Genomic DNA, 144,179 nt, shown 5'->3' with positions numbered 1-144,179 from the left:
ATCATGGTAATAGGTGATAAGAGATTAAATTTAGAAATAATTCATAAATCCATAGTGATATTAAATCAAAAAAAAGGGAGAAAAAAGCAAAACCTCTTCTTTATAGAACAATGCCAGCTTATAATGTAATAACTGATTCAGGCAAGGATGGTCAGTGGATGCTAAGACTATTGAGTTGTAAGAAACTGGATAGTCACGCAGTTTCAAATCACAATAATCTTATTAATTACAAAGGACCTCACACTGCAAAAATCAGGAGATACTAAGTGATTAACCTTAATATCTTCAATGAATGGGTCAAATGGGTATTATGCAATGTTATGTTTCCTTATATGAATCAATGGGAAGTACATAGCATTACTTATGTAGTCTTCTTACAAAACCTTTCAATTTAATAAACTAGACAAATCCATGCTGTATGAACTACAGGCCTGACAACTGGCTTTGGATTTTTAAAAATACCAATTCCAAGTAAGAAACACAAAAATTAGGAAGAATTGTACCAGATTAAATGACATGAAAGAGACATACAATGAAAAGCAATTTGTGAACCTAAATTGGGCCTTTGTATTAAAAAAAAAAGTTGCAAATGACATATTTGGAGATATTTGGGGGAAATATTAATATAAACTGTATATTAGGTAATAATATAATTGGGTATAGTAATGCTATTATTTTATGGAGTGGAATGCCCTTCTTCTTAGATATTCCCTGCAGAACCCAAGAGTGAGGTGTAATGATGTCTGCAGTTTACTTTCAAATGGGTCAATCAATACAATATCTAAAGAATTAAAGATATTGAAATTAGACAGCATAAAATAATAATGGATCAAATCTTTAAGAAATTAAAGATGGACTAAAAGCCGAGAAAGGATCAAAATCTAATTCTAATACAAAATACCTCCATTTTGTACTTCCTCTAGCCTCAAAACCATGAGCCAATAAATTCCATTATTAAAGCCAACCTATTACGAAGTATTTGTCATAGCAGCCAGGAAATTAAGACAGAGTCAAAAAACAAAATAATAGCAAATCTAATCCAACAGCTCATTAAAAAGAATACCAGGACTAAGTATAATTTATCCCAGAAATGCCTGGGTAGCACTATATAACAAATTTAACAATCATCAATAATATGAAGGGGAAAAAGCCCACATGGTCATCTTAATTGATGCAGAAAAAGTATTTGACAAAACCCAACGACCTTTCATGATAAAAACACTCAGAAAACTAGGAATAGAAGGACGCTTCCTCAACATGATAAAGGGCACTTAGGAACAACCCACAGTTTACATTATATTCAATGGTGAAAACTGAAAGTTTCCCCCTAAAATCAGGAACAAAACAAGGATGCCTCATTTCACCACTGCCATTCAACATTGTATTGGAAGTTCTAGTAAGATCAGTTAGGCAACAAAAGGAAATAAAAGGCATCCAAACTAGAAAGGAAGAGGTATTGCAGATGGCATTATCCTATATAAACTCCCAAAGATTACACATAATGCAAACATTTTATTAGTGCAAATAAAATAATTCTGCAGATTTTCAGGGTACAAAATTGACACTCAAAATTAGTTTTGTTTCTTTATACAAGCAATGAACAATCTGAGAAGGAAAGTAAGAAAATAATTCTATAATATCATCAAAAAGAATAAAATACTTAGGAATAAACTTAACCAAGAGGATGCAAGACTTGTGCACTGCAAACTACAAATCATTGCTGAAAAATTTAAGGAATACCTAAATAAAGCACAAGCACATGAAAACATGTTCAACATCAGTAGTCATTAGGAAAATACATATCAAAGCTTCAATGAGGTGTCACTTCACATCCACTAGGAAGGCTAAAATTAAAAGTACAAAATAAGTGCTGGCGAGGATCCGGAAAAATTGAAACCCTTGTACACTGCTGATGAAAATGTAAGATGGTCCAGCTTCTGGAAAACAGTTTGACAGTTTCTCAAAAAGTTAAACACAGAATTACCATTTGACCTAGGACTTCAACTTGTAGGAATATACCCAAAGTGTTGAAAACAGGTGTTTAATACATATATTAAACAAATACATGTTCATCTCAGCATTAATTACAATAACCAAAAGTTGAAAACAGTCCACATACTCATCAATGAATGAATTGAATGGATAAACAAATTTTAATAATATGCATGCTGTGGAATATTATCCAGCCATAAAAAGGAATGAAGTGCCGATACATGCTATAATATGGATGATCCTCAAAAACATTATGTTAAATGAAAGAAGCCAGGCATAAATATCACATATTATATGATTCCATTTATATGAAATATCCGGAATAGGTAAACCATAGAGACAGATCATAGATGAAACGTTGGTAGGGGGCAGAATGATGGGTAGAAACTGCTTAAGAGATATGGGGCTTTCTTAAGGGATGATAAAAATGTTTTGGAACTAGATTAGAAATGTTGCACAACATTATGAATGCCACTGAATTGATCACTTTAATATGGTTAATTTTATATTACATGAATTTTACCTCAATATAAATATAAATATAAAAATGCTGATTGTGGCTAATTAAGTTCATTTTATAGCCCTCTAATCATAATCCACACCCTGAAAAATGGTGGTATGAAGAATGCATAGTGGCACTCAAGTAAAGAGGTGGACAGGAGAGAACATGAAAGAGAAAAGTTTGAATACTTCCATATCTACTCTAAAGCTGTGTCAGCAAGCACAGGCAAATAGAAAATTGGCAGTATTTTCCAAAATCTTTTGAAGATGTCCTGTTCCAGCATTGTAATCTCCTTGGAGCAAGAAAATATTTTTACTACTGCACTGGAAACCTTCTTACACTATTCCATATTTGTATAATGTTCTGTATATTGCCAAGATAAAGTTTTGTTCTGTTCATCAATGTGGATGCAGATAATGGAAAGCATTTCATATTTGTGCACATTGCAAAATAGTCCACCTCAACTCAAGGATGTCGGGTCTGAAGTGTGGTCCTAGCCCTTGTCGCCTGGGACAAGTCATTTAATTTCCCTTGGTTTTAGTTCATTCATCTGTAAAATGAGGGAGCTGAGCTATGCCCCTAAGTTCCCTTACTGAAAAGAAATCTGTAGTTCACTCTAACAAGTCTACACAAACCACCCCCAGTTTCACACATACATATACACACACACATACACAAATGCATTGCATTAAGGTGAAGGAAATTTAATGTAGATTCTTATGGAACTATCCACAGCATTGACATGAATCTGCTTAAAAATTGGAAGGAATGAGAGGTGATTACTAGTTTGAGTTATTGGGCATATTTCTTACATATTTTCAGATGCACAATTTTTATTTTATAAGACAATTTTTTAATTATTTGTTGATTGGGTGTGGTGTAGTTCAGTAATTGCAATTCAGGAGCTTTATGAAGTTAAGAAAGGGGATTAGGCTGGTCTGAACCTGTCCTATTTACCATGTCTGTATTCTATGGTAGCTATGTAGTTCCTGTTTAAATTCTTGGTCCAATTTAGAGTTGCTACATACCCCAAGGAACATTATTTGGTAAGTTGTATGTACTGCTGAGATGTAACTGTCTGTTTTTCCTACCACAATTATTCGTTTACGTCAGTTAGTCCTTGTAATCTTTCATGTTCTGGAATCAGATGTGACTAAGAGATTTGATGTTTTCAGTTCACCACTGTCTAGGAAGATCCCTGTAAGATAAGAGAGTAGAATTCCAAGACACTATCCACTCCAGCCGTGATTAACTATTTTCATTTCCCTGAAAGCCTTTCGATCATTTTTATTTATTGTCCATTTTTTGGTGAAAATTTTCAAACAAAAATAAATGGAATAGTATAATGAACCTCACTTACTTGTCATTCACCTTCAGCTCTTATCAAAGTTCTGCCACTTTTGTTTCATTTATATTTCTACCCACTCTCAAACCGTCCCCATATGATTATCTTTATTTGTACAGTTCTAAGGTAAAATTTACATACATTGAAATGCACAAATACTAACGGAACAACTTCAACAAATAGATATATACCTTTTTACCCACACTTTTACCACATTTCTGTTTCCTAAGAGATAAATCCCCTTCCCAGGCAACATTCCACACCTGAAAGGCAACTAATGATTTTTTCATGTTAGATTAGTTTTGCCTGTCCCAGACCTTCATATAACTGGAATCATACAACATATACTCTTCTGTGTCTGGCTTCTTTTGTACAATATTCTGTTTGTGATATTCATATTGTTGCATGTATAAGTACAGTAATTTGTTTTTAAATGCTAAAAGCTAATATACCACAATTTATTTACTTAGTCACCTGTTGATGACATTTGGGTTATTTTCAGTTTTAACTACTATGAATAAGGCTGCTGTAAACCTTCTTGTACAAATCTGTTGTGAACATATATTTTCATTTATCTTTATTATTATATTCTATAAAATATTATTATCTGTATAATTAAATAGGACCACAATTGATGAGTCATAATGTAATTATATGTTTAACTTTTTAAGAAACTACTAAACTCTTTTCCAAAGTGATTGTATCATTTCACACACCCACCAGCAATATATTTTAGTTCTAATTGTTCTACATCTTCACCAACTCTTGGTATTGTCTGTCTTAATTTTCAGTTATTCTCACATCTCAATATAGTATTAATTTGCATTTCTCTAATGACTAAAGATGTTTTCATGAACTTATTATTTTGGCCTATTGTATTTTTCATATGCTATTCCCTTGCCAAGAATACTTAACACCACCTGTTTCTTACCTAGTTAACTACTACTGTTCACCACTTTCTCTGGCAAATCTTCCCTAACCTCCCAAAAGAAGTTGTTTAGCATCCCCTATATATGTTCCCAAGGCACTCCTATTCGCCCTGTCATATAGCATTTAATCACACTGTGTTCATTTACAAAAAATGTACAGTCTGCAAGCTTTGATGAAGGTGGGGACAGTGACTCTTTGGTTACTATTGTGCCCATCCCAAGCTTCTGCCAAAGAGACTAACATTCACTAGATGCTGAAAATGTTTATCCACAAAAGGAATAAAGACAGACTCTATTAAGCAACAGAAGACCTAGTTTCAAGTTCAGACTCTGCCAAATACTCCCTTTGTAACATCAGAGAAATCACCATTTCAGAATCAATTTAGACTCACTTTAGACTCTATTTTCCCATTTATAAAATAAAACATTAAAACTTATTTCATGCATTTTTGGTAGAAATTAAAAGAGATAATGAATTTGAAAAGGCTTTGTAAAACACATAGCTGTGATCAATGCAAGAAATTATTCAGCTCAAAAGATGCTGAGGGGGAAGCGGCTGTGGCTCAATCGATTGGGCTTCCATCTACCATATGGGAGGCCCTGGGTTCACATCCCAGAGCCTCCTTGTGAAGGCAAGCTGGCCTATGCCTGGGGAGAGCTCACAGCCCACCCCACGGAGAGCTGGTACAGCAAGATGACGCAACAAAAGGGAGACAAGCAGACACAGAAGAACGCACAGTGAGTGGACACAGAGAGCAGAAAGCAAGCAAGCCACAAGGGAGGGTGCATAAATAAAAAAATAAATAAATCTTAAAAAAAAAACAAAACAGATGCTGAGGAACAAGAAGCTTACCACACCCCACAATGTTCTAGGTATAAATGCAGAATAAAAAAGAGATCAGACTGGTAACTAAAACAGGTTATTTTTTAAGCCACCTCATTGTCATATTGTTTTTAAGTACAGGAAGACAAATTTAAGTAATTAATTGGAACCCCACTGATGAAAACATCTAGTGACTCAGAGTGTTCGACACCTATCAGATGTCCAATAAATGTCAAATTAAGCAATGAAATATTTAGTTACCTATTTCACATAAAGATATAAATATAGCTCTTATAAATGTCCCTTTATCGTAAGGAACTTATGACTTCTTTGAAGATACATTTTAATAATTAGTGTGTCTTTAGGCATAGTCTACTAAAAAGTACAACTCGCTGTTGGCCTACTGCTGCTCAAGAATTTGCTGCTCTGGCTCCCAGCTGCCCCACTACTTCCAACAGCTGTGATCTACAACATTTTTTCATGATTTAATTAAATAATTACATTTATTGACAATCAGCTTAAAGCATATCAACTACATAAAGACATTTTATTCAAAGCAAAATATTGTGCTACCTGTGGACTTTTTCTCCTTATAGCTGGCATTTCAATGGTGCCTTTTTGTCCTTCTCATCTTATAGAAAGGAATCTTTCCTCCAGTGAAGTTGAGGTAAGGAAATTGGCTTTTTAAAAAAAGATTTAGTTTATTTATTTCTCCCCACCCCCTCATGGTTTGCTTGTGCTGAGGGAGGGAGGCGCCCAATTGCCTGAAGCACCTCCACTCCCTGCTTTGTTACGTCTCTCATTGCATCTGCTGTGTCTCTTGGTTGTGTCATCTCACTGCATCATCTTGTTGTGGCAGCTCACCACACCAGCCGGTCGCGCCAACCCATCTTCTTTAGGATTAACCACAATTCTCATCCACCTCTGGGTTCACTGTGTTATTTAGTCCCTAGATTATTCTTTAGCTTTCTTTCAGTTAACATTTACTTCCCCAGACTACCCTTTCCAACCACAATCCCATTTATAAACCAGTTGCTACTTAACTACCAAAATTGGCTTTTAAGCTACACGAGAACCATTCTCTAGAATCAACATCAATCACTCTTTTTGTAGCTCCCTGGAACCTTAGGGCAGGAGGGAATCTCTCCCTACCATCCCCCTGTGCCCAATTTAGGACATATGAATGGTCCAAGTCTTAGTTGCTCATTCAGTTTGACTTTAAGAGCTACAAAAAAGTTTGTAAGGCTACCTGCAACTCAAATGGAGACACACAGTAAAATTTAGAGAGACATAACTATATGGAAATGTGAGCTGAAGAACAGTAAGCACCCCAGCTATATTATTTCCCCTTTAAGGGAAAATCCTTGTGGCTTTTAAGCCTCTAGAAAAATAGGATGAGAAAACAGTATTATTTCCTTGAAATATTAGAAAAGCATTGCATTTGTTGCCGGCTGTGCTCTGTAAAGCTCCTTCTTTGACGTGTTCCCGATATCTTCTGAGAAGATAAGCAGAAATTGTTCCCAGGTCTTTCTTAGCTGACCTTCAGTGATTCTCTGGGGGTTAAGGAGACGCTTGCAAGGATTCTGTGGGAAGAAAGTAGAATAGCTATCAGAAGGATTATAATTTATGCTTTCCATATCTTGCCACTCTCCCTTGCTGGCATTTAGGTTCTCTCCCATTAAAAGGAGGCTTTAATAGTGTTTTATAATCAGTATGCATCTGGAATAAGTGCTTTTGGCACTCAACATTCCTATGCATGCTGATAGTTTTCTACTGTGAATACCTGCATCCCTCAGCATGAGAGTTTTTTGTGACGATAGGATCATGCTGGGTGTCAGGCAGGCTTTGATTGCCAGAGTTAACATCCCTGGAAACAACCCTCATAGTAATGACAAATGGGATTTAGTGGCTAAATATTCCAGCTTTCTCATCCTTTGAGTGGGACAACTCTGAGGCATGTTCTACATTGCCTCCCAGAGATACCTGGTAGAAAGGAGCCTCAGCTCCCCCACAGCAGTAGCCACAGCAGATGCTTCCTGTATTGGCTTCCTTCCCTTCCTTGTCTTCTCTCCCTCCTCCCTACTAGTGCTCCCGGGAATGGCCTTCCAAATACACTATTAGTACTCAACCCTAGTCTCATAAAGTCTGTTCTGGAGGAAACCAACTTAGACTGATAACAAATTAATATTAGAATTAACATACTGGTATTAAATCTTCTGACAGTCTCTTTCCCTCATCCACCATTTCCAAAGGCCTGAAGCACCCTCTGCTCTTTGAGCTATAGACCCATAAGGAAATATACTTGTATTTTTTAGGGACTAATATGGTATTTCCTGGGAACTTAAACAGAATTTAGGAAAATCTGGCTGTTGAGCTATTAGTATGTATATCAGTTTACTGGTGGCACAGAAATCCTGTGTAACAAATGATCCCAAAACTCAGTGCCTTAAAATAACAATTATTTAATCTCACAGAGCTGCAAGTCAACGGGGCAGCTCTGCTCCATAGGTCCTCTCCTTCTTTGGACAAGTGGCTAGCCAAGATATACTTCACTTATGGCCATTTCAAATGTATAAGAGGGCAAATCCAGTCACTCAAGCACATTTCAAGCCCCTGCTTTTATCACATCCAAAACAAGTCATAGGGACAAGCCCAAAGTTAAGTGGCAGGAGAAGTATATTTCTCCTGGAGATAAAAGGGAGAGGAAGTCAATATTTTTTACAATAATATACACAGTGGATAAGCTAAAGAAAAGTCACTTAAGGGCAAGCTTCTGTTTGTTCCGTTAAAGATAGGAGATTTTATGTTTCAGAGTTTTGTATTTCATTCATCACAGATGAACTAGAATGACCTTAAAAAATTCCAGGCTAAATTTCTTGGCATCCTGAAACTTTTTCTTAATACAGAGATAATATGCCCTAGAAAGAGAGGCATTGACGGGTTTCAGGTATTAAGCAAAGGTCATTGTATGACTATTCCATTATGTGCTCATGACTGTTCTGGGATTGCCCAACTTTGAGAACAGAATCTAGCCTTGGCCATTTTTTTCTTGCAAGATTCAGAATCCTGGGGCAAGGCTCAGCATATGCCACTGAATATACCTGCTACTAATTCCACAATCTGAATATCCAAGAAATGGTCAATGGGTCTGATACCAATAGTACCTTATTTGCTCCTAATTGGTTACCAGTGTGTGCTTTAACTAAGCTGTATTCAAGAAACACTTAATTTGGAAGGGGTTAAAGTTGAAGATTACAATCACTTTCACCAGCTTTGTACCCACCAATGTTTCCTTAGCTTATGAAGGAAAAAAAAGTGTTTCCCTGGCATAAGATTAAAAAGCAGCAAAAAAATATTTAGCTATCTTGGTCATTTAGGGGAAGTAAAAAGCAGTTTAAAATGGTGACCCATTGGATTGGGAAAAGTGGACATGGTGGACGATGGGTATGGGGAAAGGCAGGAAGAGATGAGAGGTGGAGGCGTCTTTGGGACATGGAGCTGCCCTGGATGGTGCTTCAGAGGTAATCACCGGACATTGTAAATCCTCACAGGGCCCACTGGATGGAATGGAGGAGAGTATGGGCCATGATGTGGACCATTGTCTATGAGGTGCAGAGGTGCCCAAAGATGTACTTACCAAATCCAATGGATGTGTCATGATGATGGGAACGAGTGTTGTTGGGGGGGGAGAGGGGGGGCGGGGGGGTGGGGTTGAATGGGACCTCACATATATATTTTTAATGTAATATTATTACAAAGTCAATAAAAAAATAAAAAATTAAAAAAATTAAAAAAATAAAAATAAAATAAAAAAAAAATAAAATGGTGACCAGCAATTTTCATTCAGTATCTAAGAAAATAAAGAAGAATTACGCTACTAGCACTGTGTGAACCCAGTAAGTGTTCATAAATTGTAGGCTGACTCCAACAGAAACGTTACATTGGTCTTCTAGGTCTCAAGTAGCAGTGTAGAAATTCAAAGCAGAGGTACCAGTGTGCTTTGCAGTAGTGACAAACCCAATAGATCAGATGGGACTAGTATTGGAATTTAAGAATAAACTGGTTTGAATAGATTACAAGGAAGGAAAATGTGTGGGGAGACACTTAAGAGTGTGAATAAATTTTGGAGTGTAGGGGATAGTGAGAATACCATCTTGACCAAAATGGAGAAGTGGTCAGAAATTAGGTGGGATAGAGAATACAGTACCAGATTATGAGGGTGTTAATAGGTTAAGGAATTCAGATGTTATGTGGTATATGTTAGGAGCTGTTGCAATGCTTGGTGGGAAGATTATTTAATGCAAACATTTCCAGTTGTCACAACAGACTGATTTTGATTGTAACTTCTTGCCAGCTTTTGACTAATAATCACGATGAACAAGAGAAGAGTTGATTCATGTGTATTTTGACTACTTTACAAATTTGATTTTAGTCTGAATCATAGAAAGAGTCTGTAGCCTCTTCCCATGGTTTTAGTTGGCAACAACTAAATGTTCTCAAGGGAATATACACTACTTCCCTACCCTTCTTTATACTTCTGCCCTCAACTTTTGTTCACTGGTATGTTTTCATCTTTTCTATGCAACATATTCACATAGAAGCTTAGGGTTCAGTCCATTTTCCTCCTATACCTTAAAGATTCATTCTGAATATTTTCAAATACATAAAACTCCAGATAAAACTCCAAACTAAACATGATGAAAGGAGGCATTTGGGTAGACCATGGAATGATAAATAACCTTGACCACCCGTGGTTTAAACCATTCTACTAATTGCAGTGACCAGATGAAGGAAAATATGGATTAATGTGTTTCTTCAGTGACTAATTCTGGAAAGCTTTTGCTGGGCTTTAATCTAAAATAGGAAGAACCCACTTTCTATGTATCCTGTGTCTAAGAATCTTGCAATCCTGAGGATGACATTGTCCTTTTTATCTCCCGGAAAGTTCTTCCTGACCATAGTGGCAAAGAAGCGAGCCCTTATTGACCTCCATAATTCTACACTGAATTAGGCTTTTTGCTCACACAGGACGCGTTAATTTCTTTTACTTTGTAACTTCCAAATCCTAATGGCTTGAAATCCATTATTAAATGAAGTTAAATAATAACAATTTAGAGAAACTTTGAATTTGGTTACTGTAGATTTTCTAAGGCATTATTTCCTTAATTTGAGCTATGTAGGCTAAGTGCTGGTGATTCAAACATGAATAAGGCCTGATACCTACTCTGGAGTCTTTTAGATAATACATTTTAAAAAATAAGCTATAAAATAATTTAACAAGTCCTTTAATAGAGGTGTACAAGTTCTGTGGGAGTATAGGAGAAAATGTAATTGATTCTGAGATTTCAGGGAGGATTTCATCAAGCAGAAGGCATTTGGGCAAGTCTTAAAGGATAATCAGGACTCCCTAAGTGGAACAAGGGCATTTAAGGCAGAGAACAGAATGAATGAAAGCACTGATACATCCAAGTACAATATTTGCTGTTACTTCTTTTCATTTCAGGTAAGTCAAGTCAGAAATCTAGGAACTGTCATGTATCTGGCAGCCTGCCTTCCTGAAGTTAAAATTTTAGAACTATGGGACCTGGCTGACTAAATCATAAAGGCATGACTTTGTGGGGAGCAAAATCTTTGCCAACATTTTCACAAAGACAGGGTAATGGAGTCAGAGAAACTGCAGGTTTTCTAGACTATCAGAAACTTGCTTTCTGAAGAAGGAGCCACTCTCTTCTAGAAGAACCTAAGGGTCACATCCCAAAATTTTAGGAATCTAAAATTTAGTGAATCTAGCTAGCCTCCTTTTCTAACCTCAAGAATGCACATTGTCTTTTCCCTGACTTTTACACTTTACTAAATATGAGTTCACCCCCTATTACATGTTGAATTTGTCCTCCCAAACTATTGTTTTTCTAGTAAATCCCATATCAGATTTTGCAAAACATTTTCAAAATAGATTTGAGTCAAGCAACTTCTACCTCACTTCCCCATAAATCTCCATAATCTTTTTCACTTATAATATATTCCCAAGTTTCTTGGAATTCAAGATGGTTTTCTCAAGAAAAATCTGATTTCTTAGCTAATTACTCTATAGTGTCTTCCTGGAGCAAAATTATATGTTGAGGCTTGTCAATAAATCATACTCAACCTTTGTATCCAATTCTCCCCCTACTCCACACTTGCACCCAAGCAGGTGAAATATGGCAGGAGAAAAGGACAACCATGCTGACTGCTCTCACTTTAAATGTATTATCACTAACCTCATATGGCCTTTGGTGCTGCTTGGTCATCCTTTTACATTTCTCTCATCTATTCACAATCCTGAATGACTATTTCACACCTTCTCCTCTTTCTTCAGCCCTCCAACCATTTCCTTCCCTAAACCCTCAGCTGACTTCCTTGCTACTGTGAAAAATATAGCAGCTCAGAAGAGAATTTCCACTTTACCACCATTTACATCTATGGCCATACCCTCTGCCTTTTTCTCTGATTGGTCTGTGCTCCTAAGGGAAGCACCTCTGGCTGTCGGCAAAATTCCATTCTTTCTTGCCTACTAGGGGTATCATTTCTCTATAATTTTCCCTTTTTCCTATATCATTGCCTTTTCCCTCTTGACTGGATCAGTATCATCAACATAAAGCTTTTCCTGCTCAAAACATACATACTCATACACACATACAAACACCAAAAGCAACAACAACAAAAACAACCCTCTTGACATCCAAGATTTCCTCCAGCTACCATTTGATTTCTTTAAAACAAAATTATTTGAAAGAGCTGTCTATACAGGCTGCCTGCAATTTCTTTTCTCCTTTAAACTCACTCCCTATCTTGAACCATACTTACAAGATCAAGGTCACCAGTGCCCCCTCAATCCACTTGCCAATCCTCAATTCTTACCTTGACCTCTTGCAGCATTTGATGAGGTTAATCTTTCTCTTTCTTGTAAAAACTTTCTTACTTTGGTTTCTAGCACTCCATGCTCTATTTTTTACTAGTCTCTCCTCAGTTTCCTTTGCTGATTCCTTCTCATTTCCTTGACTTCCAAATGTTGGTATGCTATAGAGCTTTGGTGATTGGACACCTCTAACTTCACCCCCTCTTGAGGTCATCTCAGAGATTTTCTTGATGTGAGTATTCACCCATATCCCCTCAAGGTTCATATATATACACAGAAGACTACTTAATGAGAACATTTGATTCTATGCCTGGGGACCTTTTGCTGGCCCAGGAGCACTTCACTCTCATACTTATAAGCTGAAAATGCTGGGGAGTGAATGCCTCCAGAACATCCCTCAAAGGTGGATAGCAGTTTGGTGGATAATTGTCTACCTTTCTGGTCCATCATTAGGGTAACTTTGAGGCCTATTCTACACTATATCCCAGAGTCCCACAGTGGAACTAAACTTCAACTGCCTACAGGGGTAACTTAACTTCATAATACACCTTTTATTGGCTTCCTTCCTTTTCCTGTCTCATTTCCCTACCTCTCTACCAGTATTTCTTGGGCTTACCTCTCAGATAAACTACTTGTACTCAAATCCTTGTCTCAGGGTCTACTTCTAGGGGATCCCAAAACAAGATAAATACTATTTTATATACCAATGAGCACCCTGTTTATATCCCCAACACAAGCATCTCCCAAATTCCAGAATTGTATATTCAGTGGTCTCAACAGATCCTCTCGGATATCTAACGGCCATTTCGAACTTAATGTGTCCAAAAGTGAGCTCCCAACATTTCCTCCAAAACACTTTTCTAGTTGAAATAATTTTTGAATCATCTCTTTCTCTCGTATCCAATATATGACCCAACAACAAATTCTGTTGGCTATACTGAAGAGATCTAGAATCCTACCTTTACTCACCTGCTCTTGTGTTTTGTCCAAGCCACCTTCATTTCTTGTCCCACTACAGTCTATTTCCTTACAGCAGCCACGGGTATCACTTTTAAAAAAAGAAAACTTTTTTATTTTGCAATATTTCAAGCTTAGAGGAAAGTTGCAAACATAATACAAAAATAATACAGAGAACTTTCATATACTCCCTACCCAGATACCCATATTTACCACCTTTTAATATTTTGCAACATTTTTATGTCATTCTATTTCTATATCTATCTAGCTATTTAGCTAACATCTATCATCTTATAAACCTTTGAGAGTAGGTTTTATATATCATGTTCCTTTACCATTCAATACTTCCATGCTTATTTCCTAAGAACAAGGATATTCATTTGTGTAAGCCTTTATTGATATAAAGCATACAATTTATATTCCAGTTTTTTCAATGGTCTCAATAATGTCTGTCTTGATTTCCTACCTGCTAAAACAAATACCATCCAGTGGTTTGGCTAATACAACAGGGATTTATTAGTTCCTGATTTTGAGGCTAAGAGAAGTCCAAAATTGAGGCATAAGCAAGACGATGCTTCCTCCCAAAGACTGTGGCCTTCAGGTGTTGGCTGTCAGCAATCCTTGATCCTTAGCATTTCCATCACATGGAAGGATCCACTGACCACCAGCTTCTGGCTGCTCCTCATGGCTTCTTCTCCATGTCCAATTTCCTTTGCTTAAAAGACTTCATTCATATTGAATTAAAGCCCACTCTCATTCAGTTTGGGCACACCTGAACCAATAATATCTTCAAAAGTCCTATTTACAGTGGATTCATACCCACAGGCCCAGGGATTTTGTGGGGACATGCCTTTTGTAGGGAACATGACTCAATCACCAACCATGTCTTTGGGGCATTCCTCCTCCATTATTAGATACAGTCCAGTATCATCTATCACATTTAATTGCCATTGTCTCTGTAGTCTTTCTCTCTTTTAAATTGTGGTAACATAGAAACAAGATACACTTTCCCATCTCAACCACTTCCAAGCATACAATCCAGTGGTATTAATCACATTCATAATGTACTACCTTCACAACCGCTATTACTCTATTCATCTATTCATCTGTTAACTGAAGTTTTCCATAACCTCAAACAGAGACTCTGCACCTATTATTCATTAACTCCTCATCAACCCTGCCACCCATCCAACCCCCACCTATAAACTACTCCCTGTTCCTATGAATTTTCATATTCTAGTTATTTCATATAAGTGAAAGCATATAACATTTGCCCTTTTGTGTCTGGCTTTTTTAACTCAACATCTTCAAGGTTCATCCATGTTGTAACATATATCAGAACTTCATTTCTTTTTATGGCTAATTAATATTCCATTGTATGAATATACCACATTTTGTTTATCCAGTCATCTGTCGATAGATGCTTAGGTTGCATCCATCTTTTGGCTATTGTGGATAAGGCTGCTATGAATATTGGTATACAAGTATATGCTCGAGTCCCTGATTCCAGTTCTTCAAGGTATATACCTAGAAGTGGAATTGCTGGGTCATATTGTAATTCTGTGTTTAACTTTTTTAGGAAATACCAAAGTATTTTCCACAGCAGCTGCACCATTTTACATCCCCACCAAAATGTACGGAGGTTCCTATTTCTCTGCATCTCTACCAACACTTGTTATTTTCCATTTTTAAAATGTTAACCATTGTAGTGGGTGTGAGGTAGTAAATCATTGTAGTTTTGGTTTTTATTTCCATAATGGCTAATGGTGTTGAGCATCTTTCCATGTGCCTTTGATCATTTATATATGTTCTTTAGAGAAATATCTGTTCAGGTCCTTTGCACATTTTTAATTGAGTTGGTTGTCATTTTGTTTTTGAGTACAGGAATCATTTTCTAAATAAAATTTCACTGAAGTATATCATTCATACATGAACATACATAAATGTGGGAAACTGGCTTACCTGTTCCCTATTCGTTGCACTTGTCCCCAGTTATTGTAAATGTTGCCATGCTGATGAGGAGCAGCTGCTTTGGAGTTCCTAATAAATATGATGCAGAAACTAGGGTCAAGGCTCTCAGTTCCAGAAGCTGTGAGTGCCCTGGTCCCAGCTTTATCTCCTCTCATGTCTCTCTCTCTGTTCTTTATTTCGTAAAGTTCTGTTTTCCCTTCCCTTCAAGTCAACCTATTGCTGAGCTGGTTCTCAGCATCTGGTGCCCAACGCAAGTGAAGGGAAGAAGGCTTGCAGCAACTGGTGCAGAACAGGGACCTGAAGGGAAGAATGATCACCTAAAGTGAAATTAAAGTGGTTGTAATGGCGCAGAGCCCCAAGTGGTTTGGAAAGCCTTCAAAGTCCTCGATGGTTTGCTTGTATTTCCCTGGGAGATGGAGCATGTCCTGTGTGGGTACCAGCTCATTGGATAAAGTCATACCATGAATGCCAAGTGACAACGAGAGTTCCTGTGGAACCCAGAACCTCCGGTCATGCAGACGGAGAGACAGATGCTGGAAAATGCATGGCTAGGTCTCATTCCAAAGACTAGAATGGCTTTACATCAAAGTATTTAAACTGTTGTAGAGAAGTCGGGTGTACACGGTATCGAAGGTCAGAGCACCAGAACTCTGAGAAGGAAGTTGATTTATTTCGACCGGCCAGACTCAACGGACTCCTGTCCTAATAAAAACCAAACCCCAAATAGAATTTTGGGTTCCCTTTTATACAGAAAAGATATAAGGGTTGGGAGTTAAATGGTGCCCTTTTAAAAGAAAATGACTTTCCTTGTTAGTTAAGTGTTTGTCTGAGTACCAGATAGGTTTTGAATTAAAGTACACCCCTCATTTCAGGTTAGCTTGAATTAGCATATCCCCCACATTTCAGGTGAGCTTGAATTAGCATATCCTCCACATTCCGTCCGGATGCAACTTTGAATACACATTCAGTCTTACATCATTTCTGAACATTCAAAGACTGTAGGGCCTATATTACTTATTTGGATTTCTAGAGACTATGTACACTTGGAAACAATTTTGAATTTATATACAGGCTATATTAAAACTACAGAACTTGTTCAAGCACAGCATCATAAAGCAAGTATGACTTGGGGACAGAAAGATGAAGAAAGAAATTGAGAGGAAGAAAACCGGAAAAGAAATGTTGAATTATAAAGGAAGCAATGAAAAAATTCTAGATTAGTAGATTTGGCACTGCTTTTGTGTTTGTCTATTTGTTCAATGTATGTGTTGTAATTGTTTCAGTGTGCATGATTGTTCAAGAAAGAAAGAAAGAGAAAGGAATAAAGAGAGAGAAAGAAAGAGAATTATCAGTGTATACTTTGATACCTCGAGATGGTGATATAATTTGATAAATAAAAGGTTCTGAAAGAGCTCTATACAAATAGTCAAAAATTAAATAAGCACTTATTACCTAAGTTTAAAATGTTGATGAGATCTCTATAATAATAAAAAGTGTAAGTCTTGATTAATAGAATTACTGTCTCTTCATAAAAAATAGTTCTTGCTTAAATTGAATATTTTTTTTCTTTATAGGATAAAATGAAAGATGTATAAGTTAAGACAATACTGAAAAAAGTAAAAAGTTGTGGGAATGCTAACTGAAACGTTATAATGTTGTAGAATTTGAGAGAGGTTCAATTATTTGCGTATAGAGAGGCCAGGACTCAGGAATGATTTTGAGAAGGAAAAATGGTTTATTGACGGCAGGCTTGACTCTGGGAGCTTCCTGTTGCAAACCCAAGCCGGGAACAAGACTTTCAGAGTTTCTTTTATACAGAGAGTAAAGGTTAAATGGTCCTTTTGTTTCCATTCTCAATAAGCTTGAATTAGCATATATATATCTTCCACATCTTAGGTAAGCTTTTAGCATGGACTTCAGGCATTCTAGATAAGCTTTTAGCATATTTGGTTTGCATTTCCCCTGAATACTTAAAGTTTATAGACCTTGCATTGTTAAACTGTTTCCTGGGACTGGAGTCCTTGCGATGGTAACCAAGGGCAGGACAGCAGCCTCTTATCATCCCACACCCACAAGTCACAGATAGTTTAGTTTATCTCTTAAGAGACAAAGAGCCTCCCACCCATAGCCCACATCAATAAGATGTATTTTGTCCTAATATAAAATAGGATGTAAAAGTTAAGCTGATGTGGGCTATAGGTGGGAGGCTCTTTGTCTCTTCAGAGATAACCTAAGCTCTCTGACTTGTGGGTGTGAAACGGTAAGAGGCTGAAGTTCTGCCCTTGGTAACAATGGCAATGCCTCCAGTCCCAGGAAATAGTTTAACAATGCAAGGTCTATAAACTTTTAAGTATTCAGGGGAAATGCAAACCAAATATGCTAAAAGCTTACCTAGAATGCCTGAGGTCCATGCTAAAAGCTTACCTAAGATGTGGAAGATATATATGCTAATTCAAGCCTATTGAGAACTGAAACGAAAGGACCAATTGTCCTTTCCTCTCTGTATAAAAGGGACTCAAAAATCTTGTTCTGGGCTCAGGATTGAAACAGAAAGCTCCCGAGTCTGGCCGGCCATCAATAAACCATTTTTCCTTCTCAAAATCATTCCTAAATCCTGGCCTCTCTATACGCAAATAATTGAACCTCTCTCAAATTCTACAACAAAACGAATATTGAAAAAGGTAAATGGTTTGTGGGAATGCTAACTAAAATTTAAGGTGTATATTGTCTTAAAATAGTTTTATAAAATCAGAGAATGAGATATATGGGACAGAACTTGTATGCATATAGCAAGTTGTAAAGGTATTGGATAGTATTCAGAGAGTTAATGTGTTTTGTAAAAGTAAAACAAACCTGAATGAATACAAAAAGTACAAAAACTGTGTGAAAAGGTTAGCAATGGACTTTTGCAGTTCTTCCTCAAGGCTTTCTGCCCTGGCCTGATGCCAGTGAATCTGGCTGCATAGAAGAAACCTGTGGGGTTGACCCTACTAAGAAACATCAGAGACAATAATATTTTAAGGGCCTGGAATAGGCAAACAATTGGGACAAGCTGTAAGGTCCCTGCTACTCTATCAAATTCTTAAATGTTGTTTGTTTGGGTAAGATAAAACTATATCATCTACTGTATTTGATAAAGTACAATGTTTTCTCATGTTAATAGAATTAGTAATGTTGTTGGAATACTAAAAATATTTTATCCCTCACAAAGATGTGTTAATTAGGAAAAGTCCTTCTTGGGAGTAGGAGAACCTCTAGCAGGCTGCTTTAAAAAATAAAAAAAAAGGGGAAGGTGGATACTGACTTAGCCTGTGAATTGGCTGTGGCCAGCACCAATTTTGGCTTTGGGTGGGGTTTGTGGCAAAGGCAATATTCTAAATGAGTACCCCTAGAGTTTTAGTCACAAATGTGGGAAAAGGCCAAAAGTACAATATGAAAAAGCAATTGTGTGCAGCATAGCAAGTCCTGCTGAAAGTGAAAGATCTAACCCAATAGTGTCTGGTCACTCCGAAGACTGCCATTGAGGTAGATTGCAAAACAGAAATAATGGACTGTTGTGAATTACCTTCTATGGGGGAGAAATCTGTAGAAGAACATCTGGACACCTGCCAGCAGTGACAGTTCAGTGTCTGTCATGTCCTTGCCCACTCCTCTAACATCCCTCTCAGGACTGTGGAGGCAGATGCCTCATGAAGATCAAGAGCCATACAATTGACACCTGAGAATGAAGCAGAGTGGCTCCACCGGAAAAGTGAACATCATGAATACTAGACCTTGTGGTGCCTAGCACAGCAGTTCCTGCTGCCTGCTATTCACCAACAGCTTGTGGCCTTAATGCTCACTTCAATGACTGTGACATTGATGTGGGCTCTGGGTGGGAGGGTCTTTGTCTCTTCAGAGATAACCTTAACCTAAACTGTCTGTCCTGACTTGTGTGTGTGGAACAGTAAGAGGCTGTAGTCCTGCCCTTGGTGACCATGGCAATGACTCCAGTCTTGGGAGGCCATTTAGCAATGCAAACTCTATATACATACCAGTCAGTCCAGGGAAACTATGATGGTGGTGATGCCGAAGCTTAAGGGAACTTGGACTTGGCCTCGAATGGGAAATATAATATAGCCTGTGCATAAATTCAAAATCATCTAATTCTATATCCAAGTGTGCCTAGTCTCTAGAAATCCAGTTAAGTGATATGGGCTTTGAATGTTCAGAAAGGGTATAAGACTGAATGTGTATTCAAGGTTGCATCCAGACAGAATGTGGCAAGATGCTAATTCAAGCTCACCTGAGGTGTGGGTGATATGTTAATTCAAAACCTACCTGGTACTCAGGCAAAGACTTAACTAACAAAGAAAGTAGTTTTCTTTGATAAAAACACCATTTGACTCCCCACCCTGTATAAAAGGAACTCAAAAACCCTGTTTGGGGCTCAGGTTTGCAACAGAAAGCTCCTGAGTCCGGCTGGCCATCAATAAACCATATTTCCTTCTCAAAATCATTCCTGAGTCCTGGCCTTTCTATATGCAAATAATTGAACCTCTCTCAAATTCTACAACAACATCAGCACTGTTCATCTCTTTGTAGATAACCTGAGCTGTATATGTCCTGAGCTGTGCCTTTGGGACAGTGAGACCTGCAGCCCTGCCCTTGATAATAATGACAACAACTCCAGTCCTGGAGAAACAGTTTAGCAATGGAAACTCTATAAACTTTAAATATTCAGGGAAAATGCAAACCAAATGTGCTAACAGCTTATCTAGAATGTATGAGGTCCATGCTAAAAGCTTACCTAGGATGTGGAAGATATATGCTAATTCAAGCCTATTGAGCACTGAAACAAAGAGCCAAAATCATTCCTGAGTCCTGGCCTTTCTATTCGCAAATAATTGAACCTCTCTCGACTTCTACATTTTTGGAGGCTCTCCCAGGATTTGCAAATGAAGGCCAGAGAAGGTAGCATTTCGCTACCCCTTCTGGATCTCTGAGGAAGCCAGGAGAACTCAGGTGAACCCCAATCTGGGCACCCCTGGATTACATTTAATCCAGAAAAGATGTGGGCTCCACCAGAATCTTCCCGATGAAAATCAAGGGCAGTGGAAGGTCTGAAAAAAGAAATTATGGGAATGAAAAAGACTCCAAACACAAAAGAAGGTAAGACTCCCCGGGGAGCATAGTCAGGAAAACCCTAGCCTTAATTGCTAGGTAGGGGAGCCCGATCACCTCCTGAGAGAGCCCCAGTACATCCAGAAATTTGGGGGGAAGCTGCTTTCTCTAGGTCTGAAAAGAAAAAGAGGAAAAGGGAAAATGTCTGGTGTTTGAGGTTTGTCTAACTGCATGCTAGAATTTGGTACTGGTCTTGTCTCCACTGAAATAGTGAAGGCTTGATTATAGTAGGAAAGGATGTTTAGAGGTTCAAGTCCTAACATCCTGGAAATTGGTCTGGATTTTTAAAAACTTGGTTACAGGAAAGTGAATTGGCTTTTTTAGTGAAACTTGGTCTGGGTGTAAAGTTAAACAGTGAGAAAGGTCTAGCTGGAATCTTGTGTTATGGTGCTGAATTGCAAATGAATTCACTTTATATCAGATGTTAACATTAAGAGTTTTCTCTTTCTAAAGTTTGTAATGGCTGCAGGGGCAGCCATGCTGAAGAAAATATATACAGAACTTGTAAGTCAGATTAATGAATTTTGTGCTTCTTTCTGTGTCAGCTCAATGCTGGTGTTGGAGTTGTGTGGTTATGTAAAGTGGTGGAATTTGGTTGAGCTGGAACCCTTCCTTGCTCTTGGTGGAGGAGTGAGTTGATTGTAGTTTGTGAAGCAAAACCACTGTGTGAATGTGTGTGCGCATGCTCTGCTGTCTTGCCTCTCTGGGTCCGCCCCATTTGCAGGACCTCAGGGATTGTCTGTGTCCATGTCCATGCCACATCCCCGAGTTTGTTGGAGCTGGCCCAGTCAGGGTGGCTGGTAGAGCCTGTGACTTGAATCATAGCCCTGCCAGGACAGGGAGTCCAGGGAAAGGTGCCGAATTTGAAAAGTTCTTTCAAGCCAATTTTAGCAACCTGGAATTCGCCACCATTATCTTCTCTCCTCTCCCCCGGGAAGGGGGAGAGGCTTGTCCCTTTCCAGTGAGACCACACCTTCTATTCATAAGCCACATTCCTATCAAATCACTGAGCAACCTGGAAGGGGGGAGGTAAGGAAAATCTCTGCCTGTAAGTCTATGTAAAAATGCTTTAAAATGTTTTAAAGCTGTAAACTTGTCTAAAGGAAGGGAGCTATTGCTTGAAAACAATAGACCTCTAATCACTTGATAGCCCTTTCAATGGTCTGGCTGGGAAAGGTCAGCAGTGAGGGTCTTGAAAAACTGCAGAGAAAAGGAAAAAAAGCCCAACAAAACAAAAAACAGGAGAACTATGCAGGGTTATTACTAATAAGGTTCTTATAACTTAATTAATAAAGGTGTCCAATTCATCTTAAAGTAAAGCTTAATAAAAACTGTTGCTAAGAATTAGAATCATTGTATAAGTACCCTTATGTGTATATGTATGTGTGTGTGTGTGTGTGTATATATATATATATATATATATATATATTTATGTTGGTAGTGTTGTAGAAGTTGAGAGAGGTTCAATTATTTGTAAATAGAAAGGCCAGGACTCAAGAATGATTTTGAGAAGGAAAAATGATTTATTGATGGCGGCCGACGGGACTCGGGAGCTTTCTGTTTCAAACTCCGAGCCCCGAACAAGATTTTCAAATGCCTTTTTTTTTTTTAAACAAATCAATTTTATTGATATATATTGATAAGGCATAAATCCATCCAAAAGGTAGAATCAGTGGTATTTGCTATAATTACATCATTATGCATTCATCACTTCAATCATTATTAGAACATTTTCATTATCACAATACTAAGACTAAAAAACAACAAACAAAAAATCTCATCACCACTTAATCTTGTTTTTTCCCCTACTGTACATATCTATTCTTCTATTTCCATAGCTCTAGTTTATTTGTATTTATATTCTTTTTTTTGTTATTCTCTATTTCGTTTATTTATTTATTTATTTTTATTTTTTTAATGTTAAATTCAAAAAATATGAGGTCCCCATATACTCCCCACCCCCCTTACCCCACTCCTCCCCCCATAACAACAATCTCCTCCATCATCATGAGACATTCATTGCATTTGGTGAACACATCTCTGAGCACTGCTGCACCTCATGGTCAATGGTCCACACCATAGCCCGCACTCTCCCACAGTCCACCCAGTGGGCCATGAGAGGACATACAATGTCCAGTAACTGTCCCTGCAGCACCACCCAGGACAACTCTAAGTCCCAAAAACGCCCCCACATCACATCTCTTCCTCCTACACCCTATCCCCAGCAGCCACCATGGCCACTTTCTCCACACCAATGCCACATTTTCTTCGATTACTAATCACAATAGTTCATGAATAGAATATAGTAAGTCCACTCTAATCCATACTCTAGTCCTCCATCCTGTGGACCTTAAGTGCCTTTTATACAAGGTGGGAAGTCAAATGGGGCTTTCATTAAAGAAAACTACTGTCTTTGTTAGTTAAGTCTTTGCCTGATTACCAGATAGGTTTTGAATTAACATATCGCCCACATTTCAGGTCAGCTTGAATTAGCGTCTTGCCCACATTCCATCTGGATGCAACTTTGAATACATGTTCAGTCTTGCATCCTTTCTGAACATTCAAAGCCCATATCACTTAACTGGATTTCTAGAGACTAGGCACACTTGGATACAGAATTAGATGATTTTGAATTTATGCACAGGCTATATTATATTTCCCATTCGAGGCCAAGTCCAAGTTCCCTTAAGCTTCGGCATCACCACCATCATAGTTTCCCTGGACTGACTGGTATGTATATAGAGTTTGCATTGCTAAATGGCCTCCCAAGACTGGAGTCATTGCCATGGTCACCAAGGGCAGGACTGCAGCCTCTTATCATCCCACACCCACAAGTCAGGACAGACAGCTTAGGTTGTCAACAAAGGGACAACAGCCTCCCACCCATAGCTCACATCAGTAGCTCCGGCTATTGCAACTGAGTAAATGTAGCCTGGATTTCAGCTATTGTGACGGTAATTGTAAACTGCATTTACTTGTGATTTCTGGAAATCTGGCCCACCCCCTTAACAATTCATCTTAAGGTAAAAACAGTGAAAATTGTAACTAAGAGTTAAGATCATATATAGATGCATTTACATTATAAAACAGCAGAAAAATAATACCTGAAATTATAACTGGGTGAATTTAGCCTGAACCTAATATTGTAAGTGTAAATTCTAAACTAACCTTACCTTCATTTATAGTTACTTCAAGCCTAGCCTCACCCTTGCCTTTGCTTATGGTTATTTCATAACAGCTTCTGCCCCTATAGCCCAGGGAAAAGCAAATGTGAGATATCCCTGTCTCCTGTCGTACTGGTATTAGTAACTCTGTTTTCTCTCATGATTCCAAGTGTGAACTAAATTGCTGCCTGGTGGAATTCTTAACTCTCAAGGTTGAACGTCCACTGGAGTTTTTATTATCTCCAAGACTGGAAAATAAAGAGGCCTCCTGCCTTGACAGTCAGGGTTCCTAAGAGTGGCAATTCATGAGAGAAACCAGTTTCCCTGAAGCTTTGATAGCCTCAGCGAATATACATAAAATTAGTCTTGCTTATCCAAAGTCTGCTTAATTCAAAGTAAAATATAAAGTTCTGAAAAAAAGGAAAATTGTATTAAAGCATTAGAAACATTTTGGTTAAAAGCCATTAGTTAAAAAACAAAGTTCTTATGCAAAACTGCATGGTTATATTGCAAATTTGAAAAAAAACAAAACCTTTCAGGAGTCTTTCAAATGTTTTGCAGTAACACTTATTTTGTAAAAAATAAAAGTTTTAAGTAACTAAATTATGTTTCTGTGTCAAACTATTCATGTCTGCCTATTTGCTCAAATTATTGGGGTTAAATACGCAGTTATATAAATAATATATATTTCTAAAACCCAAATTAAACTAAATGGTATATAAAATAATGCAAATTGTAAGTAACATCAATGAGTTGTGTTTCTGTGTCTAACTCTATTTGTGTCTGCCTATTTGCTCAGTGTATATTGTCATACATCAGGATAATATCAAATTAAGATAAAAAAGAAATCCTCTCCCTTCAGCACCCCTTTAAGATTAAAGGTATAAACTCTCTAAGGGTAAAATAAAATTAATAAATCGATCTGGAGCTTAGCAAGAAATCCACATAAGCATCAATAACCCCCAGGATTCTATTGTCCAGGACGAGAACTTCTTCTGAAAATAGGATAAACCCCAGATATTACCAGGAACTTTGTCTTTAGGCCTTAATAAGTGGGATAATCAATCAAAACAATGGACAGCCACCCACCTCATAAATCCAATAATAATTATGCCAAAATTTAGCAAGATAAGCTGCCATAAAGGGGGGAAATGATGTAGGCTATGGGTGGGGGGCTGTTCATCTCTTCATAGACAACCTGAGCTGTATATGTCCTGAGCTGTGCCTTTGGGACAGTGAGAACTGCAGCCCTGCCCTTGGTAACCATGACAACAACAAATCCAGTCCTGGAGAAACAGGTAGCAATGCAAATTCTATAAACTTTAAATATTCAGGGAAAATGCAAACTAAATGTGCTAAAAGCTTATCTAGAATGTATGAAGTCCATGCTAACAGCTTACCTAGGATGTGGAAGATATATGCTAATTCAAGCTTATTGAGCACTGAAACAAAGAACCATTTGGCCCTTCCTCTGTATAAAAAGAACTCAGAAATCTTGTTCAGGGCTTGGATTTTGAATGAGAAGCTCTGAGCCCTGCCGGTCGTAAATAAATCCTTTTTCCTTCCCAAAATTATTCCTGAGTCCTGACCTTTCTATACGCAAATAATTGAACCTCTCTTGACTTCTACAACACTTGGAAGGGGTAAGATAAGCTTTCATTACTATAGACACTGCAACAGGACTCTTACAACTGGTCAGCTATTGTTTTCTGCCTGGAAAAAGAATCCTCACAATGATGGGCTAAGTTTAAATTCAGCACTGAGTTGTGGCCCCAGATCCAGTGAAGATGCTAAGAGCAGGACCAAGGAAGGCATTGAAATTATGTTATAAACTTCCAGCTGTCCCATAGCCCAAAATGGGGAAGTAACAATAAGTTGTCATTGCCTATGCTTCAAACTATACAAATTGGGGAAAATGAGACCATTTTTGATCGAGTACTGGCCTTTATAGCCTTGCTGGTAGGAAATCTTAAACCCAAAAGAAGTCATCACTAGTTGGAAGTTTGTATAATCTGCTATAGTTATGGATTATATATAAAATGCTGTTCTAAACTTGGAAGAAAAATTACAAAATGTAACGATGGCTGGAATTGCCAATGGACTATGGTCACTAAACCTTATGACTTGGGGAAAAGTCTGGGAAGTGGTATTCTGGGAGAAATATTGCTTGTTTGTCCTTGTTTCTTTTGAACTTGGTCCTCAGAAGCATGCAATGAGCCCTTCAGGGTATAAGGCAGCAAGAAACTGTCAAATCTGCTTTCGTTGCTTTACAAAAACTAAAAGGGGAAAATGTGGGAAACTGGCTTACCTGTTCCCTATTTGTTGCACTTGTCCCTAATTATTGTAAATGTTGCTGTGCTGATGAGGAACAGCTGCTTTGGAGTTCCTACTAAATATGATGCGGAAACTAGGGTCAAGGCTCTCAGTTCCAGAAGCTGTGAGTGCCCTGGTCCCAGCTTTATCTCCTCTCGTGTCTCTCTCTCTCTCCTTTATTTCGTAAAGTTCTGTGTTTCCTTTCCTTCGAGCCAACCTATTGTGAACTGATTGCAGCACAAAAACAATGAGTGTATAGTAAAAGTTTTGAACTTACAAAACAAGCATGTAAATCATCATACAGTGCTCCCATACAATACCGCATCACCAACACCTTGCCTTGTTGTGAGACATGTATTACAAACTATGGAAGAACATCATCAAAATACTACTACTTACATATCTTACATTTGGTGTATTTCCCCACCAGCTCACCCAATTTTTAAAACTTTGTATTAGTATTATATATTTGTTAGTATTCATGAGAAAATACTCTCATATTCTGTTAACCACGATCCATTCTCCACCACTGAATTCCCTGTGTTATACAGTCCCATGCTTTGTACAATCCTTCCAAAGTGTACACTCAGTGGCTCTCATTTTCATCATTGTGCTATCATTACCTCAGTCAAGTTTAGAACATTTTCATTATTCAAAAAATAAAAATCCCATACTCCTTAAACTCCCCTATTGTTGTCCATTAGAATTTTTGTATCTTCTTTGCCATTGCTACAAAAATATTACACTATTACTGTTACTATAATCCATAAATTCGATTTCTTTTAATTTTTCCATGTATTACCATATTCTTAACACGTTGTCAAAGAACATTCTTATATTTAAACTATTAACTACAATCTTCATCCACCACCGAAATCACTGTTACACATTCCCTGCATTATTCTCTAGCTTTCTTTCAATTGACATTTACATCCACATATTACTCCTTTCAGCCAGAATCATGCATATAAATCAGCAGTGCTATTATTCACTATAATGTGTTACCACCAGCTCTATTCATTTCCACACTTTTATAATAAGCCTTATTTAAAAATCTACATAAGGAAGCGGGTTTGGCTCAACTGATAAGAGTGTCCACCTACCATATGGGAGGTCCAAGGGTTCAAACCCAGGACCTCCTGACCCATGTGGTGAGCTTGCCCACGTGCAGTGCTGATGCATGCAAGCAGTGCCATGCCACCCAGGGGTGCCCTCCACATAGGGAAGCCCCACGTGCAAGGAGTGTGCCCTGCAAGGAAAGTCACCCTGCATGAAAAAAGCGCAGCCTGCCCAGGAGTGACGCTGCACACGTGGCGAGCTGATGCAGCAAAAAGAGACACAGATTCCTGGTGCCGCTGACAAGAATGCAGGCGGACACAGAAGAACACACAGCAAATGGACACAGAGAGCACACAACAGGGGGGAGGGAGGGAAGAGGAGAGGAAAAAAATCAATCACATGCTTTAAAAAATCTGCATATATTAAGCATCATCTCCCATTCTCAACCCACGTTCTATCTCTTAGTAACCTGTACTCTAGAATTTACCTCCATGAGTTTACTCATCATATTTAGATCACATCTGTAAGACCATACAGTAGTTGTCCTTTTATGTCCAGCTCTTTTTGCTCAAAATAATATATTCTGAAGATTAATCCATGTTGTCATATGAATCCCAATTTTATTTCTTCTTATAGCTGAGTAGTATTCCATTGTATGTATATACCACATTTTGTTTATCCATTCATCAGTTGATGGACCCATAGGCTGGTGCCATATTTTAGCAATTGTGAATAATGCTGTAATGAATATAAGTGTGCAAAGTCAGTTTGTATCCTTGCTTTCAGGTCTTCTGAATATATTCCTAGTAATGGAGAATCCTGGATCGTACAGCAGTTCTATATTCAGCTTTTTGAGGTACTGCCAAACTATCCTCCGTAGAGGCTGCCCCAGTCTACATTTCCACCAACAGCAAAGGAGTGTTCCTGCTTCTGCACATCCTCCCCAGCACTTGTACTTTATATATATATATATATATATATATATATATATATATATACACACACACACAAATATATATACACACACATATATATATATAAAATGGCCATTCTATAAGGTGTGAAATGTATCTCATTTTAGTTTAGATCTGTATTTCCCTAATAGCTAGTGATGTTGAGTATTTTTTCATGTGCTTTGTGGCCATTTATATTTCCTCTTTGGAAACATGTCTTTTCAAGTCTTTCACTCATTTTTAAATTGCGTTGGTTGTCTTCTTATTGACTTGTATGATCTCTTTATATAACATGGATATCAAACCCTTATCAGATATGTGGTTTCCAAATATTTCCTCCCATTGAGTAGACTGCTTTTTTACTTTCTTGACAAACTCTTTTAAAGAACAAAAGTGTTTAATTTTGAGGAGGTCCTATTTATCTGTCTTTTCTTTGGTTGCTCATGCTTTTGGTATTCCACCACTTTGTAGAACTCGTCTATTAGTTCTAATAGTTTTGTTGTGGAATTTTGGGAATTTTGTAGATATAGGATCATATCAGCGAATAGTAAATGTTTTACTTCTTCCTTTCCTATTTGTGTGCCTTTTATTTCTTTATCCTGCCTAATTGCTCTAGCTAAAACTTCTAGGACAATACTGAATAAAAGTCATGGGGTCCATCCTTGTCTTGTTTCCAATTTTAGAGGGAAAGCTTTCATCCCTTCATTGTTGAGTACAATGCCTGTTGTGTATTTTTCATATATAAACTTTACCATGTTGAGAAAGCTTCCTTCTATTCCTATCTTTTGGAGTTTTTATCAAGAAAGGATGCTGTATTTTGTCAAATGTTCTTTCTTTGTCACTCGAGAAGATCATGTGATTTTTCCTTCTTCAATTTTTTAATGTGGTTTATTACACTAATCGATTTTCTCATGCTGAACAACCCTTGCATACCTGGGATAAAACCCACTCGACGTGGTATATAATTCTTTGAATGTGCTTTTGAATTCGGTTTGCAATAATGTTGTTGAGGATTTTTGCGTCTGTATTCTTAGAGAAATTGGTCTTTAATTTCTTTTTCCATAGAATCTTTGTCTGGTTTTGTTATTAGGGTGATGTTGGTTTCATAAAATGAGTTTGGTAGCATTTCTTCCTGTTCAGTTTTTTGGAAGAGCTTGAAAAGGTTGGTATTAGATCATCTTTGATTGATTGGTAGAATTCACTTACAGATAGGAAGTCATTTGGTCCTGACCTTTTCATTTTGGGGAGTTTTGTGATTTTTGTTTTTTTTTTTCCAATTTAGGTCATGTTTTTTATATGTAAAATTGTATTAGCAGGATATATATGAATTAATTCTTCCTGATGATGTTGATAGGTTGGCTTTCAATCATTTATATACTTTTGCTTAACTCACTTGTTTATTTTTTTTTCATATAATAAACTTTATTTTTAAAGAGGTTTTTTGATTACAGAAAAGTTACACTCATCTGCAGTATACCAGGGTAAATCTGATATCTCAACCTCAGGCAGTATATGCCATCTTTTGGTCCACGTTCCAGCCAGCCATCTAATCAAACTGTTAGAGCCCTCTTTAACCCCTCAAATGACAGCATTTAATCCAGAATCTCTATTTACTGGGTCCATATCAAGAAATTTAGCTAGATTCAACTTTATATTCTTTGTACCATTATCCCTTACACTTAATATCCATTCCCACACATACTCCTCTGGTTTTTGTCTATATAAATTAGAAAACTCATGCTGTCCTTTTGGAGTATAGCATAATTCCTTATAGGTCTCACTTTGTACTTCACCTTTGGGACTTGTTGTGACTGTAGTCTATTTACAAGTCTAGAAGAGAAGAGGGGTGGGGGGATTGGATAAAGAGAATCATTAGAAGTGTCTTGTAAGCCAGTTACCCCAGGTCATTCCCTTGAAGTTTCATTTGGTGAGACAGGATTACTCTTTTCAGGTAGGGGTTTGATGGCAGACTCCTTAGAGCAGAGTAGCGATTGGGTGATTATTTCCTCGGGGCAGGAGGTTGGGACTCCTCGGGGCAGGCTGGAAATTGGGTGATACAGGCTTGACATTGGGTGGTCATCTCCACCAGTGGCTGTCTCCTCAGAACAGACCAGATCCTTGCCTCTTTAAGCATGGAAGTAGTCATATCCAGTGGAAATATTTTATGTATCTCTATTGCCAACTCATGCCATGCACTGTCAGTGTGCTTTTGATTGTTGGAAACAGAGTTATTAGTGCCTTTAAATCTAATCAGAGTAGAGAGACAATTGCAAATATCCAAGAGCTACTTCAGAAATCCCATTTTTAAGATCGTTTCTCAAGAACCACTTCTGTTACAAAGCTGTTAGTTAGGGTTCTCTAGGAAAACAAAACCAACAGGAGATATCTGTAAATAGTATGAGATTTTATAAAAATTGTCTCACATAACCATGGAGATGCACATGTCTAAATATCTAATAGGGCAGGCAGCAAGCCAGGGACTCTGATGAAAGTCATCATTGAATTCCCCAAGAGACACTGGTTATCTGAAGTAGAGATGGGAATTCTCTCTTTGAATGCTAAATCACTTCTCCTTTTAAGGCCTTCACCTTCGCTTAATGCTGACAGCAGTCTCCTCAGTTGATTCTAGATATAACCAGCCATCTACGCAATCAACTCACTGATGATAAAGTCCATAAAGGGAAGCAGTTGTGGCTCAACTGATAGAGCATCCACCTACCATATGGAGGGTCCAGGGTTCGATACCCAAGGCCTGTGTCGTGAGCTGGCCCATGCGCAGTGCTACCACGTGCAAGGAGTGCTGTACCACGCAGGAGTGTCCCCTGTGTAGGGGTGCCCCACGTGCAAGTAGTGCGCCCCACAAGGAGAGCCGTCCCATGCAAAAAAAGTGCAGCCCACCCAGGAATCATGCTGCACACAGAGTGCTGATGCAGCAAGATGATGCAACAAAGAAAGTGACAATTTCCTGGTGCCGCATGACAAGAATGCAAGCAGACACAGAAGAACACACAGAGAGCAGACAACAGGGAGAAGAGGAAATAAATAAATAAAATACATCTTAAAAAAAAGAGAAGTCCATGAAATATCCTGGTATTGTAAGTAGAACAGTGCTTGCTTGACTTAACAACTGGACACCATTACCTAGCTGAGTTGACACATTAGCCTAACCTTTACACCACCCTATTGTTAACATCTTGTATTAGGGAAATACATTTGTTCTAGTTCATAGAAGAGCTTTCTTTTATTTGCACTATTAACCACAGTCACCATCCACTTAGTGTTCACTATGTTTTACAGTCCCATGTTTTATCCTCTAGCTTTTCTTCCAGTGATATAAACAACCCTAAATTTCCCCTTTCAACCACATTGACACACATAATTCCATGCTGTTACACTCACAGTAATGTGCTACCATCACTTATATCTATTTCCAAACATTTACAATCAATCTTATAAATTCTGCACAAATTATGCATCAGTTTCCCATTCTCTACCCTTACTATTCCTCCTGGTAGCCTATATTCTAGATTTTAACTCCATGAGTTTGTTCATTATAATTTGTTCATATTGGGAAGTGGACTTGGCCCAGTGGTTAGGGCGTCTGTCTACCACATGGGAGGTCCGCGGTTCAAACCCCGGGCCTCCTTGACCCGTGTGGAGCTGGCCCATGCTCAGTGCTGATGCATGCAAGGAGTGCCGTGCCACTCAGGGGTGTTCCCCACATATGGGAGCCCCACGCGCAAGGAGTGCACCCCATAAGGAGAGCCGCCCAGCGCCAAAGAAAGTGCAGCCTGCCTAAGAATGGTGCTGCCCACACGGAGAAATGACACAACAAGGTGACGCAGCAAAAAGAAACACAGATTCCTGTGCCACTGACAACAACAGAAGCGGACAAAGAAGACCCAGCAAATAGACACAGAGAACAGACAGCCGGGGTGGGGGTGGGGGGGGGGGGAGAGAAATAAATAAATAAATCTTTTAAAAATAATAATGATTTATTCGTATTAGTAAGATCATACAATATTTGTCCTTTTTGTCTGGCTAATTTCACTCAACATAATGTCCTCATAGTTCATCCATGTTTTCACATGCATCAGGGCTTCATTTCTTCTTACTGCTGAATAATATTCCTTTATATGTATATAACACATTTTACTTATGCATTAATCAGTTGATAGACACTTGGGTTGTTTCCATCTTTTGGCAATTGTGAATAATGCCACTATGAGCATCTGTGTATCAGCTAGCCAAAGGGGTGCCAATACAAAGTACCAGAAATCTTTTGGCTTTTATAAAGGATATTTATTTGGGGTAAAATAATAGCTTACAGTAGCAAGGCTGTGGAAAGTCCAACTCAAGCTACCATAAGAGGTCAGTCAGCTGCCACTTGTTGAAGCAAGATGGCAGGCAATCCCTGCTAGGCTTTAGCTTTCTCCTCTTGGCTTCCTCTTCCTCTTGAGTCTTCAGGAGACCCACTTCTTCCCACTCTCAGCTGCAGGTGGGCATAGGGCTTGTCACTCAGGGCTTCCTATATCAGTTTTGGCTTTCTTCCCAAGGTCAGCTATAAGCTGTTAATATCAGGCAATGGTCCATCTTTCCCCTGGTCTTTAGCTGTTTGAGTCTTCTCCTTTCTGTCATATGGCAGGATCAAAAATGGCAAGGTTCTCTCCTCTGTGTGTCTTCTTGAGTGAGTGCCTGTTTTTTATTTTGTTTTTTTAATTTTTATTCTCCACCTCCCCTCCCCCCCTCCCAGATGCCTCCCTTGTCTGTCTGCTCATCTGCACATCTTCCTCAGGAGGCACTGGGAACCGAACCAGGGACCTCCCATGTGGAATGTGGGCACCCCATTGCTTGAGCCACATCTGCTCCCCGAGTGTCCATTTATATGTTTGTATCAGACTCAGCAAGGTGCAGGGACTCAACCTGAGTCACATCTTATGACATAGTCTAATCAAAAAGTTTTAATTGTGACAGGTAATCTAATCAAAGACATCTCAGCTGAATTTAATGCAATCAAAGGGACTCATGCCCAGAAGTATTAGTTTACAAACATAATCTTTCTCTTTTTGGGATTCATGAAATAATCTCGACCACCACAGTGTGCAAATGTTTATCCAAGTCCTTACTTTCATTTCTTCTGGCTATATACCTAGTAACTGGGATTGCTGGATCACACAGCAATTCTATACCAGCTTCCTGTGAAACTGCCAAGCTGTCTTCCACAGTGGTTGTACAATTTTACATTCCCACCAGAAGTGAATAAGTGTTCCTATTTCTCCAATCCTCTCCAGCACTTATAGTTTTCTGTTATTTTAGTAATGGCCATTCTAATAGATGTGAAATGATATCCCACTGTGGTTTTGATTTGTATTTCCCTAATAGCTAGTGATGTTGAGCATCCTTTCATGTGCTTCTTAGCCATTTGTATTTCCTCTTTGGAAAAGTGTCTATTCAAGTCTTTGTCCCATTTTTTTAATTGGTTGTCTTTTTAGTTTAGTTGTGTGGTTTCTTTATATATTCTAGATATTAAACCTTTATAGTCTGTGTGGTTTCCAAATATTTTCTCCCTTGAGTAGGCTGCCTTTTCAATTTCTTGGCAAAGTCCTTTGAAGCACAAAAGTTTTCAATTTTGAGGTTGACTCATTTACATATATTTTTCTTTCATTGCATATGTTTTGGGTGAAAAGTCTAAGAAACCACCGTCTACTACAATATCTTGAAGATTCTTCTCTACATTTTCTCCAAGAATGTTACGGTCCTGGCACTTATATTTACGTCTTTGATCCATTTTCAGTTAATTTTTATATAAGGTGAGAGATGGGATTCTCTTTCATTCTTTTCAATATGGATACCAGTTCTCCCACCACCATTTGTTGAAGAGACTATTCTGCCCCAGCTGAGTGGATTTACCAGCTTTGTCAAATATTATTTGACCATAGATGTGAGGGTCTGATGCTGAAGTTTTTGACCTACAACTTTAGTGTACTTCTTCTTTTACAGTCTATTTTAGCTACATACAGTCATGGCCACTGCTTTGGCATTATCTTCATTTAATACTCCTCCGTCATCAAGATCTCAAACTCTGAAATCTCTTAAAACACAAACCACAAATTCTTATGTCTTTCTCAAACTTATTAATTTTTTTCTTTACCCTCTTTATGAACTCCAGAGCCTTCGAAATCTTATACACAAGTCTTCCAGCTCCATCTTCTTTTCACTTGCTTTCTTCCTAGTCTAGACATCATGGACATGGGATGTGACCAAGGACCACTTGGTGGCAGCAAAGTCCCAACTAAACTGTCCACCAGTTTGTGTACCTTACCAGTCAGGTAAGGTAATTGTTACTTACAGTGACAGCCTCAATTTTGAAGGTGTAAAGGAGCAGAGGGATTAAACAAATATAGAAAATATATGGAGATCATTCTGATGATGACAAGAAGATCCTGAACCCCATACAGGTGTAAACTAGAGAAGTGACTATAACGGAGCAATGGGAGAGATGACAGGGTACTCTCATTGTCTATAGTCATTTTGTACCTTTCCAGTTGGGTAGTCTCCCCCAACTTTGAAACATTCCCTCCCCAACTGCCCTGAAGCATTTCCTATTTATAGGTCAGTTACTTAATGCCAAAATGTTTCCCAGAATCCTTTGTTCTCTGACTGCCCTGTCAATTCCCAGTGCTAGATAAAGTCAACATTTTGACTCTCACTTCTGGATGCCTACTCCTACTCTTAGAGAAAGTTTCAAAACTCTGCACAGTGACTTAACTCTAAATTCATAATCTGTAACGTTAAGGCTGCTCCACTTTCCTTCTTTTCATCTTTGGTGAACTCTTTGGGGCATTTCTCATAGAAAGAGTTCTAAGCCTTCCCCAGTCCCTAAGATTCCCTTACCACATTTCAGCTGCCCAATCTTAGCAGATGTCCTCACATCCTTCTTTATCTGGAAGACTGGAACCATGCATCATGTCTGGCTTTGAAACCACTCACCACTGTAGACAGAGTATAGGAGCTACAGAGTCCTGTGTGGGACATTTATAGAGTTGGATGGGGAAGACATCAGAAATTTCACCTTCTTCGATAGAAATGAATATAAATGGATATCCTACATCTTCATCTAAGAATCAACTTACTCCTTTAAAAGATAAGTTTAAATGTTGTTGACTAGAGTGTTTCCTAAATCATGGGAAGAAGCCTGGGGTGGCAGCATTTACAAATCTCATCTGGAAAGTAGATGCTTTCAAAATATTAACTAAGTAATTAACAAAGTACTATAAAATATATTCCTTCAAATTTCAATGGACCATAGATATCCCAAGGATTTTTAATTGATTTATTTAGTCATTCACTTAACAAACACTTAATTTAGAGCAAAGACTTTTCATCAGGACACATACTACCAAATACAGAATATCATGATGGAAGACTTTTGAGACTGAAAAAGAATATTGATAAAGGAGAATCATTACTTCAGAATTTATCAACTCTTCAGCACTATTGAAACAGAATTCTCTCACTGGCCAGGAGGTATATATGTGCCCATGTACTCAACTGTTTTACTCATTTGAGACTTTAAATGCCCCTTAGTTTTTTTAAACTATGGTCACTTTCCTTATATTCAAATAGTTTCGCAAAGAATTTCTTTCTAATGAAACAATAATGCATGACTAGCAGATATACATATGTTCCAATCTGCTTGATGGGTATATCTCTCAGAATAGTGATATAATTTAGAATTCTACAGTATGCATGTTTGTTATGAACTAGATTATTACGAATCATCCCCAAATCACTCCTGAATGAACTAACAAAAATGAATTTTTAAATTTGCAGCACTATGGTTTGGACCATGGTCTCAGAATGACCCTACCAATGTGCTGACATCCCAAAGGTTCAGCTTGAGCCTTCTTGTCTCTCTCTTAAAGCTACAAATATTAACTTCAAGAAGTGTCCATATTAAACTAAATTGATTGAAGGCACTGGGAATATTTACCAAAAGCAATTGGATAAGCAATAGGAATTTAACAGCTATATTAACTGTGTGAAAAGCTTTCATGAGGAATAAGGGTAAGAGCTGTTCTGTGTTGTCACAGCTTACAGAACTGAAATGTACAAGTAAGATCTAAGAAGGTACATTTTAGCTCAAAGTTAGAAAGACTCCTCTAAAAACATTATTTAATAAATATTAGCTGAGGAAAGTGAAATGCCACTAGAGGTGTTTGGGAATTAGCCAGACTATAATGCAATGAACATTTCTTGACTATTCTTACTTGTTTCTCCTAGAATTTAGTACTCAATAAATACATAGTTTGGTTTCTGTGGGAAAAAATTACATGATTGCTTTGATTTTTCATTGTCTTGGTAACATTTGAAACTTCAGTTCTAGAATGTCACTTGAGAAAGAGTTCTAAGGTTCCACTTTTGAAAAGCTGTGATCTCTGGAAGTGTTCTTTCCCTGAGCTTTGCACTACCACATCCACAATCTTATCAAATGTTAAATTGTTGGCCTAGTTCCCAATACCATGACTTTGCGTCTATGTCTGTGTTTGGATTTGGGGCTTTGGTTGTCTGTATAAGACACATTGGTTGCCACTATTTCCTAAAAGGGGCATATGTTTATTTGGTGATTCTTTATATTAAATATAAAAACAAAATAGATTTTTAAAAAAAATATGCAGTATTTTTCCCAAATCATTTCTTTTAAATTCTGCTAGAAATCTAGTGTTCTTGATTAGCTAAGTAATGATTCTTTTTTTTTCCTTTTGAGATAATTTCAGAAATAATTGTAGGAGTAGTACAAAGAACTTCATTTTCTGAGAAATTTGAGAGTAATTTGCTAACATGATACTCTATTACCCTTGAATAGTTTAACATGTGATTCTTACAAATGAGGACTTTCTTTACATGATAACATTAACCATCAAAATTAATTAATTAATTTTAATGTTACTACCATTAAATCTCAGATCCCATTAAAGTTTTACCAGTTGTCCCAATAATGTTCTTTATAGCCAAATGATGCAGTTCAAAATCATATACTGCATTTATTTATCATGTTTTTTCAGTATTTCTCAATCTGGAACAGTCCCCCAGTCTCTCTTTGACTTTGATGACTGACTATTATAAAGATTATAGACTGAACTTGTCTGATTTCATCTCATTTTTAGATTCAATGCGGCATCCTGAGGAGAGGCAGTTGGCACAGTGGTACTGTTCTTTTTTTCTGGCAATTCCTGGAAACATGGAGCTAAAGAAAACAAATATTTGGGTTTATCAACTCTCTGAGTCCTTAATAAATTTGCTGCTTAACAAATTACCACAAATTTAGTGGCTTAAGACAGTACCCATTTATTGACTCAGAGTTCTGTAGGTCAAAATTCCAGATGGTACAGTTATATTCTCAGTTTGGGTTTTCACAAAGCTGAAACCAAGGTACTAGCCAGACTAAGTTCATATTTGTAGGCTCTGGGGGAAAATCCACTTTCATGCTTATTCTTCTTGTTCTGCAAGTTAGTTTCTTGCTTGCTGCGGGAACTGCTCTTAGCTCTAGAAGCTACCTGCATTCCTTCCCACATGTCTCCTTCCATCTTTACAAGCCAGCAACAATGTATTGACTCTTTCTCATGCCTCAAGTCCCTGACTTCTTCCATCTCTGCCTCTATACCCAGATTTAAAGGGCTCATTTAAACAAGACCACTCTGATGATAGCGCCTTTTTAAGGTCAACTGATTGGGACCTTAATGACATCTGCAAAATCCCTTTTGCCATACACTATAATATAATATAATCATGGGAGTGATATCTCAACATGTTCCAAGGTTCCCCCTATAATTAAAAGGAAGAGATTATACAAGGCGTCATTGGAGGCCGTCTTAGAATTCTGCCTCCTGCATTTACCTTGCGATAGTGCATGGTTAGGGAACCCAAGGAAGCTGGCTCTTAGGGCCTCCATTTGGTCTGGCTCTGAAGCAGTAAATGCCCTTAGGCCAGATGGATAAAGACCCAATAATACCGCCTCAGGCATATCAAGTAATTTGGTTTCTTCTACAGCGGTAATCAATTGCGGGTCTAAGTTGAAGTAGGCACAATTTCCAGGTCGAAGTATGGAAAGTGAAAATGCAAAGTCATTGTGCTGGGGAAGCTGCCAACGCTTGAAAAAACAGCTTAAAATACTTGGTCTTGGATGAGCTAACACAGACTACAGGGAACGAAGAAAATGGATCCATTCAGAAACAAATAGGCTATTGAGAAAAGCAGGGTCTAAATATGATTCAGATGATGTCAAGAGATATCATTTTAGCTATTTGTTAGCAAAATAATACAAAAGTAAGTTCTGTTCAAAAAGGTCTATGAATACAGTCTCACAAATATTCAGCATTCAACTAAGGACGTGATAATGTGTCAGACTAAGGAAGGAATAAAAGCTAGAATAATCAGAATGTTGCTATTCAGGGGAAGAGAGCAAAAGTTTTAAAATTCTGTTTGTCAATAAATAAGGGGGAGCCATCGTCTTTCTTTAATTTCCGGGATTCTTTCAAGACAGGAGCAATGGAGTACAGTTTTTTCCAATTGCCGTAGCTGGGAGGCCCTAGGAGACAGATTGTCTAGATGTCTCCTTCTTGTCTGAGCTCTTAGCATCTCTTGGCTGCTTGGAGAGCAGTACTGTGGCATTCTCCTCTGTTCACTGCTTTTCTGGCCACTTGAGAGTAGAAAGCACATCCTAGGACTACAGCCTGTGACCACGCCCTGCTCCTATCACACTAAGGAAGGAATCACTAATGAGGGGAGTACACCTATTTCTAATATGGAGCAGAACGTATGAAACAACAAACAATAGCCTGTTTGTTTTTGTGTGTATAAGTTTTCTTGGCTCCCTGTAGAACAAACAAAACAAACAAAATTGAAGAAAGAGAATATTAATGGCTCCTCAATTCCTATTTTACCCCTCACTTTTAGATCTGAGCCAAGAACAGAGGTCAAAAATCAATAATGAGTTAGACTGACTCCCTCCACATATGTCTCAGACTCCAAGTAAAATGTATTTGTTAGATAATAAATGCTATAGAGGAAAAGAAAGCAGAAAAAAGGAAGAAGGAATGCAAGGGAAGATGATTGAAGTTTAAAAGGGAGGTGAGGGAAGATCTCACTGAGAGGTAATAAATGAGCAAAGTCCTGAAGATTATGAGGAAGAAAGCCATGCAGGGATCTGAGGTTAAAGGATCCCAGATAGTGAGAATGGCAAGGGCAAAGGCCCTGAGGCAAAAGCACAAAGGTAACACCAAAGCACCTATTTTGTCTCATTTTAAAAATAATGGTCGTGTTAGGGTTTTCCAGAGAATCAGAACAAACAGGATATGTATGTATGTAAATATTATGAGCTATATTATAGGAATTGACTCGTGTGACCATAGGGACTGACAAGTCCTAATGCCACAGATCAGTCTGCAAGTTAGGAACTCTGATGAAGCTTTCAGTGAATTCCCTGGGAGAAGCTGGCTGGGTGAACTAGAGACAGAAACCCTTCTTTCTGACTGCTGAAATCCTCAGTTCTCCCTTTATGGCCTTCAACTGATGAGATGAGATTTCTCTCATTGCTGAAGGCAAACTCCTGTGGTGATTGTGTTGTAGAGAAATCGGGTGTGCGCGGTATTGAAGGCCAGGACACGAGAGTACCGAGAAGGAAGTTGGTTTATTTCGACCGGCCGGGCTCGGCGGACTCTCGTCCTAATAAAAACCGAGCCCCGAATAGAATTTTGGTTTCCCTTTTATACAGAAAAGATATAAAGGTAGGGAGTTAAATGGTGCCTTTGTGAAAGAAAATGACTTTCCTTGTTAGTTAAGTGTTTTGAGTACCAGATAAGTTTTTTTATAGTACCCCCATATTTTAGGTGAGCTTGAATTAACATATCCCTTACATCTCCGGAGAGCTTGAATTAGCATATCGCTCACATCTCAGGTGAGCTTTAGCATATAGCTCACATCTCAGGTGAGCTTTAGCATATCCCTTACATCTCCGGTGAGCTTGAATTAGCATATCTTTCACATCTCGTCTGGAGGCAACCCTAAACACATTTGTCTTACATTCTTTTTGAACATTCAGAGACTATAGGGCCTATATTACTTATTTGCCCATCTTGGGGACTAGGTACTCTTGGAAACAATTTTGAATTTATGCACAGGCTATATCACTTGTAGATATAATTGGTCAAAGATGGAATCATCTTACTACAGATTTAAAACCACAAAATACCCTCAGAGTGACAATTAAGCTAGTGCTTGATTTATCAAATAACTGGACACCATAACCTGGCCAAGTTGACACATGAACTTAACCATCACAATGGCCAGCATCTTCTTGGGCCCTGCCAACTCTTCCTAACATCTCTGGAGCTGACCTTATTGAACTATCAAAAGGCTGGCAGGCAGTACTAGAAAGTTAAAGGGGGTAAGCGGACTTGGCCCAGTGAATAGAGCATCTGTCTACCACATGGGAGGTCCGCAGTTCAAACCTCGGGCCTCCCTGACCCATGTGGAGCTGGCCCACGCGCAGTGCTGATGCACGCAAGGAGTGCCCTGCCACGCAGGGGTGTCCCCGCGTAAGGGAACCCCACACACAAGGAGTGCACCCTGTAAGGAGAGCCGCCCAGGGCAAAAGAAAGTGCAGCCTGCCCAGGAATGGCGCCGCACACACGGAGAGCTGACACACAAGATGATGCTACAAAAAGAAACACAGATTCCCCTGCCGCTGACAACAACAGATGCAGACAAAGAAGAACACGCACGCAGCAAATGGACACAGAGAGCAGACAAGGGGGGCTTGAGGGGGAAGGGGAGAGAAATAAAAAAAGAAAATAAAAAAAAAAAAGAAAGTTAAAAGGTGAAAAACTCCAGTGGACTTGCTGGGAAATCATTTACCCTACTGATGACAAATGAGGGAAAAAGAACTGGGTAGAATTTAAAATAAAATGTAACCAAATCCCACTGCATTGTATATCTAGAATATTTGTTTTCTAAAGTTGGAAGATCGATTAAATGAAAATCATTTCAAATAAGAGTTGGCTTTTCCAGTAGATATAGGAAATAAAGAATTGAATTAAATCCTTACTTGTTTTTCTAAAAATTTATTGTTATGTCTGTGGTTGTAAAAATGAATTTCCTGTTGTAGGAAATTTGAAAATTATATTAAAGAATAACAAAATTAAAATTCACCTGTTACCACATAACATGGGAAAAAAATCTGTTGACATTTATATCTTTCTAGATAGATTTTCCTTTTATTTTTAAGTTCTGTTAATTTGATAGTGAAAATAGCTTGCTTTAATTTGCATTTGGGCTACTATTATGAAAAGTTTTTTGTGTTCTTTATTGGCCAGTTTTCATGTACTAACTCTTCTTTGGACATCTTAGATACTTCTTGTTGATTTGAATAAATTCTATCAATCATAAGAAAATTATTAATCCTTTCTCTGCCATGGCAAATTTTTTTTCCTAGTTTCTTGGCTCCCTATTATTTTACATATTTTTATGTTCAGAGTTTACATTTTTATAGCCATGCATGCTCATTAAAGTAAAAAATGCTTATTTCCAACAATGCTTGCTATTGAGGGGCCTTTCAAATTTTACTTCAAATTACTCTCTAAAATAGCTTCTCTCTAATCTCTACCCCTTTGAACTGTAATGTAAAGTCAAATCCCAAAATAATGCAAAAGGAAGGTCCACATTTCTAATTATGTAAAATGCAGAGTTGTTGCAAACTTTCACTAGTTAATGAGGCCTGGGCAGCTGGACATTAAGGGGTCTGGCTGAGCGAACCTCATTCCTCCAGGTGCCAGCTGGAGTTTGGCATCATGTTGTTGCCATTTGCCCCATCATATTTAAAAACAATGGGGTGAGTCTAGTAATTTGGCTTCCTGGGATTTGCCAAATAGCAACAGGGATTCCAGTGTCTCCGAGTTAGTTGGTACCCATTTTTCCAGCTTAATCCCAGGAAAATGGGTGGAGAAAATACTGGAACAGAGGACCTACCCTCTGTCTCCCTACTTCATATGACAAGGTTCCCTTCCTTTTCTATGCCTAACCTTGCCACTCCCCCACACCCACTGCATCCCCCTCCCTTTCCTTCCTCTCACTCCGTAAAATAAGGCAAGTTCTCTATATAACCACAGTTATTTTAACACATGCCTTTATACTTAGACTTTCTGCCCATATAGTAGCTTCAGGTTTTGTAGATGACTATTGCAGCTTCACTCCAGCTACCCAAAAAAGGCTGAACAAATTTTAGGATTGATTCATTGTATTCTTTAGAATTGTGGTAATTGAGGACTCTGAGATCTACAAGGTTCTTATTACTGTAAATATACATGTTGAAAATAAAATCACAAATAACTAGGAAGGTACTTTTAAAAAATATACAGCATATTGCCCTATAAGTTTTTTTACTTACCTCTGGTTAAATTCAAATGAAACAAAAAAGCCACACAATTAATTAATAAGAACCTAAACCATTTAACCTATAACCTGAGGTTTTTATCAAGGAAATCATTATCACAGTCTCACACAAGGGAAACAATTTTCAGAAAGTGCTCTCTAAAGAAACACTAATCATCCTTGGTTTGAAATTGCTTCCAGTATATCATTTGTATAGATTTTATATTAAAATGTTAAATGCACAAAATAATCACATAGATTGATATGTACATAAATAGTAAATACATATAATTGTGGAGAAGAAGTAAATGAGTCAGGATCCAGCCAGTAGAACAGAAATCACTCTAAGATTTTTGAACTTTGGATATTTTTTAATAGTGTGATAGCTTATTAAAATTGATGAAATATTATTATAATTATGCTATTAACTATAATCCATAGTTTATATTAGGACCCACTCTGATTTGTTTTTTTCTATTTTTATTTATGTTTTAGTTGTCTTTTTTTAAAAGATACATAGATCACAGAAAAGTTGCATTAAAAAATATAAGAGGTTCCCATATACCCCACCCTCCACCCCACCCCCACTCCTCCCACATCAACAACCTCTTTTATTATTGTGGCACATTCATTGCATTTAGTGAATACATTTTGGAGCACTGCTGCACCACATGGATTATAGTTTACGTTGTAGTTTACACTCTCTCCCAGTACATTCAGTGGGCTATGGTAGGATATATAATGTCCAGCATCTGCCCCTGCAATATTATTTAGGACAACACCAAGTCCCAAAAATGCCCTCACATCACATCTCTTCTTCCCTCTCCCTGCCCTCAGCAACTACCACGGCCACTGTTTCCACATCAATGATACAATTTCTTCCATTGCTAGAGTCACAATAGTTCCTTAGGAGAATAGCAGTAAGTCCACTCTAATCCATATTTTATTCCTCCATCCTGTGGACCCTGGGATGGTGATGTCCACTCCACCTCTAAATCGAGAGGGGGCTTAGATCCCACATGGCTGACGGATGCGATTCTCCTGCTTTGCAGTTGTAGGCACTCTCAGTTCCCTGGTGTGGGGGTTGACCATCTTCACTTCCCCATTAGCTCACCTGGGTAAGTCCAACGAACTGGATAGTAGGAGTTGCAACTCTGCTGAGGCTCAGAACCCAGCTGGCACATGGACAGGCCAGAGAGTCAGGTCTCCTAGGTATATACCAAACCCAGCACCAAGCACAGGTTCAATAAAAGTGACAGAAGAGGCATGTGTAAAAGGTCACATCTGAGTCCAACTCCATCACACTCAGGAGCACAAATTCCAAAGCAGGGCCCACTGACAAGGCACTGAACTCGAAAGCCATCTGCTATGACCGTAGAACCTGCATGTTTCCATAGCCCTCAGGAACATCAGTACCTGGGGTTGTATCTACTTTGACTTTTTCTGGAATCCTGCTGAGACATGTGTAAGCATGACACCTCTGATGACCTCCCAACTCATTTTGAAGTCTTTTTTTTTTTTTTAAAGATTATTTATTTATTTCTCTCCCCTTCCCCCCTACCCCGCTTGTCTGCTCTCTCTGTCTATTTGCTGCTGCTTCTTTTTTGTCTGCTTCTGTCGTTGTCAGCCGTACGGGAATCTGTGTTTCTTTTTGTTGCGTCATCTTGTTGTATCAGCTCTCCGTGTGTGGCACCGTTCTTAGGCAGGCTGCACTTTGTTTTACACTGGGCGGCTCTCCTTACGGGGTGCACTCCTTGCGCGTGGGGCTCCCCTATGTGGTGGACACCCCTGTGTGGCACAGCACTCCTTGCGTGCATCAACACTGCACATGGGCCACACGGGTCAAGGAGGCCCTGGGTTTGAACCGCGGACCTCCCATGTGGTAGACGGACGCCCTAACCACTGGGCCAAGTCCACTTCCCCATTTTGAAGTCTTTTAGCCATGTAAACTCATTTGTCTTTACCATTTCCCTCTTTTATTCAAGGTCTTTTTCTAGTGGCATCACTACTGGTGATGCCACTAGGTGTTTTTAAAAACACCTTATTCTGGCAGAATATGTAACAAACTAAAATGTCAAGTTTTATCCACTTTCAGTTGTAAAATTCAGTGTTAATTACTTTCACAATGTTTTGCCACCATCACCATCTCACTCCAAATAGAAACTCCATAATAATTAAGCATTAACTTCCTATTCCCCACCTCCACCAGGCCCCTGGTAGCGTGTATTCTAGTTTCTGACTTTAGGAATTTGCATATTCTAATTATTTCATATCTGTGAGATCATACAATATTTGTCTTTTGTCTCAAACTTATTTCACTCAACATTATGTCTTCAAGGTTCATTCATGTTGTCACATGCATAAAAACATCATTTCTTTTTACAACCAAATAATATTCCAAAAAACATTTTGTTTTTCCATTCATCTGTTGATGGACAGTTGGGTTGGTTCCACTTTGTGGCAATGGTGAAAAATGCCACTATGAACATTGGTGTGCATATATCTGTTCAAATCCCAGCTTTCATTCCTTTGCATATAAACCTAGAAGTGAGATTTTTGGATCATATTTTAATTCTATTATATATTTTACATTCTAAGGAATAGCCAAACTGTTATCCGCAGTGGTTGCACCAATTTTATATTCCCACCAGCAATGTATGAGTGTTCCTATTTCTTCATATCCTCTCCAACACTTGTTATTTTCCATTTTTTTAATAGGAGCCATTTGAGTGGATGTGAAATGGTATCTCATTGTAGTTTTGATTTGCATTTCCCTGATGGTGAGTGATGACGATAATTTTTTCATTGTGCCTTTTGGCCAAATATATATCTTCACTGAAGAAATATCTGTTCAAGTACTTTGCTCATTTCTTAGTTGGGTTGTCTTTTTGTTGTTGAGTTGTAAGAGTTCTTTATATATTCTTCATATTAAATCTTTATCAGATAAATGGTTTCCAAGTATTTTCTCCCATTCTGTAGGTTGTCTTTTTGATGTCTTTGATAGTCTTTTGATGCAGCAAAGTTTTTAGCTTGATGAAGTCTCATTTATCTATTTTTTATCTTATTGCTCATGCTATTGGTATAAAGTCTAAAAAAACATTGCCTAACATAAGGTCATGAAGATATTTCCCTCTTTCTTCTAGGAGTTTTATAGATTTTGTTCTTAGACATAGGTCTTTGGTCCATTCAGAGTTATTTTTGTGTATGGTATCCCACTCTTGGGGATACTCTATGCCAGGGGTTCTTAACCTTTTTTCTTCCACAGATCCCTTTGCCAATCAAGGGAAAACCATGAACCCCTTACTGAGTCCACACTATACTGAGATTATTTAATAAATATATCACACGTACACCAAACATCCCCAGAAGAATAATGTTGTTTTGAATTTCAATTCAAGCTTATGGACCCCTGGTAACCCCTGCTCATTCCCCTAATGAACAGCAGTTCCTTCATGCATCTTACAGGCCCTGCTACCCCTGGTGTCCACTCTTTGGGAATAATGGCATATTAAAGGCAGAGTGCGAGAGAGAGTGAGAAAGAGAAAGAATGAAGGGAAGCAATGAGTGAAGGTGCCAAGAGGAGATAGGGAAGAGAGAAAATGACTAATGAACTTGAGCTCTCCCATACCCAGCCTCTAGCAAGTTACTTGGCACCCTGTTTCCTCCTCTGTAAAGTGTCAGTAGTAAAAGTACCTATGTGAAAGGGGTTGTTGCAGTGAGTCAATGAGGTAACACCTATGAAGAGCACATCCAATAATGCTGGTGCATAGTTAACTCTCAGTAAATGTTGATTTCTCTTATTATTCTTTTTTCTTTATTATATCTGTATTCTCGGTAAGCAGAATTCCCAGTATTTAATTAACAAATGACTAAATAAGTGAAAAAAATCTTCCATTTTTTTTTCTGAATCTTATCTGCTGATGATTAGATGCTGCATTTGGTTGAACATACAGGCTTAGATACTAGATTCTAACATACAACATGCCTACATTCAGTATGATTCAGAAAAACCTAGCTAAAACTGGATAAAGGTAGATGGAGGTACATATTAGTAAAGAGAAGAGAGAGAATCCACTGGATAGTCAAATCTGGAGATTCAGCTTCAATATTCTGTGTTGAATGGATAATCTTCCAAATGAGAGACTTTGCAGAGAAAACAAGTGTAAAAAAACAATGTTCCATGAAAGAAAAGACTCCTTTAAAAGGGCATTCTTCTCTCTCTCGACAATCTTCATGTTCTCTCAGCCTCTTCCCCGACAATTCTTTGAGAGCACAAGAAGAAACCACATCTTGACCTTTCCTCAAACAGATCTGAGGGGTGTGCTAGGAAGAAGGACAGACAAGCAGTGAACCAGGGTACCAGAATAAACTTGTAATAATAGCTAATAATAAGTCTGGTGTCAAGCGCTATGCTAGGTACCTTACACGTATTATTGCAATTGTTTCTCACATCACTAAGATGTGAGGAATAATAATAGAACAGATCATAAGTGATTGTTTTGAATTTTAAGTGATGTAAGGAAAGGTCTTCGAATGCTTGGACCATGTAAGCTAACACTCAATATACAATAGCTTTATCTAGTACCATCATCCCTATTTTGTAGACCAAGAAGCCAACTTGGAAACTTAAGTTATTACCCAAGGTCACAAAGCTTGTGAATAAGTGGTAGAGCTAGGATCTGAAACCAGGTAGACTCACTCTTGAGTCTACCCTCTCTATGGCCTCCACTAGAAATCATACTCATAAGGGGAGAATCTGTATAGTTTGGGGAGGGTCACCGTTTATGATTACCATTCCTTTTCATCCTAAATGGCTGCGACATTGTTGTCCTACCATTCAAGCAAGCAACTGGAAGGAGGGGAAAGGCCATCATATGATGCTGGGAGTGGTCAGGTTGGATATGGAATATCATGACAAGAAAGCAATGCATTAGATAGTGAAACACTTCTTAAAAATTGAGCAATCATGCTTTGGCTATAAAAACAGTGGAAGAAACTCAAATTGTCATTGAGTTGGGAAGCTAACAGTCACAAATGCCAAAAATCACATTCCCAAAGACAAATAATTTGATATAGTTATTTGAAACCAGATACATCATGAAGGAGGTAGAAAGTATTGATGAAAAAGAGATCATTTAGAATGATTTCCTAGCAAGAATGAAGAATGCTCCTTAGATGCTAATTAAAGATTTAAATAACATAAGATAAACATATCTCTACTTCTTTTAAGAGCCATCTGATTAAAAATAAATCCTACAACTAACAAAGAAAGTCTATTCTAGGAAGGCATTGTCTAACTTTACTATTCTTTGGAAACTTATTTCTGGATATCTGTTTATCCAAACTTGATCTTTAAATACCATTCATAGTTCTTGACTCCCACATTTTTATCTCTTAGCCCAACCTTTCCTCCTAGCTTCACACTGATATCTAACTGCCTTTTTGACATCTCTAATTATTTGTCTAATAGCATCATAAAAATGTCTCAAACCAAATTTCTGATTTCTTCCCCCAAATGGTAACTCCATTCTTGTGTTGCTCAGGAAAAACAAAATGAGCTTGTAGCCATCTTGGATTTCTTTCTTTCCCTGGCATTTAGTTTGTTAGCAAATTCAATTGGCGCTAATTTTTAAAGATATCTAGAATCTGTTCATTCTTCATCTCCTAAACCATTATAGGCAGGTCTAGGTAATGGTCATCTCTTCCCTAGGTTATTGCAATAGTCCCCCTGTAATCTCTCAACACACAGTCAATGAAAACACAAGTCAGAATCATGCCACTCCTCTGCTCAGAATCTTCCAGTGGGGGAACCAGTGTAGCTCAAGCAGTTGAGCTCCTACTTCCCACATGGGAGATCCTGAGTTCAGACCCTGGTACTTCCTAAAAACAAAAGCAAACAACAAGCTTGGCCTTTTGAAAAGATTGGCCCAACTCTGAGTGGCTGAATCTGAGTCTTCCCAGAGAGCCAGTCATGTCGCTAAAAAAAAAAATCCCATTTCCCCCCACTGTAATCTGATTTCGGTGTGCCTAACATGTTGTCTTAAACACAATTTTATTTCCACTGGCTTAGAGTCTTATACCAACATTAATTTATCCAACAAAATTAATCAAGTATTGTTTTAAGAGCATCAAGTGAAGGGCCCCCAGAAAGCTCACCAAGGTCTACCTGGAAAACCCAGGGGGCTGTAGGCATGATTGCAATGCCCTTAGAATGGCAGTACTGGATCAGTTTCTCTTGCGTGAGGTAGGGGTGACACTCGGTCTGCAAAAGCAAACAATCCCCCATCACTAACAAATTTGGCCTATGTGCTTACACACACACACACCCACAAACACACACACAGAGCACATACCCAAACATCTAAATTAAGGTCAAATAAGGCATACTGCAAGGCAGAACCTGAAACCTGTCTCACACCTCCTCAAAGCAATTTTGCCCTGAGAAGAGTCTCAATACATAACATTACACTGGCTTCTAATTATTTTAGAAGAAACAGGGTAAGATTACCCGTACCCTTTTACTGAACAGAATTTACCTGGTTGGTCACGGGTTTATGTTTCAGTCCAGGTTTGCTCAAGAGCCTTTCAATCTGAAAGTGGTTGAAGTTGGAGATCCCAATGGCTTTCACCAGCCCCTCATCCACCAGCTTCTCCATCACCTGTCACAAAATGGAACACCTGTCAGGCAGTAGAAAGGGACTATAAGGACCCTGGCTTGACTTAGTCTTCTCTGGGCAAGAAGATCTGTTAAAGGATTTGCCACACGAGGGTGAGCTAAAACACTCTAAGGAAATTTCAATCCAGCCAGACATAGCCCATCCAGGGATGGATCCAGTCCCACTCCCCTTGTACAGCTCAAAGAAACTAAGAATGTCTTAGTTTCTTGTCCCTCCTCACCCATACGTGAGACCTCAGTCAGTCCCGGAAGAGGGTTCAGTATAAGGAGAAGCATCCCTTCTCTGGGTCTTGGGTCACTCTCTCCCACACCAACCATACTTTGGTTTGCAGTAATATCAGGGCTCCTGGGTGAAGTCATGTAGATCATGCCTAGCAAGGGCACCTAGTCAAGGGGTTGTATACAGTTGTGATCTGGCCCACTTCCCACTTAGAATCTTTATCCTTTAGTGTAGAAAATGTGACATCCAGAAGGAGAATAACTTATAAAAAAATTTTTTTTGCACAGTTTTTCTAATTTACCCAAAGACATCATATACGTTCACAACAGCCCCAAATAAATATGCACTAATTATTCATTTGTTACATGTCCAGATCCCACCCAAAATTGTAGAGATAAAAGCGTACAAATTGTTCTTTCAAGAACTGTAACATTCACTTGAAATGCTGGGTATCCTTTCTGTAATACAATTAGCCTTGAGTCTGAGGCTGTCTCATACAGTTTGGCAGTGGCATAGCACTGAGATTCAGGGCAGTCACAGAAAAGAAAGATTAAACCAGGCTGCCATTGTTAGGGGAGGTTGCATGGATGACGTTTGATAAGGGCCTTGAAAAACATCTTGTGGAAAGAAGAAAAAAACCAAGGATATGAGGGAGGACATCCAGTGCAAAGGCAGGGACAAGCACTGAAGTATTTTCAAACTCATCTGCACTTTCGAACCACCTGAGGGCTTTAAAAAATACCCATGCCTGTGTTCCACCCCAAGAGAATTTTATTGAAGTGGTCCAGGATGTGGCCTGGGTATTGGTATTCTTAAAACTTCCCAGTTGATCTTAAAATAAAGCCAAAGTTGAGAACTTTTATGTAGATGGTAAATGTCTTCAAACTGGACAAGAGTTTACAATTGATACAGTCATATGATATATGACAATGAGATAATATAAAAGGCTTTGTGTATCATAGATAGGTCAGTTGGGTGTATATCTTGAATCCTTTACAATTTTTTTGTCTTCTTTCTGCTTCAGAATGGTCAAAGAGGTTTCTGTTGGACTAGTTGTGGGCCCACAGAAACGCACACTGCTGACATGCTCAATTCTGCCTATTTCATCTCAGACTTTCTGTCCTTGAACATCAATATCTTCTGAAGCTTGTAAAGTATTTTATTTAGCAGACATTCTCAAATTCATCAAATTTCTCAGGGTCTTAGCTCTGAGGAAATCAGGGTACTTTTTTGCAGAGAACTATGACGTGATTGCACATTGAATACCATCAGAAGAGCTAGGGCAAAAAATCTTTTGGAACAAATATTAGAGATATGCTATATCCACATCTTATGAAGAAATAATCCCTAAGATATTGAAAAGGTCATGTTTTACCAAGATTATATAACTAACTGAAGCCATCTTATCAAGTTTAATGTAAAGAGTTATTCTGCTGAAATTTTAGGGTGTTGTGGATATTGCAGCCATTTTCCACACACAGAAATAAGACACTCATTAACTTGAGTCTGTGCTATAAACTACCATAGTGCTCATTAAACCATCAAACCTGAAGAGTTTCTCTAACAGGAAGCTATTTGTGACAGGAAAATCAATGTTGCTCTTTTACTACAGTTAAGTACCAAAATACAAATTTTCTTTTTCACAGCTACAATTTTGTCACTAGCAAGGAGAAAGTCATATCTTTGCTTGAAGATTCAGGCTTAATAAATTTCTTTTACTGAATATATCAATCAAGTTTCTAAGATTATGAAGCCTGATAATGGCTCATGTGGTCATCAAGGCAAAAAGAAAACGTAAATATATTAAAAACAAAACAAACAAACCATTTTTCAATTTATAATTTGAGTCCCCTGTCTAGGTGTTCCCTGGGTTATGTGTAAGTTCACATCTTATTACAAATGTTCTGTCATGTTTTACCATAAATTTATGTTTAATTATGTGAAGAGAGTAGCAGACACACATGACAAATTGATGTCATCAGGAGATTTTCCTGTATTTTATTTATTCTTTTTATATCTCTTCACATGGTATGTATTTCAAATATTTTATAGTTTGGATGGATTTTGATTGCATAAATCATTCCTTTTCTCAAATTGCTAATTTTGACTGATAGTACCTAACTATAAAATAACATTCCTTGCCCAGGAAAGCCAATGGTAGTACTGAAGAGGGCTCTTTATTTTGACTGGTGTTTTTGTTTTACTCATTTTTTCTATTTCTGTACAACTCAGAGAGCCTTTGGATGGCTTTTAAGTCCTACCTGTATAAACCCAGATAGTTTTCTCTCTACTTCATTTCAACACCCTTTCTGCTGCTAAAAGGCAAATTTTCAATTTGCTTATTCACTTTGCTTTCTCATTTTTAGCAGAATTCAATGAATTATGAAAAAAGTTAGGAGAAAAAATTCATTTTGCACTTCAATTTTGAATATGAGTATGTGAAACAGGGCATTGTTTGATTTGAGAGGAAGGACACTCATTTTCCTTGAAGGTTTACATGCGTATTCCCTGGGGACCAAGCCCTGCACTAGCAGCTTTAGAGGCTGGACTCTGAAGACAGATGGACCTGGGTCAGTCCCAGCTCTGCTCACATTTACTGTATGACAAGACAAGTCAACCTCTCCAGGTCTCATTCTCCCCCTTTGTAACGGTGATACTAACAGTACCTGCCTTGTCAGGTAGTGGTGATTAAGTGAGGTTTATGACTGACGTTCTTGTGCTTAATTATTGGCTATCTTAATCTTTACCCGTGAAAAAGATGTGAGTTATTAGTATATATTACAAGATATGCTTTTTTTTTTTTTAAGATGAAGAAATCTAGACTAACAGGAGTTACATAACTTTTTCCAGGTTCTTCAACTAATTTAACATGCAAACCCAGGCCACTACCTGATCCAACTGCCTCACACCTGATTTGAGAAAAGCAAGTGTATCCTCCAGACTGGGGTACACTATATTTCCATTCTCATTTGGGTATTCAGTCTTAGCTTTTGGGAACTTAAATATTGCTAGACAGTACCAAAGCGTAAGGTAATTTCGAAGGAACTAAAAGTACTAGATCATGGTGGTATTGAAATTAAACAGCGTAAGTTATGTGAGCTCTTTCACACCAGTGTGGAATCCCCTGGATGACTGAAGGAAAGTTTTTAATCTCAGCACATTAGAAGAAGCTGGAACCTACCTCTCAGGCATCCAAAAATGTTGCTTTATTGGGGATAATATTGCCTTTGTCATCTTTAGGGTACTGGTCCATGCTATAAATGAAAACAAAAAGCTTAAACTGGAATCTGCATCTGGACACTTAAATTCTGTTAAATGAGGTTCAGGGTCTTGACTCATGCTAAACTCCCACATCTGCCTTTCAGTTTTCAAGATCCGGAGCATAAACTTTAAGAATATGAGTTTAGGGAAGCAGTTGTGGCTGAACTAATTGAGCATCTGCCTACCATATGGAGGGTCCGGGGTTCAATACCCAGGGCCTCCTGACCTATGTGGTGAGCTGGCCTACGCACCGTGCTGCCGCATGCAAGGAGTGCTGTGCCATGCAGGGGTGTCCCCCACATAGAAGTGTCCCATGTGTAAGGAGTGTGCCCTGCAAGGAGAGCCACCCGGTGCGAAAAAAGCACAGCCCGCCCAAGAGTAGCACTGCACACACAGAGAGCTGATGCAGCAAGATGATGCAACAAAAAAAAGTGACAGTTTCCCAGTGCTACATGACAAGAATGCAAGTGGACACAGAACACACAGTGAATGGACAAAGAGCAGACAATGGGTGGGAAGGGGAGAGAAATAAATAAAATAAATGATTTTTAAAAAAGAATGAGTTTAAATAAAATTTCTAAGGCAGTCTACTATAGTATATAAATCATTATATTTTAGAAACTGCTGGATTAATTTGAGTTTCAAAATCCATCATTATCACCATGGGCAGTAACCTTCTATACCCAGAATTTGGGGACAAATTTATTTTCAGGACAACCTGATGAAGGCTTGTTTTCTAGGGTGTGGTTTTCTGGAAGAGCTATTGTTACATTTCTATTAATATTCTGCAGCCTCAGGAAGCCTGGCATGAAGGTGTTAGGCAATCCTCACTTTAGCAGGGTCCCAAGGTAAGAAAGTTGAGCATTCCTGTTCCCTCCTGACTTTTAGGACCACTTAGGAGTGGAACCCCAGGCAATGAGCAGGGTTTTGTCAAAGAGGATTGGCTTCATTCCAGCTTAAACACACTTGGGTTCATCTCACTGCCATTCCCAGGGTTTGCCTTTGTTAGCAGGAGAGTTGAGCTCTGAGTTGTGTCAATTAAGTTTCCCAAGAATTCTTTGTCTTGGGGGGGGTGGGGTTTGGGAGAGAGGGAGTCCTTGACATGGAATCAGTACAAAGCAGCTGTAGCTTTTACAGGCTACCAGAAATCAGGATATCTCTCAGACATAACAGAGAAAGCCCAGGCACGTGGCCATCTAAGCAGGTGGTATCGTCCTCCCATCCAGGCCATTGTGTCCCTGCCCCACTGTCTCCTCCTGAAGACCTGCAATTCACTGTTATGAATGGGAGACCTCTTGCTTCAGTGCCTCCAGAGCCCTGGCACTCTGTATTCTCACATATGCTTAGGAACTAGACACTGGGACAGGGAGTACCACAAACCTGCAATCCCTGTGGAAAGTGAATAAGATAGATGTCCAGGCAGTCCAGTTTCAGATCCTTGAGGGTCTTCTTGCAGGCTTCCTTCACAAGGGCTCCCTCAAAGAAAGTGGCCCATAACTGCCAGGAGGGCAATGATGAGGTGTTAGGAAAGAAAGTATGCATTCTCCCTGCTACTTGATTTACAACCTGGTCTAACCTGGGGACAGATGAGGTGTTAGGGGAAAAAGTGCACATTCTCCCTGAGACTTTATTTACAATCTGGTCTAACATGGGGACAGGCTATATATAAAAATGTTAAAGACATATGATTCTGATGTGGGCTATGGGTGGGAGGCTCTTTGTCTCTTCAGAGATAACCTAAACTGTCTGTCCTTACTTGTGGGTGTGGGACGGTGGGAAGCTGCAGTCCTGCCCTTGGTGACCATGGCAATGACTCCAGTCCCGGGAGGCCATTTAGCAATACAAACTCTATATACATACCAGTCAGTCCAGGGAAACTCTGATGGTGGTGGTGCCGAAACTTAAGAGAACTTGGACTAGGCCTCAAAGGGGAAATAAAATATAGCCTGTGCATAAATTCAGAATCATCTAATTCTATATCCAAGTGTGCCTAGTCTCTAGAAATCCAGTTAAGTGATATGGGCTTTGAATGTTCAGAAAGGATGTAAGACTAAATGTGTATTCAAGGTGGCATCCAGACGGAATGTGGGCAAAATGCTAATTCAAGCTCACTTGAGATGTGGGCAATATGTTAATTCAAAACCTATCTGGTACTCAGGCAAAGGCTTAACTAACAAAGAAAGTAGTTTTCTTTGATAAAAGCACCATTTGACTCCCCACCCTGTATAAAAGGAACTTGAAAATCTTGTTCCGAGGCTCTGGTTTGAAACAGAAAGCTCCAGAGTCCAGCAGGCCGTCAATAAACCATTTTTCCTTCTCGAAATCATTCCTGAGTCCTGGCCTTTCTATATGCAAATAATTGAACCTCTCTCAACTTATACAACAATTCAGGTATGCAAGGCACTCAGGTCTCAGCAAGTCATTGACATTTCTTAAGTGGTGAGGACAATTTATTTTCTTAGTTCTCCTAGCAGTTATCTATCTCTTACATCATTCAGCATTTTGACCACTGATTCAATATTTGTGTACCCATGGTATTCCCCTCCTTGGACATAGGCTCTTGGAGGTCAAGAATTGAGTCTAACTTTTAAAATTCAAGCACTCTTAGGTTTGGGTACAGATGGCCCTCTTTCTGCAATCCCATGTCTCCAAGCCTATCAGGCCCAAATGATGACTTTAACCAGACTTACCTTTTACTCTACTGAAATAATGTGCAATTCACAGGGGACAATTTTTTAAAAAATGTTCCTACAGGTTTCCAAAATAGTCCTTGGCTGACTATCTTGGAGCCACAGCCTTTCAGACCACAGTGGTAAAAAGTAGTTGTTGGAGAAAATATGACTCTTATTGGGACAGAGACTGATTGACCATAAGCAAAGAATTTATTGAGAAGCTCCCCCAATGAAGGGGGTCTGAAGAGAGACTTCAGCCCACTCCTGGAAGGGGGGCACTTGAATTTATACAGAACTTTCCTAAGCGGGAAAATGATAGTGGGAGGGGGTTGAGGGAGTTTATGGTTTCTTGGAATGCTGCAGGAACAAATGTTTCTTTTGATTCTTAATGTTTTAAAGGGTTTGTAAATAGTGAAGGTTCCAGTCTCTGTCTTGCTCTGATATGCAGGTAGAGGTAGTAAAGATCTCTATCTCCCTCTGATATGCAAATGGTGAAGATCTCTATCTCCTTTTAGTCCTGTCTCTACCGGGTTCCTTTGTTTAACCTGTGAGAAAGTGCCACACCGGGAGGGGGTTTACCTTTTCCCAATGCATATCAGGCGAAACTGGGGTACAGCTTGTTAATTATTGCAAACCTTTAACAATAGTCATGAAGATGGCAGGCAATCCTCAATTTAAAAGGGCCCTGAGGACAAAGTTCAATTCTTAATTGTACATTTAGCCTTTGACAGCCAGTAAGCAAATAAATCCAACATTACCATGCTCAGTGGCACCATCCCCACCATGGGAAGATCAACTTAAGGGTGGATCAGAAGCAGCATCTCTGCATACCAATGCTGGTCTAGAGTGTGTTTATGTTAGTATCCAAGCAAAGGCCTAGATGAAGAGGGCTAGGGATGTAACTTGTTTGCTAATAGAAAAGGCTGGCAGAATTCTTGTTGCCAACCAAATCTATGCACTTACTTCAGCCTGCTTTGAAGTTTAATCTTCCCACCAAATGAGTTACACGTACCTTGCTAACAGTGAAGAGGTGCTCCCGCTTAACAGTCTTTTCTTGAATCTTCTCTTGATGGCTTCCCCAACCTTGTGCTCATTCTGGTAGGCAAAGATACCATCAGTGTGGTGATATCCTATGTCAATTGCTACCTTCAGTCTTTTTGACTTTGCCTGGTGGAGACACAAGGAGAAGAAGGAAAATAGCACATGGCTCTTATCGCCCTCCAACAGAGTCTACTACATGGCCCAGCCTCTCCAAGGCTTTCCTGGAGTCCCATTTTCCAGGGAACATCTGGAAGGAAAACACACTTTGGACTATATTTCAAAAGAGAAAGGAATAAATGCTTCAATATAGACTAGCTTTGCGATTATGGCCTCAAATCCTATCCAAACTAAGAGCCAATTCCCTTCTAATCCAAGTGAGCCCCAGAATGTCTTCAGATGTATGCAAGTGACTGATGGCTCCTACTGGAACCCATTCTAAAGATCAGGCTGATAACTGATTCTGAGATAACCCAGAACAATTTTCAGAAAAGTTCTCCAAAGGGTGATAAGTATCAGGAAAGTGATCAGTACAGCATAAATCCAGACTCTACCACTTACCAGGTATGTGGCCTTGGGCAGTTTACTTAATATATCTGAACCTTGTCCACAAGTTGGGAAGAGTTTTTGCCTCATGAGGTCATAGTGTTAAAGGCAACAGTGAATATCAAGTTTTTAGCATAGATCATGGCATACAGGCTCAGCAGTTGTGAGCTGTTATGTAATGATAGTTTTAGAACTAGGAGAAATAAGATTGCATAAGCATCAGAAAGACCACATTTTGGACTAACCTGGCCATGACAAGCAATTTTCTTAAAAAAGCATAATATTGATCTTTCACAAAACCTCTTTTAACATCTTTTATTGTGAAATAACATGCATCTGAGAAGTATGCAAACCAAAGAATTTCAGCTGTACCAGAGTCCAGGGGAAGAAATAGATAGATGGTTATTGGCAACACAGAAGCACCCCTGGGTCCCTCTTCAAGCAAGAGAAGCTGTGACTGAATGAAACAAATCAGTTTCTCATCCAGACTGACCAAGATTGCATCCTGAGAGTGAGCCAATTTGGGGATAAAGAGGGATTTTTACCCTCTACTCTAGGGGAACAGATTGGAAAAAGATGGGGAGCAAAGATGTAGAGATCCAGAGAGGACAGGATCAACATAGATAAGCCGTGAGGAACAAAAGAGAAAAGTGAATGAGAAAATTCCTCCCAATAGCTAGTTCTATCATTAACTGAAAAGGAAAAGAAGGTAGAGTCAGAAGATGATGGAAAAGCATTTTCAACCATTCCAAAAGAGGCTCATGAATCTGCTTCACTGAGTACTGAGGCGTAGGAAGTGCCAGCTGACATTAGCACAGGCAGGGCAGAACACTGAGCTCCTGACTACCATTTCAAACTCTTTTCTCATTCTTGGGCCATCCTCCCTGGTAGCAGGACTTCTAGGACTTCAATGTGCATGGGAGTCACCTGTGGGATCTTTTAAAAGTGCCAGTTCTAATTTAGTAAGCCTGGCATTGGGTCTGAATTTCTGCATTTCCAGTAAATATCCCAGGTGATAGTGAGGCTGCTGGTCCAAGGACCACACTGTCAGTAGCAACTGGACACAGGACTTTGAGCTCTCTTCCTTCCCCTCCTCTCAGCTACCCATTCAGCAGCAAACTCAAGACTTTGTAAAATGTTAACACCCTTTAAATATCCTAGAGCCAAAGAATATTTAGAGAAACCTCCTGGAAAACAGTTACTTGAAATTTGATACTTGCTAGTGAGCTCTCATTATCACCAGAAAAAAAGCAATCTTTGAGCTTTGAGCCCTGAGAAAGAAAAGCAACCTCCACTGGACTGCAGCAGTCTCTTCCTGGCCCCAGGGCTGAGTTCACACTTACCACAAACCCTCAGGACATTGGGGCTTTCCCAGCTGAACACTGAGAAGAGAAAATGACCAGAAGTCCCATGAAAGAAGCAAATGTCCAAACACTGGCTTATTTATCGTCCAGGTGCCAAGTCCTACAATGGGCAACTTGGCTTTGTTTCTGAGTTCCACTGTTGCAGCAAAGCTAGGAGTTCTGAACCGCAGAAGAAATCCAAGATGGTTCTCAGAGAGGTGGAGGAACAGATTTATTATGCTCGGGCCCAGAGGAGAGTCAATCTCCAAATTCTGAGCACCATTTTTCAGTTTTCATAGGTTTATATAGGATTTTATGTGGGACCAGCATGACTTTTGTGTATTGGCTAATGCGTTGCTAGGTGAAATTTTGCAAGCAGGGTTACAGAAGCAGAATGCAGGAGCAAGGCCTTGCTTTTGCAGGCTGATTTACAGAAGCAGGAGGTAGAAGGGGTTTGTTAAATTACGGAAGTGGGGGGCAGGAGTCATTCATTTGATATTCTCCTGCAAGGCCATGTTCTCATGGACTGACTTACAGAAGTGGGGGCAGGAGTGACTCATTAGATATTTTTTCTGCAAGGTTATACTTTTTATTTCTCAACAATTCCCCCCTTTAACGTCCTTATAATTTTTATAGGGCATTACTTGAGCTAAGTGTGAAAACAACTTAAGGTAGTAAAGCATTTTATAAAACACATGTACATTATTAAGATTAGTCTTTTTTTAACTACATTCCAGTCTCTGGAAGCTATAGTTGTTAGATCAGTCCCAAACAGCAAGCCGAGCAATTTGAAGAAGAACAGGAATTAGAGGGAACAGGAGTTCATCTAGTCAGGTGATGGCAACTCAGTGGCTCCCAGCAATTCAGATTTTCAAGAAACGGTCAGGTACAGAGTGAGTTGTCCAGTCATCCAGTTTTTCACTGGAGTCTGCCCTTTTAACTTTAGTATGGTGAATCCAAGGGGCAATACCTGAAACTTTGAGAGCAGTAGGGGTTACAAAGATAACAGTATGTGGACCTGTCCAGGTGGGCTGGAGGGGTTCCTTCTTTTAGTCTTTTACCCAAACTAGGTTTCTGGGAAAGTATGGGTGTACTAGGTGGCCTAATGGGATGGGACCTCAAGGCAGGACAGTTTTGTATATTTGGGCTAGCGTTTTTTTAACTGCTGGAGGGTAGAGACCTGGCCAGTTTTTCCTAGTAGATTTCCCTTGAAGGTTTGAATAACTGGGGGTGGTGGTTTAAACAGAATTTCAAAAGGTGAGTAACCTTTACTTTTCCTGAGCTCTGGGGTCTATATGCTGTGTGGAGTTTTCACTTCATTCTTAACATTTTGCTAGCCCTTGGATGATGGCTGCCACGAAAGCTGGGCCATTGCTGCTGCTTATAGATAAAGGTATCCTGTGCCAGTGAACTATTTTTCGGAGCAAAGCCTTAGTTACTTTTCTTGCTTTTCAGTGCAGGAGGGAAAGGCTTTGACCCAGCCACAGGAGGAGCATATTAGTAGTAGTAAGTACTTATATTCTCAACTTGGTTTTATTTTTGTAAAGTCCACTGTTAAAGTTTTCAAAATGGGCAGTTCCTGTGTGTTGGATGCCGGCCAGGGCCTGGGGACCTTGGGAGGAGTTGTTTTTAGCGCAGGTTTGGCATTGGCTGCTAATGGTGGTGCAGAACAAGGTTATCCGGGTAAGGTAGTAGTATTTTCTGAGCAGGGCTTTTAAAGCAGTCTTTTCCAAGTGGGTGAGCTGGTAGTATTGCTGAACAAGGGTGTAGGCATCACCGTTTGGGATGAAGACTCGGCTATCTGGGAGTAGCCAGTTTTCCTCTGGGGTTTGGTGCTTTCTTTTTTCTCTTTGCCTACTCCTGTTTCTCCCAGGTATAGTTTAGTTTTTTAATGTGTTACCCTAAAAGGGACAGGTGAGGCACCAGTGGCAGGGCTTGCATTTTAAGGGCTTTCTTGGCTGCCTGTCGAGCCGCTTCATCGGCTAGTGTATTTCCTTTAGTAACTGCATCCGTTCCCTTCTGATGTTCCAGACAGTGGATGACATTGACCCTGCTTGGTGTCCAGACTGCCTCCAGTAGTTGAAGGATTTTTTTCTTTATTTTCCTGCAGTTAGGATTTTCTTTTTCTTATAAATTGCTCTATGGATATGCACAGTAGCGAATGCATACTTAGAATTAGTATAAATGTTTACCATTTGCCCAGTGGCCAGTTGTAGGGCTTGAATTAGTGCCCAGAGTTTCGCTTACTTTGCAGACTACCTTTTAGGTAGGGGAGTTGCTTTTACTACTTGTTTAGCCGTGGTGACTGCATATCCAGCAAGCCTTTTTTCATTTCTGATAAAACTGCTGCTGTTTGTGAATAGGGTTTGATCTGGGCAAAGAAGTGGCCTGTTCTGGAGTTCAGGGTGGCTGGCATATACTTTTTGTTGTTGTTGTTGTTGTTAGCCAGCAAGAAGTTATTCATATGCTGAAGGAGAGTATAATTATTTTTCCATGGGTAGGAAGCCAGATTTACTACCAGGCCTTCTCCGAAAAGGATGAGGGAGGTTTTTTTTGCCAGAGGGGTTTCAGGATCCCCCTTGGGGTTCGGGGCAGATGGGCCTGGGGGACTGAAGGTGGAGGAGTTTCTGGGAGATTTGCTTGTGGAGGCTCCAGGGCAGGGAGATGTCCTGGAATTGCTGGAACATACGCCGGGTGTAGTGGGTTTTCTTCCAGAGATTTTTATAGAATAGGTTTTCGAGGTCAGGCCATTTGAGTTACTAGGACCCTATTCCGGCCCTTCCTTTCAACACAGAATTGAACCTAAGGGGGCGGGACTTGGGTAATTTTTAACCAGGAATTGATGTCGGGAAACTGACCGGGGTGGCCGGGGGTCCCAGTGACTGCCTGCCAAACTGCACAAACCTTGGCTACCTCTAGGGTTCCCTCTGAGGGCTAGTTAACACCAAACTTAGGCTACTCCAATTTGCACAGAGTACAGAGAGCTCTGGGGGACATATGGACACCATAATCCCCGGAAAAGTCTTTTTTGAAAATTTTAACATACAAGTTAAGACTGTGAGTTTGGATTGTGATGATCCATCCCTGAACTGGTGTCACAGGACAAACAAAGGAGGGGAACCTCTCATGAGGCCACTCAGATGCCCACCTGTCCACATCTCTCCCAAGATCTTAGGCTCATTTTAGCTAAGGCGTCCGTGTAGAGTCCATATTAGTCGTTATGCCATATGATATAGCCATGGAGTGTAGATTGGGGCCCACTCAGACTCCGTAGCGCAGGCCATGGAGCCACAGGCTGGATCAGCAGAGGCAAGCCTCTGCAGTCCTCATTCACTCACTCAATCACTCAGAAGTTACACAGTCCTACCCAAGGGGCTACCCTATCCTGGAATCTTGAATCTTGAGATTTTTGGAGGTGATCAGTCTTCCCTTCCATCCAGAGTTGGGCCTGACTGGAACTCAGAACCCCAGGGCCTTACCTTTCTAGCATCTTCTGATGTTGTTCAATGGACCTCTCTACTGAGTCAGGCCGGGTCAGAGGACGCAGCCCACAGGGATCCCTTCCCCAAGGGAGGCCCTGTCAAGGGGACAGGTAGCGCCGCACATTTGTGTGTAGAGATCTCCGCCTGCTGCGCCCACCAATCCCAAACCCGAGACTCAAAGGGCCAGCGCAGTTGGGTTTCCTGGTCAAGAAACCAAATGTTGCAACAAAGCCAGGAGTTCTGAACTGCAGAAGAAACCCAAGATGGTACTCAAAGAGGCAGAAGAACAGATTTATTATGCACGGGCCCAGAGTCAACCTTCAAATTCTGAGCCCTGTTTTTCAGTTTTCATAGGTTGATATAGGATTTTATGTGGGATCAAAATGACTTTTGTTTATTGGCTAACGGGTTGCTAGGCGAAATTTTGCGAGCGGGGTTATAGAAGCAGAATGCAGGTACAAGGCCTTGCTTTTGTGGGCTGATTTACATAAGCGGGGGGCAGGAGTCATTTGTTTGATATTCTTCTGCAAGGCCATGTTCTCATGGGCCGACTTACAGAAGTGGGGGCAGGAGTGACTTATTAAATATTTTTTCTGCCAGATTATGCTTTTTTATTTCTCAACACCACAAAGGTGACGATGGTTGGTGCAGAAACAGTTCTGGGTCAACAGAGAAGTGGCTTGTGCTCTGGTTATCAACGCCTGGTGCTGACATCAGAGGGAGGAGCTGGAGGCTTGGGCAAGCTGTAGTTTCCTGCCCTGGCTTGACCAGGAAGTCACTCCAGACCCATGATTATGTTCATGAAATTTAAACATGGAACCTCACACAAAGTTCTCCGTAGTCCAAAACACAGGAATTGCTTTAGGAGAATGATACTTCAGGGTTGTATCAATTTTTGTTTTCCTAAGAAACTATGCATCCACTTTAATTTGTATCTAAGTGCTGTACAATTGAACTTCACTTTCTCCTCTATCCTTCTTCCTATCTAGGAGTGTAAATTGCCTGTTAACCAACTAGACAGGTTCTTTCTTTCTTTTTCTTTTTTTCTTTTTTTAGTTATAATAAACTTTATTTTTAGAGAAGTTTTAGATTTACAGAAAATTTACACTAAAGTGTAGTGAATTCCCAGATAACCCCACACACATTCACACACTCCTAGTGTCCCCTATTATTAACCTTTTACATTAATGTGTTACATTTGTTACAGTTGATGAACTGTAGAAGCATTGCTACTAAACAAAGTCTATAGTTTACATTATGGTTTACACTTTGTGCTGTGCAGTTTTATAGTTTTTAACAAATGTTTAATGTCATGTGTCTGTCATTACAATATCATGCAGAACAATTCCAGTGCCCTTAAAATGCCTAATGTACCACCTGTTCTTCCCTTCCCTTACCACTATCTCTATATCAATGTTACAAGTTCTTCTGTCAACACAAGATAATAACTACAATAACAATGAATCTACTTTGGTCTGTTGTTAAACTCCACCGTTATGTTTGTTCATCTTCATTCTTGAGGAGTTTGGTCACAAAAAGGAATGAATGCAGGAATCCTGAAGACATCATGTTGAGTGAAATAAGCCAAACACAAAAAGACAAACATTGTATAACTTCACTTACATGAAATAATTAGAATATGCAAATTCATAAAGTCAGAAACTAGACTACAGGTTACCAGGGGCCAGGAAGAGCTCAGCTCCTCCAAGACCCACCAGTCTATAGGTGCAAATTAGTCAAATGAACAATAGTAAATCAAATGCTGGTTCTTGCCCACATCTAAGTCCCCTTTCATAGAAATATTACTCTTGTACCATGCCATTTTGCTAAATTCATTTTTATCTCTTTTAGCTTTATTGTGGATTTTTAAAGCTTTTCTCTATGTAGGGTCATGTCATCTGCAAATAGAGAACGTTTAAGTTATTCCTTTCCAGTTTGTATGTCTTTCATTTTTATTTCTTGCCTAATTTCTCTGGCTAACACTTACAGTACAATGTTGAATAATGGTGAAACAGTGGACATCCACATCTTTTTCCTAATCTTAGGGGGAAAGATTTCGATCTTTCACTATTCTATACAGTATTAGAGGTGGAATTTTCATACATGCCCTTTATCGTGTTAAGGATATTTCCTTCTGTTCTTAGTTTTCCTTGGTTTCAGTAGCTAATAAACCACAGTTCAATGGCAGATGGGTCTGGAGTTTGGTGCCTTGCCAGTGGGCCCTATTTTGGAGTTTGTGCTCCCAAGTGTGATGGAGTTGGCCCAGATGTGACTTCTCTACACATGCCTCTTCTATCCTTTTATTGAACCGGTGGTGGTTGGCATATGCCCAGGAGACTTAAATCTCTGGGCTGCCCATGTGCCAGCTGGGCCCTGAGCCTCAACAGCATTGCAGCACTTACTCTCCAGTTCATGGGACTTAACCAAGGCAGCTGACAAGGAGGTGAGGATGGTCAACCACCACACCAAGGAACCGAAAGAGTCTACAGCTGCAGGCACGAGAGTCCCATCCACCATCTGTATGGGGTCAAAGCCCACTCTCAATTGAGAGGTGGAGTGGGCATTGCTACCCCAGTGTCCTCAGGATGGAGGAATAAAATATGGATTAGAGTGGACTTGCTGGTATTCTACTATAGAATTAATGTGACTCTAGTAATGGAAGAAATTATATCACTGATGTGGTGATACTGGCCACAGGAGTAGCTGAAAGCAGGGAGAGGGAAAAGAAGGTGTGATAAGGAGGCATTTTCAGGACTTGGAGTTGTTCTGAATGATGTTGCAGGGACAGATGCAGGACATTATATATCCTGCCATAACCCACTGAGTGGACCGGGAGAGAGTGTAAACTACAAAGTAAACTACAATCCATGTTGTGCAGCAGTGCTTCAAAATGTTTTCATCAATTGCAATGAATGTACCACACTAATGAAAGAAGTTGTTGATGTGGGAAGTGGGGCATATGGGAACCTCCTATGTTTTTTAATGTAACATTTTGTGTGATCTATGTATCTTTTAAAAATAAATAAAAAATATATTTAAAACAAATAAACAACCCTCCCCCCCACACACACAGAGTTTAGATATTGTTGTGCTCGTGCAAGGCCTTCATGGCACCTTTCTCAGCCAGCCACTCAAGGATATCAAGCTTTTTCCCTCTGAGAAAAGTTACAGATTTCCACCATTTTGTCTGGTTTTGCTTTGAGATGCTTTCTTATTTCTGTAAGCAAAACTGAGAAGGTCTGGTTATTATCCTTCCAGGAATTAAGTGCAAAGAGTAAACTTCTAAAATTAGATTAACAGAAAACCAGCTCAATTAATGTATTAGAATTTTCAGAGCTGCTTAAGTGAAGAAATTTTAATAAGCACATTTTCCAGCCATCAATATTACATTCATTCATTGTGTTATGTTGAACCACCTTTGTATTCCTAGAATAAATCCCAATTGATCATAGTGTTTAATTCTTTTTATGCATTCTTGGATTCAGTTTACTAGTATTTGTTAACAATTTTTGCATCTACATTCATGCAGGGTGTTGTTCTGTAATTTTCTTTTCTTGTGTTATCTTTATCTGGCTTTGGTATTACTATGATGCTGCCCTTGGAATGATTTAGGAAGTATTCCTTCCTCTTCAAATTTTCTAGAAGAGTTTGAGCAGGATTGGTGCTAATTCTTTTTAGAATGTTTGATAAAATTCACCAGGGAAGTCATCTTGTCCTGGGCTTTTCTTGTTGGGAGGATTTGATTTTTTGTTTCTTTGTTGGGAGGGATTGATTACAGATTCAATACTTTTACTTGCTATATGTCTGTTGAAATTACCTATTTCTTCTTGTGTCAGAGTAGGTAGTTTATGCATTTTTAGGAATTTGTTCATTTCAGTTAGGCTCACCTAATTGGTTGGTATATAGTTGTTCATAATATCCTCTTATAATCCTCTTTATTTCTGTGGGGTAAGTACTAACAACTGCAGTTTCATTTCTGATTTTAGTTATTTGCATCTTCTCTCTTTTTTTCTTTATTGTTCTAGCTAAAGGTTTGTTGATTTTATTGATCTTTTCAAAGGACCAACTTTTGGTTTCATTGATCAATGATTGTTTATACTCTGCAATTATTCTGCACTCGAATCTATGTTATTCCTTCCTTCTGTTGGCTGTGGGTTTCATTGTTTTTCTAGTACCTCCAGGTGTAAAGTTAGGTCTCTGATTTGATATCTTTCACCTTTTTTAATGATAGCATTTAGAGCTTTAAATTTACCTCTGAGCATTGCCTTTACTGCATCCCATAAGTTTTGCCAGGTTGTATCTTTACTTTTATTTACCTCAAGAGATTTCTTCCCTTCCTTTGGGATTTATTCTTTGATGCATTGGTTAAGAAAGTGTTATTCAATTTCCACATATTTATGAGTTTTTGGATTCTCCCTCTGTTATTGATTTCTAGCTTCATTCCATTCTGGGCAGAAAAAAAATATATTACATGATTTCAATATTTTTACTTTATTGAAACATGTTGTATAATTTAATGTATAGTTTATCCTGAATAAGGATCCATGTGCACTGTAGAATGTATATTCTGCTGCTGTTGGGTGAAATGTTCTACATATGTCTGTATAGTTTGTTTATAATATTGCTCAAGCCTTCTTTTTCCTTACTAGTTTCTTGTCTGTTTTAGCAATCTCCTACTATTAATGTAGAACCATCTATTTCTTCCTTGCAATCTGTCAATATTTGCTTTATATATTTTTGCATTCTGCCATTAGGTGCATATATGTTTATAATGATTATATCTTATTGTTGTATTAACCCCTTTATCAGTATATAATGTCCTGCTTTGTCTTTTCAGATAGTTTTTGACAAAGTCTACTTGATATGATTTAGGTATAGCACTTTCAGCTGCTTCTGCATGTAGGAAAAAATTCTGGGAAAATGAGCCACAGATGAGTTTAATGGTTAATTGAAAGAAGCTGCCACCTTATAAACGGGCACCAACGTACAGACACCCCAGTTTGAACAAAGGGGTTACTCTGCTCCCTCTGGAACAGGGCCAGGTCCACACCATGCCAGGGAGGAGATGGGAGAGGGTCCAGCAAGGGCACCAAGTGCTTCTCCTTTGCTTTTAAACTGTGTTTCTTAGTTTTAGAGCTCACTTTGTTACTGAAACTTTCTGTTTTTCAGAATTCTGAGGAAGATGATTCTGCCAGTTTTTGCTAGTTCTAAGATTCTGTTGGGTAAAGGAGCCCTGGAACATCATATGACACTATTTTGGTTGACCCTAAGTCCTGAACATTGTACAATTGATACAAAGAATTGGCTACAAAGGTGTTGGAAGAACTGGGATATGAAACAGGTGAAACTGAGGCAGCTCACAGATTGGCAGCCTCAGGAAGTGACTACCACCCCTAGGGCTGGAGAGACATAAGGAAGAAGTAGTGTTTCCTAAATTCAGAATAGGTGTTATCAATTTAGAGGTAGAATCAAAGAGGAGGCTGCCTGGCAAGAACCAGGACCACAGAGGAAATGTGACCTCTATTGGAGATGCCATTCAAGGTTGAGAGAGGTGGGGAGAAATACCTGGGTCCCAGTATTAGTCAGCCGAAAGGGTGCTGATGCAAAATACCAGCAATTGATTGGTTTTTATAAAAGGTATTTATTTGGGGTAGGAGCTTACAGTTACCAGGCCAAAAAGCATAAGTTACTTCACTCACCAAAGTCTATTTTCACATGTTGGAGCAAGATGACTGCTGATGTCTGCAAGGGTTCAGGCTTCCTGGGTTCCTCTGGGCTCAGCTCCTCTATTTCTTCCACAAGGTCAGCTGTAGACTGTCAGGCTAACAGCTCTGTCTCTTTCCCTGGGGCTCCAGCTTTAGCATCAAACTCCAACATCAAAACTCCAACATCAGAAACCCTCAACTCTGTTCTTCACCATGCCTTTTATCATAACTCAATCATGCCCAGATATAGATCAGATTGCAAACATAATCCAATATTTCTTTTTGGAATTCATCAATAATATCAAACTGCTATAGTCCCGTTCTCTCTAATTTCCTAATAGTAGGTCCAGTTGAGCAAGCCCAGCCTGAAGCTATCTGGCTAGGAAGACTGGGAAATGAAGTTTATAGATCCCTGCATGGCAGAAGAGAATAGGGTATGGACAGCAAATGAGTCTTAGAGCAAATAGGTAAATGATTAGCACAGAAAGTATGAGGTGACTCGAAGTTGGGCATTACCTCTAGGGAGGGAGTCAGAAGAAGGGCCAGGGAGAGGTACAAAGTGGTCTTCAACTATTTAGTCATCATTTATTTCTTAAAGAATTGGAAAAAAAAGATATGAAGCAAATATGGAAAAATTGTTTGCATTTATTATATTCGTAAGATGGGTAACCAGATGTTCATTAGATTATTCTCTATACATTGATATATTTTGGGAATATTTCACAAAAGGACATTATTATAGAAAAAATCAAATAAATTCTCCAGATTAATAGCAATATCAAATATTCTCTCTGCTAAGATTATGCTCCATTTCCCACTCCCACTCCAAAGGATCCTGTACACCATTCCCTCAATGAACTGCAGCTCCTCTGTACATCTTCCAGGCCCTGCTACAACTGGTATCGACTCTTTGAGAATAATGGCTTATTAAATGCAGGATGGGAGAGAGAGTGAGAAACAGAAAGAATGAAGAGAGGCTACTAGTAAAGGTGCCTGGAGGAGATATGGAAGAGAGAAGATGACTAATGAGCATGAGCTCTCCCGCACCCTGCCTCTAGCAAGCTACATTACACCCTATTTCCTCTTCTGTAAAATAGTAATAATAAAAGTACCTACCTGAAAAAGGTTGTTGCAATAAGTCAACATGTTAACACACACAAGAAGCACTTCCATAATGTTGGTAGAAAGTAAACTCTCAATAAATGTGGTTTTCTCTTATTAATCTTTATTCTTTATTATGTTTGTATTCTCAGGGTAAGCAGAATTCCCAGTATTTAATAAACGTATGACCAAATAAGTGAAAAAATTTCCCATTTTCCTAATGATTAGCTGCTGCACCCGGTTGAACATACAGGCTTAGATACAATACTAGATTCTAACATACAACATGGCCACATTCAGTATGATTCAGAAAAGCCTAGCTAAAATTGGATAAAGATAGACAGAGGTACATATCAGTATAGGGAAGAGAGAGAATCCACTGGATAATCAAGTCTGGAGATTCAGCTTCAATATTCTGTGTTGAATGGATAATCCTCCAAATGAGAGACTCTGCAGAGAAAACAAGTATTAAAAAAACAATGTTCTACAAAAGAAAAGACTGCTTTAACAGAGCATTCTTCTCTGGTGTATTCTAGTCTTCGTGTTCTCTCAGCCTCTTCCCCCCACGATTCTTAGAGAACACAAGAAGGAACCACACCTTGACCTTCCCTCAAATAGATCTGAGGAGTGTGCTAGGAAGAAGGGCAGACAAGCAGTGAACCAGGGTACCAGAATAAACTTATAACAATAGCTAAATAATAAGTCTGGTGTCAAGCACTGTGCTAGGTACCTTCAACTATTATCCCAGTTATTTCTCACATTACTAAGATATGAGGAATAATAACAGAACAGATCATAAGTGGTTGTTTTGAATATTAAATGACATAAGGAAAGGTCTTCGAATGCTTGGACCATGTAAGCTAACTCTCAGTATACGAAAGCTTTAACTAGTACCATCATCCCTATTTTGTGGATCAAGAAGCCAACTTGGAACTTCGGTAATTTACCCAAGGTCACAGAGCTTATAAATAAATGGTGAAGCTAGAATCTGAAACCAGGTAGACTCACTCCTGAGTCTACCCTCTTATTGCCTCCATTTGAAATCATAAGAGCAGAAGCAGTATAGATTTGGGAGAGTCAACGTTTATGAAAAAAAGAAGTCACCATTCCTTTTCATCCTAAAACCTTTGCTGTCCTCTCATATAAGCAAGTAATTCTAAGAAGGGAATTCTGATTCTGGGAGTGGTCATGTTGAATATGGGAAATCAAGACAAGACAGCAATGTGTGAAATATTGAAACACTTTTTAAAGATTGAGAAATCATGTGTTAGCTATAAAAACAGTGGAAGAAACTCAAATTGCCATTGAATTAGGGAGCTAATAGTCACAAATGTGAAAAATCACATTCCCAAAGAGAAATGTTTGCTACATTTAATTATTTTGAAACCAGACATATCACGAAGGAGCTAGAAAGTATTGATGGAAAAGAGATAATTTAGAGTGATTTCCCAGCAAGAATGAAGAATGTTCCTCAGATGCTAATAAAAGATTTAAATAATATGAGGTAAAGTTACCCCCTTCCTTTAAGAGGTATTTGATTAAAAATGAATCCTACAACTAACAAAGAAAGTTGATTCTAGGAAGGCATTGTCTAATTTTACTATTCTTGGGAAACTCATTCTCTGGGAATCTGTTTATCCAAACTTGTACTTTAAATACCATTCATATGTTATTGACTCTCGGATTTTTATCTCTTAGCCCAACCTTTCTTCCTAGCTTCACACTAATATATATCTTTGTTTATTTGTCTAATAGGCATTACAAACCTGTCTCAAACTAAATTCCTGATTTCTTCCCCCAAATGGTAATTCCATTCTTGTGTTGCTCAGGAAAAACAAAACCAGTAACAAACTTGTAGCCATCTTTGATTACTTTCCTTTTCTGGCATTCAGTTTGTTAGCAATACAACTGGTTCGACTTTTCAAATGTATCTAGAAACTGTTCATTCTTCATCTCCTAAACCAGTATAGACAGGTCTAAGTAAAGGTCATCTCTTCCCTAGGTTATTGTAATAGCCCCCTTGTGGTCTCTCAACATAGCAGTTATTGTGGTTCTTTGAAAACATAAGTCGGATCATGCTATTCTTCTGCACAAAATCTTCCAATGGCTTCTCAGTTCACGCAGAGCTTAAACCTAAGCCCTCCCCATGGTCTAAACCACTCTGAGCCCCTTCTCTCTGACCTCAACTCTTCAAATTCTTCCCCTCACTGATTGTTCCAGCCTCACTAACCTCCCTGCTGTTCCTTGAATGCAGGGATCTACATGGCTCACTTCATCACTTTCTTCAAGTTCCTCCTCAAATGTCATCTTATCACTAAAGCCTCCTGACACACCCTGTAAAAGTAACACCCCTACAACCACCCACTACTTCCTATCTCCTGACTGTAATTCGTTTTCTGTAAAGCATTTATAACCATCTGACCTTATCTTTTGAGTTTCTCTTCTCCCTTGCTATAATAGATTGTAAGCCCATGGAGGTGTGATATCCCAAGCACCTAGAAAGTGCCTGCCACATAACAGATGCTCAATAAAGTCTTGGTGATTGAATGAATGCATCTGCCTCATACTTAGTGGCATGTCTTCTCTTAAAATCCAAGCTCTAAATCCTGAAGTCAGAAGCAATTAAGACCGCACCTTTCCTCATAATGATTCTTTCCAGGTATTCCAATGTAATTTTCAAAAGTGCCAGAAAATACAATTTGAAGATAAAAGTAGCCCCAGGGCTTTCTATCCTACTGGTTACCAGTTTAGAAAAAACCTTGCAATCCTCCTAGTTATTTTGACCCAGGGCCACTTACTCTTTCAGGAGGCAGGCCCTCCAGTTTCTGTTGAAGCTTAGTATGGTCGCCATCTCTTCATCACTCAATTTAAAGTCAAAGACCTGGAAAAGAGAATCCTAAAACATTACCAGCCAGCCAATTCCTGATATGCTGAAATAGTCTACTACTGTCCCTATTCTAGCAGAAAAGGGGCTCACATTCAGATCACAGGAGCGTCCCCATTTTGTCCACTGAATTTTGCTCTAGATTTTATTCTAATAAGAAGACTGTGGCTGTTATGGGGTTTAATGTTCCCAAGCACAGGGAGACAAGAACTGTAGTCATCAAACTGCAGCTGTGTGCCGTGTCTGTGCTCTCTGATGGATATATAGGGTCTCCCAGAGGAAAAGTTCTTCAAGTGTGGCCCATACCTCCCATACCCTGTGGCGAGGCATGGTGTTAGACCAGGGCAGTCTGCACTGGTGTGTGGTCCACGATCCAATATCTCAGGGGAATCCAGTATCTTTTCAACAAACATGAGGGACAGCTGTGCTCAGACCTAACAGGGCACCTCAGGCTGCTGACCAGCAGTCTCTGGCCTTAACTGAGGTCAGGTCCCTGGCCTGAAAGATGATTGGGTGGTAGGAAAGGATGAGGGGATCCTAGAGACAATGCAGAGGAGGGATGAGAATCTTGGTGAGAAAATTCTCCCCCTTCTCTTCCTCCATGGAGGAAAACCAGGGCCGATCATCCAGAATACTACCTGAAAGTTCTCAGCAATGCGTTGAGGTGTCACAGACTTGGGGATGACAACCACATTCCTCTGGATATGGAACCGGATCAGAACCTGTGCATAAAGGGACATCATGTTTCCACTTTCCCGTCAGGGCCCCTACTCCACTGAAAGGAAAAATATAACATCTCTCTGTAGCACACTGTGGTTTTAGTTATAATCTAATACTGATTGAGCACTTCATAACTGGGAGATAGTTTTTAACTATCAGCTTGATCATCTCCCTTGATCCTCACTGCAACGCTATGAAGTAGGTACAAGTGGTGTGACCGATGCTTGAGGTAACGAGACTGTGATCCCAGATCTCTCTGACCCCAATGGTCTTTTTTTTTTTTTTTGTCACTGAGCTTTGAGCGTAACAGGAATTTATTAGATAGAGGCTATCCTTTTTGCAATGATACCCATTGTATTTCCAGAAATTTCAAATAGGAATTTCATTGAAGGGCTCTATTGGGCTTTATCTCTTCTTTTCTCTTTCAAACAGTTGAATGAGGACAACACAAGGAATGAAACACTCTGTTGCTTGCCGGGGGGGGGGGGGGGGGGGGGCCCCGCTAACCAACAGACTTTGTACCTGGGCTGTGGTTTTTTTGTGCTTTGCAGCAATCGCCTTAATCTTGGGATCATCCAGTAGTGAAGGGTCCTCCGGTGTGGCCCTACAGGCAGAAAGATGGCCTGTGTGAATACTCACCATGGTGGCCTCATGTAGATGAACATCCTTAGTGATGGTCCCAAAGCTGATCATCACAGTTTTTTTCTCTATCTGGAGGACAGGGTAAAATGACCTGAAAGTTTTGTGTCTTGCCCACCCATAAACTCTAAAGCCTGGCATTTGAAAAGGTTGGTCCAACTCTGAGTAGCTGAACCTGAGTATTCCCAAAGAGCAGGTCATGTCACTATGAAAAAAAAAATCCTATTTTCCCCACTGCAATTTGATTTTGATGTGCCTAACATATTGTTCTAAACACATTTTTGTGGGAAGTGGACTTGGCCCAGTGGTTAGGGCATCCGTCTACCACATGGGAGGTCCGCAGTTCAAACCCCAGACCTCCTTGACCCGTGTGGAGCTGGCCGACATGCAGTGCTGATGTGCACAAGGAGTGCCGTGCCACGCAGGGGTGTCTCCCGCGTAGGGGAGCCCCACACACAAGGAGTGTGCCCCGTAAAGAGAGCCACCCAGCATGAAAGAAAGTTCAGCCTGCCCAGGAATGGTGCCACACACACACGGAGAGCTGATGCAGCAAGATGATGCAACAAAAAGAAACACAGATTCCTGTGCCACTGACAACAACAGAAGCAGACAAAAAGAAGAACACGCAGCAAATGGACACAGAGAACAGACAACTGGGGTGGGGGGGGGGGAAGGGGAGAGAAATAAATAAAATAAATCTTTAAAAACACACACATTTTTTCCCCCCACTGGCTTAAATCTCATACCAACATTAATCGACTATTAATTGCTTCAAGAGCATCAAGAGAAGGACCCCTTAGAAAGCTCACCAGGGTCTATCTGGAGAACCCAGGGGGCTGTAGGCAGTGATTACGATGCCCTTAGAATGGCAGTACTGGATCAGTTTCTCTTGTGTGAGGTAGGGGTGACACTCGATCTACAAAAGCAAACAATCCCCCATCACTAACAGATTTGGCCTGTGTGTTTACACACACACACACAGATCACATATCCAAACATCTAAATAAAAGCCAAATACTGCAAGGCAGAACCTAAAACCTGTCTTACACCTCCTCAAAGCAACTTTGCCCTGAGAAGAGTCTCAATACATAACATTGCACTGACTTCTAATTGTTTTAGAAGAAATAGGGTAAGATTACCCATACCCTTTTACTGAATAGCATTTACCTGGTTGGTCACGGGTTTATGTTTCAGTCCAGGTTTGTTCAAAAGCCTTTCAATCTGAAAGTGGTTGAAGTTGGAGATCCCAATGGCTTTCACCAGCCCCTCATCCACCAGCTCCTCCATCACCTGTCACAAAATGGAACACCTGTCAGGCAGTAGAAAGGGACTACAAGGACCCTGGCTTGACTTAGTCTTCTCTGGGCAAGAAGATCTGTTAAAGGATTTGCCACACGAGGGTGAGCTTAAACACTCTAAGGAAATTTCAATCCAGCCGGACATAGCCCATCTACGGATGGATCCAGTCCCACTCCCCTTGTACAGCTCAAAGAAACTAAGAATGAAAGTTGTGTTCTTGTCCCTCCTCACCCATACGTGAGACCTCAGTCAGTCCCGGAAGAGGGTTCAGCATGAGGAGAAACATCCCTTCTCTGGGTCTTGGGTCACTCTCTCCCACACCAACCATACTTTGGTTTGCAGTAATACCTGGGCTCCCGGGTGATGTCATGTAGACCATGCCTAGCAAGGGCAACTAGGCAAGGAGTTTTATGCAACTTTAGTCTGGCCACTGCCCACTTAGAATCTTTGTCCCTTAGTGTAGAAAATGTGACATCCGGAAGAAGGGTGACTTAAATTTTTTTTTTTTTGCCTTACAGGGCACTTTTTCTAATTTGCCCAAAGACACCATATATGTTCACAACAGCCCCAAATTAAATATGTACTAATTATTCATTTGTTACATGTCCAGTTCCCATCTAAGAACTGTAGAGGCACAAAAGTATACAAAGTGCTTCCTTCATCCAAGAACTGTAAAGTTCACTTGAAGTGCTGGGATTCCTTTCTGTAATACAATTAACCTTGACTCTGAGGCTGTCTCATATAGTTTGGCAGTGGCATAGCACTGAGATTCAGGGAGGTCACAGAAAAGAAAGATTAATGCTGGCTGCCATTGTTAGGGGAGGCTGCATGGATGGAGTTTTTCGTAAGGTCCTTGAAAAACATCTTGGAGAAAAGAGAAAAAAATGAATATTTTGGGAAGGAAATCAGAGCAAAGGCAGGGACAAGTAGAAGAGATTCAGGGGACTTCATCCATTATTTCAAACTCAGCTGCACTTCAGAAACACCTGAGGGCTTTAAAATACTGATGCCTAGGTTTCACTCCAAGAGTCTCTTATTGAAGTGGTCCAGGCTGTGGCCTATGTATTGGGATTCTTAAAACTCACCAGTTGATTTTAATACATAGCCAAAGTTGAGAACCTTTACATAGATGGTAAATGTCGTCAAACTGGGCAAGAGTTTAGAATGATATGATTGTGCATTATATGACTATGAGATAACATAAAGATGCTCCTGACATCAGTCTGCCAGGTTTTACTTTGAGACATTATCTGATTCCTGTAAACAAAACTGACATTTGGTTTATATCCTTCAGAGAATGAAGAACAAAGTAAATTTCTAAATATAGATTAATAGAAAACTAGCTTAATTAAAGCATTAGAATTTTCTGAGTTGCTTAAGTGGAGAAATTTTCAGTAAGCACATTTTCCAGCTCTCAGGAACAGGATTGAAAACTCAAAAAAGAAAGTTTCAGGTGGTCAAAGTGTGAAACTCCAAGGGCAAGGTGGACCATGAATCAGCAGTGTACACTTCAATAGATATCCAAACCTTCTCAGTTTTTCTTTTTGTTTGTTACTATTAATTTTCAACTTGCTCGTTCACTCTCCCCTCTTATTTGCAAGAGAATACAATGGTTTATGAAAAAATTATCAGAGGAAAAAAGTCCATTCTGTAATTCAATTTTGAATGTCAGTTATGAGAAACAGGCTGTTATTTGATCAGAGGAAGGACAGTCATTTTCCCTGAAGGTTTAGGTGTGTATTCACTGGAGGCCAAGCCCTGAACTAAGAGCTTTACAGGCTGGACTTGAAAGTGAGATAGACCTGGGTCAACACCCTCTCCAGGTCTCATAAGATATGCTTATTAATATGTATTATAAAATATGGTGTTTTTTTTTTTAAGGAGGCACCAGGGATTGAACCTGGGACCTCACACGGTAAGTAGGCACTCAATCAGCGAACTATGCCTGCTCCCTGATATGCCTTTTTTTTTTAAGATGAGGAAATCGAGGCATACAGGATCTAAATAACTTTACTCCAGCGTTCCTCAGCTAATTTAACATGCAAATCCAGGCCACTACCTGTTCCAAATGCCTCTCACCTGGTTTGAGAATAGCATGTGTATCCTCCAGACTGGGATACATTATATTTCGATTCTCATTTGGGGATTCAGTCTTAGCTTTTAGGAACATAAGTATTGTCAGACAGTACTAAAGCCTAAGGTAATCTGCAAGGAATTACAGGTAGTACATGATGGTGGCGATGAAATTACACAGCATGAATTACGTGGGCTCTTTCACACCGGTGTGGAACCCTCTGGATGACTGAAAAGTTTTTAATCTCAGCACATTAGAAGAACCTGGAACTTACCTCCCAGGCATCCAAAAATGTTGCTTTACTGGGGATAACATTGCCTTTATCATCTTTAGGTAAGAAGTCCTTCCCATGCTGTAAATGAAAACAAAAAGCTTGAACTGAAATCTGCATCTGGACACTCACATTCTGTTAAATGAGCTTCAGGGTCTTAACTCAAGCCGAACTCCCACATTTGCATGTTCATATTTCAAGCTCCAGAGAACAAACTTTAAGAATGTGGGTCTAAATAAAATTTCTAAATCAGTCTACTGTAGTATATAAATCATTATATTTTAGAAACTGCTGGATTAATTTTAATTCCGAAATCCACCATTAGCACCATAGGCAGTAACCTTCTATACCCAGAACATGGGGATGAACTTTAATTTCAGGACAACTTGACAAAGACTAGTTTCTAGGGTTTTCTGGGAAAGATATGGTCACATTTCTATTCTGCAGCCTCAGGAAGCCTGGCATGAGGATGGCAGGCAGCCCTCACCTTACAGGGCCCTGGTGAGAGAGGAGCGTTCCTATTCCCTCCTGCCTTTCAAAAGTGAGGACTGGAGCCCAGGCAAAGAGCAGGTTTTCTTCAAAGAGGATTGATTCCATTCCAGTATAAACACATTTAGGATTATCTCGGATGCCACTCCCAGGGTGTGCCCTTGGTAACAAGAAGGTTGGGCCCTGAGTGTTAAGTAAGTTTCCTCTTGGGAGGGGAGTACTTGGCATGGAATCAGGACAAAGCCAAGGGGGCAGCTGTAGCTTTTATAGGCTGCCAGAAATCAGAGTATCTCTCAGACGTAACAGAGAAAGCCCAGGCACGTGGCCATCTAAGCAGCTGCAGGTGGTATCGTCCTCCCATCCAGGCCAGTGCCTCCTCCTGAAGACCTGCAATTCACTGTTATGAATGGGAGACCTCTTGCTTCAGTGCCACCAGAGCCCTGGCACTCTATTCTCACATATGCTTAGGAACTAGACACTGGGACAGGGAGTATCACAAACCTGCAATCCCTGTGGAAAGTGAATAAGATAGATGTCCAGGTAGTCCAGTTTCAGATCCTTGAGGGTCTTCTTGCAGGCTTCCTTCACAAGGGCTCCCTCAAAGAAAGTGGCCCATAACTGCCAGGAGGGCAATGATGAGGTGTTAGGAAAGAAAGTATGCATTCTCCCTGCTACTTGATTTACAACCTGGTCTAACCTGGGGACAGATGAGGTGTTAGGGGAAAAAGTGCACATTCTCCCTGAGACTTTATTTACAATCTGGTCTAACATGGGGACAGGCTATACATAAAAATGATAAAGACACATGATCCAGGTATGCAAGTACTCAGGTCTCAGCAAGTCATTGACATTTCTTAAGTGTTGAGGGCATTTTATTTTCTTAGCTCTCCTAGCAGTTTATCTGTCTCATATCATTTAGCATATTGGCCATTGATTAAATAAATAAATATTTGTGTACTCATTGTTTTACCCTCCTTGGATATAGGTTCTTGGAAGGTGAGAATTGGGTCTAACTTTTAAATTTAAATTACTTTTTGGTCTTTGGGTACAGATAATCCTCTTTCTCAGGCTCTATCAGCCTATCAGGCTCCATAATGACTTTAACCAGAGTTACCTTTTACTCTACTGAAATAATGTGCATTTCACATGTGACAATAAAAAAAAAGCTCCCACAGTTTTCCAAAATAGCCTCCGGTTGAAAATATCAGGGCCGTAGGCATTTGATTGTGCACGTAGCCTTTGACAGCCAGAGAGCAGATGACACCCACTGATGGGGAGCAGGGACGCCATGGATAATGCCATGTTCAGTGGAGTCATCCCCACCAGGGGAAAATCAATTCAAAGAAGGGAGGATCAGCAGCAGCATATTCGCATACCAATGCTGGTGTGGAGGGTGTTTATGTTAGTCTCCAGATATGCTATAAAGGCCCAGAGGAAGAGGCTGGGGGAAATAACTTGTGTTTAATATTAGTAGGAAAAGCTGGCAGAATTCTTGGTTCTGACCAAATCCACATACCTCAGCCTGCCTTAAAGTTGAGGCTCCCACCAAATGAGTTGCACTTACCTTGCTAACAATGAAGAGGTCTTCCCGCTTAACAACCTTCTCTTGGATCTTCTCTTGGATGGCTTCCCCAACCTCATGCTCATTAGCGTAGACATAGGCACAGTCAATATGGCGATATCCTACGTCAATAGCTACCTTCACAGCCTCTTTGACTTTGCCTGGGGGAGACTGCAAGGAAAAGACCATCATATTCTTTTATCTCCAGACCACTATCTATGGGTCTACTACTTGGTCCAACCAAGACCTTACTGGGATCCCATTTTCCTGGGAACATTTGGAAGGAAAACATATTAAAACCTTAGAGAACATTTCAAAAGAGAAGGAAGAAAGTAAAATTACCTTTGTGAGATAGCCCCATATCCTATCCAAACTAAGAGCCAATTCCCTTCTAATACAAGTTAACCCTCCAGCCCCAAAATCTCTCCAGGTGTATGAGAGGGACAGATGGTTCCTACTGCAACCCTTTCTAAAGATCAGGCTGATAAGTGACTGAGAAAAATCAGAGCAGTTTTCAGTAGAGTATCCGCCACAGGGCAATAAGGGTCTGGAAAATGGTCAGTACAGCATAAATCCAGGCTCCACCAAATACCAGGGAGGTGGCCTTGGACATATTATTTACTATCTCTAAACATTAACCACAATATGGGAATAATAGCCCCTGCCTCATGAGGTTGTAGTGTTAAAGGCCACAGTTAATGTCAAGTTTTTAGCACAGCACTGCACACAGTAGTCCTCAGCAGTTGTGGGCTTTTATGTAATGATGGTTTCAGAAAAGGGTGAAAAAATCTCTTAAGAATGGAGTTTATGTTTCTCCCTCAATTAAAAAAAAAGGGGGGGGGGGAACAGCATCAGAAATTCTGCATTTTGATCTACCCTGGTCACACCAAGCAATTAAATTTTTAAAAACCATAGAATTGATCTTTCACAAAATCTCTTTTTTAACCTCTTTTATTGTGAAATAACACACATCTGAAAAATATACAAACCAAAGAATTCTAGCTGTACCAGCGCCCAAGAGAAGATACATACAGTTGTTGGCAACTCAGAAGCACTCTTGGATCCACCCCCAACTGCTATACCCTTGTTCACCTCCACTGATTATACATAATTTTTGAAGATTAAATCATCTCCAGACCTTGAACATAGTTCACTTCATAGGCCTCACATCCAATTCCGAAATTCCAAAAATAACTTTCTGGTATATTTATATGAGATGACCAGATTCACTGGAGATCTGGAAGCAATTCTCTGTCACATTTGTATCAAGATGAAAGCTCTGATTTGGGCCAGAACAGCCTGTGCAAGTAAGAGAAGCTATGACTGAATGAAACTGAAATCAGTTGCTCATCCACACTGACCAACATTGCATTCTGAGAATGATCCAATGTTGGGATAAAGAGGGATTTTACCCTCTACTCTAGGGTTGCAGATTGGAAAAAGATGGGGAGCAAAGATATAGAGATCCAGAGAAGAGACAGAATCAACATAGATAAGCCACAAAGGACAAAAGAGGAAAACAAATGAGAAAATTCCTCCTAATAACTAGTTCTATCTATCACTGACTGAAGTGGAAAAGAAGGTAGAGTCAGAAGATGATGGAAAAGCATTTTCAACCATTCCAAAAGAGGCTCTTGAATCTGCCGTCACTGAGCACTGAGACAGAGGAAGTGCCAGCTGACATTAGCACAGGTAGGGCAGCAAAGAGCTCTTGGCAACCATTTCAGGCTATTTCCTCAGGCTGGAACCATTCTCCTGGTGGCAGGATTTCTAGAACTTCAGTGTGCATGGGAAAACCTGGAGGATCTTTTTAAAGTGCCAATTCTAATTCAGTAGACCTGGCATTGGGTCTGAGTTTCTGCATTTCTAACCAGCATCTCAGGTGATAGTGAAGCTGCTGCTCCAGGGACCACACTGTCAGTAGCCAGTGGTGGCAGGACTTTCTGAGCTCTCTCTTCCTTCCCCTCCTCTCAACTACTCATTCAGCAGCAAACTCAAGACTGTAAAATGTTAACCCCCTTTAAGTGTCCTAGAGCCAAAGAATATTTAGAGAAACCTCCCTGGAAAACAGCTGCTTGAAACTTGATACTTGCTAGTGAGCTCTCACCATCACTGGAAAAAAAGTCTGAGTTTTGAGCCCTGAGAAGAGAGAGCAAATTCCACCTGGTTGCAGTACTCTCTTTCTGACCCCAGGGCTGAGCTCTAACTTACCTCAAACCCTCAGGGCACTAGGGCTTTCCCAGCTGAACACAGAGAAGAGAAAATGACCAGAAGTCCCGTGAAAGAAGCAAATGTCCAAATACTGGCATACTTACCTTCCAGGTGCCAAGTCCCACAATCGGCATCTTGGCTTTGTTTCTGAGTTCCACGAAGGTGGCCATGGTTGGTGCAGAAACAGTTCTGAGTGAGCAGAGAGGTGGCTTGTGCTCTGGCTATCAAAGCCTGATCCTGACATCAGAGGGAGGAGCTGGGGCAAGCCGTGGTTTCCTGCCCTGTCCTGACCAGGAAGCCCATCCCAGACTCGTGACTAATAGTCATGAAATTTAAACATGCAATCTCACACAAAGTTCTCCATGGTCCAAATGCAGAAATTGCTTCAAGAGAGTGGTACTTTGGGGTTGTATCAATTTTTGTTTTCCTTTGCTAGTTTAAGGAATGGAAAATAAAGCTGTGCACCTAATTCAGTTAGTATCTATCTAATCACTTTGCCCTTGTACTCTTCCCCAGCCCCAAGGTCAGTTGCCTGTTAACTACCTGGGCAGGACTTTTTTTTTTTTAATATATATTTTTAAATAGATACTTCAATTACATAAATGTTACATGAAAAATAGAGGGAATTCTCATATGCCCTGCTCCCTACACCTCCCACATTTTCCCACATTAACGACACCCTTCATCTATGTGGTACATCCGTTGCAATTGATGAACACATTTTGGAACATTGCCATTAAGCGTGGATTATAATTTACACTGTCATTTACACTCTGTCTGGCACAATTTTGTAGGTTATGGCAAGCTATATAATTGCCTGTATCTGTCATTGCAATGTCATTCAGGACAATTCCCAAGTCCCAAAATGTCCCCATATTATACCTGTTTTTCCCTCTCCCTGCCCTCAGAACCTCCAGTGGCCAGTGCTTCTACATCAGTGATAGTTCTTACATTGCTAGAATTACAATAAGTCTGTAGTGGAATACCAATAAGTCTACTTTAGTCCATAGTTTATTCCCAAATCTTGAGCATTCTGGGATGGTGATGCCCACTCCACCTCTAATTGAGAAGGGGCTTTGATCTCATAGGGCAGATGGATGAGACTCTCATGCTTATAGTTGCAGACTCTCTCAGTTCCTTGGTATGGTTGTTGTCCATTATCATCTCCTTGTTAGTCGTCCTGGGTGAGTCCGATGATTTGGAGAGTAGGTGTTACAACTCTGTTGAGATTCAGGGCCCACCTGGTACAAGGACAACCCAAATATTTAAGTCTCTTGGACATACACCTATTAACTCTAGTACTAATTATAGGTTCAAATAGAAGGGTCAGAAGAGCCATGTGTAGGGAAACCACAACTGAGTCCAACTCTGTCACAATATATATTTATAATATTCCATATATTTGTCTAGGTTTTTTGCTTTGATCAATTGGGCTTATGAGTACATCTTTAAATTTTAAAATTTCTTCCTTTTAAAACAAAAACCTTTTCTTTATAAAAATTATATATACTTGGGGTGTGGGGTATATGGGAACCTCTTATGTTTTTTAATGTAACATTTTTTGTGATTTATGTATCTTCAAAATAACAATAAAAATAATATATACTCATTGTGGAAAGTCTGGAAAATATATGCAGTTATGAAGAAATATAAATTACCTAATTTACCACTTCTCAGGACCCCATTGCCAGTGTGCTATATTCCCCCAGCCTTTTTTCTGGTCATACATGTTACTTATACCCTGAATATATAGTTTTATGCTATGATTTTAAAATTTAACCCAACAAAACAAACTTTTCCATACAATTGTGTTTTTTGTCTTTTCTCTTTCATATATTTGTGAAAATCCTCTTTTAAAAAATTGTTTTTATACAAAACATCATTTTTAATGGTTGTAAAAAAAATTCTGCTTTATGGATATAACTTAGTCTACCATTCCCCTATTCTTAGAGATTTAGGTTGTTTCCAGTTAATTGCTTTTATAGATAAAATAGCATTTCAAGTAACATCATTTTGAGTTAAGACTGAATGCATTTTGGCTAACTTCCTTAGGCTATATTCCCAGAAGCGGGATTATGTGGTTAAGGGAAATTTATTTTATTATATAAAATGTTGATCAAAATTGATTTTGTCCCCAAATGGAAAATTTTCCGAGCACTGTTTGTAGAATAATAAACCCTTGCCCCAATGTTTGTGATGTTTTAGTAATCATTTATAACGTGTTTACAACTTTCTTTTTTTTTTAATTATCAAAATAATACATGTTCTTTGAAAATAAGAAAGAAAACTTGTAGAAATCGTAGGAAAGTTTATGTAAGAAAATAATCATCTTCATTCCCATATTTAGAGATTATTATTTTTAATATTTTGGGACCTATGTTTTTAAAAGGGATTTTAACCTTTTCTTTTTTTATGTTACTATATAGAGATTGATATTGTAGTTTAAGTATTTGTTTATCTGGTTTTACAGAGCTGGGATGATTTTTCACATACTGTGTCATAAACTGTTTTTTTCTTATTCCAGACCATTTCTTGTATCCTTGCATGCTATAGGAGAACACGGTTTTAAAGGGTGTATTATGTTGCATTTTATTAAATGGCTTTCCCGTAAGTTACTTAATCAGTCCTCTGTATTCCCTGTTTTCTCTCATTATAAATGTAACAGGGTTTCCGGTCTAAAGGCAATTTAGTAGGAGACATGTCTACATATGTATGATTAATATGTGGGTAGATAGTGAACCAGAAGTGTATTTGTTTGCAAACTCCTCATAAAGAGAGAAGGGGCCCGGCAAGATGGCTTGCCTGGGAAACAATCTTCTGAAAACAGCAGAGAATGCTGTTTTCCGCTTGAGTTTGTCTTCCAGTACAGGCATTTGACATTATTTATTTTTCCTAAAACTTGAGAAGCACAGGCCACCCTGTCTTGGACTTAAATAATTTTGAACATGAAAGAGATTTCCTTTCCTACTTTCTTTCAGCCCTATATGATGTGGCCCTCAGTTTCCTCTCAGGGCTCATCTCAGGTTTCTCTCTGCCTCACCATCTGCCCTAGTTAACTCTATTCAATATCATTCCACAAACTTGCCCCAGGGCCTTTGTACTTGATGTGATTTACCTGGTATATTGTTCCCCCAAATAGCAAAATGCTTCATTTAATGCAGGGCTATCCTTGACTGGCTCCCATGAGATGGCTTTGACCATATCCTTTAAAATGGTATCTGTATACATGCATGTGTGTGCTGCACACACATGCACACACCAGTCTCATCCTTTTACTCGTTATTCCTGTACTATATTATACCTGACACTGGATCGCGTATTTATGGTCAGTTTATTTTCTGACTCTCTTCACTAGTAGGAAGCTTCATGGGGGCAGAAAGTTTCATGTTTTATTAACTGCTCATCACCTGGGGCAACTTGAAGATTCCAGGGTGTTGGAAGTGATCCTGACTAGAGACAAGGATACCCAAGGTAAGTTTTGGATGCCTGACAGGTGCCAACAGAAGTCACCAAGAGATCTCTGGCAGATTCTGTGAGGTAGTTGGATGATCATCTTTACCAGCCCAAAAGGAAGGCTCCTCTCTTAGGACTGCCTAAAATTCATGAATGGGAAGACATTTTTTTTCACACAGCTGAGTTGAACTGATGAGGGCAAGGACCAGCTTTTGGTTTGCTATTGTTCATTTGACTCATTTCCACCCACAGACTGATGGGTTCTGGAAAACCTGAGCTTCTTTCAGCCCCTACCAACCTGTATTCTAGTTTGACTTCATGAATTTGCATATTCTAATTATATCATATAAGTGAGTGTTGGAGAAAAACGGCGTTCACTGGGACATGGAGACTAATATGACCACAGGCAGAGAAAAAATTTATTGAGAAGTTCTCTCAATGGAGGGGGTCTGAAGAACAGACTTCAGCCCCCCCACCAGCATGGTGGGAGTCTGAAGAGAGACTTCAGCCCACTCCTGGAAGGGGGGGACTTGAATTTATGCAGAACTTTCCTAGGTGGGGAAATGATAGTTAGTGGGAGGAGGGTGAGGGTCTGAGTGAGGTGCAGGGACCAATAGGAAGCCCTAGAGGCAAAGATTTGCCCTGACTAGAGAATAGTTGGTTAGGGAGTTTATGGTTTCTTGGAATGCTGCAGGAGCAGATGTTTCTTTTGATCTGTAGGGATTAAAGGGTTTCTTTATGTCCCTTCCATATGTAAATAGTGAAGATTCCCTTCTCCCTCTGATATTCAGGTAGAGGTAGTAAAGATCTCCATCTCCCTCTGATACACAGATAGTGAAGATCTCTATCTCCCTCCATACCTGTCTCTACAGGTTTCTTTGTTTAACCTGTGGGAAAGTGCCGAGCCATGCCCTTGGACACAGGGGAGAGGGTTTGACTTTTTCTCAGTGCATCTCAGGGGAAACTGAGCTATGGCTTGTTAATTTTTGCAAACCTCTAATGTTATAGAATTTGAGAGAGGTCCAATTATTTGTGTATAGAGAGGTCAGGACTCAGGAATGATTTTGAGAAGGAAAATGGTTTATTGATGGCCAGCCGGACTCAGGAGCTTTCTGTTTCAATCCCGAGCCCCGAACAAGATGCTTGAGTCCCTTTTATACAGAGAGGAAAGGCCAAATGGTTCTTTTGTTTCAGTTCTCAATAGGCTTGAATTAGCATATATCTTCCACATCCTAGTTAAGCTTTTAGCATGGACTTCGTACATTCTAGATAGGCTTTTAGCACATTTGGTTTGCATTTCCCCTGAATAGTCAGAGTCTATAGAGTTTGCTTTGATAAACTGTTTCCTGGGACTGGAGTTGTTGCCATGGTCACCAAGGGCAGGACTGCAGCCCCCCATCATCCCACACCCACAAGTCAGGACAGACAGCCTAGGTTAAGGTTATCTCCGAAGTGATAAAGAGCCTCTCACCCAGAGCCCACATCACTAACAGTGAGGTTGTGCAATATTTGTCATTTTGTGTCTAGCTGATTTCACTCAACATGATGTCTTCATTTATTTTATTGTATGTACTCATGTATAGATATACCACATTTTGTTTATCCATTCATCTGTCGATGGACATTGGGTTGCTTCTACCTTGTGCCAGTTGTGAATAATGCCACTATGAACTTTGGTGTGCAAAATCTGTTCAGGTACCTGCTTTCAATCCCTCTGTGTATATACCTAGAATTGGGGTTGCTGAGTTACTTGGTAAATCTATACTTAACTTTCTAAGGAACCTCCAAACTGTTATTCATGGTGGCTGCACCATCTGACATTCCCACCAGCAATGTATGAAGGATCCCATTTCTCTTTATTCTCTCCAACATTTGTTATTTTCCATTTTTTAATAGTACTCTTTCCAGTGAAAATGAAATGGTATCTCATTGTAGTTTTTTTTTTAAGATTTTATTTATTTATTTATTTATTTCTCTCCCCTCCCCCCCCCCCACCCCGGTTGTCTGTTCTCTTCGTCTTGTTTCTTTGTCCGCTTCTGTTGTTGTCAGTGGCATGGGAATCTGTGGGTTTTGTTGTTGTTGTTGTGTCATCTTGCTGTGTCAGCTCTCCGTGTGTGTGGCACCATTCCTGGGCAGGCTGCACTTTCTTTTGTGCTGGGCAGCTCTCCAAATGGGGCACACTCCTTGCACGTGGGGCTCCCCTACACGCGGGGGGACACCCCTGCATGACACGGCACTCCTTGTGTGCATCAGCACTGCGCATGGGCCAGCTCCACATGGGTCAAGGAGGCCCGGGGTTTGAACTGCGGACCTCCCATGTGGTAGACCGATGTCCTAACCACTGGGCCAAGTCCATTTCCCTCATTATAGTTTTGATTTATATTTCCCTGATGGCTAATGATTGAGAATCTTTTCATGTGCCTTGTGGCCAAATCTTTATCTTCATTGGAAAAATGTCTATTCATGTTTTTTGCTCATTTCTTAACTGAGTTGTTTGTCTTTTTGTTGTTGACTTTAAGAATTCTTTATATATTCTGGATATTAAATCCTTATCAGATACATGGTTTCCAAATATTTTCTCCCAATCTGTAGGTTGTGTTTTTCTTTCTTTTCTTTTTCTTTTTCAATTAGAACTACTGTAAGTTTACAGAAAAATCATTCAGGTAATACAGAGTTCTAAAATACCCCCCCACACACACATTTCCCCTATTATTAACATTTGGCATTGGTGTGGTAACTTTGTTATAATTGATGAAGCAATGTTATTATTTTTATTCTATTAGTCCACAGTTTACCTTAGGGGTCACTCTTTGTTGTACAAAGTTCTATGGTTTTTTTTTTTAATTTCATTCTGGTAATATATATATATATATATATATATATATATATATATATATATTCCAAAATTTTCCATTTATCCACTTTCAACTGTACAATTCAGTTGTACATTACATTCACAATGTTGTGCTACCATCACCATTATCCATTATCATAACTTCCATCATTCTAAACAGAAAGGACCAGTTTTCCATGTGTTTGTGTCTCCAGAGTCAGAAAACCTCCTCCAGTAGAAGTGTGTATCTTGTAATGATGATTTTTATGAACATTATTCTGGGAATAGTCCATACAGAGTATACATGTTAAATCAATTGCACAGTCCCTTTAAGAATATATTGGGAGGTGGATATGGCTCAGGTGATTGGGTTCCCATCTACTATATGGGAGGCCTTGGGTAAACAGCGCGGAACAGCCTCTCAAAACAGCTGAGGAGCTTGCTTCCCAGAAGAGAGAACAGGGGCTGCACAAATTCCAGGAGCTGTGCCTGAAGCAGGGAAGTTAAGGGGGTCTTATTAAAGGTGTTAAAACCCATTAGTCCCTGGGACTTTTCTTCAACCAAATCAAGATGAAGAGAAATGATCCCCACCCTGTAAAAGATGGTGAAGCTTCAAGATCTCAGTCTCTGTCCACCCACAGAAGCATTGAACAACCAACAAGAACTTGCAGAAACATCTTTCTCAAAGCCCAAGAAAAGTTAAAGAACTACAGTAACAAGCTCCTCACAATCAAGGAAGCTCTTTCATAACACTAGTTGGATATAAGTTTAAGGAACAGAAGCCTCAGAGTCTAAATTCCATTGATAACTCATTAAAAATCAAAATGTCTAGGTTTCAACAAAAGGTTACAAAACATATAAAGAAGTGGCCCAGGCAAAGCAGTTATTAAAACATTAGAAACCATCAATTAGAGAGTCTACATTTGCAAGGAAGAGAATTCCATCCATCAACCATGTGGGATCTAAGCCCCCTCTCAAGTCAGAGGCCAAGTGGGCATCGCCATCCCAGGGTCCTCAGGATGGAGGAATAAAATATGGATTAGAGTGGACTTAACGGTGTTCTACTATAGAATTATTGTGACTCTAGTAATGGAAGAAACTGTATCATTGATGTGGAGACAGTGGCCACAGGAGTTGCTAAGGGCAGGGAGAGGGAAGAAGAGGTGTGATATGGGGGTATTTTCAGGACTTGGAGTTGTCCTGAATGATACTGCAGGTACAGATGCAGGACATCAAATATCCTTCCATAACCCACTGAATGGACTGGGAGAGAGTGTAAACTAAATGTAAACTATAATCCATGCTGTGTAGCAGTGCTGCAAAATGTATTCATCAATTGCAATGAATGTGCCACACTAATGAAAGCATTTGGTGATGTGGGAGGAGTGGGGGTGTATGGGATCCTCTTATAGTTTTTGATGTAACATCTTGTATGATCTATGTATCTTAAAAAAAAATTTTTTTTTAATCTATTTAAAGGAAAAAAGAAACCATCAATTAGGACTAGCCCTGGGACATTCCAGACAAAGATTTTCAAAATGTAGTTCTAAAATGATCAAAGAGCTAAAGGAAAACAGGGACAAAGAACTAAAGGACATCAGGAAAACAACAGATGCACACAGAGACTATCAACAGAGAGATGAAAATTATGAAAAGGAACCAAACAGATCTTATGACCCAATAACAGAAATTTAAAATTTTATAGAGGGTTTCAACAGCAGATTGGAGCTGACAGGGAAAAAAAATCAGAGAACTTGAAGATAAGACAATTGTAACCATTCTATCTGAGGAGCAGAAAGAAGAAAAAAGTAAAGTGAACAGAGCCTGAGGAACATGTGGGACACCATTAGGCATACCAATATATGCATGTGGGAGTGCCATAAGGAGAAGAAAAAGAATATCCAAAGAAATAGTGGCTGAAAACTTCCCATTTTTAAGTAAAACATAAATATACATATCCAAGACCCTGAATAAACTCCAGAGAGAATGAACCCATACCATGTCAAAATGTCAAATGCCAAAGATAAAGAGAGAATTCTGAAAGTCACAAGAAGCAGTGTTTCACATGTAAGGGCACATCAATAAGATTAAATGCTGATTTCTCATTATAAACCATGGAGGCAAGAAGACAGTGAGAAGACATATATTTAAAGTGTTTGAAACCAAAAAATTGTCAACCAAGAAAGAATTCTATATATGGCAAAACTGTCTTTCAAAAATGAGGGATAGTTTAAGCTAAGATAAACAAAAGCTGAAGGAGTTCATTACCACTAGACCAGCCATATGAGAAATGCTGCAGAGAATTCTACAGATTGAAAGGAAAGAGCACTAGATAATAGATTGAAACCAAATTAAGAAATAAAAGATCTCTGGTAAAGGTAACAACATGGGTAAAGATAAATGTCAGTAATACTATATTTTTGTTGTCACTATTTTTTAATTCCTACAGGATCTAAAAAGCAAATGCATAAGACGTAATGATAAATCAGTGGTTTTGGACTCTTCTATAAACATGCAGTTTATGGCAAGAACTAGGATAAAAGTGGGGGATGGAGGGGATAGGAACATAGTTTGTGTCTACTATTGAATTTAAGTTGGAATCAAAGAAAATGAGGTTGTTATAGATCTAGGATGTTAAATTTAAGCCTCATGGTAACTACAAAGAAACTGTCAGAGAATATACAATCTCATAAAGACAGGTTGCCAGGGGCAGGAAGAATGGGAAGTTAATGCATAATGACCATAGGGTTTCTGTTTGGGGAGATATTTAAGTTTTAGTGATGGAAGGTGGTAAAGATACTGCAACATTGTGAATGTGATTCATCCCATTAAATGTTATACTTGGAAGGGTTTAAGATGGGAAAGTTTATGTTGTATATATGTTACCCCAATTTTTTTTTAAAAAAAAGAACAACTAAAGAGACAACAATTAAATGCAACACATGATCCTGGATGAGATCTAGCAAGGGAGGGGGGAAAGTCTAAAAGGACATAATTTGGACATACGTAAAATTGAAATATAGACTGTAAGTTTTTATCAATGTTAAATTTCTTGAACTGGATAACTGCACTTAAGGTAGTGAGTTAACTGAATATTCCTGTTCTAAGGAAATATACATGGCAGTGTTTAGTGTTCAAAAGAATGATGTATATAACCTACACTCAAGTGTTCAGAATATGGACTGATAAATAGAGGGACAGACAGACAGGTAGGTGGAATGATACAGTAAATACGGCAAAATGTTAAAATTGATGGATCTGAGTTTCTGGGGGTGTGGAGGTCGTAGGATTACATTGTAGTTCTCCGAATGGGGTTTGTATTATTTTTGTAACTGTCCTATAAGTTTGAAAGTATTTCAAAATAAAGTTAAAAATAGAGAAATAAAAACAAAAAAAAAATGTGGGCATATTTTTAAACTACCACGCACGGGATTTACAGAAATATTTGGACCTTTGTTTTCAGGAGAATGAAGGTATGTGGGGTTAGGGGTGGAGATAAGGATGTAAAGGGAAAAGCCAAGGAAGTTTTATTTTTACTATTGATATGATACCATTTATACTTATAGGACGTTACATCTCAGGTTGCCTTATTAATACTGGGATGAACATTATCATTTATGAACATTTTGGCATAACTGATTATTTCTACAGACCAGATTTCTAGAGAAAGACTAAATTCCTAGAAATAGGATTACTGGTCAAACCTATTACTAAGTTGCCCTCCAAAAATATTATACCATTTAAGACTCCCAACAGCAGGACTTATTTCCCTGCACCAACACACAACGTCACATGCTTTCTTTTTAAAAAATTTTTAACCATTTTGAAAAGTAAAACTGGCAACTTATACATGAAGCTTTTGTATATACCAGGGTGGCTTTGTGAACTCTCCATTTTCTTTCATAAGTCTTTTTGTCTCCTTTACCTCAATCAATCAGTTTTAGTTACCATGGATTTACAGTATGCCTTAATATCTCAAAAGGCAAATCCTCCTCATTGCACTCCTTTAAAAATATTTTTACATATTTTTTCATGTTATTTTTCTGGAAACATTTTTAAAAAATCATTTTTGTCACATTTCAAAAGAATTTGCTGGGTTTTTAAATGGAATTGTGTTTTAATTTGCATAGAATTGGCATTTTAAACACTATGTAGTCTTTCCAATAAGAAATACAGTGTCTATTTACTCAAGTATTTTTTTTATCTCCTTGTTTTAGTTTTCTAGCTGCCAAAACAAGTGCCATGCAATGGCTTGGCTTAAAGAATGAGAATTTGTTGGCACAAAGTTTTGAGGCAAGGAGAAGTTAGGAACCAAGGTACCATCAAGACTGTGGCATTCTGGGACTGGCTGCCAGTGTTCCTTAGCTTTGGCTTTTTTGTCACATGGGGCAGTGCACATTGCTCTCCTGGCTTCTCTTTCTTATTCAGGGTTCCATTGACTTTCAGCTTCTGGCTACTCCTTCTGACTTTCTCTCTCTCTCTCTCTCTCAGTTACCTCCCCTATAAAGCCTTACAGTAGAGGGCGTTCAGTAATAGAATTAAGACCTATCCTGACTCAGCTGGGCCACACCTTAATTGAAATAACTTCATCAAAAGGTCTCATTTACAAACATGCACACCCACAGGAATGGATTAAGAACATGTTTTTCTGGGGTACATAGCTCCAAGCCACCATACTCCTTAAGCAACATTTTGTTGTTTCCTTCCTATAATTACCACAGATAGTTTATTGAGCTTATTTCTTAAGTCTTTTGGTGCTATTGTGAAATAGAATCTTTTTTTGTTATAATTTCTAGTGGCTATTGCTGGTATACAGAAAAGCCTTTCATGTCTAAGCATTTCAATTCCAGCCATTTTATTATAGAATTCTTTGTTATAGTTGTTTTTAGATAGCAGAGAGTAGGGACTGGGTAGTGAGGAATTAAGTTTTTAGGAATCATTTAAATTTTCCAACAAAAGACTCTTTACCAGGTCTTGGGTTTGCCTTTGATTCATTTTCAAAGCCTGAACTCTTCTGTAAGGGGAAAACTGTTTATTTCCATTAGGTTGAATAACCCCTAGCCCCTTTGATACCAGTGGGAAACAGTGAGAAAACTGCAAATCAATGACTCACAATGATCCTAGATCTCTAAATTGATAAGTGCTCACACTTGTAATTTAGGAAAAATTAGTCTTCTGTAGGCATATTAAGGGAAAAAACATTTGGGGGAAATATTACCAGAAGAGGACAGAGCTCTTAAGCTTTACTTCTGTTGCCCAACAAAATCATGTTCTCGTAAGAGAGGGTCTCCAGGAATGGGGTCCTGGTATGTACGTGGGAAATCAAGCATTTGCTTCATAAATTTTTGTCTTTGCATCCTTCAAAAATATACATTGCAAAATATCCATTTATATAATTATTCATTTGTGTATTTGAGCCTAGGGGACATTCGACTGACTCAGTCCATGGCACGTGTCTGTCATTGGTTCATACGAACCCTCTCTTGCTTGTTTAATATGTGGATTTATGAATTTATTCTATCTCCATTCCCCATTGTCAGGCCATCATTTTAAAAATGTGTTTGATATGCATTATTTCAACATATTCTTTCATAATATTTATTGGTATTAAGTATACATGTGTTTGTTTGTTGTACTGGGGCCAGGGGTTGAAACCTAGACCTTATATGTGGGAAGTTGGTGCTCAACCACTGAACCACATCGGCTCCCCTAAGTTAGTTTTTTCATTTGTTTGCTAGTTGTTTGTTTTGTTTTTAGGAGGCACTGGGAACCAAACCTGAGACCTCCCAATTAGGAAGCAGGTTCTCAACCACTTGAGCCACATCCACTCCCCAAGTATACATGTGTTTTAATCTTATGTAAATGGAATTTTATTATATGTCTATCTGCTTATTTTTTTCACTCAAAACTATATACCATAACTTGTAGCTGCCACGTCCTGTGTTTTCCACATGGTGCTCCATGCTGTACATAGACCACATGTCACCTATAATCTCCATTTTTATACAGGTAAAGGGGGAAAACATTTCAAAGGGTAGAGGACCCACTGAGATAGCATGAGACCCATGGATCAGTCTGTTGGGCAAAGGGAGGTACAGTGAAAGAGGAAAAGCACCAGAGAAGGACAGATGAAAAAAGGACAGTGTTAAACATTATATTAAATGCATTGTGTCTATTTTCCCATTCAGGTTCAAAATAACTCTACTGGTAGGTATTATTATCATAAAGCTTATATTTTTGATAAGAAGGCTTAGCAAGGTTAGGCAAATTCCTCGGGGTCAGTCTTGGACAAATCAGAACAGTTGGACAGTCAACCAATCAACTGGTTTTTCTCTAGAGGAGTGGTTTTCAAACTTAATGGCACATTGCAGTCCCTGATTGTCGCAACCTGCACAGTGCAGTCACAGCTGAACAAGGTCTGCACAGTCCCAAGGAGGGGAGATGAGAGGGTGAAGAAATGAAAGACACAAAATAGTGGGGACCAGGTGGACCATGAGGAGCTTGCAGGAGCTTACAGCTACCTTGGGCACCCAGCTTGATTATGCACTCTTTTTATATCATAAACAGTTCATTCAGCAGCTCTCACCGGAAGCTCTTTTTTCTAGGTCACTACAAATACACAAGTTATTCTTTATTATTATTTTTAGCCCTCTGATAGCACAGTTTTCTTAGACTTCTTATCCATACTCAGCATAGTTTGTTCAGCACATAACCTTGCCCAAGGGCGGCTCCTTCGTTATCTACATTCTTTCTGTGAACCTTGGAGCCTGCTTTGCAGGCTTCCAGGGACCTTGCTTTGCAGGGTTCCCCTCATATCCCCCTTTTTTGTTATAAACTGAGGAAAAGGCTGCCAGCTACGACTGTGCCTGTCTTAGGTTGACCCCCTCTGAGGCTCTTACCCGTCATTGATTACCAGTCAGCGAGGACAGTAAATTTGTTCTAGGCAGCTATTTTTCACTGGGGCTGTTCACATCTTATTATGCCACAGGGCTTTTTGAGTTAGACGTAACTGACTGCTTTCAGTTTGTATGGGGTATATCTGCCATTGCAAATGTGCACAGATTATGGGCAGCAGGCACCAGAGAAACAGCAAAAGACAGGCCAGGGCCAACGGATACCAAAAGTTGTGATGAAGAATGTCCCAAGGGGCAAAATTTTGCAAACTGTTTAACAGACTTTTAGCAGTATCTTCAGGATTTAAGGTAGTGAGATGAGCTGATTAGAGGGCCAGGATTTCATCATGTAGGCTCCATAAATCTATATTATTTTCATGACTCCAAATCCCTTGTAATTGGAGACAAACAGTAGTCCAATTCCACTTTGTATCATTGAATAATACAGGGGTAACACAAAACAAATTGAGAATGACACTGTAGGTGCATTCAATATTGTAAAGCCTCAAGCTGATTGCCCAAGGAGATTACAGTTTCTTCTAAAGCATTTAGTTTTTGTTCCAATTTGTGATCAATTTGTTCGGTCTTGAAGGGCTATGAAAGTACTATGTGTTAAGGAATTAACAAAATGTGCAGTTTGAATACTCTGAGCAAGTGCAAGTCTGGCAGTAATGGAGGATGCAGTGACTGCTCTAAGTGTGATGATGCAGGTTACAATTAAACCTAGAGCTCAAGGGCGGGGTGGGGAGGGCGGTGGTGGCTAATTGTTTTTGGATAATTTGCAGTACTCTCTCTCCAGTGTTACTATACCAGGGGGTATCTAAGGGTGTGGGAAGCATAACAAAAGTTGACTGATGGACTGTCAAGAGATCATCATCCCAATTAGCAGTAGTAACACAGTTAGTTAAATTACAATGCAAACAATGTACATAAAAATATTCTTCTACCTTTGTAATGTTAACAGTTCCTGCTACAATAGCATAAGGGGAGGGCACACAGGCCTGAAGTCCATAGGCAGACACAAGCTGCAAGTTTGCCGTTCCAGGATTCATAAAGTTAATATGATGCGTGGCAGCTACCAATCGCCAAAGGTCTCATTGGAGTACTCATTCTGGGCTGGTGAAAACACTGCCGACAAAACCTCCAGTGGACTTAAGATGGGCATGCGGATGTGCACGCGCTGTGCCCAGGTATACAGTAGCTTATGGAGTCCAGTAATCTTATGCGTATGAGCAGGAACATAAACACATTGTCGCCACAGGGGAAATCCATAAAATTCTAGGTTTGTATTATTAGTGCATAGCGGCATAGGGGTGTAAGTGGGTATCAACAGGCATATCAGCAGAGAAGCCCCATTTACTAATGGTTTGAATAAATTTGTTTAAATCCCAAGGGCCAAAAACAATGCCCACCTTACCACCACCAAAGGTGGTTTGATTTTCTTGTTATGTATGCAGGCAGCCAGGACTATCATGGGGAGAGAAGCACCTAAGAGCAGCTGAGGTGAAAAAAAGCCACCCATCATGGCAGTGTCGTTCACATACACCAGGACAGAAGGGTCACTCCACATAACAGGGCGCAGCAAAGGAGGAGTAGGAAAATAAGTCCAATAATCATACGAGTGTCTGAGGATCGGCAGCAGGAGGAGGAGAACTGTGAGTCTGCCATGGGGATCCATCATCACTGGCACAAGGCGACTCAACTGCGGCAGGCTTTGAGGCATGACGTGCAGCTCGCTCTGGCACCCACAGTGGCTGGCTTGCCTTTTCCGGAAAAACACAATAACCCCTTACCCATATTAACACAGGATCTGGTCCCTTCCATTGTTCTGTGGCAAGGCCTTTCCAATGTACTAGTGGAGCCGGACTACATTTGCCTGGGCCCTGAAAGTGTCCTTCTGCTGCTGTGGTACAGTCTGTAGCACAGTTAAGGAAATTTAAAGTAAATAATGCAGCCGCAAGACGGCGATGGGGTGTATTCAACTCCCAGGGGTCCTCTCCCCGCTGTTGCTTGTTAAGGCATGTTTTAAGTGTACCATTGACCTGTTCAACAAGAGGTTGTCCCTGAGGGTTGTAGGGAATGCCAGTAATATGAGTAATACCCAGGCCTTGGAGAAATGCCTGAAGGTGAGCAGAGGAGTCTGCAGGTGCATTTGTCAGTTTTGAGAATTATCGGCTGACCAAGGGCTGCGAGGGCTGAGAGACAGTGATTAATAACATGTCGGGGGAAGCAGACTTGGCCCAGTGGATAGGGCGTCTGCCTACCACATGGGAGGTCCGTGGTTCAAACCCAGGGCCTCCTTGACCCATGTGGAGCTGGCCCACGTGCAGCACTGATGCGTACAAGGAGTGCTGTGCCATGCAGGGGTGTCCCCGCGTAGGGGAGCCCCACACACAGGGAGTGCACCCCATAAGGAGAGCCGCCCAGTGCAAAAGAAAATGCAGCCTGCCCAGGAATGGTGCCGCATACATGGAGAGCTGACACAAGAAGATGACGCAACAAAAAGAAACACAGATCCCCATGCCACTCACGACAACAGAAGCAGACAAAGAAGATGCAGCAAATAGACACAGAGAACAGATAACTGGGGTGGGTGGGGGGCCAGGGGAGAGAAATTAATTAATAATTAATTAATTAAAATAAATAAATAACATGTTGGCTGCTTTCACCTGTTTGTGCAGTGGCAAAAATATAACCAGTATCTATATCTACATGGACCCAGCACAAGCGACCAAAGGAAGGATAGTGGGAACTGCTGAATGCACTATTTGTATTTATGATATAAAATAAAGTGCGTAATCAAGCTGGGTGCTTGAGGTAGCTGCTGCACTCCTGCAAGCTCCTCATGGTCCACCTGGTCCCCACTATTTTGTGTCTTTCATTCCTTCACCCTCTCACCTCCCCACCTCGAGACTGTGCAGACCTTGTTCAGCGGCAACTGCGCTGTGAGGGTCATGGCAAGTAGCACCCGAACAGGGACTCAAGGCCTGGGGAATTTCAAGGAGTCTGAACGCAACAGGTGATGAGGTCCTATCCTGGGGAAGGTTGTCGGCTGCAGCGAAACCAGTAAAGGGATAGATGCATCGCCACAGCCCGGATTACTTGAGTGTTAGAGGTAAGCACAGGACTATCCACCAGGTATAAAACATGGGGAATTGCAATTCTTCTCAGCACAATTTGTATGTCCAAATGTTGAAGGCACTGTTGTCTGACTGAGGTTCTAAGGTAACCACCCAACAGCTAGAACAGTTTTTAGATTTTGTTCAACAGATTTGTCCCTGGTTTCCAGAGGAAGGAACTGTTAATGAGACTTAGCAAAAGGTGGGACAGAGATTGAGAGACTGCTATACTGTGGAGGGCCGGAGCGGTATTCCAGTAACTACTTTCACTTTGTGGACTTTAATTCGTGATTCACTAGATCCGGTTCATGAAAGTGAGAGAGGCACTGCCATTCCTCTTTCTGCTTCTCTGGCTGGAACTTTGTAAAAACAGCCTTCTGCTCCTCTGGTAGACCCAGATAGGGATAAGAAAGGTGAGGAAGATAACAGCAAGTCTTCTCCTGTTGCCATTCAACAGCAGCTGTCACAGTTGTCTTTGGAGGATCAACAAGTGTTGCAGAAAGCCGCCCCTGTCGGTCAACAGTGCCTTCCCCCTATACTGGGTTCTCCTCCCCCAGTTTCTTCTATAGCTGTTGCCCCCTCCTCCCATTCTATCTCCTTTACAGGCTGGTCTCCAGTCTGCCCAGATGCAGGACGAGGATATTTCTGAATTTACTTTTTCCTTTCATAGCATGCCCTGATCCCAATAATCCTGCCCAATATGTATGTCTGCATGAACCCATTTCTTTTAAATTTTTAAAAGAATTGAAAGCTGCTTGTAGCACATATGGGCCCACTGCCCCATTCACTTTATCCTTGATAGAATCACTGGGTCAAGATCCTCTTTGTCCCAAAGATTGGATGGTTTTGGCTAAAGCTTGCTTGTTGGGGGAGCCACTATTTGTTATGGAAAAGTAATTGAAGAGAGCAGTGCCCAAGCAGAGTGAAATCATACTCATAATATTGTTATTACCATGGACATGCTCACTGGCACTGGAGCTTATGGCCCTATTGGCCAGCAAATTTTGTATGGCCCTCAAGCCTACCAGCAAATTAGCACTTGCACTCTACATGCATGGAGACAGCTCCCCTCTCAAGGAGAAAAAATTTGGAATTATCAAGGCTTTTACAGAGTCCAGAGGACCCCTATGCAGATTTTGTTGCTGGTCTATTTAAAATTGTGGGCAGAATGGTTGCTGACCCCGAGGCTGGAAATATGCTTGTAAAGCAGCTGACTTTTGAAACCGCCTATACCACATGTAAAAAAGCTATCGGGCCAGATAAAAGAACAGCCAGCATAATAGATTATATTCTGCTGTGCACCGACTTTGGCCCCTCAGCTCTCATGGCCACAGCTTTCCAAAAGGCCTCTGCACCCTCTTCTGTGCCTATTTGTTTTCAATGTCAGCAACCTGGTCATTTTCAGCATGAGTGTTCAAATAATGTAGGGACTGCGGCAGTGTGTGGCTCTTGGTCTTTGAGCCCCTCTGATTTGCATCAGCCCCCAAGTCCGTGTCCTCGCTGCCTATAAGGTAATCACTGGGCCAATAATTGCACATTTAAAACGCCTTTTAGGGAAGCAGACTTGGCTCAACAGATAAAGCGTCTGCCTACCACATGGGAGGTCCATAGTTCAAACCCTGGGCCTCCTTGACCCATGTGGAGCTGGCCCATGTGCAGTGCTGATGCATGCAAAGAGTGTTGTGCCACGCAGGGGTGTCCCCGCGTGGGGGAGCCTCACACACAAGGAGTGCACCCCATAAGGAGAGCCGCCCAATGCGGAAGTCCAGCCTGCCCAGGAGTGGTGCCACACACATGGAGAGCTGATGCAGCAAGATGACGCGATGACAACAACAACAACAACAAAAGAGACACAGATTCCCAGTGCCACTGACAAGAATACAAGCGGATACAGAGGAACACGCAGCAAATGGACACAGAGAACAGACATCTTGGGCCGGGGCAGGGGGGCGGGTGTGGAGAGGGGAGAGAAATAAATAAAAAATAAAATCTTAAAAAAAAATTTAAAAAATAAAATGCCTTTTAGCAAAGAAACTCCATGGCAACCCTCGGGAAATGGATGCTGGGGCCAGCCCTGGCCCCGACAAATAATGGGGGCAGTTTTCCCCACAGCTACTTCCACCCACAGAGAATAGTTCCAAACATCCCCCAATTTCAGCAGTCGTCCCAGGGAAGTCCCAACACCTTTTGCTTGAATTCCTCCTCCAGTCCCAACCGTCCCTTTATGACAGACCTCTTTGCTACCTCCCGATGGGTACTGACTATTGAAATGGGGCCACGAGTGATTCCTCCTGGTATTTTGGGGCCTATTCCTCCCCACCTTGTGGGCCTCATTCTTAATTTGCCCACAAGAGGTTCATCTGCTCTTCAAGTTTCACTCATTTCTATTTCTGGCGACTTTTGCGAGGAAGTCTGTGTCCCTGTTTTAGCTCATGGCATTCTTGCCATAGAGCTAGAAAAGCCTTTTGCACTTCTCCATTTTCTGCCTGGTGCTGCTCCCTGAGCCATACCAAAAAGCTCACATACCGCATATTGGGCCCAAGTTATAAAAACTGAGTGGCCTATGCTTACACTTAAAGTCAATGGAAAACATTTAATGGCCTCATTGATACCGGAGCTGATATTTCCATTTTCTCCCAAGGCCAGTGGCCTACTAATTGGCCATTAACCCCCACCTCTGCAGATTTGCAAGATGTTGGCACTGCCCATCGTCCTTGCCACAGTTCACACATTTTGAAATGGGAAGGTGAGGGAGGACAACAAGGTTGGTTTCAGTCTTTTATTTTACCTTCTACTCCTGTGAATCCGTGGGGACACGATGTGCTGGCAGGTATGGGATGGTTACTAGCAAGCCTTTCATCAGCTATCACACAAATGATCCTTAATCAAAATTTTCATCCTTCAAAAGGACTCGGGCAGCATCAGCAAGGCATTGTCTCTCCTGTATCTTTAACTCCTAACACAAGACAACAAGGCTTGGGATACTCACCTTTTCCATAGAGGCCACTGTAGTGTCTCTCTGCCATATCATTGCAGCTCCAATAACTTGTCTAAGTGATGCACCAGTGTGGGTGGATCAGTGGCCCCTTCCTAGAGACAAATTAATTGCAGCACAATAGATGGTAACAGAACAAGGTGCCACCGGACATATTAGCTCTTCATTCAGACTTTGTAATGAAAAAAGAAGTCTGGGGCCTGGAGCTTGTTGCAAAATCTGCAAGCCGTCAATCGCACAATGCAATTAATGGGTCCTCTGCAGCCAGGACTTCCTCCCCCTATGGTTGTCCCAGTTATCCCGATGTCCTATCAACTTCTTATTTTAGACCTCAAGAACTCCTTCTTTACTGTTCCTCTCCACCCAAACGATAGGCCATGATTTGCTTTTTCAGTACCTAGTCTTAATTTTCAAGAGTCCCTTCAGCAGTTCCAGTGGAATGTTCCTCTTCAAGGTATGGCCAGTAGCCCCACACTATGTCAGGATTTTGTAGGACACGCTCTTGCTCCTGTACGAAGCCAATTTCCCCATGCTTACCTATTGCATTGTACGGATGACATTCTTCTTGCTTCCTCTAAACAACAGGAGGCTCCTTTTCCTGTCTGATTCAGTGCAGCAAGCCCTTCAACAACAGGGCCTTGTCATAGCCCCAGAAAAAATACAACGTGCACGCCCTTTTTATTATTTAGGACTCCTTCTAGAGGCCCGCACTATTCGTCCACAAGCCCCACAAATAAGAATAGATTCCCTTCATACATTAAATGATTTTCAAAAAGTATTAGGAGATATAAATTGGATCCGTCCCTCTTTAGGCTTAACTACTGAGGAACTCAAGTCCTCTTTTGATATTCTCAGCAGCAATCCTGACCCTGCCTCTCAGCATCAAATTACCCCAAAGGCATGTTGAGCCTTGCAACTTGTACAACAGCTGGCTTCTGCCCAATTAATTAGAATTAACCCTATTGAGCCTATTGCGCTTCTGATTTGTCCTGCCCCCTTCTCACCAACAGCTGTCTTATGGCAGACAGCTGGATTCATTCCTCTCATTCTGCTTCTAAAACTATCCTTCCATATCCAGAAGAGGTAGCTTCATTAATAGCAAGGGACGATTTGGCCTCTATCAGCTCATAACTTGAGAACCCCATCTTATTGACGTGAGCTATGGGTGGGAGACTGTCCGTCTCTTCGTAGATAACCTGAGCTGTATGTGTCCTGAGCTGTGAGTGTGGGACAGTGAGAACCGCAGCCCTGCCCTTGGTGACTATGACAACGACTCCAGTCCCAGGAGGCCATTTAGCAATTCAAGCTCTATATACATACCAGTGAGTCCAAGGAGACTCTGATGGTGGTGATACTGAAGCTTAAGTGGACTTGGACTTGGCCTCGAATGGGGAAATATAATATAGCCTGTGCATGAATTCAAAATTATTTAATTCTGTGTCCAAGTGTGCCTAGAAATCCAATTAAGTAATATAGGCCCTTTAGACTTTGAATGTTCGGAAAGGATGTGTATTCAAGGTAGCATCTAGACAGAATGTGGGCGATATGTTAATTCAAAACCTATCTGGTACTCAGACAAACACTTAACTAACAAAGAAAATCATTTTCTTTCATAAAAGCACCATTTGACTCCCCACCCTGTATAAAATGAACTTGAAAATCTTGTTTGAGACTTGGGGCTTGGAACAGAAAGCTCCTGCGTCTGGCAGGCAGTAAATAAATATTTTTTTCCTTCCCAAAATTATTCCTGAGTCCTGGCCTTTCTATACACAAATAACTGAACCTCTCTCGACTTCTACAACGATATAGTTGTTCTATTCACCTCGGATCAACAAACACAGCTCTGGACTTTCTCCTCTCCTTAGCCAATTACCCAGGACTTATAATCACTACCCCTCTCATAAGGTTATACAATTTCTCAAAACCACCCCTTTGTGCTTTCCTAAGTTTACTCAGCATACCCCTATTCCCACAGCACTCAAAGTTTTCACTGATGGATCTGCCTCCGGCTGCACCACTGTCCACTCACCCTCCTCCACAGTCCAACAAACCCCTTATACTTGAGTACCACATGTTGAGCTTTTTGCAGTCATTTTTGCTCTCTGTACTTTTCCCCAAGACGATTTGAATATCTTCTTAGTCAGTATGTAATTACAGTGGATTCCCAAATTGAGGTTTCCTGCTGTAAGGCAGTGAATTCCGAAGAACTTCTTCATTTATTTCATACTTTACAATCCCTCATTATAAAACATTCTGCTCCTAGTTATTTCAGACATCTTCAGGCTCATACCAGTCTTCCCGGCCCTTTGAGTGAGGGCAATGCCCACAACGATCAATTAGCAGCTGCAATACTTTCTCCTTTTGAACAAGCAGGTACCTGACATTGTAAATTTCTTTTTTCTTTTTTTTTTTTTTGTAAATTTCATTTAAATGCCTCAGGTCTCCATGTCTGTCCATCTAACATGGGAACAGGCTCGGTCTATAATTAAAGCCTGTCCCAGCTGTATCTCACCCCTTCCTCTTCCTCACCAGCGCATTAACCCCCGCGGGCTGCACCCAAACCATTTATGGCAAATGGATGTTGCCCACACCCAAGGAACTTTTAAAATTTTGATGCTCAGGAAACCTCCTCTACTTGCCCCTTCCCAATAGATTCAGGTTTACTTGGACTGAGGTAGGTCCCAGACACTTTTTGTTTTTGTCTTAAATAGATATTTTGGGGGGAGAATAATATACATGTAGAAGAGTACTCAGAGCCCAGGCATAGGCTGATGAACTTCACAAAGTGAACAGATAACCAGCACCCAGAACAACTGAACACTGTAGACCCAGAGGTCTTCCTTATGCCCTCTTCCAGTCTTCCCCAGCCCCCCAAAGGCAACCACCATCCTGACTTCTAACACCATAGAGCAGTTTTGCCTGGTTTTGAGCTTTATTAAAAGGGAACCATACATTGTACATTCTTTTGTGTCTGCCTCCTTTCTCTGAAAAGTGTGCTTATAAGATTCACCCATGCTGTTGAATGTAGTTGTAGTTTATTTGCCTGTACTCTCTCTGAAAATTGTCACCTTGCTACAGTCATGGGAAGGCCTTCATATCACCCTCAATGCTCTTTAATTCCTCTATCCTGCAGAAGTCCATGGGGCTTCTGACTACAGCACCTTTATTACTCTCTCGTGAATGCCATTGTGCTCATGAAAATAGGGGCGAAACAAGCTTTGAAAGGATCACTCTGGTTTTGTTGTAGAATTTGAGAGAGGTTCAATTATTTGTGTATAGAGAGGCCAGAACTCAGGAATGATTTTGAGAAGGAAAAATGGTTTATTGACGGCCGGCTGGACTCAGGAGCTTTCTGTTTGAATCCCAAGCCCCGAACAAGAACAAGATTTTTGGATCCCTTTTATACAGAGAGGAAAGGCCAAATGGTCCCTTTGTTCCAGTTCTCAATAGGCTTCAATTAGCATATATATCTTCCACATCTTAGGTAAGCTTTTAGCATGGACTTCCACATCTCAGGTAAGCTTTTAGCATGGACATTCTAGGTAAGCTTTTAGCATATTTAGTTTGCATTTCCCCTAAATACTTAAAGTTTATAGACCTTGCATTGCTAAACTGTTTCCTGGGACTGGAGTCCTTGCCATTGTTACCAAGGGCAGGACTGCAGCCTCTTACCATCACACCCACAAGTCAGAGAGCTTAGGTTATCTCTGAAGAGACAAAGAGCCTCCCACCCATAGCCCACATCAGTTTGTTCAGGTTTCAGCTACTAGACCTGAGTTAAGTTACAGAGCCTTAGATCACATGTGCAACAGGAGCTTCTGTTTCTTCATAGAGAGTCAAAAATGAAGCAACTGAATATGGAAAGCTGGATGCCTTTTGTGTGAAAAGGAACTCAGCTAGATGGGACAGACTGAGGAGTTGGGGGTTTTGTTTCCCTCTATTTCCTCTGTCAAATGAGGTTGAGAAGAGGAGAGTGAGCAGCAGTTTCTTGCTTTTAAAGGTTGCAAACTGCAGGTTCAGTCCTGACTTGATTAGAGGCAGTTCTGACTGGTTTGGTAGTCAGCAATCCAGGGGACAGCTGCGGCAGCCCATGACCATACGGCATCAGCTTGTGGCTTGCTTGCATTGCTTTTGGTCTGCAGGTAATGGGTTTTACTGTCTTTCATGTGTTTTCACTTGTTTATGAGTTGGCTTTGGTTGAATCTTGAAGTATATACTAAACTCCAGGCTGTGGATTATGACATGGTTCATTTAACTCAATTGGCATATTTTGTACCTATAAGTAGAGAATCTTAACATACTTCATTATTTTTAAATAAGTTCTTAACTTTAATATTAGGTAATAAGTGCATGTCTCATAATTGGATGACCACTAGGTTGTGAGAAAGTCTCGTGAATCTACACATGTGTATTTTATTGTCCCAGCTTATATTGGATGACATGGCAGTGTGAGTATTATTGAATTAGTAAATCCTTTGTGACTCACAGTATAGAGAAAGCTGTGTTATCCCTGATAATATTTCTTCTAGAACCACTTAAACTATGAATTAGTCAAAAGGGGGAAGATCTTTATTGGCTAACTGGGATTCAGATGGTATATCAGTTAGCTATTTTTGTGTAACAAATGAGCTTAAAATTTGACTTATAACAACAGTTATTTATTTGTTCATGATTTTGTGAGTTGCTGTTTGGGCTGGAATTGGTTGGTAAGTTTGTCTCTGCTCCACATGGTACCAGCTGGGCTCATGAACATATTGGGGCTTCTTGGGTAGGCTGGAAGGGCTAGGAAGGCTAGGACCCCTCTCCACGGGTCTCTCATTCTCCAGGAGGCTAGCTAGACTTGTTCACCTGAAAGCAGCATTCTAAGGGGCTTATGTTTGGAAAGTGTGTTATGTTATCTCTCCCACATTCTATTGATCAAAGCAAGTCATATGCCAGCACAGATTCAATGAGTGTGGAAATAGACTACACTGCTTAAAGGAGTTGCTGCAAAGAATTTGCAGGTATTATTAATCAAATCCAGGAAGTTTAATAAGACCTCTGATTGGGTACTTTCTAATTTCGTGAATTTACAGATCTAGTCCTCATTTTGTACTTTTAAGAAATTACATTTCTCTTTTATTTAGTCTGAGGAATATAGGTATATATATATATGCATGTGAGATTTACTTTATTTAAAAAACTAGGGAAGTTGATGTGGCTCAACTGACAGAGTGTCCACCTGCCATATGGGAGGTCCACGGTTCAAACCCAGGGCCTTCTGGCCCATGTGGTGAGCTGGCCCATGCGCAGCGCTGCTGTGCGCAGGAGTGCTGTGCCACGCAGGGGTGTGTCCTGAATAGGGGAGCCCCATGTGCAAGGAGTGTGCCCCACATTTAGCCACCCAGCATGAGAAAAGTATAGCCCGCCCAAGAGTAGCCCTGCACACATGGAGAGCTGACACAGCAAGATGATGTAACCAAAAAGAGACACAGATTCCTGGTGCCACCAAGAGTACAAGTGGACACAGAAGACTACATAACAATGGAGGGTGGGGAGGGAAGGAGAGAGAAATAAAATAAATCTTAAAAAAAAAACTAAACACAAAATTGGAAAAAATTATTTCGTAGAAAAAAATGAGCTAGAGTTAGTGACCATTTGTCACCCCCTTTAATATAAGATCCCCACATCAGTTTATCCAAGAGGGAGAGTCAGCAGCAACTTAAGAATCTGGAAGAAACAGGGAGAAAAATTCCAATCCCAAGAACAGTTAAGGCAAAGAGAACCTTCTGGGTAGAAGAACAGCTAAGGCCTTGGTGTGGAAGAAGTTGAGGTACATTGGGAGAATTAGAGGAAGCCAGTGTATGGACACTCAGAGGGCAGAGATGTGTGTGTCCAGTAGAGGTGAAGCCGGAGAAGTTTATAGGAGTGTATTAGTCAACCAAAAGGGGTTCTGATGCAAAGTACCAGAAATCTTTTGGCTTTTATAAAGGGTATTTATTTGGGGTAGAAGTTTACAGTCACAAGGCCCTAAAGAGTCTAATTCAAGGTACCATAATAGATACTTTCTCACCCAAAGTCATTGGCCACATGTTGGAGCAAGATGGTGGGCCATGTCTGTAAGGGTTCAGCCTTCCTTCTTCCTCTTCAGGCTCCATGGTCCCAGCTTCTTCTGATCTCAGCTGTAGGCTGGTATAAGTCTCATTTCTTTCCCTGGGGCTTCTTTCTTTCTGGGCTTAGCTGCTCAGGTCTCTTCACTAGGTCAGCTGTAGACTATCAGGCTCATCTCTCTTCCCCAGCCTCTGCCGTTTCTAATGATCTGTCTTTCTTTCTCTGTTTCTTCCTTTCTGTGTTTATTTCCCTGTGAGCATCTGTTTTATCCCCAAGGGGACTGGGACTCAATGCTGAGTCACACTCTAATGACATGGTTGGATCAGAGCCCTAATTTTAACATAATTTAATCAGACATTTCAGCTGAATCTAGTACAATCAAAGGGTTATCACAACAGAGGAACCAACCAGTTTATAAACATAATCTATATTTCTGATATTATTCATAAATAATATCAGACTGCTAGAAGAAGTCAGATGGTCCAGAGCCACAAAACCCTGTTCATGAAATTAGATTTATCACAAAACTTACCAAAAAAACACCCTCCCTTGTACTGGTCCCTTCTTAGGTTTGTACCTAATTTTAAAATCTTAACTTGTATTCTTATTCTTAAAACAAAACCCCAAGTTGCATAATTTCAGACCTCACAAAACTTGGGTCCAACCCTGCATGCAAACATTTTTGTCTTTATTGTAGAGCAATAAGAAGCCATCTAAGTTTTAATTATATATATTTATTTTTAAGAAAAACAATCTTTTTATTATGAAACATTTTTAATATATGCAAAAGTATGTGTTCCTTCCTCCCCCTTTTCTTTCCTTGTTCTTTATTTAAGAAACTGTATAACCTGCTCTTTTCATTTCCTAAAGTCTGGATATTGCTGATTATGTCCTCATGGAGTTGTTTACCTTGTTACTTTATCCCATGAATATCCTGGAAATGGCTAATTAGATCTAAAGACTTGATCAGAGTGAGATTCAATTTTTTTTGTTCTTTTGGCAAGGTTTACTCCACCTGTGGTGGTGTATAAAATGACTGCCTATTTCTGATGTTAGCACCCATGATGATTATTGTGTAACTCCATTATCTCATTAAAGATTGCAAAAGAGTTGCGATAGATTGAATTATGTACCCCAACAATGAAATGTTCTTAATCTTAGCCCAAAATCCTGTGGGTGTGAGCCCATTTATAAATAGGACCCTTATCAGTTAAGTGAACTCACTTATGAATAGGACCTTATCAATTAAGTGAACTCACTTATGAATAGGACCTTCTAAAATCCTATTTAAATGTGGCCCAACTGAATTAGTGTGGGTCTTAATCTGTATTACTGTAGTACTTTAAAGGCAGAAGAAATGTGAACACCCTAAATCAGAGAAGGTCAAGGGAGAAGAGGGAAATCAACAGACACTGGAGGAACAAATATAGGAAGAGACCAAGGATGTTGTCATGTTGCAGAAGCAGAGATACAAGCCAAGGAACCCCAAAGATCGTGTCAAGCCGGTAAATGAATACTACAGAATTCAGGGAGAGAGCATGGCCTTGCCAACAGCTTGGTTTTGAGCTAAGAAATGCTTGTTAAATCAACTCATTGTATGATATTTGTCATAGTAGGCAGGTAAACTAAGACAAGATTAATTTACTAATTCTACCATTCTTTCTTCATTTGTTAGCTGGACTACCTCTATAAAGATAAATTTTTCTAAAACATCATTTGCCTATCCTAAGGTACAGTTTATTTAGAAAAGTTAGATAATGACTGATTCATTCTTTTACTTTAGCTTTAAAAAATGAGGTTAAGACCTGCCGAAGGTAACCAGTAAGTTGTTGTTTAGTATTCTTTGAACTCATAAATTTAAATGTACTCAATGTATTTTAATCTATTGCAATCTATTCTTGTTCTTACTGATATTCAAATTATTCCACTGCCCTGGAGTTCAGGCATGCCAGATTCTAGAATCACCTTTTTCAAAGTTTCCAGCTTGTGGCCTGCCCTACAGACTCAGACTTGCCAATACCCACAATCAAGTGAGGCTATTCCTAAAATAAATAAATATATTTATATTTTTATAGAGAAAGTAACATTTTACTAAACATAATTTCAATCAATAATGGAATATTTTGCGAACTTTAAAAAAAAATCTAACCACATACTAATTATTTGGGGTAGATATTCACTTGGAAAGTTGATTCTCAGTTCTTACTACTTTATCTTGAACCTTTTGATCAGTGACTTTTAAATATTCAAAATAAAAAAGAAGATATTCTCTAAAGAAGGTTGAGAGGATTCGTTTACAAATTTTAGACTAAAATTTGCCTACAGGGAAGCAGACTTGGCCCAGCGGATAGGGCATCCACCTACTACATGGGAGGTCTGTGGTTCAAACCCCAGGCCTCCTTGACCTGTGTAATGAGCTGGCCCATGTGCAGTGCTGATGCACACAAGGAGTGCTGTGCCATGCAGGGGTGTCCCCACGTAGGAGAGCACCATGCGCAGGGACTGCACCCTGTAAGGAGAGCCACCCAGCGCGAAAGAAAGTTAGCCTGTCCAGAATGGCACCACACACATGGAGAGCTGACGCAGCAAGATGACGCAACAAAAAGAGACACAGATTCCCGTGCCGCTGACAACAATAGAAGCAGACAAAGAAGAACTCACAGCAAAATGGACACACAGAACAGACAACTGGCGGGGAAGGGGAGAGAAATAAAAAAAATAAATAATTGCCTACAAATTACATCAACTCTTCTTGTTTATATAGCTATAAATGATTTTTCCTGGATAAGCTTATTCTCTTTCAATCCCCTTTCCATCACTGTTCAACCACCATTTCCATTTTTCCTGCAATATCTTCCTAACCAATTTCTGTGGACTTTTCTCTCTTTCTAAAGCAGTGGTTCTCAAAGTATGGTCCCCAGACCAGCAGCATCACCGTCACCTAGGAACTTGTTAGAAATACCACTCCTGACCAACTAAAACCCCAACTGTTGGTGGTGGAACCCAAAAATCTGTGTTTTAATCAGTTCTTCAGTTGATTCTGATGCCTAATAAAATTTGTAAACCACTGCCATAAATCACTCTCTATATTGCAGTCAGAGCACTCTTTCAACACTTAGATCGCCCTGCTTAAAAATTCATCAGTGACTTCCTACAGCATTTATAGTAAAACACAAACTTCAGCATAGAGTCTTCAAGGCCTCTTACTTATATCTAAATCTATTTCGAACATTGTTGACTCTTCTTTAAAACATTTCCTATTTCAATCCATACCTTTCTGTTCTCCAAACTGGTATGAGTGTAAATTGCTAAAATCATTTTGGAAAATAATTTAGCACTATCTAATAAAGATGAAAATCCACAAACCCCATTACCAGCAATTTTATTCTTGTCCGTGAGCAGAGGCACACAAAGATGTACATAGCTGCACTGCTTATAATATCAAAAGCTGAGGATAACACAAATGTCCATCCCAGAGAGAACAGATAAATAAATAATAGTATATTCATGCAATAATATATGAGTGAAAATTCAGGAGCTATTATTGAATGAATCAACATGGTCAATCCTTAGAAACATCAGAGTAAGTGAAAAAGAGCAGTCATGGAAGAATAAATACATTCGTAGGATACCATTTATAGAAAATTTAAAAACAAGCAAAACTGAACATGCTGTTTAAGGATATATATATCCAGGAAGAAAATAAATTATGAATGCAAAAGGAGGGAAGGAGGGAAATGTGATTGGTCAAAGGCATCTGGGAAGCTTCAGTGGTATTGTTAATACTCTCTTTTTTTAGAGAAAAAATACTGAAAATATTTTTCAAATATTTTGCTCATGTACCCCCCAAAAATTTGGAAAAACTGTACCAAATGATATCCTTTATGTGCACATCAAATAATTTTATCAATCAAAACATTGAAAAATGTATAATTTTCAAATAGTTGCAAAGTATATAGCTCTGGCATATTGCAAATATTGACATTTAAAAATAAAACTATCATTCTTTTAAATATGTTTTCTTTAGCATTTAGAAACTTTACATCTTTCCTTTTCTCCTTTAACTTATATATCTGTCCTACTGCGCTCACTGAATTTTATCCTGATGTACTACATTTTTATTCTTGAAGTACTTTTATTATTCTATCATACTTCTCTCCCAGAAAAAGTGTATATTAAAAATTTTAAGTTTTTCCATTTCCTGTGACCAGAAAGTTTTTCTTCTGAATCAAAATAGAATCAATATTAGTAGAAAAATGATTAAAAAACAGAAATAATGGCGGCGGACTTGGCCCAGTGATTAGGGCGTCCGTCTACCACATGGGAGGTCCGCGGTTCAAACCCTGGGCCTCCTTGACCCATGTGGAGCTGGCCCATGTGCAGTACTGATGCGCACAAGGAGTGCCGTGCCATGCAGGGGTGCCCCCCGCATAGGGGAGCCCCACGCACAAGGAGTGCGCCCCGTAAGGAGAGCCACCCAGCACGAAAGAAAGTGCAGCCTGCCCAAGACTTGCACCGCCCAAACGGAGAGCTGACACAACAAGATGACGCAACCAAAAGAAACACAGATTCCCATGGTGCTGACAACAGAAGCGGACAAAGAAGAAGATGCAGCAAATGGACACAGAGAACAGACAACCAGGGAGGGGGGGAAGCGGAGAGAAATAAATAAATAAATAAATCTTTTGAAAAAAACAGAAATATTTTAATTTTGAGAAATTATTAAGCATCAGTGAAATTTCATTAGAAATGCATGTCTAAATGAGATAAATGGAGATTTTTGAAAAATTAGTTCATTTATCCACATGGATAAATGTGTGCTCTGGGAGTTAACTCCTGCAGGCCTGGAGTTAGCCAGAGCTGTTTTACTAAAACGTGTTTGCACAGCACAAGGCTTGAAAGTATGATTAATAGTGTTGCTTTGTAACCATGGGTCTGAAGAGTTTCAGGGGAATTTGTACCAGCTTGTCAGCATTATTTATTGACAACAATGAAACTGATGATTTGCATCATCTAAGCTCTCAGAGGGCTCTGCCTTTAGGGCTGTTTATGTAGCAAGACAATGCTGACACGATCATTAAGATATAAGAAACACTGCCTGACCCCACCTCCATTTTGCCCGCTGGTTCCAAGGTATTCTCTTCATATGTTGGTGGTTTCTGCTCCAAGAGAAAGTGTGTCCTTGTAAAGCGCTTAATCTTATAGAGGGAAACCTGACCTCTCCATACCATTTGGTATAGGATACCTTTGGCTGTGAAACCTATTCTTAATTTAATGCTCTTTCTATATTATGTCCTTTTCTTATAAAAACTATAGCTTTGTAATCATTGTCTTTTTAGATCCTGTGAGTCTTAGTTAACATTTGAACTCTATTTGTCACGTAGAACAGTTGGTGTCACAAGTGGAACTTAGCTGACATTCCAGCTCATTCTTAACTGAAATTGTAACTAAGGCATTATTTTGAAAGCAGAAATATGTATCTGTTAAAGGGGTGAAAGCAAACCAGTGAAGCCAGGGTGGAGGCCAAATCACCCCTGGGTTGAAGCAGCATAGACTTTGAAATTGATTACTGATAGCAAAACTCCAGCAGAATTTGGAAACAGTAGAGCCTGAACCCCAGGAGTTAACAAAATGGATTAGAAGAAAACTACAGACTAATGGCTAATTGACTGGAAATTCAGTGTGGTTGTTGCTTTCAGCATTAGCAAAAATGGGGTTAAACTCAGAATCTCATCTGACTGAGCTTCTACCTAGTCAGTCAGCAGGTGAAGTTCCAACCAAAAAATTCTGGTCTGCTGTAAATGTTGACAAGTGGCTATACCTGTGAGACAACTTACAATTAATCAAGGGAGTTCAATTGGATGACAAAAGGCAAGAAGCCATGGAAGTAAAGGTTTATTTAGTGAAAAAATTGGGTCTTTTTGTACATCATCATAAACAGCTCTCTAACGAGCTCTTATTAAAATAGCTCCTGAAAATTTTAGAGCAAGGATCAACATCTCTGACTTTGAACACAGCTGAGCAAGGGCAATGTTGGACCTCTCAGTGGTCTGCTCCCTTTGCATGAGTTGTTTATGGGTAGCCTCTAGCTTACTAGAATGGATTAAGGGAGGAGTCCTGTCATACAGAGTAGTTGTTCCATCCCTGCCTTGTCATATAAATGGTCAGTGCCTACTGAAGGCAGTTTTGGACCAGCGATGTGTCAGCATAAACAAGCTCCCTAATGACATGCTCCTCTGATGAAAGGCACCCCAGCAGCATGGGCACTCTATGTGACTTTGCCTTTGGAACCTCAGTAGGATGCAAAAGAGGCAGTTTCAGACCTTGTGCCCCAGATTTCTCACATGGCACTTTAAGGTGATGAAATGGTTGGGGCTTTACAAAAGAAAGGAAATCAAAAATCTGAAAGGGGACACTGGTTCAGGCCCTGTCATATGACAGTCTTTAGATGGTTAATTAAAACTGGCATAAAAAGAGGGGAAATTGACAGAATTTTATAGGACACAAGGAATGCCCACAACTACATCTGCTCAGTCTTCCCAGGATGTAAAAATCTCAAGACAGATAATGATCAATTTATCTGAGTTTAGAGAAATTTCAGGAAGAAAAAAGTTCCAAAGAGCCTCAAGCATCAAAGGCAAAATTACTCATTTTAATATTAATGAAATAATGAGGAAGAAGATTTGACATGTAGGCCAGGTTCTCTTGACCCAACCCCCACTGGGAAACCCAAGGCATTTTACAAATATGAAGATAAAATAGGCTAGGATGGAAGGGGGCAAAAAACAAAGCTCTTTTAGGCCTTTTGAACATAGGAGCATCATGTACATTACTGCCACAGCTTGCTAATGAGTCCCTTAGAGTTGTAGAATTAATTTAGGAGGACACGGGATGCTCCTGGGAAGGAATAAAAATGAAAGTCTGCTTAAAAATTGAAATATATAGTTAAAAATGTACACTGTTGTGGCATCTCCCTCACCTTGATATATAATTGATATGGATATAATCTCTGAATGGAAATTCCTTCCCCTACTGGGTAAAATGAAAAAAAAAAGAAATAACTTGTAGCCCATCTTTTGTCCAGTATTTTTGGTCTGCAAAAGGGGAGCCTTTAGAGTTGCCTAAGCCAACTCAAATTCTAAATTTGAAACAGCATCAGAGGGCAACAAGAAATTACTTTCCCAATTAAGGAAATATCAGCTGCCAGGGTATTATGTCCACAAATTCAATGTTTAATGGCCCAGTGTGTCCACTAAAGAAGGCTGATATTTCAAAGAGACTAACAGTAGACTATAGGGGAAACAATATAACAGTATGCCCAATGGCCTCACTCATCTCCAATATGGTCTATACTATTCTACTAATATTTTTCTTAATATCAGTCACCAAGGAGAGTCAACAACTTGTATTCATGTGGAATGACCTCCAATACACATTTACTGTATTACCTCAAAAATATTTAAACTCTCCCACATACTTCCAAAATCTATTAAGGTGGGACCTACATGTAATATAACTGAGTCATGTTCTAAAATCTTATATTGTTGATATTATGATTATCTTTGACAGTGAAGATCAAGCTAAAAGCAATACTATTAAGCCTTAAATACTAAGGTCTTTAATCATATGTCTATTTGGGGATGATTTCTAAAATCTAGGACCCTATACAGACTGAAGTTTTAGGGGTTTACATGTGCTGGAATATCCCATGACAAACCCCTCCTGTTGACTTAAAAAAAAAATACACATCCACAGCCGCTGCCAAGGCAGATGCCCATTGGCAAACAATTAATGAGGCCTGATTGTTACTTAAAAAGATTGAGGTGATGCAAAGAACATAGTATTTCTTTGAGCATTCAGACAAAAGAGACCCAGAGTTCATCTCCAACTCTGAGGGGACCCTCCTCTTTGACATTGAGTGGAAAATTTACTTACCGGGAGTCCCCTCCCTGCAGATTACCAGGCAGCCTTACTCATCCTCCTCGGCAAGGCTAATGCTATCCAGAGGCTGTGGTTGGACTGGAACCATTGGCAGGATGTAAAGGGTCTCAATTCAGAGTCACAGATCCTGGCTTATCAAACCCAAGTGGCCACCCTACATGGGGCCACATGGCCCTTCCCCTGGATGGTCCTCACCTCCTCTTCCTCTTATCAAAAGCCTAGTTCTCCTCCCCTTTGGAAATTGCAACTATTGGAACAATTCTTACTAAACAGCTATACCTAGTGGTAGCACCTTTTGCTCTTACTTTCCCCACTATGGGTATTTATGCTTTTGCATATCTCCTGAAATAGGATCAAATCTTTGGTTCCATTGCTGAGCCATGTCAGATTAACTCCCATGAAGTGTCCCTGCCAATCAAGGTGCTGAATGGCATGATATCGGCTGTAACAAGGTACTGTTGGCCTCCAGCCTGTAATCCAAGATCTTCTCAAAGAGTGACTCATTCATTATACCTACCATCTCCCCATAAAATAGCCCTATTTGGCAAGTTCTTAAAGTCTCTACCAATGAAGGGTGATTTACCATCAGTTATACCAGCCTTGGGAAGAGGATTTGGCTCAACTGATAGAGCAACCACCTGCCACATAGGAGGTCCAGGGTTCAAACCTAGGGCCTCCTGGCCTGTGTGGTGTGCTGGCCCACGCACAGTGCTGATGCATGCAAGGAGTGCCCTGCCATGCAAGGGTGACCCTGCATAGGGGAGCCTCACGCACAAGGAGTGCACCCTGCAAGGAGAACCGCAAAAGCGCAGCCTGCCCAGGAGTGGCATGGCACACATGGAGAGCTGATGCAGCAAGATGACTCAGCAAAAAAGAGACACAGATTCCTGGTGCCACTGACAAGAATGCAGGCAGACACAGAAGAACACACAGCGAATGGACAGAGAGCAGACAACAGGGCGGGGGGGAAGGGGAGAGAAGTAAGTAAAAAATAAATCTTAAAAAAAAATTATATCAGCCTTGATGTTCTGCCAATCAAATCTCCTATTCCTAACATCATCTTATTAATAAAAGATATACACAGGAGCATGGGCAATTGCTTTGCTGTAGCTGACTTGGCCAACATGTTTTACTCAGTGCCAATACCGAAAAAGAAAAGAAAAGGGAAGGGAGGAGAAGGGAGGGAAGGGAAGGAAATGAAGGGGAAGAAAAACCTTAACAAATGGTCTTATTTAAAAACAACAACTGCTTAATACTGGCAATAGATAGTTGATACTTGATTAAGAGGTCACTCTAAAAAAGGCCTGTGAGAGGATGTAGCCACACTCAAAATCATAAAAATGGGGCTGGGAAGTAGCACCCCATTAAATACAAGGACCATCAAACTCTGTCAAATTCTTGGGCATCATCTGGTCTTCCAAGGGAGGTAAGAGTCTATCACCATCAAGCACAAGCTCAAGCAATACTCAGCTAATCCTAATATTGTACTCAAGGATGGGACAGAGGAGATTGTTGGCTTTGCTTCTCAACCACCTGATCCCAGAATTGCCACCAAGCATGGTTGATGACCCAAAGCTATCCAACCTATATAGCAAATGAATCCACTGGCACCAATGCATAAATGATTCTTGACCTAGGCATAACCTAAATAAGAGTCTCATACAGCACCAATGACCTCATGAGTATAATCCAATCAAACCTGCAGGACTAATTATCCTCTAAATGTCACCTAAATAACACACTATTCTAAGACAAGAACTTAGACTGCAAAAGAGCCTGCAAATATTAGCACACAATTGGCATATAAGTGTGGACAAAACATATTCTTCCTGTGGAGGAAAATGCAGAAGGATGCCACATAGGAACACATAGTCAAAGGATTTACTAGGTGCATCCTAGACAACCCTTAAAAGTCATAGAGGACTTCCAGGAAGATGGAGGATTAGAGAGTTACAGGGCTCATGTCTCTCCTAGAGAAATACCTAGAGGACAGGCAGAAATTGTCTGGAACAATTGCCTTAGGACTCAGGAGATCAGGGGAAGGTTATGCAGCACCCAGAAGAGAGAGGGGCAAAGAGAAAGAGACCCTGTGGTGAGGATCTGTGGTGAGTAATTAGGGCCGCTGCTGTTGTTGGTGCAGACCCCACTGAAGCAGAGAGCTTCAGGTTCTCTGGTCATGGGTGGGTGGCTATGGATTGAGAGGGCCACAGGGGTCCACTTCCCCAAGAAGGGTAGCCAGCTTTTGGCTAGCAAATTTGGTCTGCAGGGTCCCATGGTTTCCACCCTCCCCAGCCAGAAACAGCAGCATGGTTGTCTTTACCCAGGAGCAGACAGATCTAAAGATAGCCTGCCTTCGCAATCACCTCCTTACAGGAAATGACTGCTGCAGGAAATTTCTTACCTCCTTGTGAAAAGGGAGGGTGCAGCCAAGGGTGGAGAGTGGCTTCTGATAGCTTGCCCGGAGGGGTGACTTTCACAGACAGTGCTTCAGCAGTCCCACTTTGGCAAGGTTTGAGTGAACACATGTATTCCTCTCTAGTGTTTAAGTGGAGAGTTTTTCCAAAGAGCACCATCTGCTGGCAGGCCAGGAAAGTGCTCTTTAGGGAAATAAAAGAGGCTTTTTGGTGCCTTTACGTTCCTCCTCCCCAAGACCCTTGGACACTGGTTAGCACCCCAGTTTACACAGGAGCAGTTTTAAAGACCTAAAATAATTTGAATCAAGAATCAAAGGAGGGGAGGCGGGGCAAAGATGGTGGCTGAGTGAGTGCACCTGATATTTTCTCCTGCAAAGAAGCACCTGGGCAGCATTGGAAATTCTTTGGGACCAGGCTGTTTTAGGATTTTGCAGGGCAGGAGGTGTCTGGACATCGATTTGGTGGGAAGGTAACAGAGAAAATTCGTGTATAACATAAAATTGAGGCTCTATTACACGGAGGTGGGGGCTGCGCTCCCTCCTGGGATGGGCAGAGCCGTGGCACTGGTGCTGCCGCGGCGAATTCTGGAGGCTCTGTGGTACCGGAGAATTCATAAGCCCTGAGCTTGCTACTGGGGTCCTAACAGGACAGGAGGCTTTCGTAGACCGATTTGGGGAGACAAACGGGAGTTTTATTGTGAAGCGGGGAATTTTCAATTGCGGACACAAATAATAGTGCTTCCAGCTAGAGCCCTGCCCCCCCAAGGCCGGCTGCCCACCTGAAGTGGCCTTAAATTGCTTACAATAAAGAGATGACACCAGGAGGCTGTTTCAGGGACTGGCAGGGTGGGAGATGTCTGGAAGCCGATTAGGGGAATACTTTGCGAAGCGTGGGAATTTCGATTTCGGACTCTGATATTGGCATTTCCAGCTGGAGCCCCTCCCCCTGGGCCTGGCTACTGATCTGCAGCATCATTAAATTGGCTGCAGTGTAGAGGTGCCCCCAGGGGGCTTTTTCCGGGGGTTACAGGGCAGGAGGTGTCCTGAAGTTGAATTGGTGATACAGCCACAGAAGAGACCCGAGAGGGTGAATTACGGGGTTCTGACACATGTGACCTCCCCCATAGGGCTGGCACCCAGCTTCAGGGATCCCTGAAGGCTGTGCTTCACTGCAGTGCTCCCAGGCTCCCTGTTAACCAGATTTGAGGTTGCCAGGTCTGAGTCCCCTAAACCCTGGTGGCCCACACCCCAGAGACTCACACCTCTTGAGTCTGCAATATCACAGACTTTCCATCCCTGAATCCATCACACCCTGAGGTCCATCTGAGGTCCTTGAATGTCCTAGCCCTCAACGTTTGTGTTTTTTCTTTTTTGTTTTGTTTCATTTTTTTTTTTAATTTTAATTTTATTTTTTATTGTCCTGATTGCTAACATTGCATTATCTCCTAGTCTTTTCTCCCATCGTATCCCCCAAAGTCTTTTTTTTTTTTCCTCTCTGGTCCCTCATTTTCTTCTTATTTTATTTTATCTTTATACAATAGGTGTTGCAGGGAACACCTCACATTTGCTGGGTTTCCTCATCTTCCATTGCCTCATTTCTGTGTGAATTGATTTTGGCTACCTACACTATCCCTTTTCCCCTACATCTTGATATCCTCCATCATCTACTGTCTCTCCTATATTCCACCTCCCTTTCTTTGATCCCCAAAGTGTCTAACTCTTAATTTCTAACACCTTTGTTTTATGTCTTTTATCCAATCTTGAAACTATTGCCTTTCTTTTCTCTTTCCCTCTCTCACGAAATCACTAGCTTTTTAATTCATACCATATTCCTCCCATATTCAGTCAACTACCTCATTATAGGTACTCTACCTACTGCTATAACTCTACACAACTTACATGAATCTAATATCCATCCTCCCAGATCTCATATTGTTGCTCTGTTAACATTTATTACCAATACTACTTTACACATTTTCCTTGCTTATACAATTGCCTTTCCCTGTCCCTAATACTTTCCTTCAAAGTGAACTCAGCCAGCAATAAGAAATTAGAATAAGAAGAACAAAGTGACAAAGAGAAAATATAACACTTATGCAAAAACAACAGCTAATTAATCCCCAAGACTAGACAAAGAAGCTAAGGAACTGATTAAATCCGTCAAGATAAAATGATGACCAGACAGCAACAAAAATCTACAAACCAAACCAGTAATCAGGAAAACATGGCTGAATCCAATGAACAAACTAAAAACCAGGAAGGAGAGCAGAACTTTGCACAAGTAATTAAAGATCTCAAAACATACATCACAGACAAATTTAATGAAGTAAAGGAAGAGGTTAACAATATGAAGACAACACTTGGAGGGGAAATTGCAGGCATACGCAAAAAGATAACAGATATGATGGAAATGAACACCACAGTTCAAGAAATCAAAAATACACTCGCAGCAAATAACAGCAGATTAGAAGAGGCAGAGCAGAGAATTAGTGATGTGGAAGACAGTACATTGGAAATCAAACAGATAGTAGAACTGATTGATAAAAAGATAGAAAAAATCCAGCTAGGACTTTAGGGACCTGAATGACAATGCAAAATGCACAAACATACGTATTATAGGCATCCCAGAAGGAGAAGAGAAGGGAAAGGGGTCAGAAGGAGTGTTGCAGGAAATAATGGCTGAAAACTTCCCAAATCTACTGAAAGAGACAGATGTACATATACAAGAAGCACAGCACACCCTAATTATCATAAACCCCAACAGACCCACCCCAAGACATATACTTGTCAAATTATCCAACGCTCAAGACAAAGAGAAAATTCTAAAAGCAGCAAGAGAAAAGAAAACCATCACATACAAGAGAAGCTCCATAAGATTAAGTGCTGATTTCTCATCTGAAACCATGGAGGCAAGAAGGCAGTGGTATGATATAGTCAAGGTACTAAAAGAAAAAAATTTCCAACCAAGAATACTCTACCCAGCTAAACTAGCATTCAAAAATGATGGAGAGTTCAAAATATTCACAGATAAACAGAAATTGAAAGAGTATGCCAACAAGAAACCTCCCCTTCAAGAAATTCTAAAGGGAGTTCTGCAGGAAGAAAGGAAAAAAACAGGACAGGCAGAGTTGGAGGAGAGTGTAAGAACAACAAAAAAGACAAAGAGAGAAGAAAAAAAAACAAACAAACAAAATATGACAAACACAAGTCCAATCAAAATATGGCTAACATAAATAATTCCTTAAAAGCAATACCACTGAATGTCAATGGATTAAACTCACCTATCAAAAGATTCAGACTGGGACACTGGATAAGGAAATATGGCCCATCTATATGCTGTCTACAAGAGACACATCTTAGACCTAGAGTCTCATGGAAGCTGAAAGTGAATGGTTGGAAAACAATCTTACAAGCAAACAATAACCAAAAAAAGGCAGGAGTAGCTATATTGATATCAGACAAAATAGACTTTAAATGCAAAATAATTGTGAGAGACAAAGAAGGATACTACATATTAGTGAAAGGGACAATCTGTCAAGAAGAATGAACAATCATAAATATTTATGCTCCTAACAAGGGCGCCTCTAAATATGTGAGGCAAACGCTGGAAAAACTAAGTGAAAGAATAGATCCATCTACAATTATAGTGGGGGATCTTAATACACCACTATCAATTCTGGACAGAACATCTCAAAAGAGAATCACTAAAGAAAAGAAATATTTGAACAGTATATTAGAGGAGATGGATCTAATAGACATATACAGATCATTACACCCAAATACAGCAGGATATACATTTTTCTCAAGTGCACATGGATCATTCTCCAAGACAGACCTATGCTAGGCCACAAAGAAAGGCTTAATGAATTCAGAAAGATCAAAATCATACAAAATAATATCTCTGACCACAGTGGAGTAAAGCTGGAAATCTGCAAGGGCCAGAGGCCCAGATTTCACACCAAGATATGGAAATTAAACAGCACACTCTTAGAAAAACAGTGGGTCAAAGAGGAAATCTCAAAAGAAATCAATGACTACCTTGAAACAAATGATAATGATAACACAACATACCAAAATTTATGGGATGCAGCAAAAGCAGTACTGAAAGGGAAATTTATAGCCATAAATTCATACATCAAAAAAGAAGAAAGAGCAAAAATTGGAGAACTAACTGCACATTTGGAGGAATTAGAGAAAAAACAACAAAGTAATCCAACAGGAAGAAGAAGGAAGGAAATAACAAAGATAAGAGCAGAACTAAATGAAATAGAAAATAAGAAAGCACTTGAAAAGATAAACAAGACCAAGAGCTGGTTTTTTGAGAAGATCAATAAAATTGACAAACCTTTAGTGAGACTAACAAAGAAAAAAAGAGAGAAGATGCAAATACACAAAATAAGAAATGAGAAAGGAGATATCACCACTGACCCCACAGAAATAAAGACTATCATAAGAGGATACTTTGAAAAACTATATTCCAACATAAATGACAATTCAGAGGAAATGGACAAATTCCTAGAAACACATAAGCAGCCTATATTGATGAAAGAAGAAATTGATGATCTCAACAAACCAATCACAAGTAAAGAGATAGAATCAGTCATTAAAAACCTCCCAACTAAGAAGAACCCAGGGCCAGACGGCTTCACAGGTGAATTCTACAAAAAATTCCGGAAAGAACTAACACCAATCCTATTGAAACTCTTCCAAAAAATCAAAACAGAAGTAACATTGCCTAACTCCTTCTATGATGCCAACATTACCCTAGTACCAAAGCCAAATAAAGACACCACAAGAAAGGAAAATTACAGACCAATTTCTCTAATGAACCTAGATGCAAAAATACTTAACAAAATACTTGCTAATCATATTCAACACATTAAACAAATTATACACCATGACCAAGTGGGATTCATTCCAGGTATGCAAGGATGGTTCAACATAAGAAAATCAATCAATGTAATACACCATATAAACAGATTGAAGGGAAAAAATCACATGATTATATCTATAGATGCAGAAAAAGCATTTGACAAAATACAGCACCCTTTCTTGATAAAAACACTCTAAAAGATCAGAATACAAGGAAATTTTTTGAACATGATAAAGAGTATATATGAAAAACCCACAGCCAACATCATTTACAATGGAGAAATCCTAAAATCCTTCCCTCTAAAGTCAGGAACAAGACGAGGATGCCCATTCTCTCCCCTTCTATTTAACATTGTCTTAGAAGTACTTGCTCAAGCACTGAGGCAAGAACCAGATATAAAAGGCATTCAGATTGGAAAGCAAGAAGTCAAAATTTCATTATTTGCAGATGACATGATCCTGTACATAGAAAACCCTGAGAGGTCTACAACAAAGCTTCTAGAACTCATAAATGAGTTTAGTAAAGTCGCAGGTTATAAGATCAATGCGCAAAAATCAGTAGCATTTCTGTACACCAATAATGAACAAGATCAGGAGGAAATCAAGAAACAAATACCATTCACAATAGTAAATTAAAAAATCAAATATTTAGGAATAAATTTAACTAAAGATGTAAAAAACTTATACATTGAGAACTATACAAGACTGTTCAAGGAAATCAAAGAAGACCTAAATAAACAGAAGAGTATTCCCTGTTCATGGACAGGAAGACTAAATATTATTAAGATGTCTATCCTACCAAAACTGATCTACACATTCAATGCAATCCCAATAAAAATCAACACAACCTTCTTTAAGGAACGAGAAAAACTAACTATGAAATTTATCTGGAAAGGAAAGAGGCCCCAAATAGCCAAAGACATATTGAAAAAGAAAAAGAAATTGGAAGAATCACACTACCTGACTTCAAAACATACTGCAAAGTTACAGTAGTGAAAACAGCATGGTATTGGCATAAGGAGAGACACACAGACCAATGGAATCGAATTGAAAGTTCTGATATAGAACCTCATATATATAGCCATATAATATTCGATAAAGCCACCAAACCCTCTCAATTGGGAGAGAATGGCCTATTCAACAAATGGTGCCCGGAGAACTGGATATCCATATGTAGAAGAATGAAAGAGGATTACCATCTCACCCCTTATACAAAGATCAACTCAAGATGGATCAAAGACCTAAATATAAGAGCCAAGACCATAAAGACCTTGGAAAGCAGTGTAGGGAAACATCTACAAGACCTTGTAGTAGGAAATGGCTTCATGAACTTCACACCAAAAGCACGAGCAGCAAAAGAACAAATAGATAAATGGGACTTCCTCAAAATTAAAGCCTTCTGCACCTCAAAGGAGTTTGTCAAGAAAGTAAAAAGGGAACCTACACAATGGGAGAAAATATTTGGCAACCATATATCCGATAAGAGACTTATAACTTCATATATCTTTTAACTTCATATAAAGAACTCATATATCTTGAAAACAAAAAGATAAACAACCCATTTAAAAAATGGGAAAAAGATTTAAACAGACACTTCTCCAAAGAAATACAAATGGCTAAAAAGCACATGAAAAAATGCTCCAAATCTATCAGGGAAATGCAAATCAAAACTACAATGAGATACCACCTCACTCCCATAAGATTGGCAGCTATGAAAAAAACAATACAAATGCTGGAGAGGATGTGAAGAAATGGGAACACTCATCCACTGCTGGTGGGAATGCAGAAGGATCCAACCATTCTGGAGGACAGTTTGGCGGTTTCTCAAAAAACTAGCCATAGATTTGCCATATGACCCAGCAATACCACTGCTGGGTATATACCCAGCAGAACTGAAAACAAGGACACAAACTGATATATGCACACCAATGTTCATAGCAGCATTGTTCACTATCCTCCAAAAGTTGGAATCAACCCAAATGCCCATCAACAGATGAGTGGATCAATAAAATGTCGTATATACATACAATGGAATACTACTCGGCTGTAAGAACAAATACACTACAAACACAAATACACAAATACACTACAAACATGTGATAACATGGATAAATCTTGAGAACCTTATGTTGAGTGAAGCAACCCAGGCATTGAAGGACAAATACTTCATGACCTCAATGATATGAAATAAGCAAGCTGCCTCAGAGAGCTAGAGACTGGAAGATAGGCTTACAGGAAATCGGGGGGTAGAGGAAGGATGTAAGCTGACATCTACATGGGCGAAATCTATGATAAGCTGGCGGTAAGTATGTGCACAAGGAAGAGATAAAATGGGGGCATAGGATTATCTTTGGGTGGGGCTATGCAGGTTTGAGGGGGGCTAGGGATGGGCGGATGGGTAATATTGCCCAAGAAATTGGGGGGAGGGAGGGGCAACATATGAACATAGGAGATTGTCAGGTGTTGGTTGAAAGTAAAATGCTGAGATAACCTTTTCAAAATATATTTAGGAAAGTTACCTGTTTAAGATACTCAAAGGGGATAATCTGACGCAGGACAGACTCCTAGGGAATATCTGAATGCTCATTTTGCCAGAGTGGGTTAAACCATTGGGTAGAGACCCATATAATGAGAGTGAAGGTAGACCCACATCCTGGGGAAGACTAAAGCCATCAAATAGAGGGAACTGTATCTCTCAAGAGAAAGGGTGGCTCCCAGGGCATTAGGGCAGTTGAGCAAGTCAAGTCCTCAACACTGTTGCAAGTATCTCTGAACATGGCTCCTCAAGAAATGAAGATTGACTGCCACTGTGGGCCCCAAGGGGAGGGGGAAATAGATATTGAATAGATGGAACCAAAGTAAATGTGAGGGCAAAGGAAGTGTGTCACAAGAGTATACAAGGATGGATATAAAACATGTAATATTACACCAAAAACATATAGGGGATGACAGACTAATAATGTAAGCCATAATGTAAAACATAGGATAACTAAAAAATTTAGAAAACTGTATAGCCTAAAGTATGAAACACAATGTAAACACAAATGTTACCTTGTTTGAAAGCTATTGTCTCAATATCTGTACATCAGTTTCAGTAAATATGATATGAATAAGTTAAAAGATTATCACTGTGGAAGGGAAAAGGTTTTATAATGGATATGTGGGAGTGCTGTATATTGTATAAATGAATTACTGTGATCTAGGGCTCTTGTGAAGAGAAGCTCAATAATTAGGAAAAAAGAAAAGAAAAAGATAGGATGTAGAATTTTTCCAGATCAATATGTATTCTATATCTAACCTTTAAACTCATTGCTATATTCCATTTTACTAGTAAGGGAACCTGGCATTATATTGGGCTTCACTTTTCAGGAAGTTTTGGATCACAGAGTGGTTCAACAATGGCAGCGGAGGAATACTGGTATGGGATGTTATTGACAGGTGATATATGGTTGACAGGGAGTTATACAGGGCATGAGTCCAGGGTGCATGGAAATGTTTGGATATACTCATAGTGGAAACAATTAAAAACAACAGCTGGGGGGGTACTGGGTTCCTGGCTGGGGGGGGGGGCTGTTGTGGTCCCTAGAGGAGCAGCGGCAGTCCCCCAGGTGCAATGGTAAGGACCAGGAAGGAATAAGGGTCCAAAAGGGAGCCCCTGATACTAATGACTATGCTTGTGAGCCTATACATCTGAAATAAGAACAAGGCCTAGAGCAGCACTGTGCCTAAGAGTTCCCTCCTGACAGCCTCCGTGTTACTCAAATGAGGCCAGTCTCAAAGCCAAACTCAGCATGTAAATGCAATGCCTTCCCCCCAGCGTGGGACATGACACCCGGGGATGAGCCTCCCTGGCACCAAGGGATCACTACCAAGTACCAGCTGATGATATAACTAGAAAATGACCTTGAATTAAAGGTTCAACGTGGACCAGCAGAATATCCCTGTCTACATATAATAATAGGAGTTAAAAATGCTGTTTGACCTAAAGTAAGGGGGAAATGGAAAGGACAAATGAGTTCATATAGCTTTGAGTCTCTAAAAAAGAGTCTGGAGGTTGTCAGAAGGATTGCCCTTATGCACACCTGAGCAGAGTCTTGGAGACAGATAAAGTGGATACAACCCCAGGTATTGGTCCTTTTGAGGGCTAAAAGGACCCACAGGTTGTATGGTCATGGCAGATGGGGTTCATTGCCATGTCAGTTGGCCCTTCTTTGGAGCTGGTGTTTTTGCGTGATGGAGCTGGACTCAGATGGGATCTCTTTTCACAAGCTTTTCATGCTACTTTACTGGAATTGTAGTTGGTGCTGGGGTTTAAGATATATCTAGGGGATTTGAATCTCTGGACTGACAATATGATAGCCAGGGCTTGAGCCTCAACAGACTTCAGCTCCTACACTCTGATTTAGTTGACTTACCCCACTCAGCTAACATGGAGTTGAAGAATGTCAACCACCACACCATGGAGTCTAGAGTGCCTACAACTGAAAGCAGGAGGATTGCATCCAGTATCCATGTGGAATCTAAACCCCCTCTTGACATAGATGTGGAATGGACACAACCAAGCCAAGGTCCACAGGAAGGAGGAATACAGTAAGGATTAGAGTGGACTGAATGATATCCTATTCATGAACTATTGTGGCTAATAATCAAGAAAATGTGGCATTGGTGTGGAAAAAGTGGCCATGGAGGCTGCTGGGTGCGGGGAATGGGAGGAAGAGATGAGATGTGGAGGCATTTTCGGGACTTGGAGTTGTCCTGGGTGGTGCTTCAGGGACAATTGCCGGACATTGTATGTCCTCCCATGGCCCACTGGATGGAACGTGGGAGAGTGTGGGCTATGGTGTGGAGCACAGGACATGGGGTGCAGCGATGCCCAGAGATGTACTCACCAGATGCAATGGATGTGTCATGATGATGGGGGAGAGTGTTACTGTGGGGGGAGTGGTGGGGTGGGGTGGTGTGGGTGAATGGGGACCTCATTTTTTTTTAATGTAATATATATTTTTTTTAATGAATAAATTGAGTAGAATTTGGGGAAAAAAAAGAATCAAAGAAGAACCATACTACAAAGGCACTCAACCCTAAATCCCTAGGTAAGAGAGAAAAACTGATCATCAGAGTAAAATCACCATCAAAATTAGCCGTTAGACATCAGTAAAAAATTAGAAGTCATACTAAGAAACAGGAAGATATGGCCCAAGCAAAGAAACAAGTCAAAATACCAAATGTGACACAAGATTTGAAACAGCTAATCAATGACCTTCTAAAGCAATTAAAGGATTTGATGGAAAATATGGCTAAAGAGATAAAACATTAAGAAAACACTGGGTGAGTACCAAGAAGACTATGAAAGCTTGAATAGAAAAAATTACAAAATTATGAGAATGAAAGACACAATGGATGAGATTAAAAATACATTTGAGGAATAAAACAACAGATTTGAAATGGCAAAAGAAAAAATTACCAAGTTAGAAGACAGAACAACTGAACGTGAAAAGATGGAAGAATGGATAGAGAAAATAATGGAAAAAATGGAACAGAGGCATGGGGAATTGAATAACAGCATGAAGAGCTTTGTAGGAGGCCCAGAAGGAGAAGAGAAGAGAAAAGGGGCAGAAAGAGTATTTGAGGAAAATGGCTGAAAATATCCCAACTCTCATGAAAGACAAGAATATACATATCCAAGAAGCACAACATATTCTAAACAGAATAAATATAAATAGATGTATTCCGAGACACATACTATTCAGAATGTGAAATGCCATAGATAAAGAAAGAATTCTGAAAGCAGCATGAGAAAATAATCCATCATATACAAGGGATGTCCAGGAGGACTTAGTGCAGATTTCTCATCAGAAACCATGAAAGTGAAAAGACAATGGTATGGTATATTTAAGATACTGAAAGAGAAAAACTGCCAGCCAAGAATTCTTTATTTGGCAAAATTGTCCTTCAATAATAAGGGTGCATTTAAAATATTCACAGGTAGAAACTAAGAGAGTTCTTAAACAAAATGCCATCTTTTAAGAAATACTAAAGCCTGAAAGGAAAAGACAGAAGAGAGAGGCTTGGAAGAGAGTGTAGAAATGAAGATTATCAGAAATGGTAGCCAAAAGGATAAAGAGATAGATAAAAAGAAAATATGACATATGAAAGCCAAGGGTTAAAATGGTTGGACTAAGTAACACCTTTACAGTAGTAACACTGAATGTTAATAGATTTATAAAAACACTTCAAAAGATAGGAATAGAAGGAAAATTCCTCAACATGATAGAAGGCATGTATGAAAAACCCACAGTTAATATCCTACTCAATGGGAAAAGTTGAAAACTTTCCCTCTAAGTTTGGAAACAAGACAAGGATGCCCTCTCTCACTACTCTTATTCAAAGTTGTGCTAGAGGCTCTAGCTAGAACAATTTGGCAAGGAAAAGAAATAAAAAGTATCCAAATTGGAAAAGAAGTAAAAGTCTCACTATTTGCAGATGACATGTGCCTATATTTGGAAAATTTGGAAATATCTACAACAAAGCAACTAGTGCTAATAATTGAGTACATCAAAGTGGTAGGATACAGAATCAACATGCAAAAATTAGTAGTGTTTTTATACACTAGTAATGAACAATCTGAGAAGAAAATAATCCACTTACAATAGCAACAAAAAGAATCAACTATCTAGGAATTAATTTAAACAGGGATGTAAAAGACCTGTACTCAGAAAACTATGAAACACTGCTTTAAAAGAAATCAAAGAAGACCTAAACAAGTGGAAGGACATTCCATGTTCATGGATTGGAAGACTAAATAATTGTTAAGATGTCATTTCTACTCAAATTGATTTACAATGCAATCCCAATAAAAACTCCAACATCCTACATTACAGAAATAGAAAAGTCAATTACCAAATTTATTTGTTAGGGAAAGGGGCCCCAAATAACCAAAAATATCCCCCAAAAGATAAGCAAAGTTGGAGGATTCATGCTTCCTGGTCTTAGAGCATTTTTTACAAAGTTACAATGGTCAAAACAGCATGGTATTCTCTTAAAGATAGACACATTAATCAATGGAATTGAATCAAGAGTTCAAAAATAGACCCTCGGGAAGTGGATGTGACTCAAGTGATTTAACTCCTGCCTACCACGAGGGAGAGCCCAGGTTTGGTTTTTGGTACCTCCTGGAGAAGACGAGCAAGATAGAAAGCTGGCATGACAGTGAACTGATGCAAAAAGATGACACAACAAGGAGACATAAAGAGGAAAGACAATGAGAGACAAAATAAAGAAGGGAGTTGAGATGGCTCAGATGACTGAGCACCTCTCTCCCAAATGGGAGGTCCCAGGTTTGGTTCCTGGTGCCTCTTAAAGAGAACACAAGCAGCCACAGAGAACACACAGTAAATGGACATAGAGAGCAGACAGTGAGTGCAAAACAATGAGGGGGGAGTAAACAAACAAACAAATAAAAGATGCTATATTTTAAAAATAAAAAAATAGACCCTCACCTCTATGATCAACTGATTTTTTCCCTCCCTCTTTCCCCGTTTCCCCCACCCCCCGCCCCTTCCCCCCAGTTGTCTGCTCTGTGTGTCCATTCGCTGTGTGTTCTTCTGTGTCTGCTTGTGTTCTTGGCGGCACCAGGAATCTGTGTCTCTTTTTGTTGTGTCAGCTCTCTGTGTGTGTGGCACCACTCCTGGGCAGGCTGCACTTTTTTCGTGCAGGGCAGCTTTCCTTACAGGGTGCACTCCTTGAGTGTGGGGCTCCCCTATGTGGGGGGCACCCTTGCATGGCATGGCACTCCTTGCGTGCATCAGCACTGCATGTGGGCCAGCTCATCCCACAGGTCAGGAGGCCCTGGGTTTGAACCCTGGACCTCCCATGTGGTAGGCGGATGCTCTATCCATTGAGCCACATCTGCTTCCCTGATTTTTTTTAAAGATTTATTTTTATTTATTTCTTCCCCCATTCCCTTGTTATTTTGCACTTGCTGTGTCTGTTTGTCTAGGCACTGGGAATTGAACTCAGGACCTTGTTTCTTTAGGAGGCACTGGCAACTGAACCCAGGATCAAACCTGGTACCTCCAATGTAAGAGGGTGGTGCCTCATCATTTGAGCCACCTCCATTCCCTGCTTTGTTGTATCTCTCATTATGTTTTTCTTCTTGTGTCTCTTGTTGCATCTTCTTTGTTGCATCAGCTTGCCACATGCTGCTGTCTTCTTTAGGAAGCACCAGAGACTGAACCAGGGGCCTCCTGTGTGGTAGGCAGGAGCTCAGTTGCTTAAGCCACATCTGCTTCCTGGTCAAGTGATTTTTGACAAGGCTGCCAAGTCCAATTTACTGGGACAGAACAGTCTCTTCAACAAATGGGTGCTGGGAGAACTGGATATCTATAACCAAAAGAATGAAAGAGGACCCCTATCTCACTCCCTATACCAGATTCAACTCAAAATAGACCAAAGACCTAAGCATAAAAGCTAGGATTATAAAACTACTAAAAGATAATGCAAGAAAACATCTTCAAGATTTGCTAGTAGGAGATGGGTTCTTATACCTAACACCCAAAGTACAAACAACTAAAGAAAAAAAAATAGATAAATGGGGCTGCCTCAGAATTAGACAATTTTGCACCTCAAAGGACTTTGTCAAGAGAGTAAAAAGGCAGCTTACTCAATGGGAGAAAATATTTGGAAATCACATATCCAACAAGGGTTTAATATCCCTGATATATAAAGAGATCCTACTACTCAATGATAAGAAGACAAATGACCTGATTAAAAAATGGACAAAAGATTAAATAGACATTTTTCCAAAGAGGAAATACAAATGGCAAAACAAAAACAAAACCACATCAAAAGATGTTCAACATCATTCGCTATTAGGGAAATGCAATCAAAATTACAATGAGAGGGAAGTGGACGTGGCTCAACTGATAGAGCATCCATCTACCAGATGGAGGGTCCAGGGTTTGATCCCCAGCGCCACCTGACCTATGTGGTGAGCTGGCCCATGCACAGTGCTGCCGCGCGTAAGGAGTGCTGTGCCTTGCAGGGGCGCCCCGCGTTCAAGGAGTGTGCCCCGCAAGTAGAGGGGCCCATGTGAAAAAAACACAGCCTGCCCAGGAGTGGTGCTGCACACACACAGACAGCTGACGCAGCAAGATGATGCAACAAAAAAGAGACGCAGTCTCCAAGTTCCACCAGATAATGCAAGCGGATGCAGAACACACAGTGAATGGACACCGAGAGCAGACAAGGGGTACGGGGGAAGGGGAGAGAAATAAATAAAATAAATCTTTTTTAAAAAGTACAGTGAGATATCATTTCACAACTATTGGAATGGCTGATAGAAAAAAAAAAAAAACCCAGAAAACCAGACGTGGTGGAGAAGATTTGGATAAATAGGAACACTTCTTCACTCTTGCTGGGAGTGTACAATGGTACAGCAACTGTGGAAGACTGGCTATTCCTAAGGAAGTTAAATATAGATCTGCCATGTGATCTGGCAATACTAGGTATATACTCAGAAAAACTGAAAGCAGGGATATGAACAGATATCTGCACACTGATGTTCATGATGGCATTATTCATAATTGCCAAAAGATGGAAACAATCCAGATATCCATCAACCAATGAATGGATAAAGAAATTGTGCTATATACATACGATGGAATATTCTTCAGCCGTAAGAAGAAATAAAGTCGTGAAGCCTATGACAACATGGATGAACCTGGAGGATATTATGTTGAGTGAAGTAAGCCATGCACAAAAGGACAAATACTGTGTGATTTCACTATTATGAACTAAATATAATGAGTGAACTCATGGAGTTAATAGCTAGAATATAGGTCACCAGAAGATAGAAGAGGAACAGAAAATACAAAGCCAAGGTTTACTCTGTGCAGACTTGGTATAAAGGTTGTTTGTACATGTTTGGAAGTGGATAGAAATGTTGAAAGCACATCATAGTGTTAGTAATTAGCAGCATTAATATATAGGTATGAAAGTGGTTGAAAGAGAAAGTCTAAGGTGGTGTATATCACTAGAAGGAAAGCTAAAAATGGAAACATGGGACTGAATAACATAGTGAAACCTGTTGTGGAATATGAGTATGGTTAACAGTCCATATATAAGAGTATCTTTCTCTGAAACAGAACAAATGTACGTTAATCTTACAAGATGCTACTAATAGGGTGATATTTGGGCAAAAATTAAACCAAAGCAAATTATGGCCTATAGGGTATAATAATGTATTAATATTCTTCCATCAATGGTAAAAAAGGAGTATGCTAAGTGGGAGAAACTAGACACAAAATACCACATATTGTTTGACTCCATCTATACAAAATGTAAATACAAATAATTTTATGGAGATAGAAATAGATCAGCAGTTATGTATGACAGCGGAAGGATAGAGGGATTGAGAGGTGAGGACTACAGGTTAGGGGGTTTTTCTTTTGGAGTAATGAAAATGCTCTAATATTGATTGCAGTAATTAATGCACAACTCTGTGATTATTCAAAAGGCCATCTATTGCACACTTTTGATGGATTGTATAGTTTATTATTATATTTCAATAAAATTGATTTTTTTAAAAAGTCATTGAACTCTGGGATTACAACCATTTTATAAAACCTACAGAGATATCATGACTAGAGTTGTCCAATGGTATTTAAAAGCCCCTGACAAAATTCCCCATCCTTTATGGATTGCTACTTGTGAGAGATTCCCACCCTTGGGTTGACCCCCAACAATCACCACCTCATACAACATCACCCCAGCCCACGACAACCCCATCACTGGAGAGGACTTTGCTGTTGGTGGAATCCACCACAGAAGTTAGAGTCCAGGATTTACAGCACTGCTTGCATCTCTGGAACTTAGACCTGGAATTACATACCTCAGAGATTGCCAACTGTTGCCCAGCAGGCCCATGTAGCACCTAAAGCCTACAGAGCTGTGAGCCACATTCCTACAACAATAAACAGATATCCTTCAGGCCGATCGACAGTTGTCAGTCATCATAGCCCTGCTTATGCAAATGATACTCCAGATCTAGGCCTCATTCAACTACAGCATAGCTCCCTAACTCAAAAGGTAGTTGACAAGATAGACTAGTGTTGGATTATCTGCTGGCTAAGGAAAGGGGAGCCTCTGCTATGGACTGGCATGGCCTGTTGCATGGACATCAACAACTCAGGGCAAGTCCAATACAATTTACAAAAGATGCAACAAAGATGCACCATTAATAATATCTCTAACACCTTTGTAAAAATGTATAATTCCCCCCAAACCCTCACAATCTGCAAGCCTGCCTGGGAACTTTCCTCATGCACAGCTTAAATATGTCCTTAAATATCTTGAATACTCATGCCATCGCCATCTTGAAAAATGATTCCGAGGCATCAAGTATGGATTGTAATGGCATAAAAGAAATTATATTTGGTGCCTCATCATCTTGCCAGGTTAGTCATAAGTTCCCCTTTCGAGTGACCACCCCAGGTAGCCCTGCCCTGGGTGTAACCACAACTAGTTCAGGTAAGCCTGGGACCCCTCCATAGCCCTCATTCTCTCCTCTCCCCCTCCAAGCCCTTGGATCTAACAAAACTGTCCTTTCATGCATTCTTGGTGGCTCGCCATCCATGCTTGTGGCTCATCACATCCAAAACAGATACCACTTTTAATATTTACCAAGGGTCAAGGAATCGTCTCCTAATTTTAAAACTGGAGCTTGTGCCCCAAAACATGATTTTTAAATTTGGGAGTGGGGAAGCACTACTCATTATTCTTTCCCTCCCTCTTTTTCATAGTTACCTTTAAAGAAATTTCTTGTGATTTCAAATCCTAGTTCTAGTGTTTCTCAGTAGTCATTACCAGCATTGGACTTAACAAAGTAAACCTACAGACAGCCAGGTTATTCCCAGAGCACTTCTATTAAAAATAACCAAAAGAGGCTGCCTGTTCTCTCTACTCTCCTTCAAACCAAGAAGCTACCTTTGCCAAATTGACATATTGGGCAGGAGGGGGTGGTGGAGCTGTAAAGACCCATCCATCTTAGTCTTAACATCACACCTTCCTCAAAGAGAGTGAGGTAGGACATGTAATGACTCAGCAATCACATACGAAGTGGATGACGTCACTCAGGTTCGAGTCTTAGCTTTCCTATTGTCAGTATGACCTATCAGCCTCTCTAAGCCTCAGTTTCTCCCCATGTGAAATGACCATACTGTGGTGGTTCTCAGAGAGAAGGGGGTGCCTACCAGGATAGCTTGGCTCTCTGGACTGGGAGTTTGAGGTGATATGGCAAATGTGCCGGGAAGGTCGGACTGGTTTGTAAATACAAGACCCATTATGGCACCTCCCTTTGGAAAACAGTGAAGAAAATTGAAATCAGCCAGTGCACGTTTGCTCCTTTGGTGGCAAAACCAAAATGAAGAGATGAGCTGTGGGCATCTGACAGTAGCTAAAGCAAGAAGACAGTAGCTGTTGGTGCCTGGACCTACACCACCAGCTCTGCAGTAAAGTCTGCCCTCAAGAGACTGAAGACCAGTAGAAGCTCCACAACCTGAAACATCTCTAACCTATAATAAAAGTGTTAATTATGTGACAAAGGAAAGAATAATTTGAAATAACTTTTCATCATATTTGTTCTTTTTTTAAAATCTCAGCTATACATGTGCTTTCGGAAAAACTCCAAAGTAATTCTGATGCACCAACCACCCAACAGTAAATCTTGAATGTCCCTAATACAAAGTCTGCAAAAGTAACCAATGGTGGACTCAGAAAATGTTTAGACATTTGTTACAGAACAAGCCTAGAAGGTTGGAGAAATGAATCTAAGTCCTTTTCTGGCCTAAAATAACACCAGCAATTTCAGGTAAGATCTGAAAACGCCATCCAGCACCAAATCCAAAGTGGGAGCGTGTCAGACTAAGACCAGCAGAGGGCAGCACATACATATCTACTCAGCTTTCCAGAAAAAAATTAATACAAAATTTGCTCTAAGATAGTGGTGGTTTTCCTTCCTGGGAAAAGGGAAATGTTTTTAACAAAGTCTACTTAACCCTATAAAATAAAAAGCCATTTTGAACACAATATCGAACTCAAGCCCAGGACCAGAGCTAGGTCAAGGCAAAGTTCCAAAGCTGGGTATTTTTGTCTTTGAATCCCTGCAGCTTCCTGAGCTCTGTCCCTCTTTTGCTTCTCAAGTATGGTTGGAGGACCGGCAGCATCGGCATCACCTTGGAGCTTGTTAGAAGTGCAGAATATCAGACCCAACCCCAGACCCACCAGATCAGAATCTGCATTTTATCAAGAGCTGCAGGTAATTCTGTTCACATTGAAGTTTGAGAAGCACTGCTATATCCATCCCTTCACAACAAATGCATGCCCCCCAGAAACCTACCCTATTCTCCATCCCCAACCTCCCTGCCCACACCCCAGCCTCATGCTCCACAGCACTATGGGAGAAGATAGATACTTGCTGGTTTCAAGTATGGTTAGCCTGAGAAAGTCGTTTAGCGTGGCCTGAAGTGAGTGAGTCTGAAAAACCCTCATCTTGTGACTCAGAGACTCGGTAGTGTGCTTCCAAACATCCTGCTATATTGGCTTTGGATGACTGCTGAGCTGGGGAAAATCAAGGCGAGTTGCCCCAAAGAGATTAAAAACTTATTAACATCTGGGAAATGGATATAGCTCAAGTGATTTGGCTCCCATCTACCACATGGGAGGTGGTGGTTCGGTTCCTGCTGCCTCCTAAAGAAGACAGCAGGCTGGTTCGACAGGCAGGTGCAGCAAGCTGATACAAGATGACACAACAAGAGACTCAAGAGGAAAAACACAAGATACACAACAAAGTAGGGATTGGAGGTGGCACAATTAGGCACCTCCCTCCCACTGTCAGAGGTCCCAGGTTTGGTTCCCAGCGACTCCAAAAGAAACAAAGAAGACAAACAGGCACAGCAAGAGCAAACAATGAGGGGGTGGGGGAAAAGATAAATAAATTGTTAAAATCTTAAAAAACCAAAACAAACCAACATATTAACATCCACAGTCCACAGTTCAGAGTTGGTTTGCATAAATATGTGCTATACATGCTCACTCCCTTTGTTGTGTTCTCTCTATATATACATATATCATATGAGCATAGAGAACTTGCTTTACTTTTTTTGCATTTTGTAGTTAGTTCCTTGAAACAGTGAAAACAAACCAGCCAGTACTTTGTTTATTCTTTAATATACCACAATAAGGAGTGTGTTTGAGACCACAGGCTCCCCCTGTATGCTCAAGGCCTCTTTGGGGAGGAATCTTTATCTAGAATTCTTCTTCTCCCTGTTCAAATCCTTACATTGGGGCAGGGAAGTTGCTCTAAGCTTGCTGTTAAGGAGAAGGAAAACATTAAGCAAATATACCTTGGGGAGTGAGTGAGCACCCGAGCCCTCTGCAGAATAAAGGCTTTTGAGCAGTAACTTCAGTTATTTTGGTGAGAGAAGCCTTCCCTAGGACCCTCAGAGGGATCGTTTTTCCAAGGACCTGGGCCTAGGGCTGCAAGAGGCCCTTTGGGAAGAAAGGCCCCTGCATTTACGGCAAGGACCTAGAAAACGGCACCGCCCTTACCAAGGTGCCAAGGAATGGAACAAGTGCACAGGGTACAGGACACTCTGTGCTTTCAGGAAACAGATAACAGAGGCAAGGGACTGCTGACTCCTCTTCAGGCTTTTTATTTATTCCTCATTCCCCTCAGCTCCTTCCTTTATTCTATACCTTAATTTCCTTCTCTCTTTTTGACAGGCAAAGGGAAACAGAGCCTGCCTTAAATCTGTAGCTTCCCCAATCCTTCCTCTCACCTACTGCTCACCTACTGTTTCTGATCCCCCAAACCTAGACCTAGCCCCCCAGGATTCTCAACTTCCTTCTTTGTATTTTAAACCCATTGATAACTTAAATGACCCATGGCTCCATGAACTACCATTTTCAGAAACTTTTAGATTCCTGAGAGTGAATTGGTAGGAAGGTTTGAGAAGTAAGGAGGTTCTGCTATTACACTGACAGAGGAGTCTGGATTTGAAGGTAGAATATATGAGGAGAGGATGCTAAGTATATTACTCATCTCTTTTAGTTTCCTTGGCTGCTCAAGCAAATATTATGCAATGGGTCGGCCTACACAATGGGAATTTACTAGCTCAAGGTTTTGAGGCTAGGAAAAGTCCAAATCAAGGTGATCCTTTCTTCCTGAAGACTGGCATTCTGGGGCTGGCAACCAGTGATCCTTGGTCCTGGGCTCCTCTAGGACATGGCCATGCACATGGCGGCCTCTCCTGGCCTCTCCCTTCTCTTTCAGGTTCCACTGATCTTCAGCTACTTGCTCCCCATGGCTTTCTCTCTGTCTGAATTTTATTCTGTTTATAAAGGAATCCAGTATTAGGATTAAGACCTATTCTGATTGAGGTGGGCCACACCTTAACTGAAATAGCTTCATCAAAAGGTTCTACTTACAATGGGTTCACTCTCACAGGAATGGGTTAAGTTTAAGAACTTGTTTTTTCAGGGATACGTAGCTTCAAGCCATCACCACATCTCAAGGGAATTTACCTTTTCCTATGTTCTCTAAGTTTGAATTTTCTCACTCAGAAACATACTGGGCCTAGACTAGAGACTCAACAAATATTTCAAATTAAAAATAAGATGCAGGATAGAATGACATCAGAACCAAGGTCATGGTGATGATAGAAGTTTCTTGGGAAAATAAAGAGATAAGAAAAGACTGATGTCATTGGCATTGAATTATTAATATGTTATCAGAGATGACTGGTTACTTCACATTAGTGTGCATTGCCATCAACATAACAACTCCAGTCTTTGAATTTCGGAGTCTAACGAGCTTTTGTGCATTTCTTATAAGTTACGCTTACTTACCTCAAGAAAACTAGAGAAAAGTTTAGAAATATGTGACGTTTGGTATTCTATCACATAAAATATGGAAAGCACATACATTCATGGTGAATCCAAGCTAAGGTCTTTGTTTCTGTGACTCACACTTGCAACTTTACATTGTATTAAATAGTCCCTAACAAGACTTCAAGCTCTTCTTGCATAGGGACTGTGCCTTATTAGCTTCTTTGTTTTACCCAGAGGGCCTGACACATTTTCATGCATATAGTACCTGCAGGTCCCTGTTAAATAAATGAACAAAGGGGTCTGATTTATATAGTCTCCAAAATGTGTCATTTTGTCAGATTTAGGATTAGAAATGCCTACTAGCAAGGAAAATGGGGAGCAAGGGACGCTTTCAGAGTTCTGAGGTCAGAGATTGTCTAGGCCACAAATAATAACTGGGTCCCACTATTGGTGAGAAGCCCATTTTGACAACAGTCTTTGCCTTTCCTTCCTGACAAAATCCTCGTGCCCACCTAGGTCTAGCTCACACATCCTCTCCTCTGTGAAGCCCTTCTCAACCTCTCTAGATAGAATTCCAGAGTTAATCATAACTCCTTTGTGCTGTCTTGGCATTTTACTTGTATGCTAATACCATAATAAGTGGTATGTACTTTTATCCTCTTCTACTAGTCTGGAAACTTCCTAAAGGTAGGAACCAAGATTTATGCATCTTTACATTCTCCCAGCACAGTTCCTGGCACAATGAAGATAATCAATAGCTATTTGATGAATGAATGAATGAATGAATAATAAATGAATGAATAAGTTCTCATTGCATGCACAGGTGAGAATGAGACTACAAACACCTTTCCAGCTCATCTTTAAAGGCCTTTTAGAAGGCAACAGATGTTGGCAAGGCATACAGCTAGTCATTCTTCAACAGCAGAATTACTTGAGGTAGATACAGCCTGTGCCTTGTTTATGGACACAAACTGTGTCTAAATTTTAGTATAGCATTTTCATGGCTCTGTTAATCACCTCTGGCTTCTTAACATTCATCTTGTGGGCCAGAACAAGTACACCATGTTCTAAGTCATGTTCATAGGCAAGCATAGTACATTATGTATAAGAACAGCTTCTCTCCCCTCCCTCCAAGTGGATGCACCCAGAGAAGTTATCAGTTCTTCAAAGGGAAGGCAGAGTGATCCAGAATTTAGAGCACTGACTTACAGCCAGACCTTTCCTGGTCCTGGATGGCCCCAAGGCCTGCTAAAGTAGTGCCTTATCACTGGGGATTTAACTCTTGGCTGGGGATGAAGAGCCATCTTGGGAGGGACTTTCTGTTGCCAGAGCACCAGGTGCTGAGCAGCATCTTCTGATGGAAAGCTCAGGAAACCCTGGAAGTTCTGACTGCAACCTTAGGAGGAAAGACTGACTCAATCTCACGTAGTGAGACTCTGTCTCCAAGAGGTTGTCGTATTTTGTTCCATAGGGACCGTTTGAGCAGAAGCCATCTGTAATGAGGGTTCAGGGAAAAGGAAATGAATTCCTTCCTCCACCACAGCTTCCCTCTGTGATACATGGAAGTGGACAACACAGCTCCCCTGGAGGCTGCTCCTTAAGTCAGATTAGGTTTAATCTGAAAAAGCCAAATATAGTTTCTTATCATCTGAAAACTGAAGAAAGGTTAAGGGAAAACCAGAAGTCCAGAGGTCAAAGTAATTGCATGCTTATTGCAGAATGAAAAGCAGCTCATGTTCTCTCCAGTAGAGTAAGCAAGTAATCATTGCATCTTATTTATATAATTTTAACATCTTTCTTTTACTAATACCATGTAAATTATCTGAATGCAACTGGTTTAGAGTTTAAGGTAGAAATTTCTCTACTTTATACTAATAGCATGATAATTGTTTCAGTGCAACTAAGTTAGGGTCTTGGGAAGAAATTGTGTATAGATAACCCAAAGTAGTGATGATTCTGAGAAGGCCTAGTCTACACTGTTGTAGAAGGGACCAAGGTAAATGCTGGGGTTCCTAGAGGCATCTTTGAATCTCCTGGAAGAAGCCATAATGGGGCATTTGGGAACTAACCATCAGCTGCAAAACCAAGACTTTGAAGTCTGATGTGAAAAGAGGAAAGTCTACTCCTCAGCTTCTTCTGCAGTTTCTGGGGTGGGTAGACAATTCATGAGGTAGAAGTGAGTTAAAGAAAGAAATGAGTCAAAGTGTTTGTGCTCAGGGCCACTGACTTAATTATGTATCTGAAGCATGATTTGGGGTTAGGTGCTCTATGGAAACTTTCAAATTGTCCTCCTCTACCCTAGACCAATGAAACTAGTTCCAAGCAATGACTGCCTATAAAACATTGAAAAGATGAGATAGAGAAAAATGGTTTCAAGAAATTAAGATGGAAAGTCTAGACAACTTATATTCCAATAAAAATAATTTTAATAATGGTAGGATTCTTCCAACCTTGGTGAGTACAGCTGTTGAATGACCTGGTTAACCATGGTGATGACAAACTTAGAAGGAGGGACATTGGAAGGGAAATTAGTCCTGAAGTTGCTAAGGTTCCAAGCAGCAGAGTTCTAGCAATATTTTATAAAAAGGACACACATAGAAGGTGACAGCAAGTCAGCAGAGCCTGAAGCCTGAAACCAAGAGTACCCAGCAAAATTGTGAGAACATTAAAGAACACAAGGAATGTTGGGAGAGAAGCCAAGTTGCTTGTCATAAGTGGGATCTGGGTTTAAGGAAATATTTACTTAAATCTTCAAGGACAAGTTGTCCCCACCAAGCAGGAAGACTTGGGGACATAGATATATGTCATGATTATTATTAATATGATTATTGCAAGGTTTAACCACTTCCAGATTTAAGATGTATGAATTTTTCTGGTCACTTCTCTCTGGGCCTCAATTTGATCATCTGTAGATTAATGAATTTGGCCAGATGTAATGTCTAAGGTTCCTTCTAACTATTTGGATTGTGACCCTTAGCATTCTTAGAGGAAAGAAGGAAGTGATGGAGGAGCTAGAAAAAGTCAATACATGGAAGAAAACAAAAATGACAGGAAGCAGCAAAGAAGGGGTGAACTTAAAAATTCTTGGGTAAATATGTAGGTCACTTGTCAATAACTCTTACTAGAGTGACTCATTATTCCTGTTTGCCCCTGAGGAGTTCCCAGATCACAGGACTTTCAGTTTTAAAACCAGGACAATCCCAGACAAACCAGGATGAGTTAGTCACCCTACTTAAGACTTCAGGTTCCTAGATAATATTGGATAGAGTAAATATAGAAATAAGAACTTAATATTTTAATACAAACAAACTGGAATTTGAAAAGTTCTTATAAGGAAACACATTTGATAGAAAAGTAATAATAGATATCAAAGAAAAGGTACACCTCAACAAGAAATCTATGAATCTCTGAGTATATTTGGCTGAGACTATTTGTGCAAAAAATAAAAGAAGAAAGAAATACATGTTATATCACTATAGGAGCTTGCTTCCCAAAGCCCAGCCAGACATATAATATGTATGACAGTTCACCAAGGCAAATTTAGAGTTTAAAACCAGTTCTAAGAGTGCGTGATTACTTGTTTTGAGTTTAAGAAAGGAGAGTAGAGTTTGCTTATTTTGTTTGCAGGGTCAGGATAGTTGTTTCTCATGGGCAACTGGACATTAGCCTAGTCTAGTATGGCATGGTCCCTCACCACCTCCACCTGCCTCCTGTCAAGTTGGACTGGTTCCTCTGTGGAGGAAGGGGAAAGCATTGAAGTTCTTTTGGCAAGAGACTTTGTAAGACTTGGGACTCAAACAGTGGTCTTTTTGCACCTAGGTGACAAAGTCCAAGATAAAGTGGGAGAGAATCCCCACTTCAATATGAAACCAGCTTCACTCTGACTCCTTGAGGACTGGTGGTCTTGTGGAGCATTACCCTATGGACAACCTCCCTATGGACATTGACAGAAGCAACATGGTGAGAAGTAAGGTACCCTCAGGGGGGCTCTAAGAAAAGTGGAAGAATAAGAATATATTTACCGTAAATTATATATATATTATTTTCTAACTTGTTCATTTGATCATGAAACAGGAGGTTCATTTCATTCATGATCTTGTAACTGTGGTTTGCTCAAATTATTTTCAGTTTGGTATACATTGTATAAATATACTGCCATGTATTTATCCAATCAACTGTCGATGGGCATTTGATTGTTTGTAGGTTGTATTGCTACAGACAATGCTGCTATGAACATTCTTGTGCACATATGCACCAGGATATATCTATATACAGGATATATATATATATGGGAGTTTCTTTAGGACAGAAATTGCTGTGATGCACTTGTGCATATCTTGAACTTTACCAGATAACACCCAATTGTTTCCAAAGTGATTTCTCCAATGAGCTTTTTCTAGCTACACGTGAAAAATCACGTTGCTAACCAACACTAGATTTCAGTCTAATTTTTGCCAGCCTGGAAGGTTTGTTACAGTTCTGGTTGTGACTTTTTAAATTAACATTATGGATTTATAGAAAAATCATGCATACAATACAGTCAACTGAGCATCTTTTATGATTACATTTTATCTTCTTTGTGAGATTATTAGCTATAATTCTGTTTTCTTTTTTAGTGGTTGCCTTAGGATTTATAGTACACATATTTAACCTATGACCATCAACCTTAATTGATATTACATACTTCACATATCTTTTTTTTTTTTTTTAAAGATTTATTTTATTTATTTAAATTCCCCCCCTCCCCTGGTTGTCTGTTCTTGGTGTCTATTTGCTGCGTCTTGTTTCTTTGTCTGCTTCTGTTGTCGTCAGCGGCACAGGAAGTATGGGAGGCGCCATTCCTGGGCAGGCTGCACTTTCTTTTCACGCTGGGCGGCTCTCCTCATGGGCGCACTCCTTGCGCGTGGGGCTCCCCCACGCGGTGGACACCCTTGCGTGGCAGGGCACTCCTTGCGCGCATCAGCACTGCGCATGGCCAGCTCCACACGGGTCAAGGAGGCCCGGGGTTTGAACCGCGGACCTCCCATGTGGTAGACGGACGCCCTAACCACTGGTCCAAAGTCTGTTTCCCTACTTCACTTATCATAATAGCATTCTTACATTTCTCTTCTCTCACCCAATATGCTATTATTGTCATATGTTTTGTTTTTATGTTATAAACCTCACACTGCATTGTTGTTATTTTTGTTTAAAGAGTGAATTATCTTTTTTAAAAATTAATTAATTTATTTTTAGAAAGAAAGGGTGTCAAATTCAACAAGCAACTAGCTTTATTCTGAAAATTCATTAAGCGTGACTAGATAGTGCAAGCATAATTAATTTATTTTTGAGGTACCGGGGCTGGGGATTGAAGCTGGGACCTTGTGTGTGGGAAGCCAGCACCCAACCACCAAGCCCACATATGTTCCCCTGAATTGTCTTTTAAAGGGATTAAACAATAAGATAAAAATCCTGCGTCTTTACCTATGTAGTTACCATTTTTGGTGCTCTTCATTCCTTGTGTTGATCCTTAGATCTGGTATCATTTTCCTCCTGCCTGAAAAACTTTAACATTTCTTTTACTTCAAATCTCCTGGTAATGAGTTGTTTCAGTTTTCATATGTCTGAAAAAAGGCTTTTGCCTTCATTTTAAAATAGCTTTTCTCAAAATATAAAATCCTAGGTTGACATTTTTTTTTTCTTTCTGTTCTTTAAAAATGGTGTACTGCTTCTTTCTTGCTTGCATTGTTTCCAATGAGAATATGCTGTCATCCTTATAGTTTCTTCTGGTTGTGATGTGTCTGTTTTCCTCTGGCTGCCTTAGGATTAATTTCTCTATCACTAATTTTGAGCAATTTGATCATGATGTGCCATAATGTGGTTTTCTTTATGTTTCTTGTGTTTAGGGTAGATTGAATCCCTCAAATTTGTCAGTTTGTAATTTCTATCAAATTTGGAAAATTTTTACCATTATTTCTTCAATTATTCTACCAATTACACATATATTATGTAGCTTGAAGTTATTCTACTGCTCACTGATGCTCTCTTCATTTTTAAAATTATTTTTTCTCTTTGTGTTTTATTTTGGATTGTTTCTTTTGCTACATTTTCAACTTTAGTAGTCTTTTCTTCTGCAATGTTGAACTTACTGTTATTCACACACAGTCTAATTTTTATCAACAGACATTGTAGTTTCAATCTCTCTAAATTTCATTTGAGTCTTTCTTTATCTTCCACACCACTACTTAACTTTTTCAATATATGGAATTCAGTTATAATACTTGTGTTGCTGTTCTTATCTGCTAGATTTTTTCCATCTGTGTAAGTTCTGGGTATGATTTGATTTATTGATGATTTTTCTCCTCTTTGTTAGTCATATTCTTTTTGAGCTTTGTTCTGGCATTCAGCTAAGATAGTTAAAAAAATTTTTTTTATCTTTTCAGGGATTGCTTTTAAGATTGGTTAGACAGGATCAGACCTGTGTTTAATCTAGGTCTAATTTTCCCCCACTACTTGAACAAGACACTTCTGAACAAGACACTGCCAAGTGCTCTTTGAATTATGGGATTTTCTAGTCTGGCAGGTTGGAATAGGCACTGTTCTCAGCCTTGTGAAAGCATTGGGTTTCATTTCCTCTAATGATTTTGGATGGTTCTTCCTCAGTCTTGAGTAGTTTCCTACATATATGTGGTATTCAGTATGCTGCTGAATACTTGAGGGGAACCCTCCGCAGAGTTCTAGGACTCTTCTCTTTGTAGTTCTTTTCTCTCCAGTACTCTTTCCTGAAAACTCTATCTTCCTTTTCCTCCCCAGACGGTTAGCACAGGAACTCTCCTCATTCAGGGAGTCTATCAGGTTTCCCATAGATTCCCCTCTCTATGCTGAAGCTTAGAAACTCTCTTAAGGCAGTAAGCTAAGCATTTGTAAATCTCACTTCTTTTTTTTCACCTTTTAAGTATCGCTGTTCTCATTGCCTGATGTCCAGTGTCTTGAACACTGCCTGTTTTTTAACCTATTT

General features: G+C 39.9%; 1 protein-coding gene and 1 pseudogene across 1 annotated transcript; both read right to left on the bottom strand.

Annotated features, from left to right (window-relative positions):
- Positions 1–48,645: 48,645 nt before the first annotated feature.
- On the bottom strand, positions 48,646–60,713 carry LOC101421929 (aldose reductase-related protein 2-like; annotated as a pseudogene).
- Positions 60,714–68,639: 7,926 nt separating this feature from the next.
- Positions 68,640–80,945, bottom strand: AKR1B10 (aldo-keto reductase family 1 member B10). The gene is made up of 10 exons (XM_004471524.5): positions 80,790–80,945; positions 78,478–78,645; positions 77,415–77,531; positions 76,428–76,505; positions 73,948–74,070; positions 73,590–73,696; positions 72,664–72,745; positions 72,060–72,143; positions 71,336–71,418; positions 68,640–68,987 (listed from the first exon to the last, which is right to left on the bottom strand). Exons 1-10 carry the CDS (start codon positions 80,853–80,855, stop codon positions 68,945–68,947), a joined length of 951 nt encoding a protein of 316 aa, XP_004471581.1. The 5' UTR covers positions 80,856–80,945; the 3' UTR covers positions 68,640–68,944.
- Between the last annotated feature and the right edge of the window lie 63,234 nt (positions 80,946–144,179).

This window comes from Dasypus novemcinctus, chromosome 5 (genome assembly GCF_030445035.2).
Source record: "Dasypus novemcinctus isolate mDasNov1 chromosome 5, mDasNov1.1.hap2, whole genome shotgun sequence".
NCBI lineage: Eukaryota > Metazoa > Chordata > Mammalia > Cingulata > Dasypodidae > Dasypus > Dasypus novemcinctus.
The sequence above is the reverse complement of the archived record's forward strand: the minus strand, read 5'-3'. Positions and strand labels throughout refer to the sequence as shown.

Coding starts and splice junctions, on each gene's coding strand:
- AKR1B10 (XM_004471524.5), bottom strand. CDS start 80,855: ATGGCCACCTTCGTGGAACTCAGAAACAAAGCCAAGATGCCGATTGTG. Junction 74,071..76,427: donor CATTTTTGGATGCCTGGGAG/GTAAGTTCCAGG, acceptor ATTTTGTGACAG/GTGATGGAGGAGCTGGTGGA. Junction 73,697..73,947: donor ATAAACCCGTGACCAACCAG/GTAAATGCTATT, acceptor TTGCTTTTGTAG/ATCGAGTGTCACCCCTACCT.